At 43.5% G+C, this 144179-nt stretch overlaps 1 protein-coding gene and 1 pseudogene across 1 annotated transcript; one reads left to right on the top strand and one right to left on the bottom strand.

The window, feature by feature from the left end:
- Nucleotides 1-23073: 23073 nt before the first annotated feature.
- On the bottom strand, nt 23074-125280 carry ADTRP (androgen dependent TFPI regulating protein). Its single transcript, XM_075543147.1, has 7 exons — nt 125128-125280; nt 112076-112210; nt 109897-109998; nt 45940-46055; nt 33615-33766; nt 27454-27596; nt 23074-23133 (listed from the first exon to the last, which is right to left on the bottom strand). Exons 1-7 carry the CDS (start codon nt 125278-125280, stop codon nt 23074-23076), a joined length of 861 nt encoding a protein of 286 aa, XP_075399262.1.
- Nucleotides 47954-49609, top strand: LOC142429842 (fatty acyl-CoA reductase 1 pseudogene; annotated as a pseudogene).
- Nucleotides 125281-144179: the final 18899 nt, after the last annotated feature.

Below are 144179 nucleotides of genomic sequence, written 5' to 3'. Positions count from 1 at the left end.
ATGTAATCCATATGATTTTTTGTGTATGCCAGGTACAAAAGCCCATGCTACAATCACCACTTGAGTTGTTGATAAAGGTATTTGCTATAAATAAGTCATTGGTTTTGCAAAACTCTCTCATGGGATCTGTAGCCTAGTTTCTATCACCAAGATAATATTTTCCAAACTACTCTTATTTCCTCTTTGTTTCCAGCTTTTACATTCCAATTGCCAATAATTATCAATGCATGTTGATGGCATGCTTGATCAATTTCAGATGGAAGCCATTGGTAGGATTCCTCAATGTCTTTATCACTAGCTTCAGTGGGTGGTGCATGGATTGAATAATAATTGTATTGATTGGATCCCTAACTCCAAAAATATGGATCTTCGTGTGTTCCATTTCATTTTTTGATGATTTCCAATTTTCCTAGATTCATACTTTGTGCATTCTCAGCTCTCGTTCTTCTCCTTTTGAGTCATACTTCACCAACAGATGAAGGTCATGAAGGCTTCATTCCTACAGGCCCTGCAGGGTGGTTGAATTGACTTTGAGAAGGCACTTCTTCTTCAGTCAAATTTGGAGGCCTCCTAACCTAAGGGCCCGTCCCCCAGGACAGTCTCAGTTTGTGTGCTGCATCCATTCATTAGACCCTCCGTAGCTGACAATGTTTCAAAGCTATACATAAAGTTTTTAATGGCGCTTTCCTCTGCAGTTTGGAGCCAACTTCTTTTTTGTTGTCTGTTCTTTGCCTGGAAGCTCTGCTGGAACTTATTCATGTTGAGAGACCCTGCTGACATTTGAAATACCAGTGACATAGCTTCCAGCATCGCAACAACACACACACCATCACCACATTACAAACTGACAGACAAGGGGTGGCAGCATTCACAAAACTGAAAATTTTCATTATTACATTATTGCTAAACTACTGAGAATCATGGCCTAATCAAGTTGACACATAACTGTATCCATCACAGGTAGGACTGCTCTCGTCTCACATCTCAAAGTTTACGTTGTTAGTGCATACAGTAGCAGGGTAGTAGAGGTTTTTTTTTTTTTACTATTGTTGTAGATACCAAATTTTAGATAATTGGATAGTCGATAAATGAAGACTAGGTGTACTGAAATGTCATTCAGTGTCAGCTACTGTGAGAGGTTTTATATACACATTATCTTTTCCTGTTCACAACAAGAGACTCTCAAGGTAACTATGATTTATGGTGATCCTCCATGTGTCAGAATAAAATATTCTGGTGGTAGCTTTTAATGGTTGATGTCTTGGATGTAGTTTTCTAGACTTTTCTTATAAGGCATCTTTGGTTAAACTTGAACCACCAACCTTTTAGGTAGCAGCCAAACTCATGAACAGTTTGTACATTGTAAGTACTGTTAACTCCATTGTACAGGTTAACAAGCACACTGCTGTTAATAAGTGGGAGAAGAATGGGCTTTTGTTTTACCAGAATAAATGGTCACCCTTCATCCTAGGATAGATAAGGTAGGTATTGCTTATTCTTTGTGTTGGGGAACTTGGACTAAAAACTGGTCTTGAAAGTAATCTCATTAATGTAAGAAGTCAACATTCTTCCTTATCCACTTCTGCTTCACCAACTTTTAGTATTGTGTCTTTGAGCAAATAATTAACTTCTATAGATTGGGGGCTCAATGAAAACCTTTATTTATTTACTTTATTACAACTAGTGTGTCACAAGTCCTTGGGTCTTTTCCTTAGATTTGATAAAAATTTCAGAAGGACTTTTAATAGCATTACCTTATGTTTAAAACAGTATCATGCTATAACCGAGGACAAGCTGGATTGAAGATGTATTATTTACTATGCCTTTTAATTTTAAATAGTTTCTCCTCAATATATTGACTGAAGGCATATATAGTTAATGCTTCCTATGTGTTATTTATTTTGAAGAACATTGGAGATTGACTAATGAACCAAACCTGGTATTTTCAAAGGGCTTGCAGTCCAATGGGGATAGGTAGAATACAGTGTGAGCAATGAAATGTGTTCTAGCAGTCATTTCTGGGAATTTACCCAAGGGAAAAGAAATCACATCTCTACCAAAGGATTTGTAGATGGTTATTCATAATATGAGTTCATAATTCATATTTTATTTATAATGACACCCCCAACCCGAAACCACCCAATAAGACAATATGAAAACTGGATAAACAGGTTGTGATACTATCTGTACAAACTAAGCAATAAAAAGGATAAAACCAAACCGTGAGTGAATCTCAAGAACACCATGCAAATAGTGCTTCCTACAAAATTTAACTTTCATCAAATTCTATAAAAAAACTAATCTATGGAGACAAAAATGGTAAAAGCAATCAGAATTGTGAGTGGTTACCTGGTGGTGGATGCGAGATAGTGATTTATGGGGAAAAAAAAAGTTAGTATAGGATCTTTCTGGAATCATTGAAATGTTTTATATCTGATCGAGGTATAACATGCCCAGGCATATGCATTTGTTAAAATTTATCAAACGTAAAATTATTGCATTTCATTGTCAATAACAGTTGGCCTTAGTAGCAACACCAACAACAAATCCCTAAGTATTTTGCTTTTATGCTATTGCAAAGTCCGTTTTGACCATTGGCTTTTCTAAACGTTTTCCATTAGGATATAGAAATAGAATGAGTATCTTACTAATCTAACTAAATTCACCTTATGGTGCCAGTGGTTTTATTTTAAAAATATTTTTCTTTGGGTTCTATACCTGGTAGACTTTCTTTGATCCTCCATCTCTCGTAGAGACAAAATCCAGCTTACTTCCATCCAGTCAATTCTGACTCATAGCAACCCGATAGGACAGAGTAGGACAACCTGTGTGCATTTCCGAGACTACATCTTTAGGGGAGTAGAATGTTTCCTCTTTCCCCGCAGAGCATCTGGTGGTTTTGAAGATAGATTTAAAAAAAATTACTTTCACTGTAACATAGAGAGACGAAAAGGTAGGACACATTAGAGGATACTTAAGAGAATTGGCAAGGAGCCCCGATGGTATGGTGGGTTGTACATTCGGCTCCTAACAAACAGGGCAGTCCTTCGGTTCCTCCAGGGGCCAAGGCTTACTTGAGTAGGATGTCTCTGGGCACTTAATTCAGGGAGCTGGATTGGCCGGCCCAGGGAGCGTGAGCTGGATGCCTTCAGATTGAGGGTTATGGCGGAGTGGCACACCCCTTTGCGAATTTATTAGCACACCTGAAAGAACTTTAAAACGTGATCATCTCTCCCTGGCATTACAACCACCAAGTGCTTCACCACCGTCCTACCAAATAACCTAGTCCACTATTAGTGGAAATAAGGGGACAGCAATTCTGAATTTTATTTTGTCCTCTCATTTTCATAATTTCTAAGTATAAAGATAAGGGGTGCAGGTGGCATGGTAGGTTAGTTGTGGTCAGTGCAGTCTCAGAAACCTTAAGGAGAAGTTCTTCTCTGCCCGTAAGGGTCTTTCTGAGTCAGAATCAACTCAGTAACAGCAGATAACTATGATAGTCATTTCCCAAATTGATAAATCTCATGATGTAAAACAACAACAACAAATACTGTATGGTAAGAAAAGAAGGAACGGAGAAATAAATTCTAAAGATCATGGATAGTCTTTCAACAGACAAGGGAAAGTGTTTTGAAACTCAAGAGAAAGGATTGATTTCTTACTGTATTACACATAGGCTCACTGCCATCAAGTTGATTCTGACTCAAAGCAACCCTATAGGACAGGGTACAACTGCCCTGTGGTTTTCTGAGACTTTACCTCTTTACAGAAGTAGAAAGCCTCGTCTTTCTCCTCTGGAGTGGCTGGTGGTTTCGAATTGCTGACCTTGTGGTTAGCATCCAAACATGTAATCCAAGATGCCACCAGAGCTCATTCTTACTATATTAAAAGCTCTAAATCAGCAACGATTGCTTTCTGACAAAGGCCCCCACATTTTAGTATTCTATAATAATAAATATTTATTTTCTCATGTAATTTCTGAGGGTCAGGAATCTGGGAATGGCTTAGCAAGGTGGTCTCTCCTGTGAGTGTGGTGGAAATATCATCCGTCGGAAAGCTCAGCAGAGGAAAGAGGCTAAATTTCCAGGATCATTCATGCCCCCCTTGGCAAGAGGCCTCAGTTCCTCACTGGCTGTTGCCTTGAGGCCTCCCTGTGGAGTTGCTCACCACAGAACGGCAGTCTTACCTTAGAGCAAGGGATCTGGAAAGAGAGGGGCTAAGACAAACACTAGACTGCTAACTGCAAGCTTAGCCATTCAAACTCATCAGGTGCCACTGGAAAGAAAACTGAGCTCGTCTGCTCATGTGAAGACGTATAGCCCTAGAAATGCTACTCTGGGGCACTATAAATCAGAATCTACTCGATGGCAGTGGTTTTGCTTTTGGGGTGGGTTATCTGGGAAGGGGCACGCCATCATTTCAGCTGTATTCTATTGGTCATGCAGCTCAACCTTCATTTAGTGTGTAAGCTGTCAAAGGACATGAATGCCTGGAATCTGGGGAGATTGGGCACCATCTGGGTGGGATCATCTTTAAGTTGACCCCCGGTGGGGTCAACTGTAACTGAACTCTTACAGTTCCATAATAAAATTGTTTTAAAGATAAAAAAGAAATATGCAAGAGAAGAAGAGACAATACATAAGCATATTAAAATATATTTTACACATAAAAAGATACCCAGAATGATTAAAAATAGAAATTATGAAACCTAAACTATACTAAGATACTGTTTCTATCCCCAAGATTGGCAAGGATGAAGGCAAAGCTTTAGCCCTCTGTATTAATTGGGAGCTGGCAAACAGGACCTCATGTTTTGTTGGTAAGAGAAGATATTTCTGCAAACTCTATGAAGAACAGTTTGACAATAACTTTCTAAACTTAAAATAGAAGGGGGTACTCCTCATAAAAATGGGAAGAGGCTCCACTAGGCAAAATTTTTGTAGTATGCATCCCCCCCCCCCCCCCACTCACCCACTGCTAGGTGACTATCCAGCAACTTTCTCTGAGTTAGCGCACTCAGTGGCATTGCCTGGGAAGGTTCTGCTTGGTCACAGTGAAATTTTTTTTGTGAAAGCAGTTTCGATCAAACCTTGTTTTTTTGCGATGGCTGATTTACAAGAACAGTGTGCAGCTGTGAAATTTTGTTTCTTGCTCAGGGAAAAATGCCAAGGAACCACAGAAACTGTTGAACCCTGCTTACAAGGTCAGCGCTATGGGAAAAACTCAAATGTAGGAGTGGTTTTCTTGTTGCAAAAAAAAATGAAATGTCGATTGATGACAAACCTGGATGTCTGAAAATGTCAACCCGTAGTGCATTTGGAGTTTATTGCACCAGGTCAGACTGTGAATCAAGCGTTCTCTTTAGAGGTTCTGGAAAGACTGCATCACAGAGTGTGCTCAAAAAGGCCTGATTTTGTGGCAGTTGGGACTGGTTTTGTCACCACAACAAAGTACCTGCACACCCAGCCATCTCTGCGTGACAGTTTTTTGGCAACAGCAAAAAAACAGCATGCTTCTCTTGTCCCAGGCACCTAACTCACCTGGCCTCATTCCATGTGACTCCTTTTTGCTTCCATGAATGAAGAAGGACAGCAGTTTTACGATGTAGAAAAGGTAAAGAAAAAAATGAGGGAGGGGCTGTCAGCCAGCCAAACAGATGAGTTTGACCAATGTCTCCAAGAATGGAATTGCAGACATCCCTTGGTTCAACAGTTCCACTTCTAGGGATTTATCCTGAGGCCATTCTGGCACAGATGCAAAAGGCTATCTATTGCAAGGTCTTTATTTCAACTTCAACTTAGCTTATACTAGCAAAAGATTGGAGAACCGCTGACTTTCCATCAGTAGGGAACTGATTCAATAAATCATGGTTATATGTACATGGATGGATGCATATCTTTATATGACTTATCCATCTCTTAAAGAATGAGGCAGTGATTTAGATTATTCTCCAACATATAGTGAAAGTTATAAAAAATGATACAGAACAATGTATCACCATTTATAGATGTTTCACACACACACACACACACGGCGGCCTTGTATTTGTATAGAGTAATTCTGGAAGCATATCTGAAATTCTGGATTCTGGAGAGGGAAACTGAGGGAGAATAGGGTTGCATGCGAGATGTCCTTCTCATTCAGTCGTTATCGTACACTTTAGATTTTATAGTGTATGCATTTTATAGTGTATAAAACTGATTCCTAAAATATATATTTGGTAAAAATCTCATAATAATCTGAAGAGATGGTGTGAATAGGAATCGAGTTGACAGCACACAACAACCAGCGAAGCTGGAGGCAGCAGAAACAGAGGTAAGACACTGGGACTGACCCGATAGGGGCGTGAGAGAGAGGAGTCCCGATGATGTCCAGGGGTACCTGGGAGGTGACCCTCATAGGAAAATGTATGTGTTTGATAAAATGATGATGTCTCACAGAAAAACATATTTTACAAGCGCCATAGCTACTGTTGTCCTGTACTTCCGAGCTTCTCCTTTCCTTCCTGCAATTGGAGATTATAATTTTCAATTTTTCTTGTATTTTTTATAGTACCTAGTTTGGGTACTATACTGACTTGTTAGAATGAAACCACAAATATTTATTAGCTAAATAGCTGGTGATTACGTCTTTAAAAATGTGCTTTATCAAAAAACGTGCTACAAATGTTCACTTTTCCTATTACATATTTGCTCAAATGCAGTGTGTATGCATCAAAGATATTGCAAATGAACATCCTCATCTCCTGGTTCCCTGAGGGTGAGCGGACAAGGAAGATGAAGACCAATGTAGCCCGTCACTAATTGGGACATGAGAAACACAAAATCATTTGTTCAATATCCCTTTAAAAAAAAGCAAGTTAGCCACCAGAGGGCTCTCATCATCTCACTTAATAGCGGGTTTAGAACCAAACATGAGATAAATAGTCGAAGAACCGAAGCGAATGAGTATCTCCCCTCTCCATTGTATTCCACTGAGGACTGCTTGGTCAAGTGCCAAGCCATCTTATGTTGAAGGGAAGTAGACTCTGCAAATGTTCTTTAAAGATTTCAGCTCCAAATGCCAGGGAAGGCACCTTATCTTTTGTTTCATTTTCTTTTTCTTTCTTCACTTTATAAAAACCTTTTGCTCCAGTGTGCTGAAATGTAAGCACTGCTCAGAATGTATCTCCATATGTTGGGTGGGAAGAAGGAGGCTGAAACGGGCTGCTTCCTCTTCTGAAGCCGACCAAGGTGGTGCTATTTACTTGTCTACGTTTTCGAGCTTTCTGGAGAGTGAGCTCGCTGCCATCAAGTCAACGCTGACTCGTGGCCACCCCTCTGTGGGTTTCCAAGACTGTAACTGTTTACGGGAGTAGAAACTCCAGTCTGTCTTCTTTCAGAGCTGCTGGTGGATCTGACCATGCAGATAGCAGCCCCATGTTTAGCCACGACACCACCAGCGTTCCTTCTTCCGGAGAGTGGAGATCCCTAAGAAAACAAAACGAAACAAACTAAGTCTGCTGGTATCTATGGTCCTCTGGCTTTTCATTGCCTTCTCTTGATTGTGGTGTGTCCCAGCTCGTGGTCATTTATTTAAACTACAGATCAGGGGATGGATGCTGGCACTTGTTGCGTGGGACCGTCTTCTTGATTTCTTTGACGTCATGCAGAAGACGAGCAGTTTCCCTTCTATTGACAGCTCTGACTCCCAGAATCGTGATCAGCTCCTCAGTGTGCTTTACTTCCACACTGTCTATCAGGCTCGCAAAGATACCCTGTAAGCATCCTCACTGGGCGTATAGAATCTTTCCATTCAAGGAGTAAAGAACATAACAGAGTGAGGGGAGAGGAGGAGAGAGGAGAAGGAAGTAAATGTCAGACACGGAGCCAATGTTCTAGTCCACTCTCTTCTTTCATCTCTAGTACAAGGTAGATATTTCGTGTCCAATTTATACACAAGACACTTGGTAAATTCTTCTAAAAAGGTTGAATGAATCATCCGTGGTTGGTACGTGCTGCGAAAACAGGGACTGTGGATCGTCCTGTCCCTAAAGCTTGTGTTCGTTCTAACGCGGTGGCAGCCCTGATCCTGTCAGCTCGGAGCTGATATGGTGGGCTTTCTTTGTCCTCTGGATGTCACGCTTTCCCCGGCTGGGCAGGGTGGTTTGGGCAGTAGTTCCCTGAGGGAGCTCTGAGGCGGTGTGTGCTCCGTGACCCTTTGGATGATGCCTGCGGAGTGTGGTGTGGCATTGGCTGCAGCGGCGCCCCGTGAGTGGGAAGGGATGCGCTAGAGGCAAGGAGGAGTCACTGGTGTGACTTTCCTGATTTGGCTGTGGCCCTTCTTGCTCCTTCTGATTATGAATCGCCTCGGATCCAGGCATGGCCTGCAGGGAAACACAGACGCAGCCAATGAGCCCCTAGACTGATGAACCCATATCTGGCACTGTGTTGTCCCGTCGTGGCTTTCCTGCTGCTGTGATGTGTCGCTGCTCTTTGCAGACATCCGTAGGGTCACTCCTGAGGGGCTGGTTTCAGCAGAGCTTCCAGACAAAGGGAGACTAAGAAGAAATGCCTGGTGATGGGTTTATGAAAGTCAGCCAAGGGGAACTGAACTCTATGGGCCCTGAGAGAATAGGAACGCCTGGGAGATGAGTCTGTCCATGGGAAGGCACCCAGAATACACAGGGGCTGCAATAAGGCACGTGAGCAGAAAAACAACAGGAAAAGTGACCCGGGACTGTACACTGGCTCTCCATGAGTCAGAGGCCACGGGAGAGCAACTAACAACAGCTTGGTGACTGTGATTCTTTGCTGTGGACGTGAGCATTTCTAATAATGGGTCTTGCTCTCAAGAAGCAAGCCCAATCAACAGCCCACTGACAAGGGGCTACTTGCTCTTAGATCTACACTCCTCCACATCGTCTCCATGGGTCACGTGGTGTGCAAGGTCATAGGAGCCGGTTGGTAGTTTCAGGCTGTGCCTTTGGGCAATCATTACCTCCTCATGAAGATGTGCAGGCAAGCACCCGAGAAGGGCAGACCGAGCCTCTTGAGGCCTCCGACGCTGCACCTCTGAAACATCCAAGTCCATCTCCTTGCCATCCCATGCGGAGCACTTCCAAAAGTTAATTCTCAAAGTGACACTGCTCCATTTGGGCTTTTGTTCTGAAATCTGTTTTCCTGAGTGGGCTCCCATGAGGAAGGACAGGATGAGTGTTTCCTTGGCTGAGCGATATGGGGCTTAAGGAGAGTCTTGAAGGAACAGAAGAGTTTGGCAAATGGCGGCTGAGAAACAGTTTCAGACCCGGTAGCCACAAGAGCTGCAGGCAAACCATCTGAGCAGGAATGCTGGGAGTGGAGCAGGACTGGTGAGTGAACTGAGAAAGAGAGGAAGTAAAGTCGGGGGCGGGGGGTTGGGGGGGAGAGAGAGAGAGAGAGAGAGAGAAGGAGGGAGGGAGGGAGGGAGAGAGAGAGAGAGAGAGAGAGAGAGAGAGAGAGAGAGAGAGAGAGAGAGAGAGAGACAGGCTGCGGAGCTGCCCCAATCCCAGACTCTGGTCTCTTTCCACATATGGAGGCATGAGGGTGTGTGAGTAGACAAGAGAAGAGTCTGACCAGAAAGTTCTGGAGAGTTCTCTGAGCCATCCCCAGAGCCTTGCCCCATACCCGGCCTTAAAATCACTTCTGCTCTTGGACCCCAAGGGGCAAAGTAGTTCATCATGTAACAAAACCCACAGAATACCTATTCTAGATGGCCGCCAGGCAAGCTGGAGGTTCTCCAGGGTGCTGTCCCAAAGGGCACTGAGCTGATTCTCACTCATGGTGACTCGGTGCCTATCACAGCAGAGCTGTGCTCCATGCAGTGTCCAATGGCTGATTGGGGGGGGGCATATGTCATATGTCACCAGGCCTTTCTCTAGAGATGGCTCTAAGTGGACTGAAATCTCCATCCTTTAATCATGTTTATCATCCAGATTCAAAATGACCTGACGCCCTAATGTGCCATCAATGCTCGGCTACTGCCAAATCCAAGGACAGTAAGAGGCATATTCCCATCCATCCATGTGTCTCTCCCTTGGCTGTCTGTTAGGAGAGTCTGGTGTTACTTATAAAACCTGCAGGGACCAAGGGGTCCTCTTAGACCGATTAAGAATCTCTTGGGGAGGGACCTGGGCATAAGCATTTTTAGAAGCTCCCCAGGCCACTCGACAGCTCTGTCAGCGCCTCTCACACAGCACTTTGGATTTGATTCTGCCCTGCAGGAGCCCCTCAATGGCCAGGTTGCCTTCCAAAACACCAAATCCACTGACACTGCCATCAAGTCAATGCTGACTCAACCACAACCCTATAGGACAGAGTAGCATGGCCTTTGGGAGTAGACAGGCTCATCTTTCTCCCATGGCGCCGCTGGTGGGTTCAAACCGCTGACCTTGTGGCTAGTAGTTTAATTGGTAGCCCACTGAAATAAGTATGCACTTGAGAAGACAGAGGGAATGGGTGATCTGGATGTCCTGCAGGAAACAGCCGGCTTTAGGAGACACTGCGCTGAGTAAGAGGAGCCAGGGACAAGCTCTAGGGCCTACCAGATGGGACCTTTGGGCTCCCTTTTCCCAGACCCGGGGAAAATCAGTCCACCTCACCCTTAGCAAGGGACTAAGGATGTCTAGCTTTCAAGGCTGTGGTACCAACGAAAGGTAACAAGAAAACAAGTGCCAACTAGATGTAGTGGCCACTCAGTCTATAGAAACAATGAATTCTTGCCCTAAGACAGGTGAAACAGGGTAAAAACCTGGATTTTCTATTCAATGACTTCTGACCCTCAAGTCCCTCATTTGTACAATAGAAATAATATAGTGGTTTGAACAACGGCACATCCTCCACCCCGAATCCTTGTTCCGCTGGCACCTCAGCATGTGACCTTATTTGGAAATAGAGTCTTCAAAGATGCCATGAACATATTTTTTCCAAATTGCACAATCACGTAAATAATATATGAAAATGACAAAACTGTGTGACAAGCTGTGGTACAGCGTGTCCTTGCATGAACCATACATGTCTCATGCCATTTCCAAAAGTGAATTTCAACCTCATCCACCCGTAGTTAATCATCTGTAAATGTTACTTTGGGTCATAATCGTATAATAAATATATACACCTTGGCCCAGACATCATAGAAAGCGTTTGGTAGGAGACTGTGATGGAAAGCCCAATCATTGGATATGTGTGTTTTCTATTCATTTAAATTTATATTCATAGCCCCATTGCTTTTGAGTCACCAGTCAGAGCCTCGAACTTGCTAAGCTTGTTCATAAATCACGTGCTCTCAATTAGAAGTACAAACAAAGCGAAGGCTGCACTGACATAAATGGCACCGAGGAGTAGCTGTCAAGAGACATCTCAGTTTAGTCTGCAGTGACCGAATTGGCACAGCCATCTTCTGACTCTGGCTTTTAATTGGAGTTAACATAGCTAACCTGTTACTTGTTCGCTCTTGGCTCAACCGTTGACTGTGGAAACCGTATCAGAGTATCTTTAATGAAGTCGTCTGTGTGGCGGACGTCTGCTGATGCCACAGTCATGTGTCAGATTTCTACCTCTGCCTTTGATCAATGGTCGTGGGTCCACTTCGTCATGTGTTTTCCAGCATATAAGAAGGCCCTTGATTCTTGTCCACCTCACATTTGAAGTTGGTGATCTCTGCTAGAAACAGCCAAGTGTGTACATTTTTTTCAGTGTATAAAGTTTAATCTTAGAACTCTCTGGGATCATGTCAAAACTTCCACGCATACCCTGCCCTGCTAATTCGTGGAGAGGGTAGAAGAATGAGCATCAGAGCGCGGCTTGCATTCAGAGTATTTGCTTTCAGTGTGATGTGCCATTTCCATCACCAACCCATTCAGTTCACCGCTGGCTACACTTGGTGGAAGAAAATCCCTACCTTACATGAAATTTCCATGAGATCAGTTTTGTCCCAGTAACATTAAGTCCATTGGATAGAAAAAAAAAACAAGATTGAAATTAAAGTTGGCATTAGGTAAAAATCTCTTGGTGTGGTGTGCTTATGAACATTATGCCTGGGGGTTGTCAGTTGGCAAGACATTTATAACATATGCAGTTATTAAGATCCTGAGATGAAAACATAATGGATTTAGAGTGGGCCCTAGATCCAATGACTGGTCTCTTTATAAGATGAAAGTGAGGGAGATTTGGAGACCCAGGCACACAGGGAAGAAGGCCCTGTGAAGATGGAGGCAGAGCCTAGAGTGATGGAGACAAAAGCCAAGGTACCTCAAGGATGACCCACAGCCACCAGACACTGGGAAAGACAAGGGAGAGTTCTCTCCTAGAGCCTTCAGAGAGAACACTGCCTCTCAACACCTTCGGATCAGACTTGGGGACTCCCAAATGGAGAAATAGGTCTCTGGTTTAAAGATGTCCAGTTAGCGATAATGAGTTACGGCAGCCCTAGGATTAACGAAGACAGCAAGAGTGGCACTACTTCCAAGTTACTGCAACTGTCATCGTTCTATATTACAAGTATGAGTCGGTACCAACTCAAGGACACCTAACAAATAAATGACATGCTAGCGGGATTCTAGGTAAACAGCGGTCTAGATCCTTCATAAGCAGCCTACACTGATGATAGCCTGGGCAAGGGAGTTCTTGGCTGCACACAAGAAAGAAGTCATGCCAAAACCTGGTTTGTGAGCCAAGTAAGTTTTTATAACAGGATAGAAGTTTCAGGTTTTACAGTCACTGAATCCGGGCAACACACGGGAGTGCACACCCACGCATGGTGGCCTGAGGCCAGAGAGAGAGACCACGGCACAGCCAAGTGGAAGGAGGAGAAGCAGCCAATAGGCCAGTATTGGGGGACTTTGGCTGGGAGGTGTGGTCGAAGGAATTAGTTGACCCCATTGTTTGAATTAAGCCCACCTGGCCTAGCTTAGGCCTACCCAAGTGTACCACCTACCTGGCTCAGGGGGCCTGAATTTGGAGCACACCCCGTTAGTCTTTATGGATGGCTAAGGGTTCCCCTGATTCTCTTCCAACCTCCTGTAGGGGGCTCTCAGGAATGTAGAGGGTCAACCCCCATCCCTGTTCTACCTAACAGGCTTACTGGCTCCTGACCCCTGGCCCCTGGAGGGCCTTCCAGAGTGGTGAAATGAGGAGGAGACCATTGGTCTGGAGTTGAGTGTAGGAGGGGGCAACGTGAGAGGCAGTAAGTCCAAGTTAAGATTTGTCGCTCCCGAGCCCTTCTCACCACCAAGCAGGGAAGAAGAATTAGCTGCCCGTTAGGCTCTCAGCCTTGGGACTCCTCCCTTGAGGTTTGTCTTCAAGTCCTTCCCCAATAAAGAACCACAGAACCAGACTTTGTACACATGTGGCATTTTCATTAAACCCACTAGAAGGAACAGAAAGAGGTTTCCTCTTCTAATGTTAATACAGTTGTGTGAGTAATCCCGGTTGGTTAGGCCCTGAGTCTAAAATGACTCCCCTGTGAGCTGACAGAGGTTGACCTGGGAGGTGGGAGGGCACTTTAAAATGGATCTTTCCTTTCCCTTAATTTGAGGTTTTTGCAAAGTCTCCAAGGCTGAGTGGGGAGACCATGACTAAATTAACTGTGGGCAGGTAAGTCCCCTGGCCTCCTCCACGGAGCGTAGTGATGTAGTGACACGTGAGGTCAATGCAAAGGTGTGCTAGCAGGAAGGGACTGGCAGAGAAAAATGTCAAAACTGCCAAAGCAATCATATCACTCAGAAGAATTTTATTTGGCCACACGATTTTAAAGAGTGGCCCAGTTCATGCATACACATAAAATTACAATATACTTTTGAGTAGAGTTAGAGAATAAAACAAGTCTAGATTGGGGGGTTTTCTGGAAAGCAAACCAGATTCCCTGTAAGAGTCATGTTTTGCTTTCGAGCTCTATGTCAACTAACTTCAAAATTTGAACCTTAATAAAATTAAGTGTTGAGTGAAAGCAAATCCCTCTGGTGTAACCAAATATATCCGCTCAGCCCGGAGTTAAGCCTCAGCGGAAGGTGTTGTAAGCGCTTGTAGTGGGAAGTGCTCTCTCTCCTTCCTGTCAGCATCTCAGAAGAGCTAAGTCTAACAGAGCAGCTGCTAAGAGGGTGAGCTGCAAACCCCAGGCCCAGGCCCAGGGCTGCCTCCCCAAAGGTACTGCAGGAGCAACAAGGCAGGGATGTAAACCTTTAGCCTTGAACCCTAATGCGAATGGCCCCAGCAGGTATTGTCCTTTCCTGATCTTCACAGGAAGGCCACATACGCAGGGGCTATTTCGTAAGTACTTGTGGATGAATGAATATTCCAGTCTGGTGGAGTGCAGGAATATCCAACTTGCAGGCTGTCACTCCATTATTGCATTAGGAAATTAATTTCAAGAGTCAAACCATATTGTAAATGCTGGACCAGAAAGTTATAGACTAGAATATTTAGGAACTCCACAGCAATGCTTGGGCTTGTCACATACAGATTGGTGGTAGTGTCATAAGGACAGTTCCAATTCACAACGCTGTCACACCAAGCAGCAGGAAACACTTTGCGTTCCATCCTCCCAATCGCTGCCCTTGAACTCAATGGGTCTGGACGCAGTGTTGCAGTCCTGTGTCAGTCCATCTCACGGGAGGTCTTCCTCTTTTACGCGGACCCTCTACCTCAGTAAGCAGAGTGTGCTTCACTTGCCAGGGTGCTGCAAAGAGGTATGCTTTCAGCTGCTGACCAAATGGTTCAATTCAACCCAGAGGTGCCTGGAATGAAAGGCCTGGCGACCTACTGCTGAAAATTATGCCACTGAACACCTTCCAGAGCCCAATTCTGCTCTGACACTTAGGGAGTCACTATTAGTGATTTCACGAGACTTTTGTGTCTTCTATACATGTTTGTGGGAGGGGGTTGTTTCCAATGGTCGTGATGTAAAATGTATTTCTTAGGGCGATTAAGCAAAGCTAACAGTGTAGTCGAAATTATCGAAATATTCAGGATAGTTATATCTGGGTGTGGATTCTGAAGCTATAATGAAACCTTAAGTAAGTTATTCAAATCTTTCTGCATCAAATCTGGGTTGTGGTTGTTAGGTTCCAACTCATCGGGACCTTGTACCCAACAGAGGGAAACACTGCTTGGTCCACATAAGGTCCTGGTTGCTGTGAGATGCCATTGAGTCAGTTCCGATTCATTATGACCCCATGTTAAACAGAAGGACACACAACCTAGCCCTGCGCCACCTCAGAAATGTTCTTATGCTTGAGCCCATTGTTGTAACCACCACAGCGATCCAGCTTGTCCAATGCCTTCCTCTTTTTTGCTGCCCTTCCATTTTATCAAGCATGATGTTCTTCCCCAGGGTCTGGTCTCTCCTGATAATATGAGATGTAATCTTTCCATCCTTTCCTCTAAGGAGCATTCTGGGTGGGCTTTTTCCAAGATAGATCTGTTTATTCTTTTGTCGGTCCATGGTACTTACAAAATCCTTCGTCATAGTTCAAATGCACCTTCTGTCGTTCAACTTTCAGTCCTCAAAGTAGCATCCTTGCTTTGCAATGCTCTAAAGAGTTCTCGGGCAGCAGACTCACCGAATTCTTGACTGCTGCTTCCATGAGCATGCATCGTGGAGGCTAGCAAGACAAAACCCTGGAGAAAGTGAATCTTTTTGTTTCTCTGGGTACCACAGCATTACTATTGGTCCAGTTGTGCAGGTTTTAGTTTACGATGAGTTGTAATCCATTCTGAAGGTTATACTATCCTTGACCTACATCAGCAAGTGTGTCAAGTCCCCCCCAACCCCCTTTTTCAGCAAACAAGGTTACGTCATCTGAATATTGCAGGCTGTTGGTAAGTCTTCCTCTAATTTTAATACCACATTCTTCTTCATATAATCAACCTTCTCGGATTATTTGCTCAGTATGCAGATTGCATACATATGGTGAGAGGATACAACCCTGGTGCGCAACTTTCCCAATTTTAAATCTTGCATTATTCCCTGGTTCTGTTTACACAACTGCCTCTTGAGTTTTGTACAAGTTCTGCATGAGAACAGTGAAGTGTTCTGAAACTCCTATTTTTCTCAAGGCTATCCATAATTTGTTGTGGTCCACACGCTCAACTCCCTTCGTGTAATGAATGAAACACAAGTCAACTTCTGGTATTCTCTGTGTTCAGCCAAGATCCACCTGACATCAGCAATGACATGCTTTATTGCGGCAATCTTCTTTAGATAATCTTCAGCAAAATTTCACTTCCGTGTGATAGAAATAGTATTGTTCTGGAATTTAAACATTCTGTTGGATCGCCTTTCTTTGGAATGGGCACACATATGGATCTCTTCCAGTCAGTTGGCCAAGTAGCTGTCTTCCAAATGTCCTGGCATTAAAGAGTAATTTCTGTGACTCATTAGTTTGTTGAAACATTTCAGTGGGTCTTCCATCCATTCGTGGAGCCTTGGTTTGGTCAATGCCTTCAGTGCAGCTTAGACTTCTTCCTTCAGGACCATGGCTTCTTGCTCAGATGCTGCCTCTTAAAATGGTTTATTGGCTATCATACAATTGAATCATTCAATCATATTAAGAGTTGTGCAATCATTACCACAATCAATTTCAGAGCATTCACTTCTGGTACTCATTGATGTTAGTTTATTTCCCTTACCATGTCTCTAAGTAATTATTAATATACTTATTTATTATATTAACAATTATTGTGACTATTGATTTACCTATCCTGGACTTTACATCCAGAAAATCATAGGAAACACAAACAGGAAGCAAACAAGCAAAAACAACAACAATGTCTAAACACAGAAAAAAAACACAACTGAAGAGAAAGCAGAAAATGTTAAAAACTGAAATTTTAAAACGGGTCAAAAGGGAGATCATGTGATAAGGTATTACATTTTAACCTAATTACATCTGCCATCATCCACTTTACTAGAATCTAAATAGTTCTGAGAGAATTAAATTCATTCATATTCAGTTAAAAATAAAGTATATTTAATATTTTGAAAGCATTAGAAACATCACGGGGACATATGATGCTGTAATTTGACTGTCATTGTTAATAGGATTCCAGGATTTAGTACAACTTTAGAACCAAGCTCATTGACATTAAGTCAATTCTAGCTCGAATGTTGGGAATCTGAGCTTTTTATTGAGGAAGGTATTCTTTGGTGAAGAAGCCCCTAATTTGATATGTGAACTATTTGTCCACAATGACTTTTGAAGGTAAACTGAATAAAAGAGGATAGTTTATGAGTATAAAGCCCTGTGGTGGCCTCAGATATGCTACCTAGGATCTTCACAAGGTTGCTAGCTTTTAAGGCTGTTATGTAGCAGATTCCGTGTCACGGTAGTCAGGACTCAACTACTAACTGAATGGTTGGGATTGAAGTTAAGCCTGTGGTGTCTCGGAAGAAAGACCCAGGTTCATGCTTCCCAAAATGTAATTAATCGAAAACCCCGAGGAGCAGTGTTCTCATCCGACATGAATGGGCACATCCCAGTCAGGATCAGCTTGGGAACAGCTGGGAGAGGTTGTCCCAGATAAGCGATCAGATCAGAATAAGCAGAGCCTTGGGAGTCCGCATCAAACTGATGTGGCCCGCATGGCAATAGACAGGTTTGACAGGGTATCTTTGTATTTACCTGCTGCGCTGCAAATGTGTCTATGAATGTGGTGGTGCATACGGAGGGCAGGGTTAAGCAGACTTCTTAGACATAAACAAAGCCCTTGGGAAAACGAGTCTCCACTTGGGTCTTACTAGCTTGTGAGCACCCATGTAAGGTGCAGTGATTGGTCTCTTCTCGGCGAGAGTAAAAGTGAGGAGGACAATTACTCGTCCAATGGACTAACGAGCCATGCAAGCACTAGTCTTTATGATCCCGAGATCAGAAGAACTAGATGGTACCCGGCGGGCACTCCCAACTGTGTTTACAAAGCCCACAGTTGAAGGTCCTGGATAAAGTGGGAGAGAGCCGTGGAACAGAACTGAAAGTCATGAAAGAGAGCAAGCAGCCCGAGAATGGTGGGGCCCCTGGGATTGTGGGCCTTGCCCTTCCAGTCTGCAACTGAGCTCACCTCCCTGTCAGAATCACGAACTACTTGAGATCCGAGAGGAGCACTTACTCAAGGAACAGAGTTCAGAGGCTTAAGAAAGGAGGATAAACGGGCACAGAAAACACAAGAAGGAAGGGGGATGTGATGGGACATTGGCGTGGGGACTGCAACAGGTGAATGGAATCAGAATGTGTGTGAATTGTTGAATATAAAATGGATGATCTGCTCTGTAGACCTTGACTTAAGTCACAATAAAAATTTCATACACCAACTGTGCTTGACACAACGGTTGTGTGTAGGGGGATTGTGATAAGAGCTGTACGAGCCCTGATAAAATGATTTTTTAAAACTTCATACACACATATACATATATAGACATACATACACATATGGGGGGCATAGTGGAAGTGTGTGTGTGTACATTTGTATACATATGAATCTTGGCATAGTGGTTACGAGTTGGGCTGGGATGCACGAGGTCAGCAGTTCAAACCCATCAGTAGCTCCTGTGAAGGGTTACAGTCTCAGAAGCTCACAGGGGCAGTTCTAGCATGCCCTGTTGGGTCATTATGAGTCAGCATGGACTTGAGGGCAGTGAGTGAGTACACACACACACACACACACACAGTGGGCTTGAGGCAGTCAGGGAGGGGGGCCCAATGGAAGCATTTTCAGTGCCACCTTCTGTCTGCACTTCAGGTCTGTGGAGAGAGGGGAGGCCATCAGCAGGGGAGAGGGCTTTCAGACAGAGCCCAGGAGCTCCCTAAACCCAGCCCCCACAGCCTTACCTGGAGCCATTGTTTCTAGAGGGGGCTCAGCCTCCAAGAAGGAGCCAGGTGGCTCTCCCTCCCCTGTGGAATCCCGGCCAGTTTCCATTTACATAACACAGCTTAATCCACAGCAGCAGAAGCCCCGAGAGAGCTTCTTTTTTTCCTCCTGTTTCCCCCCCTAAGACACGGAAACCTTTATTTTCTCTCTCCCACAAACCGGTGCTGTTAAATAATATTGGATAATTGCACCTGTCGTACTCCCCAGATTGTGCTGAGGAAAAATAATTGCTGGTTCTCTGCCTCGCCGTTTAGCGGGGACTCTGTCATTGGGCTCGGAGCGTGTCATTTTCTCCCATTTTAGACTGTGTACAGGGGACGCATGAAAGGACTCACAGATAGCCGCCCCGCCGGTGTGAGTGGGCGCGGGCCTCATTCAGCAATGGTTTCTAATTTATACAGCAGTGAAACGCCACAGCTATAAATAAACAGTTCTGACTCGCTTTGCTGCCTACTCAAATGCTTTATTTAAAAAAAAAAAAAGACAAAAAGGCATCACCAACTCCAGGAGAAAGAAAACCCAGGCTGTCTGGATACAGACTCTGGTCTCTAATGCCTGGGACTGTAGCTGGGGGAGGGACACCCAGACTGGGGTGAGTCCAGGGCTCAGCCAGAGGCCTGCCAGGAGGTCCAGCAACCTCCCTTCTTCTTCGCAGGCCCTTCACTGTCCCTGCGCGTTTGGGGATTACTGTATGTGCAACTGGCTTCCTGTTATGATACATATTGCAGGCGAGTAGGTGCAGAGGAGCTGAAAATAACTAGCAAAAATATGACCCTTTTCGGGTGGGCGGGTACAAGGGAGGTTATTGGGTTACCTACATGATCAAGGTTAAGTCTTCCACGGAATTGAATGTGGGTTTCACATGAAGGATAGCAACATGAGCCCATAAACACAGGTGGGGGTCAGCCTTTGGGGCAGGGCTGCCTGCCCTCTTTCTGCCTACATGGGTAAGAAAACTGAAATGAAAACAAAACCCAAATGATTGTCATTCAGTTGATTCTCGGTGCGTGTGTGTGTGTGTGTGTGTGTGTGTGTGTGTGTTTCAATGACTGGTTTCTGGACAAAGGCCCCCAGGTTTTTCTTCTAACCAACTCTGAGTGGATTTGAACCTCTAACCTTCTGGCTAGCAGTTGAGCATGTTAACTGTTGCACCACCCAGAGACCTTGTATGTCTTGAAATACATATTAGAATGACTAGTCTCTGCTTTGTCCTGCAGTCAAGAGGAAGGGATACAGTCTTGGGAGCATCATGCTGCTGTGGCCGTGACGTGCCTCTCCTCTCAAACCAGTGGTGTGCTGGCGCCACGAGGCTCGTGAGGTCCAACTGGAGGTTCAGTCCCCTCATGCTGGGATCTTGCAAAAGGCCAGGGTAGGAGCTTTTACACCGGGGAAACGCTATATATCAGAGCTTTACATGTTTCATTATATCCAGAGGGTTTATCTGAAACCTGGTTTGCTCATTAGAAAAGCCAGGCTATAAGACATTTTCCACTTACAAGGTTTTCATGAAGATAAAATGAGGGACCAGAGGTGAAAGTGGTGGTAAGTTACACAACCTTATATGGATATTATTGCTCAGATGTTTGGGCTTTATTATTGCTATTTTATAACTACCAAGGTAGTACACGGGTAGCAGATACTACATACTTTTTAATGAGTGTGTAGGCAATGCTCACTGCAAACATTTCACTGCATACCCTTTAAGCTACAGCAGTCCCGAGGAGGTACTGGTGTGCCGGCGCATGCGCTGAATGGAAAAGCCTTCTGTTGTTTTTCTGGAGCAGCATGGGACAGCGATGGCACACTGGCCAGGCATACAGCGATCTAGACTTATTTGGTCCGAGAGACAGCGCAGCCACAAATAGAAATGGGCAGGTTCCTTCCAGCCAAGTGCTTACTAGGACTCTGGGAAGGACACAGCCGGAGTCATCTTGGGGGTGTGGAAAATGTGGGTGATCCCCCACGGCCTTCCCATTTGGGGAATTTCCACTGCGACAACTGCGCTTAGGCTCCTGTGGAGAGCAGGTGCTTGGAGCCGTCTAGAGGCAGCAGGTGTGGGGAGAAGGTGGTGGCGTTCCCAGCTTAGTAAAGAAAAGACTTGTGGCCCCTTTTTATTAATAGTAGCAGAGGAAAGGGGTGGCCAGCAGGCTTTGTGGTATAGTCTGTTCCCTCTACTACTGCTCCCGGGATCCATTTTCACCAGATTCCTGCTGTACCTTGAGGTTTGCTGGATAAACCCGAGGACAGTTGACGATAGAGCTAACACCCAAGACAGAGAGGGTCGGTGGCAACACTGGTAGAGTAGAGCATGTTTATTTACCATTAAATGTTTGACATTTGTGTTCTTCCAAAACGGAGCTTATAAACCCAGGGCCCAGGAACACGGAAAGGAGCGCTCCTGAATGTACTTGGCAATCAAACATGACAATCAGCTTTGTAAACCACAACTAACTCAACAACGTTCTGTGTTGCTCAGTCGTCTAATCCTATAGCTATACTCATCTGCTATAATTACATATTGCAGCACCTCCCACCCAGAGGCGTCCCAGAGGCGTCCCCGAGCATAAAAGATAACACTTCTTTGGTGAAGAATCTTGGTTCAAATGGAGGAAATTTGGACAATGTAACTGTTGCCGTGTGTACACTTACAACGAAAGCTTGCTCCTAAGGGGGATGCTTTCCTCAATGTGTTTGCTAACTATTTTCGCATGCCGCCGTGAAGTTGTAATCTTCCCAGTTAGACTGGCAGCACCAGTAAGGGGCACATTCCTCCCTATATTTCTATCTAGATCTAGCAGAAAAATAGATTGTCAATCCGTTGGGGGAAGGGGAGGAATCTAGCTAATTTACCAACATGTTGGCTTTCCCTCCCCCAGAGAGGAGATCATGGCACTGGATGAGGGTTATTGCTTTGTTCTCATGTAAATACCATCGCATCGAGGAGGGACCCTTGGTCTCCACCTCCTTTAGGTGAAGAATGTGGATGATTACAAGTTCCCGTTCCCTGGAAATGTCTCTAACACTGACTTTATGTGAGCTCTTTGACCTTTGACCAGTTTGGGCCACAGACAATCCCCAGTACATTCTGGGGATTTGGTAATACATTCTGGGATGTCAGGAGATGTTTTCAGAGTGTCCTGGAAACATGTAAAAACACAAGAACCCTCAAATCAATCTACCTTCATAATCTACTTAGTAAACTTCTAGGTAACTTCCTGTCCTTTATACTTTTCTATGCCTTTCCACCACCTCCCCCTACTAGAAAAACACAACGACTATGAAGAACTCTGCTGTTTTCTTCTTCTTTGGTTCTTGGAAAACAGCATGCTATCACTTCTGCTTCTGCTTCCCTGGCTGTGCCATGTCACCTGTGTGAAGAAGAACACAGAGAGAGACCTCAGACCTTAGGCTTTCCTAGTAGTTCTTGTATGGGTGGGAAGTCACCCAGACTCCAACCAGTCAACAGATGAGGCGAAAAAGTGCTCCCATGTAAGACGCTATGCCTTCAGAGGTCCTGAGAAACAACTAATGTCTCTGTGTAGTACAAAAAAATGAAATCAAAAGGTTGGAAGTTCAAGTTCAGTCAGAGGTAACTTGGAAGAAAGGCCTGGTGATCCACGTCAGAAAAACCTGTCATTCAAAACCCGATGGAGCACAATTCTGCTCTGATACACATAGGTCGTCATGAAATCAGAGTTGATGCTACAGCAACGGGTTTGAGTGCTTTAAGAATGATGACTATATTCTATGCAAACTATATGTGTGTTATACACTCTGGGGCCAACCACATCTCTCAAGGCATTTTCATAAGTGCATCATGCTAATTTTATTTGACAGCCACATGTTAAAAAATCACCATAGTGTGCTTCAGCAAAAAGCTTGTGGGAGGAAGGCTCCGTCGGGTTAAAAGCAGAACAGCTGTGCATTATTTGTGTAAAAGGGGCCCCACTTCCCCAAAAGCAGGAAGCTCTGCTCAGTTCACAGACAAGGCCTCTGTGTGCATGGGGCTCTGCGCATGGAATGTGAGGTCCTTTAGCTGACTGTGAGCAGGTTGTACACAGTCCACGGATGGACTTTGGTAATTTGTAGACGGAGCTAAACAGAGCCCCTCAAAACGGAGTCAATATAGCAGATCCTAATTAGGGGTCCCCTCAGGGCCCCTCTCCACGTCGATTCACCAGCACAACTCCAGGCTGGCTCAGTCCTGGACAATGAAGTGGCATTGAAGTTGTAAAATGTGGGTGTACTGGGATGATACCTGAATCGGGAAAAATTACAGTCAACTAACCGCTAGACACATAAGTTCTCTCTCTGAAAATAAGGGCAGCATGTCCCTGCTGGCACTGCAACTAAATCCCACGAGAGACAGAGTCACATGTCGCTGCCCATTCCAAAATGGTGGCGGGCGACTAGCTTTGAATGGGTGCCACTCTCAACAGTCCTGGAAACAATCCAATCGCATCAGCATCTGGTTCCTATCAGGAATCTCTTGAAGCAGGTTCGCTATACCTCGTCCAAGCCTTCCATTGCAGGTACTCAGCCCCAGGTTTTAGCCATTCTGGTTAGCGTGCCAGTACACCCACATGTAACCGACGTGAGTCTGCACTGATTTTACTGCCTCGGCCGGGCGAGTTCGAACTTGTTCAAAGCCCCGTTTTACCAGCCAGGATGGAAAGGTACTAACTTAATGATTAGTTTTTAGTAAGTTCTTTATAGAGGCTTTATTTGCGGAAATTATGCCATTAGATTCAGCCAACAAGTTGATACCTCTATATTTAACGATCATATATCTTTGCAGAAGCTTTGAAATATCTGAATCTTCATTAACTCAGTATTATTCCTGTCTGTTGCCAAATGCGCGTGTCCTGCATTGAAAACTTTCTCTCACCTTGACTTCCTCTCATCCATCCCGGGAAGCGGGCACTCCGCTCCTCTTATTCTCCTGTGATCGCAACCACCGTGCGCTCCTAAATCCACACTGCCTTTCTCCTCAGTTTTGTCCTTAACAGTGAACGTGGAGTATCTTTGGCTAATTTCACTTTGCTGCAACGCCCCCTTGCTGAGGTTCTAGAGAACAGTGGCTTGAGCTCCTGTGGGTGCCCAGTCCCCACCCGACGCTGAATTGCTAGGACAGCTCTTCCTATGAAGGCAGAGCTTCCACGGCCATTCGCGAGTCACCTCCCTTCTTCCACTCCTCCTCTCGCCAGACTAACCCAGTCACCCCACGGAAGCATTAGCCGGCGCTTTTATGCTCCGTTGTGCTTCTACCAATTCTTTATTTTTTTATGTGAATTCTCTCCTCCTCAACGATGCCTTCTCATAGATTAAGTACGTAGAAACATGCTACCTTCTCTTTTCTGTAGTACTTACTCTGGGTCAACATTTGTTATGAAATGGCAAGTTAATCCCCTCATGTTCAAGAGCTTCCCAAATATGTCCCCCCTGTAGTCACTCTGAGGGGTCCCAGGACTTCCTTTACCCAAGCTATTTACCAATCTCCATCCTCTCACGCCAAACTGTAATCATAGCAGAATTTTTTCAAACCCAGGTGCCAGTGTTTGAGATTCCCCTCTCCATTTAAGGAGGGGCTTTCATGGCACGGTGGGTTTCATGTTGGAAGGCTTTCTGTACCCATGAAGATTCATGGCCTCGGAAATCTGGATGAGCAGTTCTACTCTGTCCTATAGCATCGCTTTTAGTTAGAATCAACTGGATGGTAGTGAGTTGGGTTTTTGGTTTGGTCGCAACTCAAGACATGCAGAACAGGAAGGCTTAGAGAGAAGCAGCCAGGAGTGGGGGGTGGGAAGAGATGGACAGTTGTGTTGGGAGAGGAGAATGGATGGCTCCTTCCCTAGGCCCGTCCGTGTCTCCCATATCCCAAACCAAATAGCTAGGCAGAACACTAGCAAACTCCCTCTGATGGTTCATTTGATGTGCCGCTTTGGTTAGGCTGTGGTTCTCAGCTGGGACTTTGTTGATATGAATAACATTCCCAATAAGTTGGTTAACTCAAGGAGATTCCCCTGGAGAATGTGGCAGCATCGTGCTGTCACTTGATAACCTAGGAGCAAAACTGAACGCGTCCTGGAGAAGGTGGCATTCCCCTCAAGGCTAACAGAAAAATCTTTCCTCCTCTGTCCCCAGTTTGCATTCTGCCCTATCTTTGGACTTCCCACCTCCCATGATCTCATTAGCCAAGTCTTTAACATCAATCAATCTTTTGTGTTTTTTCTGCTCTTATCTGTCTCTTATCTATCAGTCATATGTCTGTCTCCTAAGAAACCTGATCGATACTTCGACATACATGGCAAGCCATTACAAGAGGGATGTTCCGCAAACATTTCTGTGAAACTCCAATAGTCGTTTCATCTGATAGAGCCTTATAGGATATGAGTACCTCAGAAATCACGCCTTCCTTTGCACTCTAGCGGAGGAAATTACCCATAAACTTGACTTCTCAGGGAGGTAATTAGTGTCTAGGCTTCTTTGAGCTGCCACCATTTATTATAGCTGGCTAAGAGAACTGCTGATTTAGTAGTAGATTGTATATCTTGCTTCAACAAAAATGCATAAAGTGGATTTCAAATTCTGTTTGGGAAAATAATGTTTAAAAAATACATAGATCTTTTATTGATTGACGGGATTACTTTCCCAGGGGAAACCCTCTTAATTGGCTGTTGGGGTTTCAGGCCTTTCTTTCTCTTCTGGCAACATCATGGGGTAGAGCTATTTTTCTGTCAAGCCTTGACTCCTTGTCTCAGGCAGAAGCCAAATGGTTTCTACTGGTGTAGCAAAGAAACTATGCTCTTAATGTACATACCTATGGGCACCATAAGTAATTATACATTATTATTTCAACTAATAAGACCCAAATACATAAAAACATACTATTCACCGAAGTTTCTAACCATGTACCTATAATCAGAAAAACTACACATTGAAATGAATATTTGGAGAACAGGAGCCTAGTTTCCCTGGATTTGCTGGAAAAAGATAGAGAAGGCATGTAATTGGGGAGAGGAATGAGCTTTGAGTATCCAAGAGACAAAGCCACCGTGAAGAAATAGTAGGAAGAAGATAGAAGGCAGGCTGGGGAACCCCTGCAAGCAAGAGGGATGAGCCAGACTACAGAGTGGACTCTGAGTTTAGGAAATATGAAGTTAGAGCACGGGTGATGGACTGACTTGTGTCCCCTCAGAAGATATGCTGCCATCCTATCCTCTGTCACCTGGAAATGTGAAATGGTCCTTGAGGACGCTATCAGTCAGCATGAAGTCATGCTGGGGTTGCATGGGTCCGAATCCATTCAATATTAAGCAGCGGTCGCATGGAAGAGGATAGAGACATGGCCAATGAGAAAGAGGATGATGGTGTCAAGATGTGTCGACAGGCTAAGCAAAGTGGGAGCTGCCAGACAATGGAAGAGACAAAGGAAGGTCTTCCCCCAAAGACATTGGTGAGACGTGGCCCTGCCAGGGACACCCTTAATTCAGATCTCCAGACTCCAGAGCTGTCAGGCAATTGTATCATTTGAAGCCATCCAGTCTGCTGTGGTTTGCTGAGGTAGCCTTGGGAAATGAACACATCAAGAGAGGCCCAAAGGAGATCCACTGGGGCTATTGATTTGAGGCTGCCTCTGTCAGATGGGAGTGAGCTTCAGAAGAACACGTCACCTCACGAGATGATTCTTCGGTTATTAAATTATCAGGGATAATATGTGAGACAAACCTCTCCATGGTTACAATCAAGAGTGTAGACTAGATAACTGCTGAGCTGCTTTCACTAGATCTTTAAAAAAGGAACAACATCTGGCTTACGCAAAATAGTATTAAATGAGAATCTTGATGCCATTCTGACACAGAGGCCATCCCAAGGTCACTGGTTCAGACGGCAATGTTCAATTCATCAGCGTTCCTTGGGAAGAAAAGGACTTCTAATCAAGGGTCCAGACAAATAACAGCCTGCGCATGTCACTCTAGCATGAGAGTCGCTGGCATAGCTGAGATGATGCCGCCCCAGCCACACCTCCGTATCAGAGGCCCTGCCACTTTGTCTGGTGAAGGCTAGCCCCTTTCTGTGCCAGATAGCTCTTGTGCGCTAGGTTTCTCTTCCTGAGGGATTTGTGTCCTGGTGTCAGCCTCTGAGTGCCTATCATGAAGAAAGAGAAAAAGAAAAGAAAATTCTACACGTCAGTGTCAAGAAGGGGGCCTCTGGTAAGATGTTCTCATAGCCCCTTGCTCCCAGTTGGAGAAGAAGAAAATTGGCTTAGGACTGAGGTACCCAGAGGCTCAGACACCATGGACAAGGTAGCAATACTTCGCCAGACTGCATCCGCATGTCTGCTTCTATTCGTTGTTTGGATTCATATTACAAATGAGTCCTCCAAAAAGATAGACACGGAATCTTTATTGGTGAGTGGCTCATCCCACTGTGCCTCAGCGGCTGAAGAGAGGCTGTGACATGGAAAAGCTAGGAGAAGACAGAGAGTGAGGTCGTGACAGTGCAGCCACTGTAACCTTCTGCATCTCTTACTGCCTCCTTGAGCCCCAGCATCTCCATGAGGGTCTGCAGGTCCTACCTGAGAGTCGTGACTATGCTCCTGTGTGGACAAGGCCAGTTTCTTACTATCTATGTGCTCTGGGCAGGAGCTCATCACACATTCTCCAAGGTTATCCTTTCTCCTTCTTCTTGTTGTCCTCATTTTCACGCGCTGATCACATGCTAGGAGGCAGAAACTGAACAGACATCCAGCGATAGTACCAGCCAGGGTTACCCCTGGATTTGGACAGACTAGGTGACTATATGTTTCCTTAGAGCAAACTGCAGCTCTTGGGTCACATGTGGCTCTTTTGATGTGTATGTGTGGTTCTGAAGGAAAGTTGAAAATGAAAATGAAACGATTATGGCTTCATTTAAAGGATATTATTCAGATAATGCAGCTCTTGGGCCATAGGGTTTCATTGGTTTGTAAACACATATTTATGGCTCTCAATTCATTTTTAAATTGCTGTGAGGGACGGGATTGGCTCTTCCCTCTCCAAAGTTTGCCGATCCTTGATCTAAAACAAAAGGTCTAGAGAGGGGCTTAGAGGTAGTAGAACAGATAGTATGGTGTTCAAGTCTATTGTAGCTGCTGTCATGTCAGCCTCTGGTGCATGCTGACCTCATACACCACAGGGCAAAACTCTGTTTGGACCCATGTCACCCTTCTGATCACTTGTAAATGAAACTGTTTTAAGTCACAAGGCTCTTATTGGCTGATTTTTTAGAAGTAAATCACTCTACCTCTTTTCCCAGTCTGTCTTAGTCTGGAGGTTCTGCTTAAACAAAATCCATTTCATAGCAACACATAAGCATCTATTGACAGATGGGTGGTGGCTGTGCTTGAGGTGCATTGGCCAGGAAAGGATCCTAATTGTCCCATGTGGAAGGTAAGAATTTTACCAATGAATCACCAGTGTCCTAGCTGAGACAACGGTAAATGATATGGACACTAGGATCAAACCCAACCCGACCCACAGCTATCAAGCCTGTTCCCAATCATAGCGACCCTATAAAGGGTTTCTGAGGATAACAGTCTATGGGAGCAGATCGCTGGTGAGTTTGAACCAATGCCTTTGGTTAGCAATTCAGCACTTACAGACAACTTCACCAAGGCTCCCACCAGGAATAAATATAATACTGTCCTGGAACTGGGACATGCGGCCCTCATACTTAGAGGCCATCTTCTCACTACGGGCATTGAGGCCAGGTCTTGATGTATATTGCTGTAGGTTACATGGCTGTTTTGTAGCCAGGTGAAGAACACACGCCAATTTTCTTGATCCTCATGATAATGTCCTTCCTCCTGGTTGGTACTGCCTTCAAACAGTTCATTGAGAAGTATACCACATGAAGAAAGTGAATGGTGCCCGGCTATCAAAAGATATAGCATCTGGGGTCTTAAAGACTTGAAGATAAAAAAAGTGGCCATCTACCTGAGAAGCATCAAAGCCCACATGGAAGAAGCATACCAGCCTGTCTGACCACAAGGTGCAGAAGGGGCCAGTTATCAGACATGAAAGAACTAAAAATCATATCAATGGGTGTCCACCTCCCTGATATGATCAATGAAGACAAACACGTGCATAAACAAATGTGGTGAAGAAAGCTGATGGTGCCCAGCTATCAAAAGATATAGCATCTTGGGTCTTAAAGGTTCAAAGATAAACAAGTGGCCATCTAGCTCAGAAGCAACAACGCCCACATGGAAGAAACACACCAGCCTGTGTGATCACGAGCTGTTGAAGGGATCAGGTATCAAGCGTCAAGGAACAAAAAATCATATCATTTAAATGTGGGTGAGTGCAGAGTGGAGACTCAAAGCCCATTGGTAGCCAACTGGACACGCCTTACTGAAGGGTTGTGGGGAGATATGAGCCAGTCAGGGTGTAGGGTAGCAACAGTGAAACATATAACATTCCTCTAGTTCTTAAAGGCTTCCTCCACCCCCACCCCCACTATCATGATCCCAACTCTACCTTACAAATCTGACTAGACCAGAGGATGTACATAGGTACAGATAGCAACTGGAAACACAGGGAATCCAGGACAGATGACTCCTTCAGGACCAGCGGTGAGAGTGGTGATGTCTGGAGGGTAGAGAGAATGTTGGGTAGAAAGGGGTAACTGATTACAAAAATCTAGGTATAGCCTCCTCCCTGGGGGATGGGCAGCAGAGAAGAAGGCGGAGAAGACGTCAGACAGTGTAACATATGACAAAATAATAATTTATGAATGATGAAGGGTTTATGAGGTAGGGAGGAGTAGGGAGGGAGGGGGGAAATAAGCAGCAGATATTAAAGGCTCAAATAGAAGGCAAATGTTTTGATAATGATGATGGCAACAAATGTACATATGTTCTTGACACAATGGATGTATGTATGGATTGTGATAAGAATTGTATGAGCCCCCCCAAAAAAATGGTTTAAAAAATAAAGTTATTCTGAAAGGTAAAAAAAAAAAGAGAAGTATACCACAACATAACTGTCTATAGTCTCTAAACACCCTGTCTAAATCTCTAATATGTAATCATCAGAGGCATTCTTTGTTGGTTATCTCTACAATACCTTTGTCCCAACTAAGACCTAGGGAAAAGAGCCCTTGTCTTCATTGATTGATCTAATGAATAAACTAATAGAAATGGGGGAGGGGATCAGAAACGGGCAAGATATAGTCTTCACCTTCAAGAAACACGGGGTTTAGTGTAATTCCAAATCCCTAAAGCAGGGATGATAGAACAAGAGAGTGAAGTGGTGGGTACGATGCTTAGAATGTCTACTGGGAGCTGTGAAGAACTGAGAGGCATTATCTTCTCGAACCTCTACAGGCCAGCAAAACTTCTTGGAAAAGAGGTGCATCTCATCTGAGCTGAAATGGATGAGTGTGTGTGGTCTAGGCAATGACTGGGGATGTGATGGAGATGAGGAACAATATAAATATGTAGGGAAAAGATGCTCTGAGACATCACAGAATTGTATGACTTGGACTTGGACTTGGACTTGGACTTCCACCTGTAAAATCGAAGTTAAAGAGTTTTAAGCAGAATGGGGTATGGTACAATATGTTCACATAGGTCCCTCTGTCTAGTAGTAGATGAGAAAGATTCACCACGGTTGAGACCTTTAACAAAATCCAAATAAACATAGTTGTTGTAGAGTTGAGTCAGACTTTTGGCCAGCCCCTGAGCATTCTAGTAGACATTTACTCCATAGGGTTTTCCGGAAGCAGATTGCCAGGCCTTACTTCCAAGAAGCCTCTCAGGACTGGAGCAGCCACACTTGCAGTTCGTGGCCGAGCACACTTTTACCCATTTGTACCACTGAGGGATTCTATTCCCGCCTAAGGGCGCTACGGTTAGTTTACATTCTTATTCAATTATCTGTTAATGAAGACCTGTTCAGTAGCTGAGGCATGGATGACCCTATTCTGTTGCTATAGGACTTTATATGAATTCTATTTTAAAAACACTACTGGAGAGAGAGGGGAAAGAAACAGTCTTGAATTGTCATTCATGAACATTCAAGCATGCACAATGTAAGTGAAGATCCAAGTGTCGATGCCAGCCTATTTACTCACTGGGACCTATGTAGTGAAAAACCAAATACGGTGCACCAATTCTTCACCTTGGGAGAAAGAGGACGCTTTCTCAGCTTATAGAGTTACAGTCTTGGAAACCCACAGGGGCAGTTCTAGCCTGTCCTAGAGGGTGTCTGTGAATTGGAAGAGATTTGATGGCAGTGAGTTTGGCTTGCTTTTTATTCCCTCACTTACAGGCTATCTTGTTATCTGGCATTTTATATTCCTAACATCTGTAATTGATTTGGGATATTAACTACATAAAGACATATCTCTGGATGCTAAGGTGTGAGGTAAGAGTGAGAATAATGCTGTTATGGTTAAATTTATGTGGCCATGTGGCCGGGCCAAATTTATTAGTGGGTTTATGGTTATGCAAGAATATAATTTGGAAGTTATGTAATAATATTATTTGGCAGTTGTGGAATGATGTAGTCATCCTTCATTTTGTGGTCACATTCTGTTTTCACATTGATTCTCATATACCCATGGGGAGGAGTGAGGAGTGGGTACACTTAACACGGGCTTATTAAAAACAGCTTTGTGTTGAAAATAGTGATTTCAAGCATAATAAATATAGTGACTTTTCAAAAACTTAACAGATGTTTGGAATTCAATGTAGAGTAACAATGTAGAAATGATTATTGAACTCAATAAGAATGACAATCTAGAAGTGAACTGTTATTGACTCAGTTCAATTAATTATAAAATTATGATTCTTTATTATGAGCAATCAGGGTTTTTTCTGTACTTCTTATAGCTGAAAAATTCAAATGAATTTTTGTCTACTTTTTAAAAAATATAGTTTTGGGGAAGGCATCTGACATCTTTTACTCAGAACTTCAAGGAGGAACCACTAATGTTGAAATAGTTTCTAACTGTAAAATGTCAGTACATTTTCCTGGATAATTTCCTGTGGTTTGGGATACTGATTTGGGAACATTTTTAATATCTTTTTTTCAAAGGTTAGTTTTCCACAAGAATATTATCTTCAAGATTTTCTTAACCAGGTGCACTCTTCAAGAGTAGAAAATGTGAGATCTTAGTTCCATGATTCCTTCTCTATGGACACAGCCTTGCTCAGAAATGCACACACTTATACAGAAACTTCTGCAACTGTAATTTAAAAAAATAGATGTCAAGGGCTGATGTTTTCACACCAGGTCATAAATAGGGTGGAAGTTGCCATTTCTACCATTTTGGTTTTGATAGACCAGTCTAGTATGTGGGCATGTGACAGGGGGGGGGGAGGGGTCAGTGGGTGAATCCTTGACTTCTCTTATACACAGGATCATTGTAGACTTCCCACACTTCCTTGTGGGTAGGGAAACATCATGGGTATTTTGAAATCTGACTTTTTAGTAATTACATTTTCCACACACAAAAAATACTTTTAAGGGTGGGATTTAGGAGAAAATCTCCCCAATTTTAAAGTCAACTGTGTCAACCTGGCCAATGAACACATGAGGGAATTCATTGAGGTGAGAAGAGATAAATGGTTTGTTAGCCTCACCTTTCTTGTCTCTTGCCTTTGATGATCAGACCAATGTGCTGCTGCCTTAGCTGGTTCTCTGCCTTAACTTGCGAGCTACTCTACCTGTGGGACAACCAACCAGTGGACTGTATCATTGTAGTTTGAGGTTTCTTCAAGACCTGCTTCACCACGCTACTTGTGTATACATCTCTTGAGCTGGGGGCTGTCGGACCCTGTCAACTGGCTGGCTGGTGGTGACCTGCCTTGCTTTTTGCTGCCTGTGGCTGGATTGCCTGAATTGTTCTACAGAGGACTCAGCTGTCTGCTTCCTTGACTTGCACCCGGCGGCCCTTGTGACTTGAAGGACTGCCAGTGTATTAGCTGTCTCATGGAAGTTAGTTGCACTGAGCGATATGTACTGTTCCATAGACTAAATAGCTGTTTATTTCTCATGTTCTATTATCTATCTATATAAAATCATAAACATCCTGGTCTTGTTTCTCTAGAGAACCCTGTCTAACACATCGACTAAGATTATTATTATTTTCTTTTCAACAAATAGAATGGTATCACTCACCTATATAACGAGGAACTTTTGCTTACTGGTGTACACTCATTTCCCAAGCTCCTGTTTAAATTGGAATTCCAATGTTCACATTAAATGTGATTTTGGCTGGCCAGTGCTTTACCCACCTAACTAACGGTGGCAGGTGAAACTCATCTGGGAGTGCCTGTCCCCTGTGTCTGGATCGGTTGGATGAATTTTCCTCCTGCTTTGGGAAAAGCTTGCCATTTGAACAGCTGGTGTCCCCACTTAAGGAAGAGAGACTTTGAGCCCATGCTTTCAGGATTGGAGAGTGCCACCTTGGTCCTGAGCTCTCTACACAAGATTGTTTCTGGCCTTAAAGTTATATGAGGTGTTTTTTGGGGTTGGTGGAGAGGTGGTGGTGGTGGTGGTGGTGTTAATTTGATGGGATTCTTTAAGAAAGTGCAAATTCTCTTTATCTGTTTTGGCACGACCTATCAGAATTCTTCGGACAAAGATATCAAACATCACTGCCTTCTACGTTGGACTGATTTTAGATTCCAGTAGAGTGCAGAGTAGGTTAAGAGAGATATAATTGTGTGCATAAAGATAAATAACTGACCCCATTTCCTGTGGTTGAGCTTCTTTCCAAGTAGGTAAATAGTGATGTTAAGGATGTTGCTGAGAAAGAAGAGGGCTAGTATACCCGCTGGGCTTAATTTGGCAAGCACAGGATACACCCACATTCCAGTCTTGAGGTAGGCCCAAAGGATCCTGCATAAAACGACAAGTCACAACAATGAGGTTAGCAGGGGGGAAACAAGCATTTTCTCTCTTGCATTGCTGGATTCCAGAGCCCTCAGCAGTGATGTTTGTCAACAGCTGAAGTGTTCCCACAAAGCAACACAAGTGAGTCTTTCCTGGGTAAATCAATTTAATTGGATAAAACATTCTGACTCACAGGCTGTGTTTGGCTGATTTGCCTAATCCATTAGGATTTAATGTTGGGAAAAGAATATGTGAGAACATCAAATATAACATTAGCCAAAAGAGACTGTGTTATGAATATGAGTTATTTCTTCCCCCGATATATGACCGGCTGGGACATGGGACCTACTAAGATGGCATCTATTTGCTGCTTTTCAGCTAGAGAAGTGGAATTTTATTGTTGCTGCTGTGTTGGTACCTAAGACCCGGGTGCAGCTTGGATTCCATCTCCAAATCTGTTGGGGTAAGAAGGGCCCGGGATCTAACTGATGGTCCATGAATTTGGCCGTGGTTAGAGGGGCAAGTCGGAGCCATGGTGGAGTGGGGTACATGATGGGCTACTACCCAAGACATTAGCAATTTGAAGCCACCAGATGCTTCAAGGTAGAAAGATGACCAGCTGAATGAGTGGTTTTTTGGAAGGTGGTAGGTAAGAAGGCACAGATAGACAGTGCGGCTCAATTATAGCTTTTGCGAGCAGAAAATATAAGTCGTTTATGGAAGAGAATAGAAGCAAAGAAAATTCTAAGAAAGGAGTCATTATGCCCAAGTGAAACCTAAAAAGGCAGCTTCCTGGAAACCAAGTGCACCAGGTCACGCCAAGGTCTGATATCACGTTAAAAATGGAATGTTATAATCTATCAACTACACTTCATAGTTGGTTACGGGTACAGAATCTGGAACCAGGCCATCATGGTTGAAATCCTGGTTCTGTTGTGGTTTGGTACCAGAGAATTGTCTGACTCATAGTGACCATATGTGCAACAATTACACCAAAAATATCAACCAAACCAAACTTGCCGCCATTGAGTCTATGCTGACTCGTGTTGACCTGATATTGTAATGATTTACAGGAGTATAAAGGCAAGGAACCTAGTTATTAAGTATGTAAGCGAGGATGATTTCCAGCACCGGTGACATAGTGGTTATGCTTTGGGCAGCTAGCTTAAAGGCCTGCAGTTTGAATCACCAGCCCCTCTGTAGGAGAAAGATGAGGCTTTCTACGCCTGTGGCGTTACAATCTTGACACCCATACTTCCACCCTGCCTGCAGGGTTACTATGAACACGGACAACTCAATGAGTTTAGTTTCGGTTTCCCTCTTCCTTGTGTTAAGTGGGAATGCTAACGGTACATACCTTCTAAGGTGGTTAAGAGTTAATGACATGGAACAGTGATGGGCACATAGAAACGCTTGAATCAGGGCTCAAAAGTGTCTATCCCCACTGAGTGATGGTAGAGGGAGAGACTTCACCTTGTTTCTCTGAGGCTGCAGATCTCGTGTATCAATTCGGATAGACTAGGAACAACATTTGAATTGGAGTGATTTCTGTAACATAGATTGATGCCCCACTAGGTTCCTTGGGCCTCCAGGGCCATCTGCTCTGGTAGTCCTCAGTCTGACAGGGCAGCCACTGCCTTGAATTTGTCAGTCATTCTACCAAAGGGAAAAGCGACCACAGGTTCTATGGCAGTGGAATGTCCAGAACTTGTCAATAGTTCCTCCTAAGCAATAGGAGGTTGGGAAGTAAAACCATACCATCTAGACTGGAAGAGGAGAGAGGCAAGGGAAAAATGAAAATATCTGGTGAATAACCTGAATGACTACTGTATCTTTCAACGGGGTTTGTCTCCCACAGACATTTTCTGGGTATCACTGAACCATGTGAGTTCTAATGACTGACTTAGCCAGGAATTTAGTTTTATCCCCTAATATTTTATTCACACTTTAGTTTAAGAAATAAACACACACACACACACACACACACACACACACACACACACAAAGAAATAAACACGTTTATCTTGGAAACAGAAAAACTTTGTATCACCTGATTTGGACATGTTATCAGGAAAGACTGTTTCCTGGGAAAAGACATCATACATGGTCAAGTAGATTCAAAAAACCAAATCACTGCCAGAGAGTCAATTCTGACTCACGGAGACCCTGTAGGACAGGGTAGAACTGCCTCCTGTGAGTTTTGAAGATGATAACTCTTGTCTTTCTCCTATGGAGTGGCCAACAGCCTCAAACTCCTGACCTTGTAGATCACAGTTCAATGCCTAACCAATAAGCCACCAGTGCTTCTAGTAAAGTCAAAGGGCAGGGGCAATGAAGAAGACCTTTAAGGAGATGGATTGCCGCAGAGGCTGTAACAATGGGCTCAGACACCATTGACTGTGATGACAGTACAAGACCGGGCAGCATTTTATTCTGTTGTGCGTGAGGTCACTATGAGTCGGAACGAACTTGGCAGCACCTAACACAACAATAGCTCATGATGCTACTATGTACCACATAGGTTCACTGTAAGTCAAAACTGACTTACTGTCCTGCAGGCTTGCTATCAGTCAGAATCGACTCCATGGAGGTAAGTATGTATATGTGTGGGTGTGTATATGCATGCACATATATATTATGTACTATATACTAAGAACTATTAGGACAGAAAATGTCAGTTTTTCAAGTACAGGGAACACTAGTTACTTTTTAAAAACAGGTGGCTGCTTTGGGTGACTTCACTGGGCTACAGGAGCTCTGGGGTCATAGTGAATTAAACTTTGGGCAGCTAAACCCAAGGTCAGCAATTCGAACCCATAAACTGTTCTGTGGGAGAAAGATGAGGCTTTGTACTCCGGTAAATATGTCAGCCTCAGAAACCCACGGGGCCAGTTCTACCCTGTCCTTTAGGTTTATGGGTCAGAGCCAACTCCATGCCAGTGGCTCTGGGATTTTGGACCAGGGTGCATAGTGAGCCAGGTGGTTCAGTGGTACAAGTCTCATCTTCTCTATGGGAGACCGGGGCTTATTCCCCAGTCATTGTGCCTCCGGTACAGCCACCACCTCTCTGCTCATGGAGGCTTGCTTACTGCTATGGTGCTCACTTGGTTTAAGTGGAGCTTAATGACTAAGACAGACAATATTAAGAAAGGCCTGGTGATCTGTTTCCAAAAATTAGCCAGTGAAAACCCTGTGGCTCACAATGGATTGATATAACCGATCACAGGGATGAGGCAGGGCCATTCGTTGTGTTTCGTTGTGAGTGGGCTTACCAGGAGTCTGGAGCCTACTCAATAGCAGCTAACTAATTACCGCAATGCCTAGCCCTCTGAAACTGTCCACTATAGCTGCTGTAAGCAGTTCTCAGCTGTCTGACCAGCCAAGCAACATCATGACTTTTGGAAATTGGGCAGTGTACTCAATAGCCTTCAACGTTGTGGTTAATCTGATGTTTCCCTCTTTGAAGAGGCCAGTGAGGCTAAACTCAGTTCAGAGAGCAATATTTTATGTCCCTCTGTCTGGTAGGCAAATCTATGTGAGTCAGCCTGGGTTGGCAGCGCATAGTAGGCAAGCATGACCTTTTAATAGTCTTTCGTGATCTTAAATGCAGTAGCGTCAAATAGTTATTGTAAAATATGTGTTGTATGCATCTTATCAGTAGGGTAAAAGTGTAAGCCTGTGGGTTAACAGACATGAAGATAAGTAGGTGGTTGTGTGCTTTAGACATACAATTCCTAAGGTGTTAACACCACCACCCCCACCCTCTCTGTGGAGCCCCGCAGAATAAGAGGTAGGAGAGCATGGTAGAGCTGGCATGTTACACCAGTCGTTTGCCCAGGGTATTGAATGCGGTGAGAGTGGTGAGGATGGCAGCCCCTTCGTGTCACTGAGAAGTCGTGTCCAATCTCTCCCTATAACACAGCCTTCAGACTTAAGGCTTCTTTCTCCGTCAGCAACCCCGGGGTTCTTGCACATCCCCCATTGTCGACCACGTTATCATTCTTGGCTTCCTTTGCTGCCCCCTTCCCCTCTGCTAGTTGTTGTTGAGTTGCTTCCACCGTGTGGTGGTAGGATGTCCAACAGGGTAAAATGTTGTTCAGTCCTGGACCATCCTCATGATGGTTGGTGTGTATTTGCGGTGCTCATTGTGAAGACAGTTTGAGGGAATTCTAATTGAGCCCCTCATCTTCCAGCACTTTTCTGATGAATATTTTCGGGTTTTCACTGGGTAATTTTCAGAAGCAGCCTTTCTTCCTAGTCTGGAAGCCCTATGAAACCTGCATACCGTGGATCACCTTGCCAATATTTGAGAGATCAGTGGCACAGCTTCCTGAATCACAGCAACACACAAGCCTCCACAACTTGCCAAACCGACAGGCATGCGATGTTCCTGTTTTTTTGGACTAGGCTATTTTCCCAATATTCTCTTCCCACTTTTCTACTCCTTCTTTCCTCTCCTCCCCTCTCCTCCCTTCCTTTCTCTCCCTTCCTCCTTTGACTTTCTCCCAGCAATCTCAGCTCACCCTAAGACTTCAAATCCCTGTACCTCCTACCTTGCTCTCTCTTAAGGCTGTCAGGTCTAAATTTCTTAATGGAAGTCCCTCTGGATCAGGTATCAGGCATCATCAGAACAAAAAATCTTACCATAGTGAATGAGGGGGGGAGGCAGAGTGGAGACCCAAAGCCCATTTGTAGGCCACTGGACATTCCCTTACAGAAGGGTATCAGGGAGGAGATGAGCCAGTCAGGGTGCGATGTAGCAACGATGAAAAATACCACTTTCCTCTAGTTCCTAAATGCTCCCTCACTACCATGATCCCAATTCTACCTTACAAATCTGGCTAGACCAGAGGATGTACACTGGTACAGATAGGAACTGGAAACACAGGGAATACAGGTGTGAGTGGCGATACTGGGAGGGTAGAGGGAGGGTGGGTTGGAAAGGGGGAACAGATTACAAGGATCTGTATGTGAACTCCTCCCAGGGGGATGGACAACAGAAAAGTGGGTGAAGGATATTGGACAGGGCAAGATATGACAAAATAATAATTCATAAATTATCAAGGGTTCAGGATGGAGAGGGGAATGGGGAGGGAGGGGAAAATGAGGAGCTGGTACCAGGGGTTTAGGTGGAGAGCAAATATTTTAAGAATGATGAGGACAATGAATGTGCAAATGTGCTTTACACAATTGATGCATGTATGGATTGTGATAAGAGTTGTATGAGCCCCTACTAAAATATTTTTTAAAAAGCACAAAGAAAATGATTCTCAACTTTGGCTGAAGATTAGAAGTGTTTGGGGGACATTAAAATTCCAGTGTCCAGAGCAAATCAATCCTGGGCCATTTGAAGTCAGAGTCTTCTTGGTGAGGGATCTAATCATGGGATTTTAATACCCCCTTTTTCCCAACTTGTACCCTAAATTAGTTTCCCCCCTAACTTTTCTACATTAAATAATAGAACTACCATATTCCTGGTCTACCAGTTGAAAACTCTTTGAACAACTGCACCTCTTTCCTTTTTATTTGCCCTTCTTAGGGGAGAAAGATGAGGCTTCCTATACCCATAAAGATTAAAAAAAATTTTAGCTTAATGCTTTTATTGGGGGCTCTTAAATTTCTCATCACAATCCATACAATCATCCATTGTGTCAAGCACATTTGTACAGATGCCGTCATCATCATTTCCAGTCTCAAAAACCTGCAGGGCCCGTTCTACCCTGTCCAATAGGGGGTCTATGAATCAGAATCAATGCACAAGCAGTGGGTTTGTTTTGTTTGTTTATGGATGGAGCCTTGGTGGCTTAGTGGTTATGCTTAGGGCTGCTAACTTCAAGATCAGCAGTTAAAAAAAAAAAAAAGAGAACCCACCAGCTCTCTCTGGGAGAAAAATGAGACTTTCCACTCCTGTAAAATTTACAATCTTGGGAACCCACAGAGGCAGTGACCTATAGGGGCACTATGGGTCGGAAGCAACTCGATGGCAGAAAGTTTGACTGTTCGGGTACACCAGTTAAAATCTGCTCTGTTACTTCAGCAGCATCTCGCCGGAATGCCCTTTGTTTCAGAATGCTTAGCTGTTATCCACCTCGGGTTGTGACTGTCTTTTGTTTCTGTGACAGGCGTTTTGGGTGAAAAGAAGAGGAGGTTCAACCTGAAAGGATGAGACATGTGGACAGCCCTTTCGTCTTACATTGCTTTAAATTTACCCTCCTCAATTTGCATCCAGGCTGGACTAGAGCCCCAAGGCTAGTAGAGACCCTTATTCTTGTATTTCTTTTCACACATTAATATTTCTTGTGGAAATAGCTAGATTATATTTATTTGCCACATATTCGTTTCCATTTGTTTTCATATATTTTTATTTATGTTCCCCCCTATTGCTCCAATCCGGCCAGCCCTTCCGGGCCCAGGTCCGATGCACATCTTTTATGAAGCCCCTTCCTTACGTTCAGCCAGGTGGACCCCCTCCTTTCTCCCTGCTCCCATGGCTCCTTGTACTTCCTTTAATGACCACTTTTATTTCCCCTTCCCTAATGCATTTTTAGCATTTGTTTGCAGGGCTCACCTCCACTTGTTAAGTACAAACTCCCTGAAGGCTGGGGCTTGGCCTCCTATAAATAACATGGCTTTCCCCAGCATGACCAGCCCTGTGTTCAGGGAAATATTTGCCCAAGAAAAGGATGAATAAAAAACCAGCTGAAGGAACATTTCTGTTTTGCTGCTTCTCATAGCAGCCTGAGAGGGGGCGAGGTGAGGTGCTTCGGGGTGAGAGCGGAGGAAAGAGTGAGGCAGGTGACTAATGCTTTCCGAAGGAAGTGAACGACTTGTAGTCATCCCTACTCGGCAAAGCTTCATGTTCCCACTCAGGGGCAGCCCTCACATGCTGCACGCTGAAAAATAACACAAAGCCAGGGCCACATCAGTGGTGTCACCGGGGCCGGTGTCACCCTTCCCACCCCCATGGGCCTCCTCCCCTACGGGACTGTACGTATTAAAGCCTTAGGAATATTTACTATCAATTCTCCCCCCAGGGCCATGTGTGATCAAGGTAGTTGCACATTGCTTAAATCAGGGGTCCTCAAACTTTTAAAACAGGGGGCCAGTTCACTGCCCCTCAGACCCATTGGAGGGCCGGACTATAGTTAAAAAAAATTAGGAAAAAATTCCTATGCACACTGCACATATCTTATTTTGAAGTAAAGAAAAAAAAACAGGGCAAAAACATCGGGCAGGCTGGATAAATGTCTGCAGTGGGCTGCATGTGTCCCGTGGGCCCTAATTTGAGGACCCCTGGGTTAAATGTAAGAATTTTTAGATTACAGGGATACTCGCAACAAAGTTATCTTGTAAACTCTTGCTACATTGAATTCCATAATTAGGTACAAAATAATTGATGCCTGAACAGAAGCCTTTTCTCTCTTCATTTTTACTTTTATAAACAACAAAAACAATGAGGTATGTTCTCAAATACTGCCTACTGCAGTCATGTAGTCCAAACACCGGAAAGTCCGGCAGAATCAGTGATCATAAAACCCGGCGGCGTTCTGGTGGCCCAGTGCTTCCACAGGGGCTGCCCAAGGAGAGCAGTCCGACACTGTAAGTGGCTCTGTGGGAGAAAGACCAGGCTTTCTACTCCCGTAAAGAACTACAGTCTTGGAAACACCAGGGCCAGCTCTTCCCTGTCCTGTGGGGGCCCTTGAGCCAGCATCGGCTCAGGGGCAGCGAGAGAGAGCCCGAACAGCATGTACCGTGATTCCAAACCTCCCTGCAATTGAGTAATATGACAGCTCTATCCAGAGCATGGTAGATGGTTCCAAAGGTAAATTAGCAGAGCCTTTTGCCTTTCGGTGTCCTGATCCATGTAAGCTGGGCTTACCGAACAAGGTTGTCGCTGTTAAAATGAACAACAGTGATGAGCTGTTTTCTGAAAAGCAATAACACATTTCCAAGGCGACCCTGCACCATCATTGCAGAGTCCCTTTGGTGTCACCTCCTCTGAGAGTACCGCCCCTTAGGAAAGGCACCGTGCCCCAGGTGAGGAGGTCCCCACAATATGTAATGTAGGCAGCTATTTTTAGGTGACTGTCATGTGGTTTTGGCAAGTGCAACGCTTCTCCAGTTCAGAGTTACTGCCAGTGTTCTGTCTCATGTGGGTTCCTCACTGTCTCTCTGGCTCTCTCTGGCTCTGAGCCCTCGTCTTTACCTTATCCCTACGCTGTGGCTTTCCTATTGGACCATCCACAGTGGCCCACCCAACAGCTGACCCATGGCCAACTCCTTAAAAGATCTCCATGAAGATCACCATCCCTGGACCTTGTTCAAAGCCCCTTGTGGCTAGGAGGTCTTATGGGTCCCAGTGCCTTTTAAAATTGTCCTCCTCTTTGGGGGACGGAAGGCAGCAAGGAGTGTGGGCTCTCCTAATGAGCAGATGAGGACAGTGGTGATTCGCTACTGGAATTCTGGACTTCGATGCAGGAGACCTGGGTCCTATTCTGACCAATGCACCCCACGGGGAGCCACCGCCTGTCAGTGGAGGTTTGGGTGTTGCTTGGGTGCTATACAGATTTTAGCAGAATTTCCTGATGGGGATGGACTAGGAAGAAAGGCCTGATGTAAAACAGTCAAGGGAAAGCCTACGGATCATGAAGGTCCGATCTAGAACCCATTTGGGGTATGGAGGGAGCAGGTGGAGCAGTATTCCTTCCACTGTGCATGGGCTCCCCGGAGTCAGGGCCACTCAGCGCCAGCGGACAACCATTAGGGAATGGCCAGAGCCATCAGGATGCTTCAGCAAATGGAGCAGTGCAAAGCTTACTTGTATGGGTGTATTTGATTCTTCCTAGGAAAAATGAAAGCAGCCCTGGGGGGCATCCTGGTTATACTTTGGGCTGCAATCTGCAAGGTCAGGAGTTTGAAACCACCAGCAGCTCCAAGGGAGAAAGGTGGGGCTTTCTCCTCTCCCGTAAATAGTTACAGTCTCAGAAACCCACAGGGTCAGCTCTACCCTGTCCTGTGGGGTCACTAGGAGCAGATGTTGAGTTATAGGGGGTGGTAGAAATGATGCAGAGGGGATCAAAAGGTAATTTCGGGCTTCTCAGTGGTAACAAGGCCCACATCCCAATCGACCTTGACTGCCCAGTGGGCCGCACCCAGTCATCTTCTCACCATTCCTGCCCACTGCCCACCCTTCGTGGAGGCTCTAGGTGCAGTGGCCCCTCAGTGTCGTGCGAATGGTGAGTGAGTCCAGGCCTTTCACATGCGCCACTTCTCTAGCTTCTAGCAACGTTTTTTTGGACATGGGAACACGGTGGAAGGAGAAGTAGATTTGAAATTATGAGACCTTGGTCTAGGCCCCCGCTTTACATTTCACTGACCGTGCAACCTCGGGCATGTCCCCCTAACCCAGCGGGTCTCAACCTCGGGGTCGTGAGCCCTTCGGGGGTCGAACGATGCATCACAGTAGCAAAATGACAGTGATGAAGTAGCAACGGAAATAATTTCATGGTTGGGGGGGTCACCACAACATGTATGAAAGGGTCGAGGCATTAGGAAGGTTGCGAACCACTGTTCTAACACAAGCCAGTGTCAGATGGCTTCTGCGACACTTCTAGCACCCATTGTCTCTGATTCCGGTAGAGGGTAACACCATCTATCTTTGTTGTTGTTAGGTGAATTGAGTTGGTTCTGACTCACAGCCACCCAATGCACTGAAAGGAAACGCTGCCAGGCCGCATGCCATCCTCTCAATGGTGCCTCTGCTTGAGGCCACTGCTGCGGCCATTGTGCCAGGCCATTTCCTTGAGGCCCTTCCTCTCTTTCACTGCCTCTTCACCAGTAGTCCAGCGCCAAGGCCCCGGGCTAGGGAACAGCACAGCTCACCCTTTACATTGAGCAAGTGTTTCATTCAGGACAATAAAAGCAAGACAGAGAAGGCAAGGGAAGAGGGATGCAGCAGGGAGGGAGGGCCAGATCCTGTGAAAGAGAAAGAGGGGCTATGGAGGAACGATCAATCCTAAGGCTAGTAAAGCCTACGAAATTGACTGCTCCTGTAAAGATTTACAGTGTCAGAGACCCATAGGGGCAGTTAGACTCTGTCTTACGGGGTCACTGTGAGGTGGAATTGAATTGAATGAAATGTCTCTCTCGTGGGTTTCCATTTCTATGGTTTAATTGGAATGGAAGCCTAAGTTTAAGTCACTGTACTGATTTAAACTCCAGCCCACCACCACGGAGACCCAAACCAAACCACACCTGGTGTCTTCAAGTCGATTCTGACTTAAAGCAACCCTGTGGAAAAGAGTCGAATGGCTCCACAGGGTTTCCTAAGCTTTTCTCTTTACAAACGGCGACTGCCACATCTTTTTCTGGTGGAGCGGCTGGTGAGTTTGAACTATCAACCTTTCTTCAGTCACTGTGCTTCTAGGGTGCCCCTCTCCCATGTCATCTCAATACTCACCGCCATCGAGTTGATGCTGACTCATAGGGACCCAGCAGAACAGGGTCTAACTGCCTTGTGAGTTTTCAAGACTCTAAATGTTTACAGGAATAGAAAGCCCTGTCTTTCTCCCGAGGAGCAGCTGGTGGTTTTGAACCGATGTCCTTTTGGATTGCAGCCCAAGACATGACCACCATGCCACCAGTGTTCCTTCTCCCATCTAGGAAGGGGAATTACCCAGACTGTCAGACATACACAACTTATGTGAATCTAGACTGGGGGATATATAAAGACTTTCCCCCAGCTTGTCTCCCTCCAATATATGCCAGACCTAGGACACTGCTTGCAACTAATGGTAAATGACTGTCAAGTTACCTCCCCGAAGGCACAGCCATCCAGAGCAATCAGACTACTTACTGTCTGATCTACGGGAGGTGGGGCTTGCTCCCTGCTGTTAAGGACAGTGGATTGCTTTCCCTGGAGGGCTCAGAATAAAAGAACCACCAGCTCAAGGATGATCAAGGTTAGGCTGTCATCTTGAGTCAAGGATCTGCCTATCTTGTCACATGTGTACCCTCAATCCCTTCTCTTCCTATAGCATGCACACCCCTAGATTTTCCCCTTCCCATTGTTGTGCTTGCCTATGGTACAACCCCTTCCTGTGACGTATGTTGGTACCTGTACTCAGGGGGCTTGCACGCTCCCAAGTATATATAAGCCTTGATTACAAATAAAGCTCTCCCTCCTCCTCCCACACCTGCACCATCAAGAGGTGCTGAGGTGAGTATGCTCCCATGAAATATGTCAGACTCCTTCAGTTTACTCTCTCTCTCTCACCTCTCTTATTCTCCCTGACTTTACTCTAATCTTTATATATTAGAGCCGTACAATTGTGCCTACGGGCCTGTGATGTTGTCAAAGGCTGACTCCCCTGACACTGGACCACAGCAGGAATATCATGTTTAGCTTCTGATCTGTGGGCTGTGAGCTTGACGTGTTCCTTTCAGTAGGGACACAAGCACATGACACCGTGTAGGAAAGTTCTAGAAGCAAAAGGGCTTTTCCAGTGACTGAAAGGTAAAGCATACTCCCTTAGTCTCAGACCATTGGGGAGCATTTCAGGGAATTAATGTCCCCCGGTGGCTGAATGATGAAATTTAGGCCAGCTAGCTAAATCATCTCCCATGCCCCTAGCTAGTTAAATCATTTGCATGCCTCCAGCTGGTTTGCTCTACAGGCCTCTCGGCAATTGCCCAAATGCCCTCTAGGAACTCCGGTGCCAGATGTTATTGCAAATAAGCCTGTAATGATACATGTAACAGGAATGGGCAGAGCCCAGCACGCTGCCCCTGTGAAATGCCTTTTCAGATGGAATATATTTAGATGTCTTGGCTCATTCAGCCATCTTAACTTGTTCCTTACAAATGGAACAGAAGGCCAACATTGTTGACGAATGTCATCACTAACCATTGAGAGAGTAAGCGGAATCTATGGCTTGAGCTGGAGGTGGCGGGGGTGGTTCCTGTGTATGTGTTTGTGTACATGCCGGGATGTTCTCATGCAGATGGTCTTCCCAGGAGTCTCAACATCAAATAATAAGCAGTTTTCTCACCCGAAGATTTAAATATGATGAAATCTGTATTGACCCAAGTTCAAGGCATTTTGATAGAAGAGTACACTGGGATGGCTCACTGAGGCTTACATGGGAAGCCTAACTTGGCTTTTACTATGCACCTCTCACCTGAGCATATAAGCGAGGCCAGCCGTAACTATCAGGGTGAAGGCCGTCTTCGTTGATGGGTAGTGATATGGTTGGAGGAAGAACTCAGCCGCAGAGAGGGGCAAAATCCAAGTGTGCTGCAAGAGAAAAGCAGACAAATTCTGATGGCCGGCTGCGCGGGGCTGCCCTGAGTTGCCATCATTTTCTCTCCCCCTTTCACCTGTCTTCTTACGCGACGGCCATTACACGTTTGAAAACGTGGCTTAGACACACAGTACTCACTGGATGCCAAGGGTCTGTACGAAACGAGAAATCTGCTGCCTGATTGGATTCCCACGCATAGTGACCTCCCGTCAGAGTAAGGCCTTTGTCCACAGGGTTGTTGATGCCTGGCTTTTCGGAAGTGGCTCCCCAGGTGTTCTCCTGAGGTCCCTCGGACTCAACTCAGAGTGGCAGCCTCTCAGTCAAAGGCCAAGTGCTTAACAAGTTACGTGAGCCAGGGCCTCCTGAGAAACGATACCCATGGTCGTTGAGTCAATTCTGATGCATGGTGGATTCTGTAGCATGGAGTAGAACTGGCCCCTTGGGTTTCCAAGGCTATACATCTTTTCAGAAGCAGACTACCATATTTTTACTCTTACAGAGTGAGTGATGGGTAGACTGAAGCCACCAACCTTTGGGGTAGTAACTGACGGCTGAACCCCGGCACCACCAAGGCTCCTTCTAAGGACCTAGAGTGGCTCAATTGCCTACTATTTGGGACCAAACTGCTCTCTTCTGGGGCACCAAGGCCCTTTGTAATGTGCCATCATCCTTCTTCCTTCCTTCCTTCCTTCCTTCCTTCCTTCCTTCCTTCCTTCTTCCTTTCTCTCTCTCTCTCTCTCTCTCTCTCTCTCTCTCTCTCTCTCTCTCTCTCTCTCACACACACACACACACACACACACACACACACACACACACACACACTCATGCTCCTCCACTGGATCACAGCTGCTTCCTTCTCCCTCCTTGGGGCATGCCAAGTGTGCCTGCTCCCATCTCCAAGATCTGGTTCATAATTTCTCTCTGTGTTCAGAGTGTGTCTTCTCTCTCTCTCTCTTCAAATATTTCACGTGCTCTCTACTCAACTTGGGCTCTCTGCTGCCAAAGCCATCTTCCATAATGCAGTTCCCACATTTTCCTCTTGCTAATTTATTTCACTCAGCTCGATTGCATGTCTGGTCTGTGCCAGGTCGTCTAGCACGTTACTGGGTACATCTGCAAACTCTGCCAGGTCTGAGCACAAGTTTCACCCTTTTCCACACTCCCCATTTCACTGGCACTGTGTCCTGAGCTCAGGTCTGTGGGGGACAGCAGTTAGGGAACCAATAGTGTGGGAGAGTCTTGCCCCGAGTGCCCAGCCTCCCAGGCCCTCCTCTCTGTTCCACTGCTTCACCCCTCCTTCACAGCCATCTGTTTTCTCACATCCTCTCCATCTTGGTAACTCTTAAAGCTAGATTTTTTTTTTTCCTTCAGGAGAGTAGTGTTTTCAGATGCAAAGACTACTGAGACCTGTTCCTTTCTTGGAGATAGAAACCAAGTCTGGGCAAGATCGCTTGAGCATCTGCATGGTGCCCTTTAGTTTCTGAAACATATGCATTAAGCCCTCCCGCCATCCTTTCTGCTCACTGGTGGCACCTCCCAGCTTAACCTAACAAGCTGTCCTTCAGTGAACTCTGACCCATGGCGATCCCATGTATGTCAGAATATAGTCGTGCTCCAAGGGCTTGTTTCATTTCATTTTTTTATGGCAGTAAAAATGTAAACAGCAGGGCTTTTTCCAGTCCACAAATTGATCTAATTTATGTAATTCAGTGACACTGATTGTGTTCTCACAATCCTTGTCCCAATCGGTCCACCGCCATTAACAAACTCAGTACTCCTTAAGGAAAAAGATTCCCTTTTCTCCTCTTTCCCACTCTTGCTAACAGTATAAAACTATTTTCTTAATAAACAAATAAAGACAAATATTTGTTTATTTCATGAGAATGCGACCATGCAGTATATCTTTTAGCAACCGACTGACTTTCTGGGCAGAATGGTGTCAGGGTGCATCCATGCTGTGGCATGCGGGAGCACTTTCCCTTTAGGGCCCAGTAAGGGTCCATGGCATGCGCACACCACACTGTGTTTTATCTGTTTATCTGGTGATGGATACTTTGGCTGCTTCCACCCTTTGCCTGTGGTGAAAAGTGCTGCACTGACGTCGGGATACAGATTTCTGTTTGTGTTCTTACTTTTACGGATGTGGGGTATACAGGAAGGCGTACATGGGACTACTGGGTCATAGGGTAGTTTTATCCACTATATAAATAATTGATTTGTGTGGAAGATACAGAAGAGCAATTGGGTTGCCCATGCGTTCATTCCCACACACTTTGATTTAGGACATAGACAGCAACCCCCACAATGTAATGACCTTCTCCCCACTCACTTCCTATCCTTACCATTTCCCTGCACTCTTCTTTCCCACTTCTTCCTGCTTTCTGAGCTTGATCTCTGGGCACATGCTGCCTCTTCATCTGTATGGCTGGTTGTTTTAAGAAGGGTACCCAGTATTATCTCAGTTGTCTAATGGCTTCAAACTGAAACTTTCCACTACCAAAGTTTGAAAAATATCTGCTCAGATAGAAACCATATTGATGAAATAGTCTATCCACCTCCTGTTGATCCTAAGAAGCTGATTGATTCTTTAGAGTGGATGGATGATGGCCTAATAAATGAGATCACCCCAAATTTGATAGGAGACAGGTCTCCTACATACATATACACGAAAACATTGGCAGAATATGTTGTACAACAAGAAGGAGCCAAGCTAAATGTGGCCATTGTGAGACAATCCATTGTTGGTGCCAGTTGGGAAGAACCTTTTCCAGGATGGACGATAACTTAAATGGATCAAGCGGTCTCTTCTTTGTGGCAGGCAGGGAAAGGAATTCGTCAAACAGTGTGGGCCAACAACAATGCCCTTGCAGATCACGTTCCAGGCGATGTCGTCAACACGAGGCTTGCAGCACCATGGTCAACCAAGCAGCAGGATGGGTACAGCAGGTAACACTAGTCCTTTTCACTGGGGTGAAGTTGAATACCATGGAATTTCCACTTTTAAGAGGAACCCTCTCCCACAGGCCTTCAGATGGCCTTATGTAAATCTAACTCCCAATCGTCTTTTATATCATTACTGGATTGTTGTAAGCCATAAGGCCTCAGCATTCCTGTATGAGATCTACCTCAGGATGAAAGCAGTTAGCTTGCCTTTCCTAAAACTATGATGCTTCTTGAATATTTCACAAGTACTTCTTGGGTTTGGAATATGACCCTGTCCATATGTTAATGAACCAGCTAAACCCTAAAGATAAAAAGACATTTAATATTGACGTATACCAATTGCATCGGGTAGCATATGTAGAAAACTACTGCATGGGAGCTAAGACACATGTATCGAATGAAGAAATGTCTGGTCTCCCTGTAGCTAGAAAATATCTGAACAAGTTGCGTAACATGCTATGGTTTCAATACTATCCTTGTGATCCTAGTCTGGTGTATTTTTATTGCAAGATCAGAAATGGCAAGAAATGTCTAGTGCTTTGCGGTTAGTCTGTGTTATAAGTTTCTGTCATACTTCAGAGCATCCGGCATGGTGAGCTACTGAAGACCAGGATTTAGCATGAGAACATCTAGGCATATGGTGGTCTAAATGCACAAAGTGTCAAACGTGCTTAAGTCATCTCACCTTTTTTCATGACATTAAGTCATCTTAGATCAAATATGGAGTCAATTATGATACATTTTATGTGACATTCTGATGTTTATGGTCATAAAATCCCAGTGAACACACTGTGGTATGCCAGCTCAAATAGGTAGTGGCCACCAAAACCATAATGTCTAACATTTTGATCCCTGGGGGCACAGGGAAGTGGTAGGGTAGAAGTGGGAAAATAGGTACACTGACCAGTATAACTGTGTGATTCTGGAACAATTCATTAAAATATGCCTTAAGCACATAGTGAATTTACAATTCTAGTATTTAGTGCAATGGAAAGTATATTAGTACAGGAATACTGTCTAAGTTGCGACCATTGATTCATCAGTGTTTCATTTTTTTTTCATAAGTTGAAGTGGGTTTTTTTTCTTTTTAGAAATGGGTTTTAATATTGTTAAAATTATAGTGAACTGATTTTCAAATCATGCTGTTATTGAGTGATCTCAGATACAGAAGACATGTTATGTTTTTATGGAGTTTTTGTTGTTATTGTTAAAGGTCTGATGTAGGTAATTTTTCAATAAGGAATCAATTGCTTTCCTAATCAGATGGCTATATTATGCTAAACACCATACTGAATCTAATGTGTGTTTGATCCATATTAGCATAAACCCTGGGTATTATGAAGGACTGTGAAAAAATTTAATAAAACTGTTAGTTTTAAAATAATTTTTTTCTCATCTACATTATAATCAAATAAAAATTAATCCTGTGAGATTTTGTCCATGTTTTAAAGCAGGAAGATTTCTGGCACCTCCAGTTGAGGAGCAGGAAGGATTTACCATACATGAGTTCACCTTCCTGTATAAACTTTACTCCTGCAATGTTAAAAAGACATACACCATCTTTCCAAAAAACAGAAGGTGCATTGTTATGGAAGAGAGCATTTTCGGGTAGTAATAACTTAAGAAAATGTTCTCCTGTGTGTAAACACATACTGATTTTTTTATATTAAAAGCAGAATTCCTTCAAGAAGAAAAAGTAATGTGAATAAAATCAAATCCAGGATTTTATTGACATACTACATAAAATAGCAAGCTGTCGAATGACTCTGAAGATACTAGCTATTTTTTCTGCATGTGGCTTTAGCTTTCAAAAGGAATGCCTTATGGAAACAAGTAATAGCAAGAAATGTGGTGCATACTTTCATGATGCATTGTAATTCCCTTTAACTTATAACAGTTAATTCCACTTATTGCTTTCACATACATTTAACAGATTATTCAGCACAATACTGTTCTAATTAAAATGATCAAGTTGTGCTATATTTAAATCATCAGCAGTATATTCTTGAATATATTTAAGGAGATCCGTGCATAATACAAAACATCACATAAAACTTTATATCTATTTTTGTTGTCAATTTAAATAAATGCAGTATATTAAAAGTTTATTTTCTTATTATTGTGAAAAACCTAATTGCAAAGGAAATCACCTTCTTCCAGGTGTGTAATCTTGAAAAGCAAAATGCTTCCACGTTGAAGCCAGATTTTCTGTAGGAAGGCATTGAAACATTATTTTAAAAGAAATAAACATATGTTTTTTCTTTAAAACGATACTAAAGTCTCTGATCTAGAACATACCTTGCATAAGGTCTGAGAGACCATAATTTTAAAAAATTGAAAAAACGATGATACCTTTGATTTTAACTAGTCCACATAGTTAACGACAGATGTTCTGTCCATGGTCTATTCCATTTCTCCAAATATATTTCTATAACGTGCTGAAAATATGGTAACATTTGTACGGTTTCTATCCTTCCGCCAAGTATGCTTTGACTCAGTTGAGTTAATGTTGTATCTTGACAAAGAATCAGGTAAAATGTTGGCAGCATTGTGAGGTGTTTAGAGAGGTAGGTCTTCTAAGCTGTTGTATTTTTAAAATGCATCTTTTAGATAAATATCAAGTGGGAAGATTCTGAGGACACTACACTAATTTTGCATGTTTGTGTTTTTGTGTGTGTGTGTGTTGTAGAATGTTGTTGGTAAAAGAACGCCAATGAAGAAATTAAATAACTATTCTGGAACTTAAAGGTTCTAAAACAACTACAAAGAATGGAGTGTTGACCCTCGCCAAATAGACTTTAAGTTTAAATCAGAATTTAAAGGTTTTGAAATCCTTTCTTTTAGAGCTTTTAGTTTTGTGTCTGTTTATACCCTCACAAACTTTCATGAATTAACAGGATAGCCTACTACTCAATTACATCTATATTCTGAAGCCAATTAGCGTCCCACCTCCAAATGCATTTTTAATACTTAAAATCCTGACATATGCATCTGTTTGTTGTGAGGTCATCGTGATTACATTTAAATTTGATTTGATACCATTAATATGTATTACAACTAAAAAAGATGGCAGTATAATATTTAATGTAAGAGTGATATAAAATAAACATTATTTTATTATGTGTAAGAAGGCTTGAAAGCAGGGAGGAACAAGCCATATGTCTCTCTTTTTTTGTGTGTTTATCTTCAGGAGCTGGTTGAGGAATTTTATTTTGTTTGTTTTAAATGTAAACTAATAGTCTTTTATGAGAATTAAATAGACACATTATTGGGTGCCTTTGTCTTTAAATCAAAAAGGAGTAAATAAATTCCTATATTTAAAAAACCAAACCCAAAAGAACAAACAACAACAACAAAAAACAAATAAACGGTGGGGTGGACGGGGGAATCTGTTCAGTGTTTGTAACTTTGCTTGATACTCCAACCAAAAATCTGACTTCCTAAAACCTGCCTGGGGCCAAGAGTGAGTCATTTGGCACATCTCCCCTCGGACACAAAGGCATGACGCTTCACTCTAAGTGCCATTCCCGCACAGACCACACACAGTGCTTGCCTGAGTGCATGAAAACATTGACCTTGGTGCTTTATTTAGAGCTTATTTGTATAAAGTATCATGACCATGGTGCCAAAGACTGTTAGTGATGCCAGCAGTAGCCAAGAGGGAAACGGTGAGGCCACAAAACAGTTAAAGAAAGAAATCTTGCATATCCGGCTGGACCGGCAGATGTACACTGGCACAGATAGTAACTGGAAACATAGGGAATCCAGGACAGATGAGCCCCTCAGGACCAGTGGAGAGAATACAGATACCGGGAGGGTGGAGGGAAGGTGAGGTAGAAAGGGGGAACTGATCACAAGGATCTCCATATAACCCCCTCCCTGGGGGACGGACAGCAGAGAAGTGAATGAGAGAAACGTCGGATGGTGTAAGGTATGACAAAACAATAATATTTTATAAATTATCAAGGGTTCAGGGGGTGTAGTGGGGAGGGAGGGAGAAAATGAGGAGCCGATACCAAGGGCTCAAGTAGAAAGCAGGTGTTTTGAGAATGGTGATGGCAACATATGTATGAATGTGCTGGGCACAATTGACTTATGTATGGATTGTGATGAGTTGTATGAACCCCTAATAAAATGATTTTAAAAAAGGAAGAAAGAATTTCAACTTTGAATCAGGTCATAGCTTGTCTGATTTGGCAGCTGAACACAGCAAATGGCCAGTCAATATTATCAACATTAAAAAAACGGTGATTAAAGTGGCGAATGACGTGACGTTTTTAACGGCTATTCTGGCTGATGAAAGAGGCGACGTCCTTAACGATGAAACAAAGATACACAGACCATCCAGGAGGTTGACAAGTTACTGCAAAATTGGAGAAATCAGAAACAACTCGATGGCAAGAGTGTATCTGAGACAGTGATGTGAGAGAAAGCGAACAGCTTCCATACGAATTTATAAGTGCATGTTGGGGCCCGAGAACCAATTATTTGGGTTTCCATTTTTTCTTCTGGGGAGAAAAAAGGTTCAGTTCTCAAGCTTTTGTGTGTTTGAACCTGAATTTGGAATGCATTGCATGGGCCACTGAGGCATCACTGTACCTCCTGGGGACTGAGGATGTCAAAGGGGTGTCATTTCAGAGATTCCAGTCTCCATTAGTCCACTCCTTGTCTAGCATTTTGTTGTACTGTGGTGACTTGTGTGTGGCTGTGAGGCTGGAAGCTGTGCCACTGGTATTTCAAATGCCAGCAGGGCCACCCAAAGTGGACAGGTTTCAGCAGAGCTTCCAGACTAAGAACAGACTATGGAGAAGGGGTTGGCTGCCCACTTGGGAGGAAGTAACCACTGCAAACCTCATGCACAGCATGGAAGCATTGTCATGGTCAGGTACTGAAGGTCTGATGAATAAAAACAGAATGTTGTCCAAGATAGGGCTCGGAGGACGGGCCCTTTGGTTGGAAGGCACTCGAAATGCAACTGCAGAGGAGCTGCTTCCTCCAAGCAGGGGCCTGTGGTGGTGTGCATGGAGCAAATAAAGCCTGTGGGTCGGGAGCATCGGCGATCTTCATTTGCTGATGGGGAACAGCACAAGGTGAGCAAAAAAGCTATAAAAATCTCATATTCAGAACTGAGACTTTCTGAAATATGAATCTTGGAACATTGGAAATCAAAAATAAAATGGAAGACATAAAGACCAATATCCAAAGCATGGTGAGCTGAAATGGACTGGTCTTGGCCATCTTGAATCAGAAAATAATATGGTTTGCTATGTTGGGAATGAGGCAATCGAGGACGATATTTCAAGATCTACCTTGAAGTACAATCCTGTTTGTAATAGGATTATTTCTATCAATGAAAGGCAATCAACACAAATATTATTAAAATGTATGCACCAAGCACCAACATATAAAGACATTGAAGAATTCTACTGACATCTTCAGTTTGTTAAAATTGATTAAACAATGCAAGATGCATTGCTAATTAGAATGCACAAGTTAAAATCAAAGAGGGGAAAAACAGTATTTGGAAAATGTGGTTTTAGTGAGAGAAAGAAAACTGGGGATTACATGATAGAATTTTGCAAGACCAACAACTTCTTCATAGCAGATACCTTTTTACAACAACATAACCAGTGACTATATGCATGGGCTTCTCAAGAGGGAATTGACTACGTCTGTGGGAAGAGATGATGGAGCAGCTCAAAATCAGCAGCTAATACCCAGCCAGGGGTGGTCCGTGGAACAGACCATCAGTTGCTCATCTATAAATTCAGGATGAAGGTAAAGAAAATTAAAACAAGTCCACTAGAGCCAAAATACAACCTTGAATGTATCCCACTTGAATTTTGAGACCACATAAAGAACGGACTTGACACATTGAACACTAAGGGTCTGATGAACGGTGGGAGAACATCAAAACACCATTCATGAAGAAAACAAAGGTCATTGAGATCAAACTGGCTATCGGAAGAGACACTGAAACATTCTCTTGATAATAGAATAGCTTAGGCAAATGGAAGACATGACGAAGTCAGAGAGCCGAACAGAAAATGTCAAAGGGCAGCTTGAGAAAACACAATAGCATATGATAGTGGAATATGTGAAGACAGGGTTTTTTTTTTTAAAGAAAGAATATGCTCAGTGTATCTTAAGCTGAAATAATTGTAGGAAAAAGTTCGAGCCTTGAGTTGTATCATTGAAAGATTCTATTGGCAAAATATTGAATGATGCGGGAAGCACCTACAGAAGATGGAAAGAATCCACAGAGTCACTGTCCCCAAAAGAACGAGTTGACACCAATCATTTCAAGAGGTAGCATATAAACAAGAACCAATGGTGAGTGAAGAGGTCCAAGCTGCACTGAAAGCATTAGCTAAAAACAAGGCTTCAAGAATTGATTGAATGCCAGTTGAACTGGTTCAACAAATTGATGAAGCACCGGAAACATTTGCTCATCAATGCCAGGAAATTTGGAAGACAGCTACATGGCCGAATGACTGGAAGAAATCCATATTTCTACCCATTCCAAATAAATGGGACCCGACAGAATCCTCAAATTATAAAACATTGTTGGTATCACATGCAAGTGAAATTGTGCTGAAGATCATCCAACAACATTTGCAGCAGTCCACTGACAGGAAACTGTAAGCGGTTCAGCCTGGATTCAGAAGAGGACATGGAACAAGGGATATTATTGCTGATGTCAGATGGATCTTGGCTCAAAGCAGAGAATAGCAGAAAGAGGTTTAGTTATGTTTTATTGACTATGCTAAGGAGTTTGACTCCGTGGGTCATAATAAACAATAGATCGTCTTGAGAAGAACGGGAAACCCAGAATACTTCACTGTGTCCATGTGGAACTTGTACATGGATAAAGAGGCAGTGGTGCAAACAACAAGGACACGTTACATGGTTTAAAATTATGGAAAGGGAGCGTCAGGGTTGCATCCTCTCACCATGGCTATTCAATCTGTGTGCTGAGTGCAAAATAAGAGAAGAATTATATGAACGACGCAGCACCCGTAGTGGCGGAGGGCACCTGAGCTAGGCGGGTGGCATCCTACGGGTTCCTCAGATCTAATTTTGGGATGTAGCTGCTGTGCTGCATTGACGAAGCTGTAGTTGAAAAACACACCTTTTGAAATTTAGCCTTGGATTAGTCACTAACTCTCTCGGAGAGGAAAACAGGGGCAAACAAGAGTGTCTTATGTGCTGCTGCAAAGCTGACAGCTATGCCATCGATAGTTTAAATACAAGCATGGCCACCCCTAGTGAATAGGCTTCAAAGAAGCTTCTAGACTATGCAATTGAGAAGAAAGGCCTGGAAATCCACAAAGAAAACCTCGCCAAGAGAAACTATGGATTGCCCTGCATCAGAACATTGTTGGAAATAGTACTGGAAGATGAGCGCCCTACATCGGAAGGAACTCACAACAGACAGTCACCACACCAATGGTTTTAAGGCTGCATTGATTATGAACCTGGCACAGGACGGGGTAACATTTATTTCTGTTGTACGGTACTAACAATTGGAGCTGACTGGCGAGCAACTAACAACAACAACAACAATAAGCATTCCATAACTCATAAAGGTGCTGGGATGCGGACTGGGATGATTGTATAGTCCTTGGCCCATGAAAGTGTTCCGTGAGCTCCAGCTATGCTTACAATGATTATTACTGTGATTCGCATCCTTCATCTCACTTGCGGCTCTTGGTAACGTCCGTGAGAGCAGCATACCAGTCCTTGGATGCAGCTGGTGTCGGGAAGCAGAGCTACTCATGTGGGCTCCCTGGCAGCGCCCTCGCCAGCCCACAGCTGATGCCTGTGCTCCAGCCACGCGACCTCAGACCCAAACAGTACTCTGTGACTGGGATCGGCATGCTTTCTATCCAGAGGCCACCTTGCACGGCTAGAGATGGGGCTGCCTGCCCAGCACTACCACCTGCCTCTCCGCCTGAATTCATTCTGCCGGGGCCAGAAAGACCCAACTCCTATTAAGAACCATAAACAGGCCCCTTATACTGGCCATTGATCTGAGGGGTTTTATTAACCTTGACCACAGTCAGCAGCTTCCGCTCTGCTCATTAATGATCCTTTGGAACGGAATTCCTGTGGAATAATGTCAGACGTCCACATTCAGGGGAAATGAGTCCACAGCGATGAATGTTCTTGTAGCAGAGAACTCAGGACTGCATGGCTGGCCATGTCTCCTCGGAGCCTGCCCTTTGCAAGTGACATTCAATTGGATTTCCAAATGAATTCTCCCGGATGGCTGCTGGGAAGTTTACTTCCGTGATGTCATTAGTGATGGGCCATATACTGTGGCTGACTACTAGCTGAAAGGTCTTTAAGAGAATCACATTTCTGGTCAAGGCTGGGGGAAGAACGAGCAAAAGAGGAAGACGGCATCCTGTGCACTTTCCAAACATCAGCTGCTGCGGAAAGCGGAGCAGGACGGAGTGAAGCTCCTGGTATTTCAAACGTGTGGGAATCTCACCTCCCATCGACATAGATTATATAACCCTGTTCAGGCAGCACAGGGTTATTTTGCTTTTAAAGGGAAAGAATGAAGAAAATTTCGGTAAGAGAAAAATCAAATGTGCTTTCTGCTTCCAAAAAATCTAATAATTAGGCAAGGATTGACACAAATTAGAAGGGTGCCAGAAATTACTGAAAACACTGACTCATTCTGTATTTCAATTAACAGTTTCTCAGTTTCCCTTATAAACAGGGAAGCTGACAAAAATTAATTATCTCAGAGGGGGTAAAATATTTCCTTTGGAAGTAAACAAAACATCATGGACTGAAACAATAGCATATGTAAACAGAGGGGAATCCACGTCTCCTTGTCAATGAAGCCATCGTTTGGTTGAGTTTCCTTGCGACGTCTTTCCAAAAGCTCGGGTTATAAGGACAACGTGCTGTTCTCTGCCCATCCTTTCCTCCAACATTACGGCTTCCCCTCCTGTTCAGTCTGCAATGCCTGCTTCCATCTGAGTAGCTGAAGCGTCAGCACTAAAGAGGTGAAATATTGAGTCTAGTGTTAGGATAACAATTGATGCTACCCATAAGGTTTCACTGGCCTGTTTGTTTTATATTTTAGATAGCCTGGTCCTTTCCCAGTCTGCCTTAAGTCCGGGACCTTTTGGCTGTGCTCATGCAGACCAGGAGCCAGTCCGCTTCAAGAGGCCAAGGGGCTAGCTTTGAATCAGCCAAGTTGTGCATCAGGGTTGCATCCTTTCACCATACTTATTCACTCTGCATGCTGTGCAAATCCTTCAAGAAGCTGCACTCTGAAGAGGAAAGTGGCATCAGGATTGGTGAGAGGCTAATGAACAACCTGCAATATGCAGATGACACAGCCTTGGGTGCTACACGTGAAGAATGCTGGCAACCCTCACTGATGAATATAGAAAACTAGTCTTTCATATGGATGACACATTACTGTAAAGAAAATAGAGACCCCCGCCCCCACAACTAGACCAATAAGCAGCACCATGATGAATCGGGAAAAGATTGAAGTTGGCAAGGATTTCATTAGACTCGGATCCGTAGTCAATGCTCATGGAAGAGACAGCCAAGAAATTGAATGACATATTGCACTGAACAACTCTGAGCAAATCAATGCTCACGAAAGCAACAGTTAAGAGAGAAAACAATGTATTGTATTGGATAAATCTGCTGCACGAAACCTCTTTCAAGTTTTGAAAAGCAAAAAAGTTACTCTGAAGATTAAGATGTGCCTGACCCACACCATGGTATTTTCAATGGCCTCATACGATTGTGAAAGTTGGACATTGAATTAGGGAGACCAAATAATGGATATATTTTAACTATGGTGTTGGTGAGGAATATGAAAGTACAATGGACTGCCCAAAAAACCCCCAAACAAACCCCTAATCAACAGATCTATCTTGGAAGAAGTACAACCAGAAGGCTCCTTAAAGGGGAGGCTGGTGAGACGTCATCTCACGTACTTTGGGCATGTCGTCAGGAGAGACCAGTCCCTGGAGAAGGACGTCATATTTGCTAACATGGAGAGGCAGTGAAAAAGAGGAAGGCGCTTGGGGAGATGGACTGACACAGCAACAATGGGATCAAACATAACAATAATTAGGACGACAGCAGAGGCCTGGGTGGTCTATCACGCTGTTGTACAAAGGGTCGCCTTGAGTCAGAACCAATTTGAGGGCATCAAACAACAACAACAAACAACAACACAACAAATCTGCAGCAAAAGTCCTCTTTGAAGTTTCAAGAGGAAAAGATGTCACTTTGAGGATTAAATTGTGCTTGAGTAAAGTCACAAGATCTTCTTTATCCTAATAAGCATGTGAACGCTGGACAACGAGTCAGGAACACCTAACTAGAACTTGGATGATGACTTGGAGCGATGGTGTCGGTGAAGTATACGGACAGAGCCATGAAGTGCTAGAAGCATGCAACACCTGTCTTGGATAAAGCAAGTCAGAGTGCTCCCAGCAACAAGTTGCACATGCTTGGACATAATGTCAGGAGGGAACAATCCCTGGAGAAGGACATCAGGCATCGTAAGGTAAGGTAGAGGGTCATGGGAAAAGAGGAAGGTCTTCAGTGAGATGGCCTGATGCACTGGCTACAACAATGGGCTCAAGCATCACAATGATTGTGAGCATGGCGCACCACCAGGCAGTGCTTTGTTCTGTTGTATGAGGGTCCTTGTGGTCAGAACAGACTTGACACCCACTAACGACTAGACTAATTACGCGCTTGGTCCTCTGGCGGCAAAATAACCTTGTAAATAAGTACTGCCCTAAACTTTACCAGCCTATAGAAAAGTCCTTCTTTGTTTTTTTTTAAAAACGTTTTATTAGGGGCTCATACAACTCTTATCACAATCCATCCATACATGAATTGTGTAAAGCACATCTGTACATTCATTGCCCTCATCATTTTCAAAACCTTTGCTCTCCACTTAAGCCCTTGGCATCAGGTCCTCTTTTTTCCCCTCCCTTCCCACTCCCGCTTCCCTCATGAGCCCTTGATAATTTATAAATTATTATTTTGTCATATCTTGCCCTGTCCGACATCTTCCTTCACCCCCTTTTCTGTTGTCTGTCCCCCAGGGAGGAGGTTGCATGTAGATCCTTGTAATCGGTTCCCTCTTTCCAACCCACTCTCCCTCTACCCTCCCAGTATAGCCCCTCACACCCCTGGTCCTGAAGGGATCATCCACCCTGGATTCCCTGTGATTCCAGCTCCTATATGCACCAGTGTACAACCTCTGGTCTAGCCAGACTTGCAAGGTATCATGACAGTGGGGTGGGGGCGGAAGCATTTAGGAACTAGAGGAAAGTTGTATTCTTCATTGGTGCTACATCGCACCTTGACTGCCTCATCTCCTCCCCTAGACCCCTCTGCAAGGGGATCTCCAGTGGCCGACAAGACAATCCTCACAAGTTTAAGTGGGTGACAGCATGTGTGTTAGTCTGGGTACTTTAGAGAAACAAATCCACAGAAACTCATATATATGAGAGAGAGAGAGAGAGAGAGAGAGAGAGAGTTTTATATAAAGGGTAAGCGGACATCAAGAAAACATCCCAACCCAGTGCTGCCCAAGCCCACAAGTCCAACATTAACCCATATGTCCAACACCAATCAATAATGTACTCCTCCATCGCACAAAACACACACTATAATGCCAACTGCAGGAGGAAAGCCAAATCAGTGAATGGGTAAACATCTCAGCACAGGCAGGCATCTCCACATGGGTGCTCCAGCACTCAGGGCTGTATCGGGTTAGGTCCATGTGGCTTCTGCTCAGGGATGTCTTGCAGGAAGTGAGCCTTGCCATCTAAAACAGGGAACTGGCTAAGGCAGTTGCACCCTGGTCCGACCATCACAAAGCAAGAGACCCGAGAACTAGAAAGGTGAGGCTCACCGAGCCATGTATCCCTCTGCCCTTCAATTAACCGCACATGTGTTTATCAGTCAGGTTGGCACAATAAACTACCTCAACATGGAAAATTAAAAACAAGCACCAAGAAACAACACTTGCTCTGTGTATCACAGCAGACCTAGAGTCCATAGGACTTTTGATAGCTAATTTTTCAAAAGTAGATTTCCAAGCCTTTCTTCCAAGGTGCCTAGGGGTGAACTCAACCTGTCCCCCTTTGGGTTAGCCGTGAAGTACATCAATTGTTTGCACTACCAGGGAAAGTAATAGACTGGTGTCTTCACTCACCACAGGCCAAGAAATAGAAGACTTTCAAAAACATGACCCTTGTGTGTGAGTGTGAGGCTACCCTTACAATGGCAGGCATTTAGCCTGGCTCTTGCATAAGAGACAAGACTTACTCACTGAGACTCCCCACAGAGGCCTGCAGTTCATCCTTGTCACCAGGCTCCTCTCTTATCTAACCATTAACCACATCCCTCAATTCTCTCCCATGAAAGGGACCGACTCTTGGAGCCCACCCGTGTTAAAAATCAGTTGATCACATTTTAAATACCACCTTTGCCTCTTTTCTTGATTCTCTCCTCCCGAAAGGACTATCTCCTGTGTTGAGTGAACCAAGATAAAAAAGCCAAGAGGCTTCCTCCTTGGCATGCTGTGGCTAGTAACGAGCTGCCATCAAATCGCCCAGTTGTGTTTGCCTCCATCCTCTCCTTCTCTCGTCAGGCAACGCTTGGCGCAGACAACTAACCCCTGAGAACAGCTCTTCCCAAACTGTAGTTCTTTTACCCAAGGCTCTGGGGCAATGCCTTTGGTTTGCTTAGGATGCTAATGGGAAGTGCTTGCAGTTTTATTTCACTAACAAGATCTTCTCATTAAAGGAAGGAAGGTACATTAAGTATTTTAAGGAGGGATTTTCTTGCTTGGACATATTAAAGACAAAGGGGCTTCAGATAATTTGTGGAAGAGTAGAATTAAAAGATATTAGCATTTTTTTTCCTATAAGCTTTGTATAAACTCTATTTAACAAAAACCATTCCAACTTTGCTATGCATCTGTTAGTTTGTGGTACTGTGGTGGCTGGTTTGTGACGATGCCACTGGGATCTAAGCCACCAGTATTTCACATGCCAGCAGGGTCACCCAGAGTGGACAAGTTTCAGTGGTTTTCAGGCTGTGACAGACTCGGAATAAAGGCCTGGCAATCTACTTCCAAAAACCAACCAATGGATCACAGCACAATCTGGTCCAATGTAGTGCTAGAAGGTGAGCCCTCCAGCGAAAACTCCCTGTGATCAAGTCGATGCACTCATGGAGACCCTGAAGGACAGGATAGCACTGCTCCTGGGAGTTTCTGAGATCGTAACTCTTCACAGGAGCAGAAAGCCCCATCTTTCTCCCACAGAGCAGCTGGTGTTGTCAAACTACCAGCCTTGTGGTTCACTGTCCAATGTGTAACCACTACACCACACGGGCTCCCATACTCTAGTCTAAAAGGCACTCAAAATGTAAGCACTTGAACTACACAGTGGCTTCCAGTGGCTTCCACATGGAGCATCCCAGAGGCCATGAGGATGGCCCAGGCCGGGCAACATGGGGGCTTGCTGTACAGCAGCAAATAATACCAACAGCATTTTTTTAAAATGGGAGTCTTCCCAAAATCTCCTGAGGGGCAAACACATGGTAAAACATTAATTAAAACAGAGGCCCAAACACAACAGGCAAAACAAAGCTTAATTGAATGCTATTATATCTGGGCTTATTATTACACTAAGGATTATGTCCCCTAAAGCCTAAAACCTTACATGAGGAAAAGGACATTCATGTTTTGTAAATCCTTGGGAGGCAATCCCTGGTCTTTATAGTACTATCCACTTGCCAGCTCAAGACTTTAACATTAGAACCTCTGCCATTCCAGTTTCTGCCCCTAACGTCTCACAGGGACAGGTAACTGGGTTGCCGACATTTCTGAAGATATTTTGTGTCGCTGAAAGCAGAGAGTGTCTGCATTCTCTCTGTGCCATACACTGGTGAAAGGCAAGATAGCTTGCTTTACGGAGAGTAGATATATGGAAATCTCGGAATGTAAGCATAGACAAGTGTTTCTGAAGGACAACTCTTTTTGCTTTTAATGAGACTTCTCCGCCTATACAGGAGTTCCTGCAGAGCATATGTGGTTAAGCAGTTGGCTGTAACCAAAAGGCAAGTGCCTCGAACCTACCCAAAGGGGCCTCGGCCGAAAGGTCTGGTGATTTTGAAAAAAAAAATCATTATCCTTTGAAAACCCTTTGGAGTACAATTCCACCTGGGATCACCCTAAGCTAGAATCAGCTGGATGGCAACAGGTCCCTTATGCTACCTGCAGCGTCTTTTCAATCTCGAAACCCAACGGGTTACTGGTTTGCAACCATGTCCTTTCCACTTTCTAGGAATGCACCGAGTGCACAGGATAGACACAATTCTAATTAAAGAGTCAAAGCACCAGCGCTGGGTGGAGGGAAGGGGAAGGCTCGCCACCCACAGAAAGTGCTACAGGCTTCACTTTGATCCCCACAGTCTACCTAGGTGGCCTGACACAGGCTGCCCACCTGCATGCACAAGTGGAGAGCCCAGAAGTTGTAAAACGATCGTCTTACTTATCACGCAGGCTAGCAATGCCTACGGTTTACTTTGCAATGTGGCCAAAAAATAAAAAAATTTAAAAAGGCGAATAAACAGATGGATAGAAGGCTGGCTGGCTGGCGGGGTTTGTGACAAAGCAAACAGAGTACACTATGGTTAGCAGAATATTAGCTATGGAGATACAGGCGTTGACTGCATGATTCTTTCAACGTTGCTTTAGGTTTGACATTTTTCATAATAATATGTTGGAGGTAGGGTGATAGGAATGGATTGGTGTTGCGGACCTGGAGAACGAATGCTTCATTGGGCCAAGGAAGCGAAACACAGGGTGATTTATGTTACGTGAGCAGGTGGCTGGATGGGGAACTTTTTGAATTTCCTAGGAGCTAACTGCCATTGAGTTAATTCTGACTCACAGCAACCTCATGAGGCCGAGGAGAACTTGGGGTTCCCTGGGCTGTCTGTCTTCACAGAGAAGATGACCTCCTCTTTCTCCTGGGGGGCAGGTGGAGGGTTTGAACTGCTGAACTTTGGATTAGCAACCAAATGCATAGCCTACTACACTCCCTGGACTCCTGAATCTTCTACGGAGGATCTCTTAGTTATTTTTACATATTGCACTGCTGTCCTCTGGGTTAATAAGTAGAGTGATCAGCTTCTCACCGGGGCCTACATTCTTCTTCAAGGAAGTTATCTAGCTTTGCATAAAGAAGTCCACCCTAGTAAAGGAATGGTCATTTGAATGCTACCCAGTTAAGGGAAAGACACAAGAAAGATGTGAGCTAGTCCATTGGGGATATCTACCCCTTCCTCCTTCTCCCCATTCCAGCAAAGGATCCAAACCCTATCCTCTAATTTAGCTCTCTCTGACAATGATACCACTTCAGACAACCATCACAATTAGATCCCCCCTTTTTTCCCACTTCTCAAATTCAACTTGGTTCGCTCTTCCCAACCCTAAATGCTTCCCATAGTTGCCTTATGGTTCTATATTCCCCAGAATTCTAGCATTTTTCCTGTTTTGATACACACTCGCTATGGGAACCAGGATCCCCTTCCCAAAACAGTGTCCCGTGGCACACCTCTGATCAAGAACCTTCTGTGATTCCGTCGTGTCTCTGTCCGCTGTCTCCGTTGTTGCTGCTCTGTGACTGCTGGGGGTTGTAGGGTCCCCGAGGGGTGTAAATTAATATGCTTGCCTGCCAAACCAAAGGTCAGAGGTCCAAGCCTACCCAGTATGCCTCAGAAAAAAGAAATGCCTAGGGGATCTATTTCTGTACAACCAGCCATTGAAAAGAGGGTGGAGTACAGTCCTACACAGACATGAGTTAGTCAACCGTTTGTAGTCTATTGAGCCCACATGACCTGGCTACCTGTCCTGTCTCACCTCCATGCCTGGCTCCATCCCACCCTCACCCATTTACTTACTCTGCACCCCATCTGTACATTGCGTCCTTCTGTCTCACCACCGCACATCACCCCATTCCCTCTATCTGGGGCAGCGTGCCGCCCTCTGCCTCCAAGTTCTCCATGTAGAGGCTGCTGCCTCCAGGGAGCCTTGGCTGAAAGCAGACACCCAGAACAAGTACCCGCTCTCTCCTCACTCAGATCCTGGTCCCAGCGTGTCAACAACGGGAGCCCTGGGTTGTCCCCATCCTACCTGCCGTACGGAACCCAGTGCTTCACCTGCCCACGGCACAATCTTTCGGGGATGAATGAATGCATACATCGGTCCTTGTATCTGCTGGAAAGCAAGATTTGGTAGTCTCTGTAGCCACAGGCTAGCCCGTGCTGGTGCGAGGAGGGCGCTTATTGCCCCTGGGGGCTGATCCCTGTTGCTCTTTCACATGGCACCCCAAACCCTGGAAGGGTGTGTGGTTACAGGGAATCAACCCCATGGGAAGGTGTAAGTCCTGGGAGACACCTCTGGGTGGCCCAATGGTGACTAAGCTGGAGCCTCCACCAAGGCTGTGGCCATGTAGGAGCTGGCCCAGCAGGAAGTGGAGGGAGAGCCACTTGGAAATTGAGGGTGAAACAGCAAATAGAGGCAGATGGGTCGTCCTGGAAGTCACTGGTCCACCTCCCTCCATTCTGAGACGGAACCAGGTGCGAAGGCCTCCAGACTTTGTTCCTTATCTTGTCAACGCGGCTCCTCTTCTCTGTCTCTGATGCCCCTCTCCCCATGCTGCCTTTAAGACAGATGGGCAGCTCTTGGGAGAGCTGCTCCCACTTGGAGGAAGGAGACTGCTCTTTTTAAGAAAGGAAGTTGAGGACGCCTGGCAGTCTGCTCTTGCTGGAGACACTGTCTCTCGGGGCCTCGTCTCTTCCAGAGCATCTCATCTCCAGGCCAGTGGAGCCCTCAGGAAAGAGAGCTCCCTGTGAGCACAAGCCCTCGGCTGGGCCGAGTTCCACACCCTCAGCCTGACTAGGTCCATCACGGACCAGGCTCCGCTTTCCCTTCCACCCAGGCCTTCCTCTTGACTGACCCTTCCAGGTGTTCTTCAGGGGATACACGCAGTTGTTCTGCAAAGGATAAGAATTGCTCACTGGTGATTTTTCTAAATGTTCATACATCATCAGTTGGTCTTGGGGGCGTGCACTTGAGCCCATGGCGGGAACCTCATCAGGAGAGGAGGGCTCAAAGTCAAGGAGAAATCCCATTTGGGAAACACCTTCCTTCAAGATCCAGCAAAGGCTCCTTACGATGCAACGAGGCTTCAGCAGGCCAGCAACTGAAGCTGATATCTATTTGTATTATAGTGTCATCCTAGGACTAACAGAGGTTGTGAACATGTTAGATGGGGTCAGAGAGCAGCAGAAGTCCAGAGTGAAAGAGATCCAGTCCTTGTTTCACACCAGGGACGACTTCCCTACTGCAGGCCCGACTAGTCAACATTCACTTGACCTCACAGGCTGGGGTGTTTCTCCTCAACATGGACTCTAGCTTTTGTGGCTCAGCTCATTAAAGATTCTCAAATTGTGTGTGAGAGTGCTTTCTTCCAAAACAAAAATGAATTAGAATTAGCTTTTAGGCCAGGATTGGCTGCCAACCATAAGGTCAACAGTACGAAACCACCTGCCAGCTCTGACAGAGAAAGACGAAGCGTTCTACTCGTGTAAAGAGGAACAGTCTTGAACCTATAGGAACAGTTCTGCTCTGTCCTGTAGGGTCACTACGCATCAGCATTAACTCAGTGGAAGTAAGGATATTTTTATTGTTTTTTTAATCATAAACAGATGACCATCATACTTTCAAAATTACTAACTTTTTTTTTTTTTTGGCTTACTGGGATTCTAAAAATCAACTAAAGCCAAAGACTGGCAGTAGATAATCAGATGGAAGACATCCAGTCAGAGGGTAAAGATATCAATGTGAAGCTCGGGAAAGAAATCCTAGCTGGAGACAGAGGCGTGGGAGCCACCAGACTGGGTATAGCACTGTTTGGAGTGGTCATAGATGAGCTGAACCTCAGGGAGCATGTGAGGGAGGATAAGAATCTACAAACTTAACATAACGGACAAGCAACATCTAAGTCAGAGTTTCTCAACTCTGCCACAACCTTTGATTTGGCCAAGGTAATTATGAATTGTGGGGGCTGCTTTGTGCGTAGTAAGAGGCTGCATCCTTGGCATCTACTCTCCAGGTGCCAGCAGCACCTCCTTTCCCAAAGGCCCAAGTCATGACACTAAGACAAAATAAGAATAATTTATGAATTAGGAAAGGTTCATGAGGGAGGGTGTAGTGGAGAGGGAGGGGGAAAATGAGGAGCAGATATTAAGGACTCAAGTAGAAAGTAATTGTTTTGAGAATGATGATGGCAACAAATATACAATGTGCTTGACACAATGGATGCATGTATAGATTGTGATAAGAATTGTATGACCCCCCCCAATAAAATGATTTAAAAATTAATTATTTAGTTAATTAAAAAATATGCACACACAAAACGAAAATGTCTCCAGTAATCACCAAATGTTCTCTAGAGCGCCAAATCGCCTCGACTAAGTGATCAATTAACACTCGATTAAGTGATGAGCAAAGGAAGGTTATCCCTCAAACCTAATTGACAAGCAGCGGTTGTAGACCTTGTCTATAGACAAAGACAAGGAAAGAGACAATTTCCAAAAAGATATGGTCAAGCATGGGAGATGTTGAAAACCCAAAGACCTATGGCCTTCAAGTTAATTCTGACCCATAGCCATCCTACGAGGACTGTGATCTTACAGAGCCAGATCACCTTATCTTTCTCCCACTGAATGGCTGGGTTTGAACCACCGATTTGAATGTTCACGGTGCAATCCTTAACCCATAGGGCCACCGGGACTCAGAAGCTTGCAAGTGAACATGTAGAGCTTGCTCCTTGTGTACCCAAATTGCTAACGCTCCCTCCAAGGTAGAATTCTACTCTATTTGTCCAGCCCTTTGGGTCCCAAGCTTCTGTTGAGAGCTGTGGATAGGACACCTTGCCTGAGTACCAGGGATGGCAAGTTAGCATCTTGGTAAACTTGAAAGTACAAAACCAGGGAGCCTGTTGGCAGGAAACTGGGGAAAAATCAGCTTGCTCAGAACCATTGACACATATGGCTGGGGCACTGAGACAAACTCCCCAGGGCCAAGAAATCTGGTCTACTTCCTTATCATGTTTTTCTTAGGAAAAACAATAATCACATGTTCCCCAAAGGTCACAAAATCCCTTCTCACCACATATGAACTATGGCTTTTAGGAGTTCCCAAACATCTCTGTTTGGAGATGATGCCTAAAGCCCTCAAGCTTTTATTCCTAGTCAGCCCATACACAAGGGCAGTTCTGGAATACCCCTGAGAAATAAGCAGGCACCCTTTGGTTTCCAGACTCTGAGGTGTGTGTGTGGAGGGGGGAGGAGGGGTAGTCCAGTACTTTTCAAGAACTCTCGAATCTAGATTTTCACCGGCAAACACTGCTCTCAATGAAGGAAGTGAAATGCTGAAATCCCCCTACTTTTCAGAGTTCCTTTTCTTTGGCTTTGCTTTAATCTACTCCCCACTCCTCCACCCCCCAAATAAGAAGACTCTGATGACGATTAGGAGTCCCTGGTGTTGCAAATGCTGTCAACTATGAACAGAGAGTTTGGAGGTGAGAGTCCACTCATGGGTGCCTCCTAAGAAAGGCCTGGCTATCCATCCACTTTTGCAAAACCAGCCACAGGAATCCCACTCTGGCACACGTGGGGTTACCATGTCAGAATGGATTCAACACAAACCAGTCTGGTTATGGTTCAACTGTAACATCTTGGACTTGGAAATCCAAGAGCTTGTTCTACTTCTACTTATGGAGTTCCACACTCAAGATTCCCTATTTTACATGTGTGTGGTAATGACTGACTGCCCTGCCCCTTGGGGATGGGTAGGAAATGATGCTCTGGCTCTCACCCACACTGAAGGTGCAGATTCACCCAGAGGAGGGGGGTAGGTTTCCCCATAAGAGGACATGGCATTTAGCTGGGGATGGGACCCCCAGAGTTCTCTTTACTCCATCATTTGCCGTTTTTCACTTCCTGCTCACCCAGTCTCCATCTCAGAAAATGCACCATAACCAACACACAATTCATGGTTCAGTGTCCAAAGCAGCATCAGACACTAGCCTTCACAGTGTTGTATAATAACCAAGACTCGATATATATATATATATATATATATATATATATATATATATATATATATATATATATATATATCAACCCACTGCTGTTGAGTTGATTCCAACTTATGGCAGCCTCACACTCACATGCTACAGAGTAGAGCTGAGCCAGTCCGACGGTCTTGGTTGTACTCTATGGAAGCAGATCTCCAGGTCTTTCTTCCATAGTGGGCTGAGTCAATGGTACTCGCCAATTTATCTCTTAGCAGCTGAGTAAAAAGGGATTTCCAACCAAGACTGAGGCCCCAGATGAGGATCACTCAGCTCAAAGGACAAATTCAGACCGGCACCATCTGTTGTTCTCCAATCGTTTTACTGGGATATAAATGATGTATCATACACTCACTCACCAACCAACCAAAAAACAAACAGAAACTCACTTCCATGGAGAAGATGCCGACTCACAGGCACCCACTATGGGTGTCGGAGACTATAACTCTTTATCACAGGAGAAGGCCCTTTCTCCTGGAGTGTGGCTGGTGGTTTCAAATGGGGGGTAGATCAAAGTCCAATATGTAACTACTATACTACCAAGGCTCCTATGCTTCCTTAGTTCAGTCATATTTCATAAAAGCTGTGTATATGAGGCAGTACAACCACCACCACCACTCCCCCCAAAACAGGAATTGCGCTGGACAGGGCAGAGCGAGCATCAAGCAACTCACTCTGAGTTAATACACCCAGTGGCATCACTTGGGAAGGTTCACTGTGGTCACAGTGAATTTTTTCATAAAAGCAATTTCGTGCTAAGCTCGTGTGTGTGTGTGTGTGTGTGTGTGTGTGATTTAAGAGAATAACGTGTGGCTGTGAAATTTTGTTTCCTGCCTGGGAAAAGTGCCGCAGAAACTGTTGTGATGTTGAGCACAACTTACAAGGACAGCGCGATGGGAAAAGGTACAAGTGGTTTTTTCATTTCAAAAAAGGTGAAATATTGAGTGAGGATAAATTTTGTTCTGGATGTCCATTAACGTCCTGACCAGATGAAAAGGTTGGCTCGTAGTGCATTTGGAGTTCACTCCATCAAGTCAGATTGATAATCAAGCTTTCTATTCAGCTTGAAATAGATCTGAAAAGATTGTGTAACTGTGTGCAACCAAAAAAAGTCCTGATTTGTGGCGGATTTGGAACTGGTTTTGCCACCACGACAATCCACCTTCTTACACAGCCATCTCAGTGTGCCAGTTTTGGGCAAAAAACATCATACCTCTCTTGCCCCATGCACTTACTCACCTGACCTTGCTCTGTGCGACTTCTTTTTGTTTCCATGACTGAAGATTGAGAAGAAAGGGCAGAGATTTGACTATGTAGACACGAAGAAAAAGAAAAAAAATGAGGGAGATGCTGTCAGCTATCCAAACAGATGAGTGTGAAAAATGTTTCCAAGAACGAAATAGCAGATTTGACAAATATATGAAGTGTAGTGGAGAGTACTTTGAATGTGATGAGGTAGTTTGTAAAAAATTTTTTTTAAATACCTAGCTTTGAAAAAAATTCCATGGGGGGGGGGGTTAAGTACCCTCTCATACATCACCACAATCAGTTCCAGAACATCCTTCACCCCCTCCTGTATCCATATTTGCTCCCCATTTCCCTTCACCCACCCCCACCACCTGTTTTCTGATTTAGATGCCATGTCTTTGAAAGGTGCTGCGATTCCTTTTAACCAAGAGGATAGCAATTCCCATGCCCACCCATGCAAAGATCTTTAAGACAAGCATTGATCCCTTTGAGCTGGGGGAGCAAACATGGCGGTGGCGGTGGCAGTCAAAGGTGGAGAGAGAAGAGGACACACACAAAGACAAGCTGGGTTCTGAGCACAGTCTCCTTCCACTTTTCACCCTTCTCTGGTTCGGGGGTTGACAGGTTCTCAAAGCAAAGCTTCCTTAAGAGCCTTTGTGTACATCAATAAGAGCCCATGGCTCAGCACTCCCGAGTCTCCTTCTGGGCTCTGCTAGCCCAGCAACGAGGAGGAGGGAACTCACCCTTGTACAGTTTCACACAGATAGAAAAAACAAACCCCAAGCTCACTGCCATCGATTGAGTCATTTCTGACTCAGAATGACCCCATAGAACTGGTTGGAACTGCCCCTGTGGGTTTCTGAGACTGTAACTCTTTATGAGAATAGAAAGCCCCATCTTTTTCTCTCAGACTGGCTGGTGGTTTTGAATTGCTGACCTGGCAATGAGCGGCCCAATGGGTAACCACTGAGCCACCACCGGGGCTCCTCACACAGATGGAAAGAGGCTGTTGTTCCTCTTCTCCTTGACCTTCCCTCCCATCTGGTTTGGCTTCATGGTCGTTTTTCATTCATCTTCTTATTTTAGCCTCTACTACCCCAGAGCCCTGGCCCAATAGCTTTTTGTAATTCTCTCTGTCTACCTGAGGAGCCCTGGTGGTAATAACGGGCTGCAAATTGGGCTGCTAATCACAATGTCACAGGTTCAAACCTACCAGCTGCTCTGCAGCAGAGAGATGAGGGTTTCTGCTCCCATAAAAATGTATAGCATACATCTCTGCACCCCTACCCAAACCAGAACAAACGTGACTTCTCTTTTAACAAACAAATAATGAGTACAACTTTACACGTGTGTTTGAACACAAAGCAGCTACACATGACACAACGTGTCTCAGAAACAGGCACCAAGCGCTCTACAGCCATTGCAGGCCATCCGCCATCTCACCATAGCCATCCTCGTTCATAGTGTTCTGTACCAAAGTACATGTGACAATCTCAGATAATGCCACCCCCAGACTCTGAAAGAAGGGCTTGTCTCTGTCTCCGATGCCTCCTGCCCCCCAGCAGGCCCGACTCTGCACCCGGGGAGGCGGGCCTCTGAAGTCAGCCCAAGACACCACAAAGCAATCAAGGTGGAGCCTGAAGGCTGCACTAATGATCTATATTATGTGTCCATGTGCGCTGGTGGTGTGGCGAGCGGTGCACAGATGAGCAGTTCAACCCCACCAGTTGTTCCGCGGGGAGAGGGCTGAGGCTTTTTGCTCTCCTGTAAAGATTTACAGCCTCAGAAACCCAAAAGGGCAGCTCCATTCTCTCCTAGAGGGGCATCGATTCAGAATTGACTCAAAGGCAGTGGGTTTTGGGATGACCATGGGTTAGGCACCGTGCAAGGTGCAGGAGATGAAGTGACAAACGCGGGCCCTGTCCTTATAGAATTTGCAGTCTAAGGGATGTGATTGTTTATATGCCAGTTTGTTGTGTTTTTTTTTAAAGTCACTAGAGCCCTGGCAGCATAGTGGTTACAAGTTGGGCTGCCATGCACACGTGAGCACTTTGAAGCCTCCAGCCATTCCTTGGGAGAGAGACAGGGCTTCCTTGTCCCGTAAAGAGTTCCAATTTCAGAAAGCCCACAGTGGGCAGTTTCCCCTGGTCCTGCAGGGTCGCTGTGAGTCAGCATTGACTTAATGGCAGTGAGTGAGTGAGTGAGTGAGTGAGTGAGTGAGTCAAACCACATAGATACCAATCATGAAGGGTACAGGCAGGAGACTACATGTCAGGATCAAAGAGGAGGGATGTGCTTCCTGTGAGGCTATTCTGAGAAGGAGATGTTTACGCCGTGTCCTAAAGGATAAGAGAGCACCGTGGAGGAGCAGACAGGGAGCCTTCCAGGTAGGGAGGTTCACCTGCAAAGGCCTGGGCATTTCACGAACAGAATCAAGTAGGCTAAGACAACCAGAACCCTAGGGAATCCCAGAGGCGAGGCTCCCCTGAGTCTGGGGTGGGAAGCAGGGCCAGGCAGGGTTAATGGTAGGAGTTTGGGTTTTATTCTAAGTGCTATCAGAAGCCAGCGAAGAGTTATAGGAAGGGGATCTTTTGGGGGTATGTTATGTTGCTGTTTGGATAGTGTTGAGAAGCAAAGCAAAAAGACAGGGTCCAAGGAGATGGAAACAGATGTGCCAACCACTGTGCAGGAGGAATGGAAAGACTTGCCAATGAATGGGAAGTGGAGGCAGAGAGGCAGGAAGGTGGAAAGATCCGCTCCACCTCTGACCCTGCAGTGGTTCCATTGAGGGCAGTGGGGGAGCTCCTCACAGTGGGATAGTGGGCAACCAACAGGCGACCTCGAAAATGACTGTGACATCTGTTGTGGTGTCAGACGGGCACTTAGCTATCCAAAATCTAGAGCTCAGAATGGTGGTGGGAGGTGGCATCTCGGCGCATGGCCAAAGGAATGATTGTGTCTTACTGGGGAGAGGATACTGGCAACATGGATCGTTCAGACTAAGTCCAGGCAAAGAGCACTGTGTAGCAGACAGGGAGAAGAAACAAACAGAGGCTGAAGTTGGACAAAAGCAGGGGAGCGTGCTATTGAAGAAACCAGGGTGGCAAGTTTGAGCGATGAGGGAGTTGAAGTACGCTGAGCAATGATGAAGATGGATAACAAACCCTGCATTCGGCAAGGCAGAGGTAGCCCGTAGCCAGGCGAGGAGACGAGGAGGCGAGAATGGAGTGATGGTGGGCTTTCCCTGCGGGCCCAGGGCATGTCTCTGGAGCTGGTCTGTTCAAAAAACAGAGCTGCTGCTTTCCCTGGTGTCTGAGGTAGCAGTCTCTGTCCTGAAGGAAACTCCATTTTTTATCCCTGCCTCCCCCCCTTGACTTCCAAGTCCTGGTGAGAGTCAGGCAAGGGCCAAGAAAGTGAAGATATGACTTGGTGGCCACCTCTGGTTTAGGTAGTAGGATAAGGGTTATGTTTTGGGTTTTTAAAAAATCTTCTCATGGTCCAAAGAACAGACATCAGAAAATATGTTTAAAAAGTGATCAGGCAACTGTTGATCTGTTTCTAGAAAGACTTTAAGTTAAAGAGACAAAATGACTCATTACAACCTACAAGTGTAAAAGGGAAAAATGGAAAACGGGGACAGGAATGAAGGCAGCCCCTACTTGGGCAGACTGTCTATCATCCTGTGGTAGCTTGCGTGTTGCCGTGATGCTAGAAGTTATGTCCTGCATGACCCATGGTAGTTAGGTGCCAGTAGAACTTCCAGACAAAGAAAGACTAGAAAGAAGGGCCTGAGGATCTACTTCTAAAAAGTCACGTGTGAAAACCCTGCATGTCACCCAGAACACTGTCCAACAGAGAGTAGGGGGGTGAGTTCCCTCGACTGGAAGGCACTCTGAATACACTGTAGCTGCAACAGTGACCTTGAAGGTCAGTGATCGTGGCAATGGTGCAGGATCATCAGCATTGACTCGATGACGGTGAGTTTGGAGTTTGCTTTCAAAGGGGGCGTTTTAGAAACTTTACATTTCTCTAGCAAATGTATACTCCAGACATTCAGGTTGGCAGACAACGTCACGCACTAGAGCAATTCGATTAGGCGGTTGAGGCAAAGCAGAAGGATACGTCTTTTTACCACTTCTCAGTCACTGTCGCACTGTGGTAGCTTGTGCCGCTGTCAGGCTAGAAACCCAGTGTGATGAGCTTCCAGACTACAAGAGATGCCAAAGAAAGGTCTGGCAATCCAACATTTACTGAACATCAATGAAAGCACTAATGATTGCAATACAATATTGATCAATAGAGTTCTGGAAGATAAGCTCCCTGGGTTAGCAGGCACTCAAAGTCGATAAGAAGAACAATTGCGATGATGACCACAGGCCAGGTAATATTGCATTCCATTACACACATTATTTATAAGTCAAAGCAGGTTCCTACAGCAACTAACACAAACAAGCCTTTAAGAAGAGTCTGGACACTCCTAGGGCCCAAGCACGTAAGCCTGCAAGACAGTCTTTTCTCCAGTGCCCACACACCAAGGTAATTTGTTTGAATCTGCCTCCCACCAGGCTCTGGTCTCATGCTTAACCATAGATCCCATGGAACTTTCTGACAGAACTGGACAATGGATTCAAATTCTCAAATTTATTTTTCTTCCTACTCAAATTTTTTAATGTGTGTATAGAAGCCCCACACCTCATTTATGTTATTTTAATGGTTGTTATGTAACATGTTTGCATTACCGTATATGCTCAAGTATAAGCTGACCTGAATATCAGCCAAGGCACCTAATTTTACCCAAAAACTTGCATTAAAAATGTGCTGAATCTGGTGAAGAAAGCTGATGGTGCCTGGCTATCAAAAGATACAGCATCTGGGGTCTTAAAGACTTGAAGGTAAACAAGCAGCCATAGAGCTCAGAAGCAACAAAGCCCACGTGGAAGAAGTCTGTGTGATCACAAGTGGCAAAGGGATCAGGTATCAGGCATCAAAGAACAAAAAACACATCATTGTGAAGGAGGGGGAGTGAGGAGTGGGGACCCAATGCTCATCTATAGGTAACTGGACATCCCCTTATAGAAGGGTAGCGGGGAGGAGACGAGCCAGTCAAGGTGCAGTGTAGAAACAAAGAAACATATAATTTTCCTCTAGTTCCTAAATGCCTCACACGCACACACTATCATGATCTCAATTCTACCTTATAAATCTGGCTAGACCAGAGGATGTACACTGGTACAGATAGGAACTGGAAATGCAGGGAATCCAGGGTGGATGATCCCTTCAGGACCAGTGGTGAGAGTGGCGAAACCAGTAGGGTGGTGGGAGGGTCGGGTAGAAAGGGGGAACCGATTACAGGAATCTACCTATAACTTCCCCCCTGGAGGATGGACAACAGAGAAGTGGGTGAAGGGAGATGTCAGACAGGGAAAGAGATGACAAAATAATAATTTATAAATTATCAAGGGTTCATGAGGGAGGGGGTAGCAGGGAGGGAGGAGGGAAAATGAGGAGCTGATACCAAGGGCTTAAGTGGAGAGCAAATGTTTTAAGAATGATGAGGGCAACTGTGTTAGAGAGGGTTCTCTAGAGATATAAAACCAGATTGCTGATAATTTTATATATATGTTAATAAAGATAGATATATAACACAAGAAATGAACAGTTAAATTGTAAACATATATATAATACAAGAAATGAACAGTTAAGCTATAAACAGATTGATATATAATAGAAGAAATGAACAGTTAAATTATAAAGCAGTATAAATGGCTCAGTGCGACTCACTCCATGAGAGAGTTGTGAGAAACTGGCAGTCCTTCAAGTCTTGAGGGTTGTCAGGTAGTCCTCTGTAGAGAGAGAGAGCTAGCACAGGTAGTGGGCCCTTTAAATTGAGGCACAGACCAAACAAGGCAGCTGCACACTGGTCTGTTGATTAAAGATCGAGAGACAAGAAAGGTGAGGCTCACTGAGCCATTTATCTCTCCGCCCTTTAATTAATCCTACTTGTGTTTATTGGCCAGGCTGGTACAATAAACTATCTCAATCTGCCCCTTGCCAACCTGGCACCTGTACACAATTCTTTAGCCATATATACTTATATAATTTCCGGACATTGATTAAATCACACTTATACTTATCATCAATCATCTATCATGCATATAAATGAAAACACACTGAGTCCAATGTATCTGATATATCATATCTGAACAAAGGAGAGATATGCAATAGGGACATAAAAAGAAAATACACTGACAATTACAAACCTTGCTTTTGCAATTGATCACGTGGTCGTAACTGATAGGTAGAACAACCTTCTTCTACTACCCATTCTGTATTATCTTTTCCCTCAGCAAGCACCTCAGCTGGCTGTGGTTTTTTGCCTGGTGGGGTGACCCAGACCTTCATTCCTGAGGGGTATGGGTCTTTATAAGTCCTATCAGGATTGGGTTGCTGTAACTTACCATTTACTTTAATCCCAGGGCATGGTAGCACTAAGAGTTGGCCTATGGGATCTCCTGGATTCCAGATATATACTTCTTTACTTCCATTATGTAGCACCAGTCCAATTTCTCCTTGGTAATCAGGATTAATCACACCACTCAGTACAGTGGCACCCTTCCTGACCTGTTGATCCAAAGGCATGAGAAGCCCAAAGTGGCCAGGGGGCATTCTCAGCTGCCAGTTCAGTGGATTCCATGCTGTGTTTCCAGGTGGGAGAGTTCCTTTCTTTGGGACCAGGACCTCCAAGCCTGAGGAACACAGGGTTGCTGGGACAGGAAGCAAAAATGCTGCAAGGGAAGTAATAGTGAGTGGTGCCACTCCAGCTTCCACCCCTTGGTTCCTGGACCCATGAATTCTGGCTATTGGAGACATAGCACCATATATTGGCCGCTGGTTTAGAGCGTATACAGCTTCCTGGAGAACATTTCCCCAGCCCCGCAAGTTGTTGCCACCTAGTCGACAGCATAATTGTGTCTTTAGGAGCCCATTCCATTGTTCTATCAAGCCAGCAGCTTCAGGATGATGAGGAACATGATACGACCAGTGGATTCCATGGGCATGGGCCCATTGCCGCACTGTATTTGCTGTAAAGTGAGTTCCTTGATCTGAAGCAATGCTATGTGGGATGCCACGCTGGTGGATGAGGCATTCTGTAAGTCCACGGATAGAAGTTTTGGCAGGAGCACCACGTGCAGGGAAGGCAAATCTATATCCAGAGTAGGTGTCTATTCCAGTAAGAACAAAATGGTGTCCCCTCCATGATGGAAGTGGTCCTATGTAATCAACCTGCCACCAAGTAGCCGGTTGATCTCCCCGAGGAATGGTCCCATATCTTGGACTTAATGTTAGTTTCTGTTGCTGGCAAATGGGGCACTCAGCAGTCTCAGTGGCCAAGTCAGCCTTAGTGAGTGGAAGTCCATATTGCTGTACCCATGCATAACCTCCATCCCTGCCACCATGTCCACTTTCTCAAGTGCCCATTGGATGACAACAGGAGTGGCAGAGGAAAGAGGAGGACCAGTCTCCACAGCGCGTGTCATCTTATCCACTTGATTATTAAAGTCCTCCTCTTCAGAGGTAATCCTTTGATGAGCGTTCCCGTGAGATGCAATTAACTTTACTTTCTTGGCCCATTCAGAGAGGTCTATCCTCATACCTCTTCCCCACACCTCCTTGTCACCAATTTTCCAATCATGGTCCTTCCAACTTCCTGACCATCCAGCCAAGCCATTAGCCACAGCCCATGAGTCAGTATACAGTCTCACATCTGGCCATTTTTCCTTATATGCAAACTGAACGGCCAGGTGCACTACTTGAAGTTTTGCCCATTGGGAAGATTTCCCTTCACCACTGTCCTTTAGGGAGATCCCAGAAAGGGGCTGTAGTGCTGCTGCTGTCCACTTACGAGTGGCACCTGCATATCATGCAGAGCCATCCATAAACCAAGCATGACGTTTTTTGGTTTTCAGTCAAAGTATGGTAAGAAATTCCCCAGGAGGCCAGAGGTGCAGACTGGGAGAAAGAAGGTAATGTGACAGTAGTAGAGACCGTGGACATTTTGACCACTTCTTCATGCAGCTTACTTGTTCCCTCAGGTCCTGCTTTGGCCCGATCTCGTATATACCACTTCCATTTAACAATGGAGTGTTGCTGCGCACATCCAACTTCATGATTCCGTGGGTCAGACAATACCCAGTTCATGATAGGTTATTCAGGCCTCATGGTGACTTGGTGGCCCATGTTTAGGCGTTCAGTCTCCACCAAGGCCCAGTAACAGGCCAACAGCTGTTTTTCAAAGGGGGAGTAGTTGTCTGCAGAGGATGGCAGGACTTTACTCCAAAATCCCAATGGTCTACGCTGTGATTCACCAATAGGGGTCTGCCAATGACTCTACACTGTATCTTTATCTACAATTGACACCTCTAGCACCATTGGGTCAGCTGGATCATATGGTCCCAGTGGCAAAGCAGCTTGCACGGCAGCCTGAATTTGTTGAAGAGCCTTTTCTTGTTCTGGGCCCCACTGAAAAATGGAGGCTTTTCGTGTCACTTGATAAATAGGTCAAAGTAGAACACCCAAGTGAGGGATATGTTGCCTCCAAAATCCGAAGAGGCCCACTAGGCGTTCTGTCTCCATTTTGGTCATTGGGGGGGGGGGGCTAGATGCAATAGCTTATCCCTCACTTTAGTAGGAATATCTTGACATGCCCCACACCACTGGACCCCTAGAAATTTTACAGAGGTGGAGGGTATCTGAATCTTCGTTGGGTTAATTTCCCAACCTCTTGTACACAGATATTGTACCAATCAATCTAGAGTCTTTGGTACATCCTCCTTAGTGGGTCCAATCAGCATAATGTCATCAATATACTGAACCATTGTGACATTTTGTGGAATAGACAGGTGATCAAGGTCCCTTCGGACTAAATTATGTCACAGGGCAGAAGAGTTGACGTACCCCTGGGTGAGAGTTGTGAAATTATATTGTTGCCCCTGCCAGGTGAAGGCAAACTGCTTCTGGTGGTCCTTTGAGACTGGTATGGAGAAGAAGGCATTAGCCAGATTAATAGCTGCATGCCATGTACCAGGAGAAGTATTAATTTGCTCAAGCAATGTAATCACATCTGGGACAGCAGCTGCAATTGGAGTCACCACCTGGTTAAGTTTACAATAATCCACTGTCATTCTCCAGGATCCATCTGTCTTCTTTACAGGCCAAATAGGTGAGTTAAATGGGGATATAGTAGGAATCACCACCCCTGCATCTTTCAAGTCTTTGATGGTGGCATTGATCTCTGCAATCCCTCCAGGAATGCAGTACTGCTTTTGGTTTACTATTTTCCTAGGCAATGGCAGTTCTAATGGTGTCCACTTGGCCTTTCCTACCATGATAGCCCTTATTCCACATTTCAGGGATCCAATATGGGGGTTCTGCCAGTTACTAAGTATGTCTATTCCAATGATGCATTCTGGAACTGGGGAAATAACCATAGGGTGGGTCCGGGGGCCCACTGGACCCACAGTGAGGCATACCTGAGCTACAATTCCATGGATAACTTGACCTCCATAAGCTCCCACTCTGACTGGTGGGCCTTTGAAACACTTGGATCTCCTGGAATTAGTTTCAGTTCCAAGCCAGTGTCTAGTTACCCCTGAAAATCTTGATTATTTACTTTCCCCCAATGAACAGTCACTCTTGTCAAAGGTCGCAGGTCCCTTTGGGGAAGGCTAGAAGAAAGACTAACAGTATAGACCTTCGGTGATATAGCAGGGTACTTTTAAAAAAGGATCCACCCTTCTCTTCATGCAAGGGGTTGTGGGTCTGTAAACTGGCTCAGGTCTGGGAATTGATTGAGCGATCGTGACTGTCTATTCTGTTCACCTGATCTACCATTCCTCCGCCTGTATAGATCACGTAAATATTTAGTAGGTTTCCCATCTACTTCATTCCTAGGGACACCATGGCTAAGTAACTAAGCCACAATTCCACACGAGACAGGTTGCTTTGATTACTACAGAAACCTTGTTGTCTATTATAACCATGCCCACTCTGTCTCTGTTGATTCAGTGCTGACATCTGCCTTCTACCATCATGGGGACCAATCAGCCTCATTGAGGGCAAATATCGGAGTTCGCTTAGGGCAGTGCCCACTGGTAATCCTGGTGCACATAAAGTAGCAATTACAGGAGTCTTCAGAGATGCTGGGGCCCACTTCACAAACTTGTTCCTTATGGTTGTGGTAAAGGGTATGTCCTCAGGACACCCCCTTTTTGGGTCTATGGGAATATCCTGATAGATCCATTCCAACATACCAATTTCCCTAAGCTTTTGGATGACTTCTTCTATAGTGTACAAAGATAGGTCAGGTACTTCAAGTTGGTACAATCTAGGCTATCTGGAAGTCCATGCTTCATTCAACCAACCAAATAAAGAATTAGATTCTCTCTTAGCCTGTCTCGCAGAGACATTGAAAGAAGAGTCTGTGCTTAGGGGTCCCATATCCAGAAACTCAGACCGGTCTAATATTACATTTTGTGCACCAGTATCCCACACCCTTAGTAGCCATTCCCCGGGATATTCCCCAGGCTTCTGCTTGTATGTATTTGAAAACTCAAGTATATCTTTATGAGTATAGCGCGCTTCTTCTTGGGTAATCATCTCAACTTCACCTTTAGGAGCTTTCTGAGACTTAACTTTAGTGACAGGTCTAGTGGAAATAATGGGTGGTGATGGTGTTTCCTGGGTGCTCTCAGCAATATCTTGTAAGGCATCTCCCTCAGGCAATGCTACCGATGCAGCCCCACCTGGCATATCAACTTGAATAGTTTGGCTAATCTCCTCAGGTGTGATTGTGAATTAATACTTTCAGCTGGGAGGTGGATCTATTGACGGGGGTGGGTCAATTGTTTCTAAGGGCTCAATATCCTCCTCTTCTGGATCATTAGCCCATATGTTCCCATCCCATGTTTCAGGATTCCAACTTTTCCCAATCAATGCCCTTACTTTGGTTTCAGACACTGCTCTAGATCCGTAATTCCGCTGCCATTGTAATTCAGCCACTCATATAATGAGACTCTGGACCTGGTTCTCAGCAATGTCAGCTCTTTTACTAGAGGATAGAAGGCTCTCCTTTGTAGCGCAGATGGAAATTTTCAAATCCGTTAGTCTGCACCTGAGGCGTGCTTTTGAGGCTCTGAGATCATCCCTCTCCTTAATCACACTTTCCATTGTAAGAAGGACCAGCCAACCAGCTTCCAGATACTTGTCATCCTTACAAAACTCCTGGAAAATATCAAACATACGATCACTCAGTCTCTCCTTTAACCAGCACCTCATCTGTCGGTGGTGCTACTTTAAGTATTATCTTTGCTATTTCACACAATGAATTAAGAAGAATAGCAGACTTATCCATGCTTTGGGATGTTGAAGTACCCTCACTAGTGTTAAGACTCGTCAGGCTGGAGAGCCAACTTAGGAAGTCCATATTTATGATTTTATTTCTCTAGAACCACTCCCGGTACCAAAATGTGTAAGACAGGGTTCTCTAGAGAGATAAAACCAGATTGCTGATAATTATATATATATATTTGTAAAGATAGATATATAACACAAGAAATGAACAGTTAAATTATAAACTGACAGATATATAATACAAGAAATGAACAGTAAAGTTATAAACGGATTGATACATAGTACAAAAAATGAACAGTTAAATTATAAACCAGTAAAAATGGCTCAGTGTGACTCACTCCCATGAGAGAGTTATGAGATACTATCAGTCCTTCAAGTCTTGAGGGCTGTCAGGTAGTCTCTGTAAAGAGAGAGAGCTAGCACAGGTAGTGTGCCCTTTAAATTGAGGCACAGAACAAGCAAGGCAGCTGCACACTGGTCTGATGATTAAGGAGCGAGAGACAACTAAGGTGAGGCTCACCGAGCCACTTATGTCTCCGACCTTCAATTAATCCCACTTGTGTTTATTGGCCGGGGTGGCACAATAAACTATCTCAGCAACGAATGTACAAATGTGCTTGACACAATTGATGTTTGTATGGATTGTGATGAGCTGTATTTAAAAACTAAATAAATACAGGCAAAGCATGTTTATGGGGGTGGTGCTGCTGAAAAATTCGGCTTATACACGGGTATATATAGTATATAAGTCATATGTGATTCCTTTAGAAACCCCGGGGACTTGATTGTTTTGTCCATTGAATAGATTCCAGCTCCCTGCAACTGTCCTTATCTGACATGGTAGAACTGTCCCTTCGGGTTTCCAAGGCTGTGCTCTTTCTGCAAACAGGCTGCCTCGTCTGTCTTCCACAGGATGGCCAATGGGTTCAAAGTGCTGACCTTTCCATTAGCAGCTGAGGGCTTATCCACTGCGACACCAGGGCTCCTTTAGGGGACCATCCCACCCCTAAACTCATTGCTATTAATTCGAACTCATAGCGCCCCATTGAAGAGAGCGGAATAACCCACTAGGGTGCTGTCACCTTTATGGAAGCAGACTGCCAAATCTTTTCACCTGCACAGCAGCTGGTGGGTTCAAACTGCCAACCTTAGGGTTAGCAGCTGAGCACTTAAACACTATGCCAATGAGGCTTGTTAAAAAATCCCACACCCCACTGCCTTCAAGTTCATTCTGATTCATAGTGCCCATATGGTTTCTGAGACGCTAAATCCTTATGGAAGCAGACAGCCTCATCTTTCTTCCAAGTGGCTGATATGAAATGTTTAATCCACGATGCCACCAAGCCTCCTTAGAAGTTCTTAAGTTCAATTGCTTAGTTCCCAAGCTACACTCTCTTACTGGCCAGTATTTTAAAGCCACTGTCAGCTGGGCAAATCGTGTGAGTTTGCTCTTGGCATCTCGGATCTCCCAAGTAAAATCGCTTTCCTTTTTTCTCAGGCACCGTTTTAGAATTTCCTTCAGCAAGGGACTGCACTCGTGCAGTCTGTTTTAGCTTACCTGAAGCTATATTTGTCTACTTAGAAAATACATTCTGTGAGTCAATAAGCTAACTGCCCCTTTTCTCCAAAATTTGAAGTTATGTCCCTATCTCCCGGCTTCTTTGTTCCTCTTGAGAGATCAGCAATAAGCCTCACAGTATTTCCTTCTCAGAAGATCCATCTTACTGTTTTTAGGGTCTTCTTTTTGTCTGAAGTGGGGGGTCATATCACTACTGTGTGGCTATGTGAGAGGAATTATTTTGTTGCTGTTCCCCTTTATCCTGTGTGGGGTTTTGTGCTTCCTGAATTTGAGGATTGCTTTTTTAGTAATGTCTGGGAAATAATCAGTTGTTATCGCTTCAAATATTGCTTGTAACCCCACCCTTTTGTTAGCTCCTCTGTGTTTTATTTTAGCTTTTTGCAATTTTCTCTTACTTTCTTATTAGTGCACCAAACACTTAAGTTTTTTGAAAAAAAAATTGATTCAACAGTTTAAGTGTTTTACAAATAATTCAAGGATATTTCCAAGTTACTGTTCTACTTGCCAGAAACAAAAGTCAAGGTCAAGACCTGTTTCCACTCAATGGATGCATTTTCTTTTCCTTTCCCATCAAGGTCTTAGAAGTTGTGGACGTGACTCAGAAGGAAGCATGGGTGCTATGTTCACCTATCACTCACGAAAGAGCGCAAGCAGTGCTGTCGGTTAGGTCCTGGGATGCTACTTGCAAGGTCAGTTTTTCGAACCCACCCGCTGTTTCATGGGAGAAAAATGAAGCTGTCTGCTCCCATAAATACTTACCATGTAGAGAGATGGTGAAAAACTATGGCTCTAAGTTTATCCCTTGGAAAGTAGAGGAGAATGGAGACGGGGTGCTAGGGATTCCAGGTTGACAGTGTTTCAGCATAGATTATCATGTGTCACTAATAACACTTTCGATTGTGCACATAGTATTTTATTTGCTCTTAGCATCTATGAGCATTAAGATAGATAGGCATGTTGTGTCCATTTTCATAGATATGATACCCAAAGAGATTTTTAATTTGTCACAGTAAGACAGTAATAGAAATGGAAGTAGAACCCAAGTTTTCATGAAATTTAAGATTAATTCATACCAAAAAATCTGATTTTAATAGCGTTTACAACTTAGACATTTGTTTTTGTTTTTGTTTAGGTGCCGCCCATTTGGTGCACAGTTGTAGTGACCCTACATACACTAGAGGTGAACACGGCTCAGTTCTGTCCTATCCTCATAATCATCCTTGCATTTGAGTCCACTGTTGCAATCACTGTGTCAATCGGCTCACGGAGGCATTTCTTCTTGTTTTACTGACCCTCCTCTTTCCCGATGCCTTTTTCTAGGGACTGGTCTTTCTGGTAGCATTTGCAAAGTACACAAAACATCGTTTCACCATTTTGCTTCTATGAGGCATTCTGGTCGTACCTCCCACACGGATTTATTCATTCACAGTCTATTTGATGCAGAGGGCTTTTAAAGGTTCACAGGACAGTGGACTGAAAGATACCGAAATTTCTGCATGAAGGTTTGCATCCGCTTTGTACCCTTGATGAATGCCATGCTTCAAAGGCATCGATTCATAGAGATAAGAAGTTTCATACCCACTTAGCCCAGTCCACCAGGTCTGGGGGTGGCACAAATGGTTTGCACGTGTCTATTCACCTAAAGGTTGGAAGTTTGAACCTACCTACTTGTGTCATGAAAACAAGACCTTTTATTCTGTGTCTGCATACAGTGTGGCTAAGAACACCCTGTGGAGCACACAGGATTGCTATGCATTAGAATCAACTTGGCAATGGGGTTGGCGTTGACTTTTGCTATCTCAGGTCAGGTTCCAGCAAATTTCTTCTTAATAGTGTGTTCCTTCCAAATGTTTAACCCATGTAGGCACTTGAAAGTACATTAATAAAGTTACAATAGCATGCTCCAGATGGCCCATTTCCGGATGACTTGTACCTGGAGAAGTCTTGGATTATCAGCCTCATGCTCTAAATGTCACTTCCTCAAGGAAAAGTCACGTAGACTACATCCTTTTCCCATTGCACATGCAACCCCATATTCCAGTTACGATTCAACAAAGATTGCTTAAGGACCTGCTGGCGCTATGGGAGAAGTTTCAACTCACCAGCTTTCCCATAGCAGAAAGATGAGGCTGTCTGCTCCCATAAAGACTTAGTTTCAAAACTCCTGTATAGGGTGGCTTTGAGTTGGAAGTGACTCTATGGTTTAGGATTTCGGGGAGATGGGGGGAGGTATGACGGGTGTATGTGCCAGGCTTATAGTTTTGGGGAATGATCATGATACTTTAATGCTACTAACTTTGATATCACATTAAATATTATTCTAAAATATGTCAGTGAAAGTATGCATATTAATTGAAATGTTCCCATGGATAAGTCTTAAACTAAACTCCCTGGGCTGATTGTAGACAAAAGATTTCTATTAAATACTGTTTGATAAGTTAAGTGTTTTCATCTTTCTGTCAATCATTGCTACAAAAGAACATTCACTCTCTCAAATGAAATAGGAACAGAAGGCAATATTATATTAGTGTCTATTAAAGTTATCAATCCTGAAACGGTAGCAGAAACAGTAATTTGCTATAATGGTTATATTCAAAGGCCCTGATCGGTACACCTGTTACCTAATGTCCTATTTTCCTGATGTTCTAATGTTGCCATAATGAGAGAGCTTGTTCTTTTAGTAGAGATATATACTGTGCCAAAAACCCGTGGGTGTTTGTGCTGATGGGACTGCCCGTTAATGGCATAGAGAACTTTCAGTTGTCAGTCCACTGTTAAAAGATTACAAGTATATACTCAGCCCTCAGAATAAAACCTCTGAGTGTAAATCTTCTGATGCCTGTTACCTGGTCCTGATGACGCGTCATGATCGCACCAGCTGGTGTGCTTCTTCTATGTGGGCCTGTTGCTTCACTGTTGGATGGCCGCTTGTTTAACTTCAAGTCTTTAAGACCCCAGAACGCTGTATCTTGTGATACCTGGGCACCATCAGCTTTCTTCACCACATTTGCTTTTGCACACATGTTGTCTTCAGCGATTGTGTCAGGTTGTGGGAGGTGAGCATCTCAGAATGCCATTTTGTTAGAACAAAGTGTTCTTGTCTTGAGGGAGGGTATGAGCTGAGGCCCAAGACCCATCCACAGCCTCAGTGTATTACTGTGACAGTCACCTAATCTTGTGTCAATTTAAGGATTAAGAGTGTAGGGGTGGAGTCTAGACTGTCAATCTGGAGATAGCCAATGGGATTTTTGTGTGGGCATGGCCTTCTCCTGAGAATCCTGGGAAATCTAGTTCTTCCTCCTTGGAGTTGGAAGACACCTCTCTCTCTCTCTCTCTCTCTCTCTCTCTCTCTCTCTCTCTCTCTCCTACTCCCTGGGAGACATTGCAGAAGACAAGCTACATGGACGCAAGCAGACCTCAGAAGCAGGAGAAGCCATAGAGAGACCCCAGCCAGCACTGAGATGCTTACAATGCCACTGGACCCAAAGACTTTCTACCCACTGGCTTGTGATCGTCCTGCATTTGGCTTCATTGCATGTCTTTTGTGAGTCTGAAGAAGACTTTATAGATTGGTATCGGGCATATAGGCTAATATCAGACTTATGGCCTTTGACTGGACTGGATTGGGATGCTTTCTTGATGTTTAATTCCTCTTGTATATAAACCTCTTTCTTTCCTTTTTAAAAATCATTTTATTGAGAGCTCGTACAATTCTTATCCCAATCCATACATACATTCATTGTGTCAAGCACATTTGTACATTTGTTGCCATCATCATTCTCAAAACATTTGCTTTCTGCTTGAGCCCTTAATATCAGCTTCTCATTTTTTCCCTTCCCTCCCCACTCCTCCCTCCCTCATGACCCTTCATAATTCATAAATTATTATTATTTTGTCATATCTTACACTGTCCGACATCTCCCTTCACCCACTTTTCTGTTGTCCATTCCCTGCGTCCATGGATTTGTTTCTCTAGTCTACCCAGACTAACACAATTACCTTATAAATATATGTACATAGGCCAATACCTTTATTTTTATGGATTAATGTATTTACATAAGTATATACCTCTGTTAATACCTCTACCTATAGATTTGCTTCCTAGAGACTTCCTCTGTTTCCTTTTGCCTCCTCCTGACCCACCATCATGTTCCCCCTTCTTCCACCTCTTAGTACTTCCTCTCAGCTAGATTCCTATTGCTCTAATACCCGCAGGATCTCTACAACCTTGTAGTAGTGGGTTTTAGATCCCCAATTTTTCCCCTGTTTATGGTGCTGTTTGCTCACCACACCCTCCCTACCCCCCAACCTTTTCCACCCAAGACCCTCTGAGGCTGTTGGCCCCATTGCTTTCTCCCTGAGCTTGCTTCCAATGCCTGTCTTATATAAGTAAGAAAGCCAACAATGTCCTAGGCCAAACAATAAGAAAACAAAAGATTGAAAAAAAAAGAAACAAAAAAACATGCATCCTTGCAGGTCTGTCTGCTGGCCTTTATGACTCTCACCCCCCTGGCCCTGGGGGAGTTCCAGGGACTACCCTTCAAACAAAAACACATTGTTGAGAATGAGGGAGGTCGGAGCAGAGAACCAAATCCCATCTGTAGACAATGGAACACCTCCCCTCAGAGGGGTTACAGGGAAGGGATGAGTCAATCTAGGTGCAGTAGAACACCAATGGATCACGCAATATACCTCTGATCCCTTGAGGCTTCCTCGTCCACCACTATCATGACTCCAGTGCTGCTTCCCGCTCTGGACTAGACTGGAACATATACATAGGTATAGAGAAGAGATAAAGCTCACGGCACATGGAACCCAGGAACATGATTGGGAATAGCGGTACCAAAAGGGTAGGGGGAAGTGGGGAGGAAGGCGATACGGATCGCAATGAATGGCACATAACCACACACAACCCTCCAGGGGAAAGAGCAACAGAAACCAGAGGGAAGAAAGATAACAGTTGGTGCGAGATAGGGAAATAATAGCAATTTATAACCTATCAGGGGGCCACGAGGGTGAATGGGTGGGTGGGGAGGGAGGGAAGAAAAGAGGAACTGAATCCCAAGGGCTCCACAGAAAGTAAATGTCTAGAAAAGAATGGTGGTAATATGTGTACAAATACATCTGATGCAACTGATGTAGGGATTGTAACAAGAGTTGGAAGAGCCCCCAATAAAATGATCTTTTAATTAAAAAAATCCCTGAGTATAAAAACAGGATCTGGGTGTAGGTATGGATTGTGCTAAGAGTTGTAAGAGCCTCCAATAAAATGATTAAAAAACACCCCCAGGATCTCAACCTTTCGCTCACACATCTATAGATTCTGGCAGTCACCTATCTCACATGTATTAAAGGTATGAGATCCCCAAACAAAACTCATTCTGGCCCCCATATCCTCACCACTGTAGCTTTGCTCTAGTGTAAACTTTTAGAGAAAATGGATACACCGAGTGAACACATGAACACCGTTGGAAAGAGATGAACTTGGGGTAAGTTGGGAACGTTGATGAGCATTAGGAAGAGTTGGCGCAGCGAGGACCTTACATGTAAATGGATTTTCCATTGGGATTGGGAGAGAGGGATGGAGGGTAGGGTGTGGCAGGAAGGAGGATTGAGAATCCAGAAGAGAAAGACAGGAAACATCTGAGAGCTAGGAATGCATGGGGTGGGCATGTAACTGACTGGAGAGAGAAGAGAACATAGAGCCCCTGAGAAAGTTTTCTTCAGGTTGATAATAAATCATCCAGGGAACTGGACGTGGAAGGTAGATAAAGAAGTTAGACAGGTGGGAATTCCCAATCTGAAAAGAACGCTCCATGGGAGAAAAGATGAAGGGAACAAAGAACTAGGGAGGTAGGGTTGTTGGAGAATTGCTAGCAGCATCTAGAGCAGTGGTTCTCAACCTTCCTAATACTGTGACCCTTTAATACAGTTCCTCATGTTGTAGTGGCCTCCAACCACAAAATTATTTTCCTTGCTACTTCATAACTGTAATTTTGCTACTGTTATGAATCGTAATGTAAATATCTGATATGCAGGGTGTATTTTCATTGTTCCAAATTAAACATAATTAAACATAATTAAACATAATTCAAGCATAGTGATTAATCACAAAACACTATGTAATTATATAGTTATGTGTTTTCCGATGGTCTTCGGCGACCCCTGTGAAAGGGTCATTCGACCCCCAAAGGGGTCGCGACCCACAGGTTGAGAACTGCTGACCTAGTACAAGGCAAGGCAGGACTCCACAGCCACCAGACTCCTGCCAACAGAGTTATTCAGCAGCGTGGAGGCTATTATGGACTTTTTTGTGTGGTCTATAGAGTCAGAAGAGTTCCACTGGGTTAAGCACCAGCCTGCTAACTTCAAGGTCAGTAGTTCAAACCCACCATCTGCTCCGTAGGAGAAAGTGAAGGCTGTCAGCTCCCATAAAGGTTTCCAGTCTCAGAAACCCAGTGAGGCAGTGCTACTCTGTTCTACAGGGTACCTCTGGATCAGAATTGATTTCTTGATGCGGTGGGTATGTATTCAAGAAGGTGGATGTCCATTAGGATCTGGCAGAGAAGTCTTTCTCACTCACTTATACTTCTGTCCAGACTGAACGCTGTTAGGTTTTAGCTCTTTCCTACCACTTGGATTTGTATTGTTTTCTCTTGGTGCTTCAAAAAGATGTAGAATCTTCAGGTCCTCTAATGATGGAGTAGGTGATGCATTTAGCTGCTAAGCAAAAAGCTGGCGGTTCAATCCCACCAACTGCTTTGTGAAGAAATATGAGGCCATCTGCTTCCCTGAAGGTTTATTCTCAGAAACCTTATAAGGTCTTTTCACCTTGTCCTACAGGAGCACCATGAGTCAGAATCAACTCAACAGTAGTGGGTGGAATCTTCCCTACTATCCATCTGTCAGTTTTTTTATAGGGTGGTGGTTTGTGTGTTACAGTGATGATAGCTATGCCAACACATTTCAGCAGTTTTGATGTTAATACAGAGTTAATACTGATGCTTTATGTACAAAAATCAGCCAATGACAGCCCAATGGAATATAGAATATATTCCACAGAATATAGGCTGATATGGTGCTGGAAGCTGAAAGTCTAATTAAAAAAATAATTTTATTGGGGACTCGTACAACTCTTAGCACAATCCCTCTATCCATCCATTGTCCCAAGCATGTTTGTCCATGTGTTGCCAACATCTTTTTCAAAGCTTGTTCTTTCTATTTGAGCCCTTGGTATCAGCTCCTCATTTCCCCCCCTCCCTCCCAACCCCTCTCTCCCTCATGAACCCTTGATAATTTGTACATTTTTTTTCATTTCTAGCGCTGTCCAATGTCTCCCCCCACCCTCTTGTCTGTTGTCTGTCCCTCTGGGAGGGAGTTATATGTAGATCATTGTGATTGGTTCCCCCTTTCCTCCCCTCCCACTTTCACCTTACCTTACCCTCCTCTCAATATTGGTCCCCAGGAGTTATCTGTCCTATATTCCCTCTGTTTACAGCTCTTATCTGTACCAATGTACATGCTCTGGTCTAGCCAGATTTGTAAGGTAGAATTAGGGTCATGATAGTGGGTGGACTGGTGTGGGGGAGGAAGCATTAAAGAACCAGAGGAAAGCTGTATGTTTCATTGGTGCTGTACTGCACCCTGAATGGTCCATCTTATCCCCACAACCCTTCTGTAAGGGGATGTCCAATTGCTTACAGATTGGCTTTGGGCCTCTACTCTGAACGAACTTTCCCCCTCATTCACATTATGATATTTTTGTTTTGGGTCTTTGATGCCTGATACCTGATCTCATCGACACCTCATGATCACACAGGCTTGTGTGCTTCTTCCATGTGGGCTTTGTTGTTTCTCAGCTAGATGGCCGCGTGATTATCTACAAGCTTTTAAGACCCCAGACGCTATATCTTTTGATAGCCGGGCACCATCAGTTTTCTTCACCACATTTGCTTATGCACCCGCTTTGTCTTCAGTGATCGTGTCGGGAAGGTGAGCATCTCAGAGTGCTGGATTATTAGAACAAAGTGTTGTTTTTATGTTGAGAGGGTACTTGAGTAGAGGCCCAATGTCCATCTGAAAGCCTTATGTTGAAGACACCTTATGTTGATTAAAAAAGAATAAATGGAATCTCTTATGAGTTTCTCAATCTTGGTTAATTTACAAATTACAATCAAGCTTCCTATTGGTTGTTATGTTAGTAAGTATTTTGCCGTGTGTGTGTGTGTGTGTGTGTGTGTGTGTGTGTGTGTGTTGGCAGGGTGGAATGGGTGGTGGAAGGAGGTACTAACAAACCTTCAAAGTCACCAAATGATTTGCTATCCAAATTCTTAGTAACTTCTTAGAAGACACCTATACATTTTGGATTACTAAATATCATTGACTCTTACTTGGAAATTGGAAGGTATTTCCTATTTGGTATTCTTCTGTTTAAAGAGCGGCCCATTGAAAAATAGAAAATCAATAGATAAATGAATTTTAAAAGCCAGCTACTCCTTCAGCAGGTAGTGGAAGGTCTAAGGATTTGGATTTAAAATTGTTTTAAAAGCACAGTTCCTTCTCCTCCCCACCCCACCCACTTGAGTTCCTGCTTTTGAGAGATGAAGAAGCAGGTGCAGTGATTACTTGGTTGTAGTTATAAAAACCTTATGTAGGCTGGTAATCCTCTGGCTGCTTGTTATCAGAATCTCTATGTACCTTTAGGATTTCCTGAGATTTTCTTGAATTTATTCAGGTAATTCTTCTTCTTAATTCCCAGGTGAGCTTTGGATTTCACCATTGAGCTTTAAGCTATCATTTCCCTTCTCAGTGTTACCCGGGTCAAAGTGGAGGACTTTGGTTTAAGGCCTTGATGGCAATAAGTTTGGTTTAGCTTTTGGGTTAGGGCATGAATGGAGTAAATAAAGGGATAGCTAAAAATTGTTCTAAAGTCATAAGATATTTGAAAATAATTTGTAGCCATTAATAATGAGTGATCTCAAAGTAAACATCAAGGTGTGGCGATTGATTCTGTACCGTTCATCCATGCTCTCACCTGGATCTTTCCACAGTACATCATTTTAGCATTTGCTCATGAGTTTCATAACTGTATTTTTACATTTCCTAAAGTCACAGAAGCTACTCCCCAATACCATTGGCTGGCTATAGTCGGCCACCAATGTTTCTTTGTAATGTAAAATCCCTAGGTGGTGGAAATGACTAACACACTTGACTCTTAAAGAAAGACCCAGAGATCAACTTCTGAAACATTCGTTACTGAAAGTCCTATAGAGCCCAGTTCTACTCTGACACACAAGGGCTGCCATGACTTCGAGTAGAGTTGATAGCAACTGTTTTGTGTCTTTTTCCCCCTTCTTCTCCTTTTAATGTGAACCTAGTCGAATAAAGAACACCACAAATGAATTGATGCATTTGAACTCAGATGCTGGTGAAGAATATTGAAAGCTATTTACAGAGGTATAGCTATAGGCATGTATATATGTAAATACATTAATTTATAAAGAGAGGGATAGAGGCCAATGTACATATATTTATATGTTAAGCATTAACATAGCAGATGGACTTTGGGCCTCTGCTCAAGACCTCCCAAAGCACAAGAACACTTTGTTCTAATAACCTGGCACTCTTTGATACTCACCTTCCCAACACTATTGCTGAAGACAAAATTGCTTAAGCAACTGTGGTGAAGAAAGCGGATGGTTTCCAGCTATCAAAATATATAGTGTCCCGGGTCTTAAAAGGGTTGAAGTTAAACAGGCAATCAACTAGCAGGGAAGCAAATAGGGCCACACGGAAGAAGCACACCCGTCTGTGTGATCATGAGGTGTCAGTGGGATCAGGTATCAAGTGTCAAAAGATCCAAAACAAACAATTATATTGATGTGAAAGAGAGGGGTTGGAGTGGAGATCCAAAGCCCATCTGTTGAAATTTGTCATTCCCCCACAAAAGGGTTACAAGGAAGGATGATAATTCAACCAGGATACAGTATAGCATCAACGAACAGACATCATTCTTCTAGTTCGTGAATGCTTCCTCTTCCCCACTACCATGACTCAGTTCTACTTTACAAATCCAGTTAGACTATAGTACACCCAGATAAGAGCTTTCAACACAGGGAATTTGGGTCAGATAAAACCCTCAGGAACAGTAGTAGGATTTGTAATATCATGTGGATAGGGAGATGAAGGAGTGGGGGTGGGAATGGGGTAACCCATCACAAGGTAAGATATATAGCCCACACCCCCAGAAGAACAAATAACAGAAATGTTGGTGAAAGGAGATAATGGACAGTGTAAGACACACAATAATAATAATAAAATATAATTGATCAGGATTCAAGACAGGGGAAGGGAAAAAAGAGGAGCTGGTACCAAGGTCTCAAGTAGTTAGAAAAGGTTTTGGACATGTTAATGTCAACATATGTACACGTATGCCAAATAAAATTGAATAATGGATTATTATAAGATTTGTAAGAGCTCCCCAATAAAATTATTTTAAAAACAAACAAACAAACAATAAACAGAATATTGAAAGTATCATGGAACTCCAGAAGAACAAACAAATCTGTCTTGGAGGAAGCACACCCAAGGAATCCCTCAGAAGTGAGGATTATGAGATTTCATCTCATGTACATTGGACATGCTACCAGGAGAGACCAGTCCCTGGAGAAGAACAGCATGCTTGGATAAGAAGAAAGTCAATAAAAAAGAGAAAGGCTCTTGAGTATAGATTGACACAGTTGCTATAACAAGGGGTTCACGTATAACAACACTTGTGAGGATGGCATAGGAAGGAGCAGTGTGTTTTGTTCTATGTAGGGTCACCATGCATTTGAATCAACTCGATGGCACCTCTTATTAATAGTAGTAGCAACCGCAATGGTTGACCAGAGTATCACCAGAGCAGATTACAGAATGTAATAGTAAACAGATTGATAGAAACTTGTTGCTTTTGAGGTTGGGATTTCAAATGTAAAGATATTTCACACTTTCCGTGAGGGAATTGCATTCACGAGTGAAGAGATTTGGAAGAAAACTTAGTAAAGTCTATTTAGGATCTCCGTATATATTTCTTACAACTGCATGTGAATCTACAATTATCTCAAAGTAAGAAGTATAATTAAAATTGAGTTAAGAACAAAAGGAAACCAAGCAGAGAGTAGTCACAGAATATGTGTTCAAATAGAGGTTACGGAGGAATTAAATTTGTTTTTTTTTTCTTGCTATAGGACTGGGCTCGCCTTGAGTAAAATATGTTTCAAGTATATAAAGAGTTGAGGAAACACAAGTTTAATGATGTGGGATCAAGTTCTACCTCTCACTCTGCCATTAACCAGTTCTATGGTCTTGGGCAAGTTGAATCCCTCTTTCACTTTTTCTCTTCTGCAAGGCAGTCTGTTTATAAAGGATTGGTACATTTAGTTCTATAATTCAGGTACGTGTTTTTGTCTTCAGGAGACAAGAGGAATAAGGGCTATTGAGTAGTAGCTATCAACAAATGTTGGCTGAAAGCGCTATCAACAGAAGATTAACAACAAGAAAATATTAACTTCATTCCAAAGTCGAAACAAAATGGGTAGGCTAAATATGTGGTGGAAATAGATGTTTACGCTCCTTTACATTTGCCCAGGAGGCAGAATTCAATTGAGGTTAAGAACAATGTACTGTTTTTCTCTCCAATGTACAGCAGAATGAAACCCTGCCCAGTCCTGGGTCATGCTCACATTGGTGACAATGCTTAAGCTACCTGTGCAGCCACAGCATCACTCTTTTTGAGAATCTTCCTCTTTTTCACTGACTGTCTTCTTTACTAAGCAGAATGTTCTTCTTCAGGGACTGGCCCCTCTAATAACATGTCCAAAGTGCTTTAGACGAAGACTTGTCATTTGAGCTTCTAAGATACTTCTTCCAACATAGATTTGCTCAAGCTTCTGGAAGCCATTGGTATAGTTAATATTCTTCACCAATATTGTAGTTCAAACGCATCAGTTTTTCTACAGTCTTTCATATTTATTTTCTAGGTTTAACATCCATATGAGGCAATTGAAAATATCATGATTTGTGTCAGTAACACTTTAGTCCTCAAGTGATACTTATACTCTTTAATACTTTAAACAGTTCTTTTGTAACAGATTTGCCCCAAAATGCGTCTCTTTTTTCAGCAAGCCCTTGAAATAGAAATATGGAGTCTGTAATTCACGGAAAGATTCAGTTGTATGTTTCTAGCTAGTCATGTAATTGATTCTCTAAATTTCAATCCATGCATTCCCAAAGCCATTTCCTCTGGAGTCTCCCCACTCCCATCTCTGGCCATCCAATGACAGCACTCTGAAGTCAGTTAAAACCCTTTCCATTAGTCTTTTCTGCCTACCGAATAAAAACCCACCTGAGGAGATTTGGTTTCTTGGTTTGAAGCTTAGAGTAACAGTTCCACAGACCTCCCAGTTCATGGACCCAGGGCTTCTGTTTTGCCTCCCGGTTCATTACACAGTGCCTGAGGTCATCAAACCTTGCAAGCAACCATCAAAGACTCAAAGGGGTTTATTCCCTAAAAGTGGAAAACCACTTATTATAACCACATATTATTTGCTTCCTTAGACTGTGGGTCTCTTTTGCCCTCAGGTGGCCTAGATAAGTGTAGGCAGTCAGCAAGTGTTGACCAACCCACAGTTGACCTGTTGTTGTTCATCAGAACTTGCCTATCCCTACTCAGCAAGACTAGTAAGTTCCCATCACACAAAGCTTTTGAGTGAGAGAGAAATTTTGAGATTGATTCTGAACTCTAGCCATTGATCACGTCTTGCATATTCTGACATAGGAAGACACTAAAAATATTAGTCTTTCACTCCCTTGGTGTCTTGATTCACCAGTATCACCAGGAAAGGGCTCAAAGGTATTCCAGGCTGTCTCACTAGGCCTCATGAATCAATCACACCCCGGCTAGGACACATAGTTCATTGGAGCCCCACTTACTATGTCATTCAGTTGGCAATACTCACATACCTATGTCATCATCTTGTGTTAGTATTTAACTGTTATTGTAGGAATCAATTTTGTGTATATACAAGCCTCATTAAGATTTCAGGGTGCTAGCAGTCAAAAGCCTTGCCAAGTATTGATCATAGTATTACACATATTGCTATTGTTAGCTACCATCCAGTCAGTGCCATATCATGGTGACCTCATATACAACAGAGCAACAGAATGCTTCCCGGTTTTATACCGTTCCTATGGTGGGCTGCAGATCAGACCCTTGTTATCCAGGGACTATCATTGGCTGGTTGTTGGAAGTAATTGATAAGTGTTTATTCTAATCATCTTAGTCTGGGAGCTCCATTGAAACAAATACAGCAAAGAAGACAAGAAAGAGGCCCCACACACAAACACAGCATACTGATAGGAAGGAAGATAGGAAAGCACCCAAAATGCAAGATATACTATGGCAGCAATGAATCCACAGATTGTGATAATAATGCTGAGTTTCAATGGCCTCAATTCATACATTAAAAGAAAAAGGCTGGAGGACTGGCTCAGGAAACATAAGCTAATAATCTTGCCTTCAAGAGACACATCTTAAGTGCACAGACAAAAATAAACTAAGAAGAAAATGCTGGTGGAAAGTATACCAGGCAAATGGCAACTTAAAAAAAAAACCAGGGGTGGCAATCCTAATCTCTGACAAAATGGAACTCAAGGTTCAACCATAAAAAGAGACAAAGAGGGGCACTATATAATCCTCAAAGGATCAGCAAACCAGGAACCAGTTGGCATATTGACTATTGACTCACCCAACAATGAAGTGGTGCAGTGCATCAAACAAACTATTAAAAAGATGAAAAAAGAAATCACGGCTACAACAATCATAGTAGGTGACTTTAATACTCCTCTACCACAGAAAGACAGATCACTGGGAAAGAAGCTCAGAAAAGAGGCTATAGAGCAAAGCAATGCAATTAGGCAACTGGTTCTGATAGACTTTTATAGAGTTTTCCATTCCAATGCAAAAAAAAATCACAATCTTCTCAGGCCCACATGGCTCATTTTCAAGAATAAACCACATGCTGGAACACAAGTCAACCCTGAGTAAATTCAGACACATAGAGATGATTCAGACTTCTTTCTCAGATCACCATGGAGATTAATAAAAGGATGACTAGAAAAGCAAGGGCAATCAATTGGAGGATGAACAACGATCTCCTGGGACATGAATGGGTACAGGTCCAGATTAGAGAGGATATGAGGAAGTTTCTAGAAACTAATGAGAGCGAGACTGCAACTAATCAAAACTTATGGGATACTGTGAAGGCAGTTATCAGAGGTAGCTTGATATCAATAAACGAATATATGAAAAAAGAAGAGAGGCTTATGATTGATAAGGAGTTTATCACAAAACCTCCAACAACTAGAACAGAGTGAATAGAACCCCCCTTCTAATAGCAAAAGAAAAGGGCAGAGTTAAACCAGTGGCAAGACAAAAGAACAATGCAAAAGATAAATGCAGCAAAAAGCTGATTCTATAAAAAGATCAACAGAATTCACAGACTGTCCATGAACCTAACCAAGTAAAGGAAGGAGCAAACATCAATAGCCAGAATGAGGAATTAAATAGTGGTAATTACAACAGACCCCAATGAAATAAAAAGGATAATCAAAAAGTAGTGTGAAATACTGTATTCTAATGAATTCAGAAATGTGGAAGACATGGATAATTACTTGGAAAAACAGTCCCTCCCTAGATTATCACACACAGAGGTCAAGAACCTCAACAAACCCATAGCAAAATAAGAAATAGAGAGGGTTATCAAGAAGCTTTCAACAAAAAAGTCCACGCTTCACAGCAGAATTCTTCCAAGCATTCAAGGAAGAGTTGACACGGATCCTCCATAAGGTATTCAGGAGCATAGAAAAGGATGGCAAACTCCTAAACTCTTTCTATGAAGCCAGCATAACTTTGATACCCAAATAGTTCAAAGACCCAACAGGTATACTGAACTACAAACCAATATCTCTAATGAACATAGATGCAAAAATCCTTAACAAAATATTGGCCAATAGAATACAAAAGAATATAAAACATTTCATCCACTAAGTCCAGGTAGGATTAATCCCAGGGATGCAGGGATGGTTTAACATCCAAAAAAATCAATATTATACACCATATTGATGAGAAAAAGTTTATGAACCACATGATAATATCCATAAACACAGAAAAAGCATTTGACAACATCCAACACCCATTCCTAATTAAGACACTCATGCAGATCGGAATGGAAGATAAATTCTTCAAGCTAACACAAGCTATCTATGAAAAGCCAACAGCCAACATCATAGTCAATGGAGAAAAGACAAAAACATCCCACTGAAAAATGGTAAAAGGATGCCCCTTGTCCTCACTTCTATTCAATATTGCACTGGAGATTCAAGCTAACAACCCAAGACAGTGGGAGGGCATTAAAGTTACCCAAATGGGAGAGGAGTAAGTGGACCTATAACTATTTGCAGATGACATGATCCTGTACACTGAAAGCCCCAAAAGCTTCACAACAGGAATACTTACAACAATAGAGGAATATGGAAGAGTGGCAGGATACAAGATCAACAAACAGAAGTCAATAGGTTTGCTATACACATCAGTAGGACCATGGAACAGCAGACCAAGAAGGCAGTACCCTTCACAGTAGCCAAGAACAAACTGAAATACCTAGGAATATATTTAACAACAACAACAACAACAAAAAACTAAAGATCTATACAAGGAAAACTACAAGCCCCTAGTACAGGAAATCAAAAGCGATCTCCACAATTGGAATAACATCCCATGCTCATGGATTGGAAGGCTCCACATAGTAAAGATGTCAATCTTACCCAAAACATTTGATAAGTTTAACACTATTCTGATTCAAATACCAACAACCTTCTTCAAAGAATTGGGAAAACTGACCACCAATTTCATATGGAGAGGGAAGAAGGCCAGAACTAGCAGAGAACTCCTCAAGAAGGACAAAGTCGGAGGACTCGTTTTACCTGATTTTAATACCTACTACACAACCACAGTGGTCAAAACAGCATGGTACTGGCACAGTGACAGATACTCAGACCAGTGGAAAAGAATAGAAATCCCAGAAGTAAAACCATCAGGACGTAGACAACTGATCTTCGATAAGGTTCTCAAAAAACATCAAGTGGGAAGCAGATGCCCTTTTTAACTAGTGGTGCTGGAAACCATGGATATCCATATGTAGAAAAATGAAACAAGATGTTTACTTCCCCCCATGCACAAGAACAAACTCAAGGTGGATCACAGACCTAGAAGTAAAACCCCAAACCATCAGGACCATCAAGGAAGGAATCGGGACAAACCTAAGATCATTGGCCGAGGGAATTCATAGGCTCACTGCAATAGGGAAGGGTACACGCATAGGTGAACTGGAAATCGACAAATGGGGTTTACTATGAATAAAACACCTGAGCGCCTCCAAAGACTTCACCAAGAGGGTGACAAGACAACCCACAGACTGGGAGAGGATTTTTAGCAATGACACATCAGACAAAGGGCTCATTACTAAAATCTACAACACCCTCATGGCCTGCAAAAAGAGGAAAACAGTTAACCCCCTAAGGAAGTGGGCTAAAGAACTGAAAAGAAATTTCATTAGGGAGGAGACCCATATGGCCAACAAACACATGAGAAATTGTTCCTGTTCATTAGCTGTAAGAGAAATGCAAATTAAAACAACCATGAGATACCATCTAATACCTCTGAGGTTAATCCAAATCAGAAAATCAGAGAGCAACAAATGTTGGAGGGGATGTAGGAACCCTCCTCCACTGCTGGTGGTGATGTAGATACGTACAGCCACTGTGGAAAGTAATCTGGTGATACTTAAATAAAATGGGAATTGATCTAACTTATAACCCAGCCATCCCTCTGCTGAGCATTTACTTAAAGAAGGTCAGAAAGAAAACATGACCAGTTATCTCTGCTCCAATGTTTATTGCAGCGCAATTCACAATCACAAAGAGTTGGAAACAATCTAAATTTCCATCAAGAGATGAGTGGATTTGTAAATTCTGGCACATACACACAATTGAGTACTATGAAGCACTGAAAAGCATGAATGATCACATGAAACACATCATTTCATTGGAAGAGTTGGAAGGAATTATGTTAAGTGAGGTAAACCAATCTCAAAAGGTCACGTATAACATGAGTCCCCTGAGGTAAGTACAATCAGCACAGCAGGAATAGAAGAAAAGACACCTATCCCCAACTGCGGGGAGGTCAGACCAAACCCAGGGAGGTTTATTTGAGGGCAACATAAAGAAGGGGAAAGGGGGAGGGGGAAGGGAAATGGAGGTAGGGAGAAACTGAGATGATGATACGGGGAGAACAGGGCACTAAGCCACCCAGGGAGAGAGTATTGGTTGTGTCTCTACAGAATTGGAGTGTGGCTACAGACCCCACCATGACCTGCCAACCCAGGAGGGCAATGTAACACGTGGAGGAATCCATAAAAAGAATGGACTACAGGGCCGGCCCCAAGCAGAACCAGCCTGACCCCACCCTGGAGGTGTGTGCCACAGAGAATGACACTAGACCTTCTGGTGGGGGAACGGAACTGACCTACCATACCCAGATGGAAGGAAACCAAGAAGGAAAAAGAGAAAGGGGCAGTGAGCCTAGACTCCATATGGGCACCCCAAGCCCAGAGGATGGAGGCCCTGCATGGAGCTGCTGGGGCACAGAGAGGACTGTGGAGCTACCAACAGTTTAAGACATGTTGTTCCCTAACCAGAGCATACAGAGACAGGGGACAATAATGGGGACACATGGTGGGGAGACAGTATGGGAATGGTGCATAACAGATCAGCAATTGGAGTAAAGCTGAGCCACAGAGCCCCCGAGGAGCCCCAAGAATGGACTTCAGGTGAGGAGGGGCAGCCCCTAGATCTGCCTCAGGACCAGTGGGGAGGGTCTCATGGAGACCAGCAAACAGACCTGGACTTATCTAGGATTTTTTCTTTCTTTATTTTCTCTCATCTTTTTCTCTTTCCTTTTCTTTCTTCAGCCATATGTATTCTTATTGTTCAGACTAGGATATGGATGGTTTGCCTAATTACATGGGCTGTACATGGGAGGGAAGCCTGGGGAGAAGGCAATGGGGAAAATGGTCCTGGAAGGTAGAGGGAGAAGAAGGAGATGGGGAGAGGGGTGTGGTGAGCAGATGGCGTCATGGACAGGGAAAAACTAGGGAAGAGAAACCAGCATCTAGGAGAGATCTGTGAGTATTAGAACAACACCAAGATAGCGGAGAAGAAGGACTAAGAGGTGGAAGAAGGGGGATAGTGATGGCGGGGCAGGAGGAGGCAAAAGGAAACAGAGGCAAGCTCTAGGAAACAAAGGCATAGATAGGGAGATTAATAGAGGTGTGCACTTATGCAAATACATTGATCCGTAACAACAGTGGTATTGGCCTATGCACATATATTTATAAGGCAATACACTGAACCTGCAGACTGACCTTGGGCCTTGGCTCATACCACCCCTCAATACAAGAACACTTTGTTCTAACAAACTGGCATTCTGTTATGCTCACCCCTGTCCCCCCTACACTATCGCTGAAGAAAAATGGGTGCATAAGCAGATGTGGTGAAGATAGAGGATGGTGCCCGACTATTAAAAGATACAGTGCCTGGGGTCTTAAAGGCTTGAAGTTAAACAAGTAGCCATCCAACAGTGAAGTAACAAGCCTACCTGGAAGAAGCACACCAATCAATAGGAACATGAGGTGTCGTCGAGACTGGGCAATGGACATCAGATTCACAACAGACAGTAAACAAACAAAAATGCATTGGTGTGAATGGAGGGGGGTTGGAGCAGAAACCCAAAGCCCATCTATGGACAATTGAGCATCTCCCCACAGAGGGGTTGCAGGGAGGGGGTGAGTCAATAAGGGAGCAGTAGAGCACTAATGGATCACACAGTATAGCTCTGTTCCCTGGAGGCCTCCTCACCCCCTCTATCACGACCTCATTGCTGCCTCCCAATCTAGACTAGATAGGAGCATGTACATAGCGGTAGGCAAGAGATAAAACTCACAACACATGGAACCCGGGGACAAGAATTGGAATAGAGATAACAAAAAGGTAGGGGGAAGGGAGGGAGAGGTGTTAAGGGAGGGGGGCACCAATCAGCAATGAATGGCACAACACCCCAAGCCAGAGGGAAGAACAACAGAAAACCAGAGCGGAAGGGAGATGGTGGTTGGAATGAAATTTGAAAATAATTAACAAGGGGGGGGCCCACAAGGGTTGGGGTGGGGGAGGGAGGGAAAAAAAGAGGAGCTGATCTCAAGGGCTCAATGGAAAATAAATGTCTAGAAAAGAACGATGGAATATATCTATGAATATGTTGGGCAATTGATTTGTGGGTTGTACCAAGAGCTGTAAGAGCCCCCAATAAACGGATTTTAAAAATTCTAGATTGGATTTTAGGCCAGGAAAAAATTTCGGGTCTAAAATCCAATGTAGAGCATATATATAATTTTTTTCTTCAGAAAAATAAAAAAAGAAGAAACATATCCAGCATCATAAAAAATGCAAACCTCTATTGACAGGTAGCTGCCCATGCAGCACACTGGCTGGGAATTGAACTCAGGTCTGCTGCATGGAAGGCAAGCATCCTACCACTGAACCACCCAATGCCCCTCTTACTTACATCTCCCAAATCAAAATCAAACACACTACCATCGAGTCTATTCCAACTCACAGTGACCATACATAGGGCTTCTGTGGCTGTAAATCTTTATGGGAGTATATATTATCATCTTCCCATGAAGCTGCTAATGGAATCGAGTCTCCAACCTTGCAGTTACGAGTCCAACCCCTAAGTACAGCATCACCAGGGTTCCATTATTAAGCACTTAGTGCATAATCATTAGTTTTTAAGTGAATAAATGACATCACACGAAATAACGAATTAGTTGTCCTTCTCCAAGTTGAAAAGCCGAGGTCTCTCGATAGCAGATTGTTTTGAATTCCTCCATCAATATATAAATGAAGACTTCTTTAGGTTTAAAACTGTGATCATATAGGTTGACATGAAAGTGATGGGTCCCGGCTGTGAATTCTTGAGTTTAACAGAATAACTTTTATTTTTGCAATCCCTAATGGATTGTAGCGTATTTGCCTATACATGATCAGCGATCGTGTGTATTTTCAGCAGGGCTGGTGAAGGAGGCCCTGAGAGGGATCTCTGATCCAGTTCTCTTTATCTCTCCTTCAAGGAAAATCTTACAATTTAGATGGAGTCCCTGAGACACTAACTCCAGGGGTCCCTTAGGTCAGAATCTGCTGGGCTCCTCAGTTACTTAGGAGTCCTTCTAATGCTATTTACATCTGTTTGGCTCTTTCTTTAGTAATCTTAGATAAGACCAGAAGAGGGACCGCTTTCCTGGTGGAATCCTATGCTTTTCTTCCATTTCTTTCACGAAAACCAGAGAACTGCTTCGCAATAAGATAGTCAAGTTGGTCTCCTTGAATGAGCACAATCAGGTGCAAAAGGCAGTTCTGTCTCACCAGCATAGGGGTTACCCTTTGACCTGAATAAATAACAATGGCAGGGGATTATGCATAGGAGAGGATAACTCAGAATGAATGGTCCTACCAGGAACTAACAGGTGGAGCAAGGAGGAGTCCAATCACGATGATTATTTTTCCCATGAACTAACAGGTGGAGTGAGGAAGAGTCCAATCACTTGGGATTATTCATGATGGTTCGGAACCACCGTATCCAAGAGGAGAACTGTCTTTCTTAGTGTGACAAATGCTAGTAATAAAACCAAGGAGGGCTGCCAAAAAGAGGTTAACGCAATGAGTTACACATTGGATTGCTAACTGAAAAGTTAGCAGTTCAAACCCACGAGCTGATCCGAGGAGAATGATGAAGTTTTCTATGTCTACAACAAACATAGCTGTGGAAACCCAAAGGGGGCAGGTCAACTCTGTCCTCTAGGGTCTGACTATGAATTCCAATGGACTCATTGGAAGTGGACTTGATTGATTGGTTTTAGCCATAAACTCTAGGGCAACACCCCAAATGGCAGAAGGGAAAAGGCTGCAAAGCTAAGACTAGACTAGCAATCATAAGCATGGCAAAAATTCTTCACCCCGGGAAAGGAAGGAGGAACAGTATGAAAATAGAAGTGGGCCCTATTTGGAGGCAACTTGTCCCCAAAGATGAGACCTCTGCCTGTCACTGCTCCCCAGCAGCTGCACCAGCAATTCCCTGGCTCTGTTGAACGCCTCTAGGTTGTCATGGACAGACACTTTTAAAAAGTGGAAAGTGTTCACAAACCAACCTGGTAGCCACCAATTCCATATTCATTCATACTAGTATTTCTGGAGTCTGATGGCATAGTGGTTGTGCATTGGCTGCTCACCACAAGGACAGCAGTTTGAAACCACCAGGCACTCTGTGGGAGAAAGATGAGGCTTTCTACTCCTGTAAAGATTTGCCTTTTTGGAAAACCATGGGGGGCAATTCTACCCTATCCTATAGGGTTGTTGTGAGTCACAATTGACTCAATGGTAGTGAGCATTTTGGAGAGTATTTCAGGTAAAGGTAACCAGACTAAGAGAGTGTATGAACTTGGCACCCTTATATATGGTTGGCAGAAATGAAAAAATGGTGCAGCCACAGAAGAAACGTTTAGCTGTTCCTCAAAATGGCCAACATAAAACTGTCAGGTGATTTAGCAATTCCACTTCTAGGCATACCCAGCCTCACAGCCATCGAGTCAATTCTAAATCAGGGGGACAGTATGAGACAACGTAGTACTGCACCTCTGCCTTTCTGCGACTGGAACTCTTTACAGGTGGAGAGAGCCTCCTCTTTCTCCTGAGGAGTGGCCGGTGATTTCTAACTGCTGGCCTTGTGGTGAGCAGCTCAATGCATAACCCATTATGCCCCAGGCTCCTGCTCCTAGGTGTATATATGTCACTGTGTTAGACATACCAACATGCGGGGCAGCCTAGCCTTAGCCCTGGTGTTTCAGGTGTTGGACTGCTAACCACAAGGTAAGCATTTCATACCCACCAGATAGAAATAGCCCAAGTGTCTAGCAGCAAACAAACAGATAAACAAGATGTGGTACATCCAGATAATGGACTACTGTGTAGCCATAAAGAGGGATGCAGTCTGGATCCATGCCATGGCATGGATCAACCTCCATACCATCACAAGTGAAACAACTCAGGCACAAAATGATAAATAGCCAACAGTTCCAATTATATGGGATACCTAGAGTAGGCAAAATCCTAGAGACATACAGGAGAATAGAGGTGATGAGGGGCTGAAGGGTGGGCAAATGAGGAGTTACTTACTGCTTAATGGACAGAGACTCTCTGCTTGGAGTAATTACAGTCAATTTGGAATTTAACCAGTGTTACAGAAATATTCACCTATAATGGTGAAACCTGGTCAATTTTATGCATATTAAAAAGTATACATTTAAAAACGTGACATGGACAATATTTAAATTTTTTATACTTCTTGTGACAAAAAAAAAATCAAAAGAAAGCACAAAAATTAGAGCATGTTCTTTGAGACAATAGGCCAGGAAGGCTTAATAGAAAGGATGAACAATGTCTAGAGTAAGGATTCGAACCTGGGGAGAGCGACAAGTTGAAGTTCTAAGAATACCTGGGCTTAGGATAGAGTCTTGGACTGCAATCCGAGAGGTTAGCACTTTGGGAGACCAAGAGAAGGTGTGGAGTTAAGGGTGACTACATTAGGGTCACCCGATGCTGGTGTTGCTGATGCCAAAACTTCTCTAGAGAGGAAACTGTCATGAATTTCTTCAATTAAATGAACAGAAGCAAAGAGCAGTTCGTGTCTGACGCAAGGCAAGCTTCCTCCCTTTCACTCCTTGCTACCATGGACCCACTTCCTTTGGTTCTGGCATTTTCTCCCTCAACGATGCGGCTTACACAGTTCACAGACGCCGCCATGTAGTGAAAGGACCTGCATTCTTAAAGATCCCCACTGCACAGTCATGGACCTCTGGTGGCACAGAGGACTAATCAAACATCGGGCTACTAACTGAATGTTGGGGCTTTGAACTTACCAACTGATGAGGCAGTCTGCTTCGGCAAAGACTTGCAACCCGTGCAGCCGTTCTACTGTCTGATCAGGGAGTTTAGAGTTGAAAATAGACTGACTTGATGGCAGACGGTTTGGTTTCCTTTCAGCTACTGTGCAGTAGCTGCCTGGCTAATTAGCTTGTGGGTATGACGCACATTAGTCATCTCTCTGCTTCCAAAGTATATAAAAAATAATCCATATGGCTATTTAACAAGGTCACAAATGCTGGGTGCCACCATTGGATCTGTTTGGAGGAAATCCAACCTGGCTGCAATGCGGGGAATGGAGCTCCCAAGAGACGGCTAGCTTCGCTATAGAAAAACTATAGATGAGCTTACAACAGCCTTGAGAGAGTGTTTGACGCGTGTGCGTCTGGTCCCAAATGGAAGGCTTTCAAGGCGGTGCCTTTTGATGTTGGTAACATCCAGCGAAGCCACTTGTTTCAAGTCACTTCCCTTCAGTTTGGGCTGATGAGCAAGAGACTTCTCACTTTACTCCATTTATCAAACAACGCGACGTCTTTCTTGTTTGCGTGGCGATTTACAAAACCAGATGGAACCACACCTTATGACACACTATCACAAAGGCTATAGGGAGTGTATTCCCGTGGATGTTGATCCTAGCTGTGCCAGTGAGGAGGTGGATCGTGTCCCATTGAGTGGATTCTAACTCACAGTGGCCGGGTGGGACAGAGTAGAATGCCCCATAGGGTTTCCTAGGATGTACTCATTAGAGGGTCAGGTCACCAGGCCTTTCCTCTGACGGATCACTGGTGAGTTCAAACGTTAGTTAGTTAGTAAGCCAGTGGACAACTATTAGACACTGGAATGTTCTCTGTGGCCCCTGGAAAATCACCTAGCCTCTTGGAGCTTTTGTTCATTTCTTTTTTAATCTTTGTGAAAATAAGGATTGTAGTAGCTATCCGAAGACTGTCGAGACACATGCTTCGTATAGTGAAAAGTGCTAGATTATAAAAAATCAGCAACGTTCCGTTCATAGGTGGCTCAGATGCACGATGGGATGCACTTAGGAAGCTAATGGGGCTGTCTGACAAGAGGAAGATGGGAAGGGAAAGATCCCAACGAGATAAGAGGCATCACATAGTTTTTAATCCTGCAACATAAATTGGATCAGCACTTGGACATACTAACCCACCAATAATCAATGTCTCATTGAGTTTACATTTAAATGGCCAAGGGATTTTGTTCTTGGTCATTGTTGTTTCAGCAGGGCTATAGGGAACTGAGATTGATGCAGTTGCTTTTCCAACTTGGCAAACAGGTACATTTTAAGACAATGGTAGCGCTGGGCCATAAAAAGTCGGTGAACTTGAAGAGCCTTCGTGTTCTATTCCTGTCTGATTTCACTCTCTCTTTAATTTCTTGTGTTATTTGCTCCACAGAATTGAGACCTAGTCATAAGTCCCTGATTACTTCACATGCTGGGTGGAACAGTCTTGCCTCAAAGTGGGAAGAGTTGGCAGCCGTTCTGTGTGTGATTCATTGTCGTATGGACGGCGTGGATGGGCCTCCGCACTGGGATCAGCCCTTTGCCTGCTCTTCCTAACCAGGGCAGGGCCTGCTACCATCTGAGCTGTGGGAACAGAATCTAGGTCTAAGGTGAAACCTACAACAACTGGTAGATATATTTCTGTCCAACATCTGCATGTGACGACTCGAAATAAAAATTTTACCTGGTCTGAAGGGTGGAATGTCCAATGCCCCAACAATAACGGGAAGTGTTGGCATGGCCATCTGTTGGCATTTAAGGCTAGTGTCCAATCTCTCGCCCCTAGAATGCCCTGTGCTGACATAAATCGTCCTGTTCCCTTTAAGAGTCACACGATAGGTGTACACACCTATTGCTCTTTACTACCTCTTTTTGCTGCTCCTATTTCTTCCTGCCCCTTATCCATCAAGTCAACTCCCACCCATGATGGCTCTAGCGTGTCCCATTAGAACGGTACTCCAGAAGGTTTTCAGTGGCTGTTTTTTCAGAAGGAATTTCTTCCGAGGTGCTTAGTGCACGTGGCTCCAATGGTGTCATGGGTGATGGGATCAGCAGGTCCCACCCACCAGCTGCCCCAAGGGGGAGAGAGGGAGCCATCTGTTCCTGGCAGGAAGGATTCACAGCCTCAGAAACCCAAAGGGACCGGAGGAGTTGGAACCAAGCAGATGGCAGTGATTTGATTTGGGGTTTGGCTCTAATAACTCTAATAACTTTCATCATAGATCTAGGCAACATTGTTCCAGCCCTGCTAATACCAGGTCTCTGTTAATGATTGCCAGGTACCAATAACCTGAAATGCTCAGAACAAGTTGATTATTTATTTATGAACCCATCAATAATAAATGTACCAGAAAGGAAGTTTTAAAAAGGCAAGGTAGCCTTGAAAATATGCAAATCATAATTCCTTTTGCCATGTGTTGCCTTTGCACAGTGTTAGGCAAGAACCTTCTGAGTTGTGAGATTGTCTTTGGAAGTCGGAGTGTTTGGTTTGGGTTTACCTTTTTTTAAGTTTAATTTTTTTTGGGTTTCATGCCTAGTGGTTGGAATTTTATCATGTGTTTCTGCTGAATTTGCTTCGTTTTCAAGCCTGCGACCATGAAGGAGTTGGCTGCCTTCATGTTTGCATGGACTTTTAAAAGCTTTTATTTGCTAATTCATTGCTAATAAACGTCATATTAAAAAGTCTAATTTTGACGCAGCAATGATTTTTTATTACCGAGTTTGTAGGCATTATTGAGGAAATTAAGAAAGAATAGCTTGGCTCTTAAACTCAGTTGCAAATTCTGAGTTGATTAAAGTTTGTTTTTGTTTTCTTTTGGTTATTTATGTTAACTGTAGCAGATATAAGGGGGTTGTAAAAACTAATGGAAAAATGACATTATCTTTTCATTTCTGTTATCCATGAACTTTTGGAAGCTTGTTCATACATGAGTAGAAAATCATTAGTTATTTCAACCATCTGTACGTGTCCATTCAGTGACATTAGTCATGTTCACCATGTTATTCCATCACCACCCGCCATTTGCATACCATCTCAATGATTCCAGAAGTAGGCTCCCAGAGAATCTTGCTTAGACATCCCTTCTTCTCAGGGACCTCTTCACAATTATTGGGTGCCGTTAATGTGTTCTTTAGATAAATAGTGATGAGGTGGGGAAATAGGGAATGATGAGGAATGGGGATGTTGGGGAGAATTTTGGAAACAAACGAGACACATTGGAGCAGTTGGTGTAGAGACTTTGGGATTTCTATGTTCACCACATGTTCTCATCACTCACCATTGCATGATTCAACCACCCTGGAACGATCTCCTCTAGGCCCTTGGGGTAAATAAGTTCTCGGTCGTACAGAAAGAGTGCCCAAAACACCACACAGACGTACTAGAAAACAAAACAGCAACAGAGATTCATTAGGTTTGTTAAGGATACATGAAAAAATAAAAATAAGTACTACATTTAAAGATATATGTACACTAAGGAGCTCTGGTGATGCTGTGGGGTAAGCTAACCATATGCTGCTGGATGGTTCAAACCCAACAGCGAGTCCATGGAAGAAAGGTGAGGCTGTCGGATCCCATAACAATTTACAAAGCATAGAAAGCCTACAAAGGGTTGCCATAAGTTGGAACCAACTCTGTGGTGGTGGGATGTATGCACTAAAAACAACAAGAACCATCGTCAAGAATTAAAAACCCACAGGCATCGAACTCATTCTGATTCCTACTCCCCACTCAAGGAAAGAGTAGAACTGCTTCCTAGGGTTTCCAAGGCTGTAAACCTTTATAAGAGCAGAAGCTTCCATGTTTCTTCCTGGAAGCAGCTGGTAGGTTTAAACTGATGTCCTTTGGTTAGCAGATCAACACTGCAATACCATATATATATATATATATAAAATGAAAAAAGTATTTTGTTGTAATAGAATTGTTATGTTCATTTATATATATAATGAAAAAGTATATATATAATGAAAAAAGTATATATATAATGAAAAAGTATATATATGCATAATGAAAAAAGTATATATATATATATAAAATGAAAAAAGTATTTTGTTTTAATAGAATTGTATGTTCATTCTTTCCAGGGATTTCTTGGCCCAAAACTTAAGAGATATTTACTGTAAACCCTTAAAAAGTTGAAACATGTAAGGTGAAAACCTGTTAGAGAAGGTAAACTCAAACATAGCCCAATCATCCTCAAGAGAGGAAAGTGGTAAGACTGCACCCTGTCAAAGGCAGAAGACTTGCTTGACCTAGAAAAACATGACCGTTCAGTCTAGTTCTGGCTCTCAGGTTTCATGGCTCATATGTGTTGTCATGTCAGGCAGAACAGATGTAGATACCCAAGATTCATAGGCTGCTGAGTCATTTCATTTTAACCAATGACTCTTAGGCTTTCACCAGGAAGTTGAGGAGGGTCCCACTGCATGCCTGGAGTCTTATGTTTGCCTCCCCCGGCTTCCATATAAGCATGGCCACAGGAAGTGAGATCTCTGGGAGAGAGAGGATGAGAAGTGACAGGCTCCCAGGATAATTCCCAAACTAGTTAGCCAACACTTGAATCGCTCCATTTCTTTGGATGGTTGTGTGTGTGTGTGTGTATATATATATATTTGGATGGTTTTATATATATCACACTCCATTGCTAAAGACTTAGCCTTCAGAAGGTTGATGGGTGAGAGAGAGTGTCCTGCAAAAGACAACTAGAATGCTAGCATTCACTGGTTTCCGTGACTTCACCAGTGGCGGGAGAGTTTCATCACACGTGTAAGTTTAAAGGCTCAGTACAGTGGGAAGCAGGACAATGACAGGTGGAAGATGGTAGTTGTTTCTATTGCTAGACCCACTAAGCAGATGGTGTGCCCAAGGTCAGTTTGTTTCCATTCTGGTAACAAATGAAAGCATGAACAAGTTACAGTGACGACCAATAAGCTTAGCGTCCTCCACATTCATTAAATCTGGAGTTAATATGTATGCATAATATATAAATATGAGATTATACGTGTGTAATGTCCATGTTTACATAGTCATACAAAATGGCATAGCATTGCACTACATCTCACAGAAACAATGTGTATGTATGGCAGCCAGTGGAACCTGGTACATGAAAGGGAAAATGAATCATCTCTCTGCCCAGGCAGGTTCCATTGTCCCCATCACTTGATGGAACCATGGTTTTCTCAGTTTCATTTTGAGGACAGTCCTGGAAGCTTCCCATTTGGAAAGAAGTCTTGTACCAAATTGTGACAAAGCCCCAAAAGCTAGCTTCCAATAGAGGTGGCCAGGGATTTGCCTGATCCTCTGAGCACTGGGCAACATCCAGCCATCTAAAGACAGATCCGTCACTTATATGTAGCTGCTCTGGGTAACAATAAAGGGTTCCTACACAACCTTGCTCCCCAGAAGTGACCTCCACATAGATATGTGTATTATATGACATCCCCGTCTCTTTAACTTACTGTGGATAAAGGGAAAGCGATGCAGGTGAAAAACAGGTTTCTGGAAAAAGTTATTAACTTAATATCCTTTTTCTTTGTAATTCCTTTCAGCGCATCATCCAGGCAGGCGATCCCGTTGAAAATGGCCTGTAAGACCTAAATTCATTACAACAAATGAGGACATTTTCATTTGCCTTAATTAATACATTCTTCACTGACGTAAAACTCCATCCCTCTGGGAGTAATGTTGATTTGCGGAGGAGGCGGTTGCTTGGCTGTTTTGGTGGAGAGCCAATTTAAGGGGCTGGATTTGCCGCTCAGTGGGCTCCGACCTTACTCACTCAAACGGATTGAAGAGCGCCGTTTAGGGAATAATACTACGTACAGTATTTAGCGTAATGGGCTCCAGCTAAAATGGAAACAAAATGAAGAGTCAGCTTTAAAAGAAGAATGTAATGAGATAGGCACCCTGACTGCACAGAGGTGGGAACAACTGAATTAGCAGCACAAATGAAGAGACACAGATACCATGAGAGACCCCAGCGTGGTCTCCCTCAGGGAGCAAAAAATCAACCGAAAGTGCCTAGATCTGAGCTAGAGTTCAGAGAGGAGGGAGTCCAGGTTAGGGAAGCTGTGTAGGGACCTTAGGCTCAGCTGACAGCCATCTCCATCACCTGAGAGAGGAACGGGTTCTTCTCGTTGAACAACAATGCCATCAGGCCGCGTGGAGAAAATCTGGTTCAAGGACTGATTCAAAACTAGAGGCACAGAGGAAATAAGGGGGCTCTGGCAAGTCACGAAGTACCCTGGGGTCTCGCTCCGAGGCCAGGAAAATGAGAAACAGAATCCTTTTCACAGCAGGCACGGCATGCCTCCCACCAGTGCTTCAGTGTGTGGCACTGTGCTCGCTTCAGTGTTTCTGTGATGTTGATGGCTCAAACACCAGCCGGGTCACCTGTAGAGGACAGACCTCAGTGGAGTCTCCCACGCTAAGACAGACTAGGAAGAGAGGCCTGGTAATCTAGTTCCAAGAAGTAGCCAATTAAAGCCCTGGGATCCACAACATTGTCTGCTACAGCACTAGAAGATGAGACCCTTAGGTTGGAAGACAGTCAAAATACACAGTGGCGACAACACTGGACCCAGGCATATCAACTCTCATGAAGACAGCGCAGGACCAGGCATTTTGTTATACTGTAAAGGGGTCACTGGGAGCCAGATTTGAATGGATGACAATTGGCAACAGCCGTAAGACATCGATGGCAAAAGGCTGGTTCTTGTTCTTTTGCACAAACCAGTGAATTCTGATTGAAGGCCTGGTGGGTATCACAGCACGGTTTGGGGTGATGCGTGTCATGCCTATTTGGAATTCATCGTCGTCCTTAAATTGAAATAGAAAAGGAGTTTGGACGGTGTTTAGGGTGTGAGTCAGGAACGTTCTAAAAGCTGGAGAACCAGGTAAAAGATCAAGTCTGTGGTGGGAAACAGCCCCCCTGAGGTCTGGGCGCTAAGAAAGCACTGACCAGCTTGACTTCTGGCTTCTTTCTGGGCTTGGGGAGAGGATGGGAGAGAAGGCAGAGGAAGAGCAGGTCAGCATTACTCCTAATGGGGCTCAGGGGCCAATAACACCCACATCACCTTCAAGCTTCTTAGAAATTTGACTTTCCACTCAACCCCCAAAGATGGAATCACAATTTCTGGGGGATGGTCTGATTTATAATGAGATCCCCAGTTGATCTGCAGGGTGAAGTTTGAGAACCTCTGGATTATATCTGAAGTTGTCACATTAAAGTTGCTATTCACATAAAACACCGTAGCAAAACTCTCTGCCATAGAGTCCATGTTGGCTCATAGTGACCCCCTGTGGGTTTCTGAGACTAGAAATCTCCATCTTTATCCCTCAGAGCTGCTGGTGGTTTCAAACCGCTGACCATGTAGGCCACAGCCCAATTCTTAACCACTACACCTGCAGGGCTAGCTGACTTTTATAGACCTTGTGTGATGTGTCAGGTACTCATTTAAGTTTTGATTTCATAATAACCTTTTGAGATAGGTCTTATTACAACTCTTCACCCATTTTAGAGATAAAGAAACCGAGGCACAGAGATTTAACAATTTGCTTAAAGTGTCTTAAAGCAAGCACTTAAATCAAAGCAAGTAAAATCCACACAGAAGCACACCAAGATGTGTGATCCAAAGATCATAAACAATAAAATGCAAAACCAGAGGAGGGAATTGTATTAGAGCTTAAATTCTGAATACCCAATTTTCAGAAGACTAAGAATGACAATATAAGCCCAAAGTCCATGTGCAGAGTCCCCATGTGGACACCACCGCTGTTGAATTCTCTGTGACCATTGACCAAGAATATGGATACACATCCTCAGACACACTGTGTTGGAAAATGGATTCGTTCTATCACACGGACCAGCCCAGGAGGAGGCAATCTCCCTGAAGGGGTCCTTGATGGAGATCCCTGTAATGGTGATTGTATAGTCATAAGTGGCACCCTGGCTGCATCAGGGAAGCTCCCGGACTATTATGGCAAACTCCTCTGTCTAACAGAACGCACATGTCCCAATCATGGCTCCTGATCCCACACCAAAAGTCCCACCAGCAACTATCATGTATTGACCTGCTGTCAACCGTGGTTTTGTGACATTTTTCTTTGGTCTCCATTGTCCTTTTTAAAGCTCTTTATCTTAGCAAACCTTTGTACCCCATTATGACCTCAAGCTGATGGTCTCCCTCATCAGGATGATATGTCTCTGTAGTTGTGTTGTCCTTATCACATTTAAGACTTAATAAGTATTCTTTTAAAAAATATGTTTGCCTAAAATCTTACGGGCTAAGGCAAGATTCAAAACCTGGCATCTGGTTCTTAATCTAATCTAATCTAATCTATCTATCTATATATGTATGTATATATAAAGGAAATATAATGTTAGCAGACTTCTAAGAGTACCTTAGAGAAAGCCTTGTGGAAAGTCAGAAAGAGAACAACTATCTCCAGGTGCAAGAATGAAAATGATTTAAAATATCCTGATGCCTATTTCCCAGCCTCCAGAAATTCACTGTGAAAAGTTGGAGAGCTGAGTCTACCCAGAGGCACCTCAGAAGAAATCCCTGGCAATCTACTTCTGAGCAACACTTTTCATTATGGTTGGTGCACTGGGCATTTCACCCTTAAGACTGAGGAAAGATTTACCTGGAGTCGTCACAGGCAGATGTTGAACAGACATATGTCTACCAGTCGTAGTTCTCACCTTAGACATAGATTCTGTTCCCACAGCTCTGATGATAGCAGGCCCTGCCTTGGTTAGGAAGAGCAGGCAAAGGACTGATCCCAGTGTGGAGGCCTGTACATGCTACCCATAAAGCAATGAATCACACGCTGAATGGCTGCCAGCTCTTCCCTCTTTGGGGCAAGGCTGCTCCACCCAGCATGTGAAGTCTGTGTGACCGCTTTTCTAAGGCCAGAGTTTCCTACATTCATAATGAGTCAAACTAGTCCTGACATTCTCTTGCTTTTCCCAGCCTAGAATATAGAAATTGGATTGGGAGAAAGAACCCATTACTCAGAGCCTCCATGGCTTCTCTGTCAGCAATAACAATCTGCTCCGCACTGCAATATTCTCCCTGTCCACCCTAAGCTCACGAGTTCCTTCACCAGCATGTGCCAAGAAGTACATAAGTCAACTGTGTGTGTTCGCCATGACTGTCTCCACAGATATGAACCCGTGCTAGTATGCCATCATCTGCACCAACAAGCACCATTTATTGGGCTCCTGCCTAGTTGTTCCTAAGCTCAGGATGGAGGCCCTAGGGTGGTGCCATAGAAATAAACAGAGAAGAGCTAAGGCATGAAGGAGGGAGTTCCTGGTAAGTCGTGACTCAGATGGAGCCAGGGAGCCGGGAAAGTGAGGAGCCGTCCGCTTCTTGGGGAGCATTAAGAACAGGTTTAGGTCAGCGCTCAAAATGAGGCAGCAGTCTGCCAAAGACAATGTACGCACCTAGGACACAGGAAGAGAAAGAACCACCTCCAAGGAGAAGATGGTAGTATTAAAATAAGATGGCCACACTGAGCTACTTTTGATGCTCTTAAAAAAAAACAACAACTGTCATTTACACCTAATCATGCAGTGGCGGTTCAGTAGAAGTCTTACATTCTACCCAGTAGAATTCTTACATTCTACCCAGGAGATCTGGGTTGGTTTCTGACTGGCATACCTCATGTACCACTTCTCTGTCAGGGTCCTGCTCCATCTATGCCCGCTGTTGTCATTGTGAGGTGCCAGTGGGTGGGTGGCCTTGAGGGCAGTGAATTGGGGTTTGGGTGTGCAGAGTACCTTGTGGAGCCCTTATAGCACTGTAGACTACGTGGTAGGCTGCGAAAGGCTGCTAACCAGAAGGTCAGCAGTTCAACTCCATCCTTGGTTCCTTGGGAAAAAAGACAAAGCCATCTGCTCCCATAAAGACATTCTGCCTCCCAGGACCCAGGGGGGATAGCTCTGCTCTGTCCTACAGCCTGGGGGAGTGGGAGTCCACCCCCTGGCAGGGAGGTCCATTGGGGTTTTGGAGTATTCCTCAATGCCTTCTGAAGTGGGGCTGTTCTAAGTGGTTAGCTGTCATTCATTTCTATTACTCATACTGTATGAGATGGGGTGAATTTACAGTTTTCATGTAAATCAGTATGATGTAAGGGCACTCTGGGAGTGTGATGAGCTACAAGTTGGGCTACTAACCACAAGGTCAGCGGTTCAAAACCACCAGCCACTCCTTGGAAGAAAGAAGAAACTTTCTACTCCTATAAAGGTTTATAGTCTCAGAAACCCACGAAGTCTATTCTACTACAGAGGATCAATATGAGTCAGATCAACTCGAGGCAATCAAAGTGCAATTTAAGAAACTGTAGCTAAAGGAGAGTTAATTTCTGCATCTTGCGGTCTTCCCCAAGTGTTGGTGTCATTGAAACCTAACCTCTGTAAATCATCAGGTTTGTTCATTTGCCTTTAAACCAGAACCCTATTGAAATTTTCCTAGGAATGAGCACGTCTAATCTTTTAAACATAATTCCAAAGGAGGAGATTTCACAAGTTCCTGGAGCCATTCACTAGAGTTCTTACTGGATCAATCAAAGTAAACCAGCTTAGCAAAACAGACCCCATTCAGCCAAAATTGAGCCCTGGTGATGCAGTGGTTACTTCACTGGGCTGTAATCTGCAAGGTTAACAGTTTGACTCCACTAGCCAGATCCTGGGGACAAAGACAGGGTTTTCTACTCCCATAAACAGTTCCAATCTTGTAAACACAAAGGCAGTTCTACCCTATCTTGTAGGGTTGCTATGAGTTACTATGAGCTTGATGGCACTGGGGATTTTTTGTTTTGTTTTTTTCCTTCTATATGATGCAGCACCTGCAGTAGGAGACTCTTCCAGGATAATATGGCAAATGAGAGCTAACTGCATGCATAAGCAGTGTTTGCGAGACAGGTAGGGGTAGGTAGAAGGAACTATTGTTAGCATATCTATATCCATATACAAAATAATAATATTTAGTAATCATTTATATGCATTTAGCTTGAGAAGATGATAGAGAAAAAAGAATGAGATAAAGAACACCGAGCAGAAGTGATATGAAGAACACAAGTTGGACTAATGAGCAGAAGAAAAAAGACCAAGAACATTGAGAAACAGGTCAGAAAATATTAAAAGAATACTTAGCCAATTCTGTTAACAACCGATTATAGTGTCTTAGTGAGTGGCTTCAGGGTGGAGTATCTGACCCTGAAGAACAAGCTGCCAACGGCGTGGGTCCAACCATATCCATGTCCTTCTGGGAACGAACTGCCTTCTCCACGTAGATTTGACTTTAATGACGGGACTGGAGTAATGCATTGGTGATCTGTTTGTTGATGTGACATGACTCAAAATGAAAAGAAATATCAGGAAGCATCTATCAGTAGGCAGAATGTGAAATGTACAAAGTATGATTCTAGGAAAGTTGGAGGATCTCCAAAATTAAATGAAATACTTAAAGGTAGATAACCTAAGCATGACTAAACTAAAATGGACTGGTATGGGCCGTGTTGAGTTGGATGATCATGTGTGAGACACTGAGGTCTGGGAAGAGAGTATTTGTGGACAAATTCTCTATGCCTGTGATTAAAGAAGCCTGGGAGGCCAGGATTCTGAGTGGAGGGAGGCCTTCACATTTGTGAGTTGGAGGTAAGTCCCAGTCACGTTTTCCCAATTAAAAATTGCTTCTGCAATATCCTCCCATTACAGTGCTACCTTAATGATACCTCTTACAAGCACATGGCTGATTACTTTCCAGTGGCAGCTTTATCTAGAGGAGTAGAGATAGGTTGCTATTGTTCTCCCTGCTCAGGGAACAGTTGACCGCTTCTACCTGTCTCCCAGCACTGGGGTTACTCCCCCAATGAGCTTAGGGATCTCTAGGGCAAAGATACTGATGCACACCTTCCAGACATGGTTGATGGAGAAAAGTGTGTATATAAGCAAATGTGGTGAAGAAAGGTGATGGTACCTGGCTGTCAAAAGATATAGCGTCTTGGGTCTTAAAGGCTTGAAACTAAACAAGAGGCCATCTAGCTCAGAAGCAACAAAACCCACATGGAAGAAGCACACCAGCCTGTGTGACCATGAGATGTCAAAGGGATCAGGTATCAGGCATTATCAGAACAAAAGGGGGAGTGCAGAGTGGGGATCCAAAACCCATCTCTAGGCAACTGGACACTCCTTACAGAAGGGTTGCAGGGAGGAGATGAAATATACAACTTTTCTCTAGTTCTTAAATGCCTCCTCCCCCACTATCATGATCCCAATTCTAGCTTACAAATCTGGCTAGATCAGAGGATGTATACATAGGAACTGGAAACACAGGGAATCCAGGATAAATGATCCCTTTAGGACCAGTGGTGAGAGTGGTGATACCGGGAGGGTGGAGGGAAGGTGAAGTAGAAAGGGGGAACCTATTACAAGGATCTACATATAACCTTCTCCATGGGGGATGGACAACAGAAAAGTAGGTGAAGGGAGACATAGGGCAGTGTAAGATATGACAAAATAATAATAATTTATAAATTATCAAGGGTTCATGAGGGAGGGGGGATTGGGGAGAGAGGGGGTAAATGAGGAGGTGATATCAAGGGCTCAATTAGAAAGCAAATGTTTTGAGAATGATGATGGCAACAAATGTCCGAATGTTCCTGACATAGTGGATGTATCTATGGATTGTGATAAGAGTTGTATGAGTCCCCAATAAAATGATTTTTTAAAAAAAGATACTGGCTATCTTGTTAAGGTCTGCAGTTAGGCAGACTGGCATGTCCTGACATTATATAAGCTGGTGAAGGAATACTCTGTCTCTCTCCCCCCACCCCTACTCTCTCTTTCCTGCTCTTTCTCAGACCTGGCTTCATGGAGGAGGCGAGCACCCCGCCAAATTTTATCCATCTTTTTATTTATTCTCTTCAATTACACAGTCATCCCTAGAGACCTATCAGGTTGTAGGCTGGCTCCCACACACGTGGTCTACTACACCAGGAATGACAGACTGACTAAGGATGATGCTGCAATTTGGGAGGGGGCTGGTGTCAAAGAGGACATTCCATGATCTATCCAGAAGGACAATTCTACCAGTGATAGGATAATGTGTCAATAAACCCGCAAAGTAAGCCAATTGATAGGACTACTGTTCAAATATACAAACCAAGAAGGAAGAAACCGAAGAATTTTATGAACTGCAGTTTGAAATTGATCAAACATGAAATTATGATCCATTCATTAAAAATGGTGATTGCTATGAGAAAGGTAGGGGAAAAAAGAAGAGTGATTAGAAGGTGGGGGAGACGACTTGTGGGATAAGAATTATGATGTTTTTCAAATGATAACAGTTTGTAACATTAATAACCTATAATAGAAAATATCTTTTGTAGCAAAATAAATGTGGATCTCACCTTATGAAAGACACAAGAATTAAATCAACTACATCTGTTGAAAGAAGTGATGGAAAAGCTCGATATTATGAGTCCGAATGAGGCTGGGGGCTGTAGAATAGACCATCAGTTGCTCATCTGCAAGTTCAAATTAAAACTGAACGAAATTAAAAGAAATCCACAAGAACCAAAATACAATCTTGAGTACATCACCTCCAAATACAGATGCCATCGCAAGAACAGATTTTATATTTTGAGCACCAATGACCAAAAACACCAGATGAGTTGTGAGATGACATCCAAATATAAAAATCATCCATTAAAAAGCAAAAATCATTTAAAAGAGAAGAAATAAAGAAAAGACCAAAACAGGTGTCAGAATAGACAAAGAATAGAGGAAATTAGGTGAAAGAGCCAAGTAGAATATTTCAAAGTTGGCTCAAGAAAACAAAGTATTACAATGAAATGTGCAAAGAGCTGAAGTTAGAAAACTAAAAGAGAAGAACATGTGTCAATCTAAAAACAAAACAAAAAAACCCAAAAAACAGAAGAAAACATTCAGGCCATGAGTTGCAATATTGAATGATCTAGGAAATGCCAAAGCAGCATAATATTGGATGATGCAGGAAACCTCGGAAAAGAATTTTAAAAAATGAAGAGAGTTAATGTTTCTGAAGGAATTGGTCAAGATTCAACCAGTTCTAGGATATGATCAGGAATGGATATTGTTGAAAGAAGTAGTCCAAGCTGCAGTGAAAGCATTAGCAAAAAAAAACAAGGCTCCAGAAATTGACAGAATGCCAAGTGAGATTTTTCATCAACTTTGGAAGCTCACTCTTCTATACAAAGAGAGTTGGAAGCCAGCTAGGTGGCCAATTAACCGAAAGCATTCCATATACTTACCCATTCCAAGGAAAGGGGATCCGGTGGCATGGAGACATTATCAAATGGTACCATTAAAAACAGGTGCATGTAAAATTTTGCTGCATGTAATTATAAAATTGTTGTAGCAGTTCACTGATAGGACTGCCAGAAATTCGAGTCAGATTCAGAAGAGGATGTGGAACGAGGGATGTCACTGGTGAGGCCAGATTGTTCTTAGCTGACAACAAAGAATACCAGAAAGATGTTTACCTCTATTTTATTTACTAAGCAAAGGCATTCAACTATGTGGTTCATAAACTAAGGAGGGTGTTGCAAAGAATGGAAATTTCAGAACATTTAAATGTTCTCATGCAGAATCTAGTCACTTTTTGGCCAACCTTTGAGCCATTGGGGTGAGTTCAGGTCCGCAAAGACAAAGCAATAGTTGTTTGAACCGAATCAAGGATACTACCTAGTTTAAAATCAGTAATGGTGTGTGTCAGGATTGCATCCTTTCATCTTAGCCACTCAGTCTGTATTATGAGCAAGTCCTCTGTGAAGGCAGACTAGCTGAAGAAGAACATGGCATCAAAATGGGAACAAGGATGTGAATTACTTATTGTTGGAAATTGAAGACTTCAGCCTTCAGAATGAATTCCAACCCAGGGTAAAGTAAATCCCAATTCTCACAACTAAACCAGGAGACAGCACCATGTTAAATGGAGATAAAATGGAAGTTAAGGATTTCAGTTTACTTGGATCTACAACTAATGTCCACAGAAGCAGCAATCAAGAAATCAGACGACACATAGCATTGGGTACATCTGCAGCGAAAGAGCTTTGTAACATGTTAAAAAGCAAAGATGTCCCTTTGACAACTAAAGTGTGCATGACTTGAGTCATGGTATTTTCAACTGCCATATTAGTATGAATATGGGCTCGACAGAGGATAGTGTACATATGTATTTACCTTTGTTGCAAATATATCCATGGATGTGGTGGAGCATACAGGGGTCAGTTATAAAAAATTAGACATAATAAAACACTTAGTCACTGGGCCAAAGTCCACAGAAATATAGTCTCAGGGGACACCAAGCCCAATTTGCACAACATCACAAAGATAATGTTCTCCTTCCTACTTTGGTGTGTAGTAACTCGGAACGGAAAAGCTTGTGAGTAGTCACATAATGGGCAACTATTGTTCTCGTCCTAGAGGAAAACAGAGTGTTGAAAATGAAAGACACATGGAAACCATTAGTCCAATGAACTACAGGATTTTACAAATACCATGACCCTGAGACCAGGAGAACTAGATAGTACCCATCTACCACTACCTACTGCTCTGAAAGGGATCCCAGTAGAAAATCTTGGCTAGAGAAAAATGTGGGGGAAAGTTCATAATCATAAGAGACAAGATTTACCAGTTTGATAGACTAGTCAACCCCCCAAGAATATTGCTCTTAGTCACCCTCCAGTCCTTGACCTGAACTTACCTCAATGGCTTAATATTTGGGCAAATAATGAATAGGTATTTAAAGTCAATAGTAACACTAGGGAAGTATGTACACCTTAGAATAATAAACCATTTGAAATCAGGGGGGCAGCATTTGCCCAGGACACATTTCAAAATGAAGAATTGGACAGGAAAGAGAGGAATAGAAACAGGGAACACAGCAAATGCCAAACAGATTTGCTCTGGAAGCGTCCACCCAATACACAATAAGAAGTTAGGAAAAACAAACAAGCAAACAAAAATCCTAAGAGGCAGTACTACCCTTTTACATCGGGTTTCTGTAAGGAGGAATCAAGTCAAAAGCACCTAACAAAAACTCTATGTACACATGGATTAGGCTAATAACCAGAAAGGTGGTGTTTAGAGGTTCAAATCCACCCAGAAGCACCTTGGAAGACAAACCTGAAGATCTATTTCCGAAAAACCAGTTATTGAAAACTTTATGAAGTGTAATTCCACTCTGAGACACACGGGGTTGTCATGATTTGGAATTGACTCAGTGACAACATTTTTTGTTGTTAATCTATTATATATATTATATGTTATTATAATTAAGATAATATTTATTTAAATTTACATTCAATCTAATATTATAAATTTTATTTAATATGTTATAAATATGTTATAAATATTTTATAAATATATATATATATATAAACTACCGAAATGTTGTCATGGTTGTTTAAAAATCAGAAACTTTTATTTTGGAGACTGGTGGTAACTATTCCCTTTTCATTAACCTTAATTGTTTCAACTGTCTGAGAGCTAAAATCTGAAGCCTTAAGGATTTTCAAAGAGCAAAGATGTTTAGAGGTATTACTGAAGGCTAGGTTTAAAAGTTCCACAAATGATTGTATTAACTTGCTGGAAAGTGAAGTTTCGCCTGTGATAGTTAGATGATTTTATGTCAACTAGACACACCTAGGGGTAGCTAGGGGTAGAACCCAACCTGTCCATTAAGCTTGATAACACTTCCTTGGGAGTATGGCCTTTTGTAGGTGAGCCTGGAACCTAGGTACCCACTTTTCTCTATTGAGACATCACCTTCTTGCCTATTGGAAGTCTGCCTGTCTCTATGGGCTGTCATTCCTGGGAACTATGGGCACCTTACCTTCTTTCCACTGACTGGGATCTACATGACTGGGCTGGGATGCTTTCTTGATAAGTACTTCCTTCTTAATATAAAGCTCTTTCTTATGCATAGATGAGTGTCATAGGATTTGTTTTTCCAGACACCCAGGCCTAACACAGGGTCCATGTATTGAATGGGTGCTGTAACATAAACGGATCGCCATGATTTTGGATTATAAGGTGTGCTCCACAAATATGTGTTGGAATCTTAACCCCTTTACCTATTGATATAGTCTGGTTTAGGAACAGGATTTGGGGTCTGTTCAGTAGATCAGACCTGAAGAGGGTATCTTCTCAACTGAATCACTTCTGAATTATGCCGATAAGAAACTGAACACAACTATGCCCAAACAGGAGGACAGATGCCAAGGGGAGATCATTGTCCAGTCAAGGAACCAAGGGATCAAAAGAATGCCTGGACTACTGACAAGAAAGGAATGAATGTACAAGAGGGCTTCAAAAAATTTGTAAGAAAATGCATTGAGAAGGTAATGGAATTTTCCCCACACTTTTTGCATGGCCAAGACCTGGATTTGGACGATGTATATTTACTTTTTGAAATCAGATTTTCATGTGGCACCCTATAGTTTCATCAAAAATCCCAATTATCATTCCCCAAATGGCCTATTTTTGTCTTCTACCTAATACACATCTGTATATATATTAACATATTATTTACATGTTCCCAAATATTTTCTTTTCAAAAGTTTTCCTCCTGTTTCTCTCCCAGTGATTCCCTCTTAATTCATCAGAATATGGTCAGAAGGGTTTGAAAAGCAAGGACTTGCGGCAGAAAATTGGTCTTTAAATAGTTAAACATACGTGTTTGCCAGTTAGTTGGATGATTTTTCCGTTAAGATGGAGTCTGAGCCTATTAAAAAAATTGAAGTGGGATCTGAACACGGCAAAATGTGTTTGCTTTTCTTAGATAAATCTGCTAGTCTGCGTGTGCTATAAAATGGCATTATTCCTCCACTCGGAACTGCACTTCCTACACAACAGACGCCTCTCTGCCTGCTCTTCCGAGACTTTCCCAAGTAGATAAAGTTAACCATTCCTCCTGCTTTTGCAGGCAAATTCGGGATGAAATCATCCATTTAGACCCCATTTGGGGGTTATCTGAAAAGGGTTCCAAGATTCTTTATTTTAAAAACCAATTGGCAATTAGCCAACACAAAATGTTCCTACAGCTAACTTTCTAATTGGGCTTCTCAGAGCAAACTGTTCAATGGAAGAGAAAAACAGAAGTCACAGGGAAAACAACAATGGAACTGTATATTTAATAAAGTCCAGGGTAGATGCATGTAGAAGCAGAGAGAGAGAGAGAGAGAGAGAGAGAGAGAGAGAGAGAGAGAGAGAGAGAGAGAGAGAGAGAGAGAGAAATCAGACTTGCCATAAAGTCAATTCCAACTCATGGGGACCTCACAAGAGAGAATAGAATCTTTCTAGGAGCAGAAAATCCCATTCTTCTCCTGGTGGTTCAAGCTGCTGACCTTGAGGTTATCAGCTCAGGCTGTAACCCAAGAGGCCACCAGGACTCCTGCTATGCAAGCACACAGAGAGACAAACAGACGAGTCCTAGTTTAAGCACATATATGGACTTACCAGGTTAATGAGTGTCAAGTACTTCCACTTTCCACCATGATGGAATATTTGGGCTGTCTCTGGAGTCATCTTTAATTGGGAAATGCAATAGTTGAGGAATATATACCAGTTCAGAACAAGGAAGTGGTATATGCAGACAGAAGCCCTTGCCATGGCTAGCTCTGAGCAGCGAGCTACAAAAGCTCCTGGTCACTTCCCTCTGTTCACTCTCCAAGGTCTCAGCTGTAGTCCTCCAAGCCAGCTAGTTGTAAAACCAACCCCTCAGGATCACACTGCCAGGAGTGGGAATTATAACACGGGCTGTATTGTGCTCCTTTCACAGGCTCCTTTTTATCTGATAAATTTAGGAGACAAGATTGCTGTTGGTTTATAATGACGGATGATCATCAGATTACTACACACTTAAATATGTAGGCTTTCACCATGGCAGGAGCCTGGCACGAGCTATACTTTGCACCATTGGACTAGGGTGGGGCATTATTACAAGATCTTGTTTAGCAATTATGACCCACATCTAATGAAATATCATCTTAGCAATATTCTGTCCTCACCCCCTTCTTTTCATTGGGGCAGAAAAGAGAGTGGTAATAATATATCATGAGAGAATGAGGAGCAAGCTGATAAGCCAGGTGAGAGAGACCATTGGTGTGTTCAAGAGGCAGAGGGATGTGAATAGAAAGAATAAGAGTTTTATAATCTTGCTTCTGAGGTCTCCAAGTCCCTATCAAAATTATAATTGACATTTGGTCCTATCCAGGTAGCAGAACCATAGGGGTTTTTGTTTTAATTTTTTTTCTGTCGACCTTGGAGACAGAAGTTTCATGCAGGGCTATGTAGACACTCCTGGACATACATGTTTATTTCTCCAGTTAGGAGGGAAGGAAGAATAATAAAAGGTCTACAGCCACTACCACAACCTGCCTGAGTTTAGGTATTGCTGGGGGACAATAGGACCTTTGCATTGACGTGGAGAAGACCGGAATTTCCCAGGCTGTGAGGAGTATGCAGAACTGGGCTCTGCCTCAAGCTCGACAGACGGCAACTGGGGGAGTTAGAAGTGTGATACCTTGTGACATCACCAGGCTTGGTTCCCTGGGCAACTAACTGAGAAGCTTCTGAGAAAATCTTTAAGAGAAATGCTCCCCAAATGGGGTTTTGCAATACTTTAAGTTAGTATTGTTTCAGTACTTGTATGGGGTCTAGAAATACCGAAGAACTTCAGACTATACATGGAGGGAAAAATCAAAGGCAAATCCACGTCGTAAGTCAACAGACCCCAAATGTAAGCAACTGAAAATAGGAGGAAGAAAAAAAATCCTAGCCAGCAATAAAAGCCTGCATTTTCAACTTCTCAAAAAGGATGAAGATCTAGGACATGGGTGACATAAAATACAGCACAAAATTTCATGGCCTAGGTTAATGTGGAAAACAATCATAGAAGTTAGTGTTTCTACAGTGCTGACCATTGTTCCCAGTGATTTGAATTGTATTGGCATATAGCCAGAATTGTTACCCAATTTGGAGAACGTGATCAGTGTCACTGAATTGTACTTGCTGAAGTTACCAAACTGCTATATAGGTGAATTCTCTCAGGAAAGAGTCATGTCAATTTTGAAATTTGATATATATTTCAGTTACTGTGCAATGTCTTTCAGGGTAGTGTGGAGAAGTTCTTTCTTTTTTTCAAATAATTTTATTAGGGGCTCATACAACTCTTATCACAATCCATACATACATCAATTGTGTAAAGCACATCTGTACATTCATTGCCCTCATCATTCTCAAAACATTTGCTCTCCACTTAAGCCCCTGGCATCAGGTCCTCATTTTTCCCCCTCCCTCATGAGCCCTTGATAATTTATAAAATTAATATTTTGTCAGTTCTTTCTATTTATTTAAACGTTTGTATTGTGATTTCAATGAGAATTTGCACAGCAAATTGACTCTCCATTCGACAATTCATACACATTTTGTTTCATGATATTACCTGCAGCCCTCACAACATGACATCACTCTCTCTTTCCATTTTCCTGTGTCCTTCTTTACTCCCTTCAGAGCATTATTCATGTACAGATGCTGCCCTTTTGGTCTCACATAGTTGAGAAATCTAAGGAGTATGTAGTTATCTGGTGTTACTGTTTACCATGGAGGCCTTTTGTTTGGGTGAAAGTTGAGCCCGGGCGGGATGTGCTCATTTCCAGGCTTGTAGTGTGTCTACACCCCATAGCAAGTTTCACCAGTCTTTATAAGATCAGTAAGCCTGATCTTTATTAACTTTTGAGTTTTGTTTCAATACACACACACACACACACACACACACACACACTCGAATCAGTACCTCCTATGGTGATCCCATTCCCAGTGGTCAACAATGGCAGCTGGGCACCATCTAGTTATTCTGGTCACAGGGTCTCACTCTATTGAGAACCTTCCCATAAAATCCCTTTCAGAGAAGTTGGTAGTGGTAACTGGAAACTATTTAGAGCTTCTGGTCTCAGGAGTATGGAGGCTGGAGTGGAGTGGTTCATTAGTCCTTTGGACTCATTGTTATGGAAACATTATCTTTTATTGTTTTCAGTCCTCTTTGCTCTAGATGAGAAACATTAATAATTACACTGTAGATAGTCACTCACAAGCTTTTAGGACCCTAGTAGCTACTCCACAACATAGGCTGTGGAACACTGACATTGCCTTTGTGGACTTTGTTATGCCACTTGACCTTGTTGTTCCCCAAGAATATGGTCCTAAACCAGTGATCAGTGAATCATTTCATCAAAGTGTCTGTAGCCCTCACAGCATGACAGCTACAACATTTGTAGCACATTCAAATATACATGGAAAAATATTGTCTGCCAAATCTAGACATTCCCTTTTATCTACTTATATTGGTTTATTATCCCTATCTTGCCTATGTACCCTATCACAGATTAGGATTTGTTATTACTGATAATTTAGGCCTGTTTATGTAATAGCATTTACCTTTTTTGTATGTAACTCTTGGACTGTACAGTGCCTTTTTCTTCATCCAAATTAATGTGTTTATTATATATTTCCAATTTAATATTGTTTCTTGTCCAAAGGACTTCCTTTAGCATTTCTTGGAAGGGTGGTCTGATTTTTACAAATTCCCTTTTTTAATGTTTATTTGAGAATGTACTAATTTTACATTCAGATTTGAGGACCAGTTTTGCTGGATATATAATTTTTGGTTGGCAACTGATTTTTCTTTCAAGGTTTTATATAAGCCATCCCGCTGCCTTCTTGCTTGTGTGGTTTCTGCTGAAAATTCAGAGCTTAGCCTTTTGGTTCCCCTGGGTAAATAACTTTTCATTTTGGGGAAGCTGCTTCCAATATTATTTCTTTGTCTTTGGTTTTATAAAGTTTGTGATAGATCTTGGTGATTTTCTTTGGAGTCTGCCCTGTATGCGGTTCAAAGAGCTTCTTAGGTGGATATCTTTTTATCTTTCAAGATTTTAAGGACATTTTCTGCTAGCAAATCTTTAACAATTCTCTGTAGGACTTCTTCCCCTTTTCTTTTGCCTCTTCCTGCTCTGAAGTCCTGATTACACAAAGGGTTTTGTTCTTAATACTGTCCCACATAATTATTAGTCTTTCTTCATCCTTTGTTCTGATTTTTCCTCATCCAAATTGATATCAAGGAATTTATCTTCTAACTCACTCATCCATTCTTTAATTGGTTTAATTAGATTCTACTTTTTTGTTCTTCAAATGCATTAATCTCCAAAATTTTACTATTAATCTAGGTCTCTAATTGCTGTTTTAGTAGGGTTCCTAATCATCTATTTATGTTGTAGTTTTCCTTAATGCTTCTAGGGTATTATCTGTGTTTTCCTTAATTTTGTATGTAGTTTTCTTGAACTCTTAAAAGGGTACATGTGTGTATATGCATAAAGTGTATATATATAAAACAGTATATATATACTGTTAAGTCCTTTAAGTTAGTTTAATTGCATGTTCTTCCTTGAAGATATTTCTTTGTTAGTATTTTGGGTACTTGCTTAACACTACATTTTCTGAATTCTTTCTTTGTTTTAAAATTGTCTGTAGTGATAGAGTTGGGTGAGCACTGGGTTACTGTTCACCACCAGTTTGGAAAATCAAATCCACAAGCTGCTCCTTGGGCAAGAGATCAGACTCTTTGTTCCTGTAAAGATTAATAGCCTTGGACACCTTACATAAGATTGCTCTGAATCAAAATCAATTTGATAACAGTGAGTTTTTTCGTTTATTAGCCTCTGAGATATTTTGGAGCTGTCATAAATATTTATGATGTGTTGGTTTGTTATACCTTTATTTTTATGTCTTGTTTTTTCATATATATATATATATATATACAGGATGGGCATGCTACTTTGGATGCTACTTTGCCAGCAGTAGACAACTCCTCCTTCCTCCAAGTGGGTAAAGTAAATGGTGGGGATGTGGGTATAGGTCTCTGCTTTCTGGTAGTTCAGAGCAACTGCAGGCTGGGTGAGAGGTGCTGTACACTGTCATGAACCAGCAGTGCTGGAGGAAATGTAGCACTCACTTGTTGTACAAAACAGTAGGTAGTATGGGCTAGGCATAGCTGACTAGTGGAGAAACAAAATCCTTCTCACATCGATGTGGCATAGAGGAGAAAAAAGTGGAGGGTGTGAGAAAAATGAAAGAGAGGAAAAAGTAAACAAATAAAAACGTGGAAATGGTGAGGCAAATAAGAAAAACAAAAACCAAATTAAATGATGTTGCTTCAGTGATGTCTGCCATGCAATCCAGGGGAATACAAGCCTCTGTGAGGGGCAAATGACTGCCACAAGACCCATGACTATGTTCATGTTTGAAGGCAGAGATGTGGCTCTTGAGTTCAAGGAGAGTATAGCCTGCCACTGCAAAGGTGCCTCAGGTGTGGGCCTCAATCTGCTTGGTAACTGATGTAGTACTTGACTGTGGGTGGGTGAAGGCAGCCCAAGCAATTCAGGAAGGTGTAAGGTAACAGAGTGGCTGTCCCTAGCTACCAAGCTACCAAGAGGGACAGGGAGAGCTTCACGCCTTGTCACCAGGAAGGGATGGTTGGGGCATCAGAACAAGCCCATCTTGGGTCACAGGCCATTTGTGGGCGCTTAATCCACTTGCTTTCTGGTATAGACTCAATTGGGAGAGGGAGTCCCCAGAATCCAATATGAACAACCTCCATCTCACTATCTTCCTCTATGTATGACTCCTTGATCCAAACAAATAATCCTCTCTACTCGTTGATTTTCCATCCTCTTCTATTGGCTTCTTCCTCACTCTGGGTCACTCATGCCACTAGACTTCCTGCTCCCTCCATTGTGCTTTCGGTTCCAAGATCCATTTCAAGTTCTTTTTTCCTTGTTTCACTCAAGATCTGTCTATAGAGTGTCCCTGTCCCAATGAGGATTCTATGAAGTTGCCTTCTTCAAAAGAAAAAAAAAGCCAGATGCAGCAAGGGGCTTTGCTCTGTTGCTCTCCTCAGACATTGTATCCTTATCCAATGAGTATTGAATCCAATTTTTCATCCTTCCTTTTGATGCTTGGGATTATCATCTGTATGCGTTTCAGTCTGTTTGGGGGGCCTATTGTTGTTAGAGGATTAAGTGGAATGTGTCAGCAGGATGGCATGGAGTTCCCAACTCCCTATGTTTTCTTCAACAACATCATGTCTTTATACAAAAATCTCAGGCGTAAGTCTGTATATAGGAAAGGGCTCGAGACAAAGACTACAAAGGAAGAGAATGGAAAAACTCAAACCAAACCTAACCCACTGCCATGGAGTCCATTCCCACTCAGAGCAACTCCACGGGATTGAGGAGAGATGTTCTTTGGGGTTTCTGAGGCTGTAAGGCTTTATGGTAGCAGAAAGCCTACCTTTTTCCAGCAGAGCAACTGGTAGTTTCCAACTATTGAGCCTGTGGTTGGCAATCCACTATGTTGCTAAATCAGATCTCTCAAAATCTGTGTGCTCAAAGTCTTTCTTGACTGGACCTTTGTCCTGTCTTAGATTTTAAATACTGTTGAAATGATTTATTTTAAAAGATGCAATGCTTGAAAATAGAATGCACTTAATTATTAGTAAAAATAATATCTAATACAGGTATATGAGGATTTCTACATTAGAAACTATACATGCTCTTGGTTTCCTTATCTATATTTTATAATAATGTTTTGCATGAAAGTATTACCTAAAAAAAGACTAATGGTGTGACCAGAGTCACACCACATGTTGCATCCTTGATTCTCCATTAATTAAGGAAAATCTGATGAATTTTCATGCATCGTTTTGTCTAGCCATGTCCCATGCCAAGACTCAGTGGGACTTTGAGGAACAGTGCCATCGTTGCTTCACACTGCTGCCTTTGGGGTTAGCATTTCAACATGCAATGACTATACCACAGGGCCCTTTAACGTCATGATAAATGGGGAAAAGAGTGAAGTTGTCAAGGATTTCATCTTGCTTGAATCCACAATCAATGTTCATGGAAGCAGCAGTCAAGAGATCAAATGATGCTTTACATTGAGTCAAGCTGCTGCACAAGACCTTTTTCGAGTATTGAAAAACAAGGATGTTTCCTTGAAGACTTAAGTTTGCCTGACTCAAATGATGGTATTTTTTTTCCTTTTCGTTTTTAATAAATACTTTTATTTGGGCTCTTAGGACTCCTATCATGATCCAAACACTCATCCATTGTGTCAAACACATTTGTACATATGCTGCCATCACCATTTTCAAAGCATTTTCTTTCTACTTGAGCCCTTGATATTACCTCCTCATTTTTCCCTTCTTTTCCATACCTCCCTTTCTCATAAACCTGTGATAAATTATAAATTATTATTTTCATATTTTACATTGTCCATTGTCTCCCTTCACCCACTTTTCTGTTGTTCATCCCCATGGGAGGGGGTTATATGTCAATCCTTGTGATCGATTCCTCCTTTTCTTTCCCCACCTTCCCCTTACCCTCCTGGTATCTCTATTCTCATAAATGGTTCTGAGGGGGTTATCTGTCCTGGATTCCCTATGTTGTGGACTCTTATCTGTAAGTGGTCTAGTCAGATTTGTAAGGTAGAATTTAGGTCATGATAGTGGGAGGGGAGGAGCATTAAAGAACTAGAGGAAAGTTGTATGTTTCATCAGTGCTATACTGTACCCTGACTGGCTCACCTCTTCCTTGTGACCCTTCTGTAAGGGGATGCCCTAATGTCTACAGATGGGCTTTTTGTTTCCACTCTGTGCCCTGTTCTGCTCCATTCACATTGGTATGATTTTTGTTCTGAGTCTTAGATGCCTGATATCTGATCCCATTGATAGCTCATGATCACACAGGCTGGTGTGTTTCTCCTATGTGGGCTTTGTTGCTTCTCAGCTAGATGGCACTTGTTTATCTTCAAGCCTTTAAGAACCCAGACACGATATCTTTTGATAGCCAGGCACCATCAACTTTCTTCAACGCATTTGCTTATGCACCCCCTTTTGTTCGGTGATCAGATCGGGCAGGTAAGCATCACAGAAAGTCGGATTCGTAGAACTGAGTGTTCTTGCCTTGAGGGAATACTTTTGTCAAGGCCCAATGCCCATCTGCTACCTTAAATTCTTAACATTAAAATATAAGTATATAGATCTATTGTCTCATACGTACTTGATATTTAGATGCTGAGTAAGGAAGACCAAAGAAGAATTCATGCATATGAATTATGGTGCTGAATAAGAATATTGAAAGTACCATGGACCACCAAATTTTCCTTGGAAGAAGTACAACCAGAATGCTCCCTAAAGGCAAGGATGGTGAGACTTCATTTCACATATTTTAGACATATAGTCAGGAGAGATCCTGGAATCCCTGGAGAAGGACAGGGTGCTTGGTAATGTAGCAGGACAATGCAAAAGAGGAAGGCCCTTGACAGATGGGTTGACTCAGTAGCTTCCCCGATGAGCTCCAACATAAGGACAATTATGAAGATGGCACAGAACAGGGCCAGGTACACGGGGTCACCATGTGTCAGAACTGACTGGCCTGCACCTAAGCAACAAAACAACGATTCTTTGAGCAATAAGATCGATCTAAGCCCCACACTCTGGAACTTACATTCTAGCCAAAGAAACACATTAAACAGCAATACCACGTGTTAATTTATAACTGTGCTGGTTTCTGTGAAGAAGAAGTACGGAAATCTATTAGAGGTGGTAGGTAACAGGTCAGCAGACGGCTTCTCTGAAGCACTCATGTCTCAGCAGGGCTGACCCTCCCAACAGTCTTCTCACTGACCTTCTTTTTGAGTAAGCTCCTCTTTCTGTGCCAGTTTCCTATAGTTTGCTGTCTCCAGGGGAGCTGGGCTAGCCCACTGTTCCTCTGTGCTATGCACTAACCCTAGGTTCTCAACCTACCATCCCAGTTTCCACCCTGCCTTCCAGGTTATGACACCAGATTTGACACTTTTATTCCAGGTGTCCTTCCCAGGGCCACCAACCTTTAAATAGACCTTTTCCAAGCTTACAATGATGTGCTGGAGATCTCCTGGATGAGTCGGAAGCATCTTCATCATGAATTCATGACCCCACCCAAAATCTGACTTCTTTCTCTGTTCTCTCTCTCTCTCTTTGGTCACGATGACCTTATAATCGATATGTGAGTCTTCTTTTTTACCTCCTTTCCTCTCACTCCCAAATCAAACTAATCACCAACTCCTGCCAACCAAATCTCACAAATCTGGCTCAAAAAAGCTTCCTTCTTTTAATTCTTTCCCAAACAGCTAATTGGTGCATTTGAATTATGGTGTTAGAGGAGACTTTTGAAAATACCACGGACTGCTAGATGAACAAACAAGTCTGTCTTGGAAGAAGTACAGCCAGAATGCTCCTTAGAAATGAGGATGTCAAAAATTGGTTTCACATAATTTGGGCATGTTATTAGGAGGGGACCAATCCCTAGAGAAGGACACTATGTTTGGTAAAGCAAAAGGGTGTCCTAAAAAGAAGACTCTCAACAAGATGGATTGACTTAGTAGCTGCAACGGTGGCCTGAACATCCTTCCCTAAACTTCTCTCCAACGAGGTTATATTAAATACCCACTTGCTCCTTACTATGCAGTACCTCTCTGTCCTTGTACAATGATCAGGAACTAACCATTTATATGTGTGTCATGTTCTCCTTGGGTCCAAGAACTTTGTGACTTCCGACCAATTAGCATAGTACTCAGAACACAGTAGGTGTTTAACAAAAGTCAATTCGATAAATTCAGACAGTAATGTCAGGCATACTTCTTCTCTAAGTCTTACGATAAGCCAACTCAACATATTTAAAACTTACATGTTCAATTGCTAGGATGTGTGGAGGAAGAGACTGAAGTTACGATTTAGGAATTCTCAGGCAAGTGACTGAGACATATGTAAACAAACTATTATAGGACAATGTATTAAGTGCTATAATAAATCAGACCAAATAAAATAAATTGCCATTAAGTCAATGTGACTCACACTAACCTCATAGGACTGAATGAAACTGCCACAAAGAGGTTTCAAGGCTGTATTCTTCACCAAAGCAGACTGTCTCATTTTCCTCTCTCAGAATACTTCATGTGTTTGAACTGTCAATCTTTCCATTAGCAGGGATGCACTTAACCACTGTGCCATCAGTTCTCCTCAAATGTTACAACAGAGGTAGGTGTGAATTGCTAATGGATTCTAAATGATCTTGCAAATTATTTTGTCATTCAACATATATAGAAAATTGAGCTGAAAATAAATGTATTGTGTAAGTTATGAAAAACTAAAATCAGCAAGTAGACGATAAGCATTAAAGTAAGCCTACTACTATAGGACCAACAGCACCTCCAGACATGAAGTCCCCTCCCTGCAGTATACCGCACCATTGGACAATACTGGGGGCAAGTGCTGGGGAGTGAGTCCAGTCTGACCACCCCCAAAGTGGGGCAACCACGAAGGGAACATACATGACAAATCAGCCACGGGAGCAAAGCAAGCCACAAAGCCCCCGAGGAGACCCCCAAAGAGACTTCAGGCTAGGAGGGGCAGTCCCCGGAATCCCCAGGACCAGTGGGGAGAGAGTCCTAAAGCTCAGGGGACAGACCTGAAATTATGTGTGCTTTTCCTTTTTTGCTAGTTTTTTCTCCCTCTTTTTAGTCATTCTTTTGTATTCTCTCCATTCCTGTTGTTTTGCCTACCAATATAAGACAGGCATGGGAAGCAAGGCCAAGGAGAAAGCAATTAAGCTGACAGTTCAGGAAGGACTTGGTGGGGGAGGGGGGAGAGTTGGGGGAAAGAAGCAGTGAGAAAACAATGCCATAAACAGGAGGATATCAAGGGAATTAAAATCAGCAATAAGAAGGATGGAGAGATCTTGGGAGTGTTGGAGCAATAGCAATCTAGCTGAGAGGAATTACTGAGAGGCAGAAGAAGGGTGAGCATGATGGTGGGGCAGGAGGAAGGTACAAAGGAGACAGAGGAAAGATCTAGGAAGCAAAGCTATGGATGGAGGTGCGCTCATGTAAATACATTCATCCATAAAAATAGAGGTATTGGCCTATACACATATATTTCTATGGCTATACATTGAAGACATGGATGGACTTTGGGCCTCTGCGCAAGCCTTTCTCAATTCAAGGTCACTTGTTCGAACAACCTGGCATTCTGTGATGCTCACGCTCTTGACAGTCATTGAGAACAGAATGGGTGCATAAGTAAAATGCTGGCATGGAGTAGGGAACCTGTGGAGAGGTCTGAGGGGCCTACTCCAATCCCAACTACTACGTGGACACCTGCCCCTCCCTTCAGAAGAATTTATTTCAAAGGACGGCATTGAATCTGCAGCTCTGGGAGAGGGGCATATCTGATCAGAGCAGATGAAGGGGGAGGAGGAGAGAGTGGAGCACATCCTGGCCCACCAGGCCTTGAGGACAATGTTCCTGATTAGAGCAGCCAGTCCACAGAGAGAACCATATGGCTGGCCCCACTATGAGACATGACACCCCTCACTGACCCATAGCCCTACAGGGGACAACACCGGAGACACAGTGAGGGAATTGCACCTGATCTGGGAAAACACTAAGGGGGTGAAACAACAGCAAGGGAATGGAGCAGTAAAGTCTCCAGAGAATGCTGAAGGTAGACTTTGGGGCCAGGGCATGGTGCCCCAACAGACTGGACTGGAAAACACTCCTAAAAGCCAACAAATGATCCTTGAACTAACTACAAGCTTTTCTTTCTTGGTGTGTTTTGTTTTGTTTTAGCCATTGGTGTGTTGTTGTCTTGTTGTATATTGTTGCTTGGTTTTGCTCTGTCTTGTTTTTGTGCATGTTATTATCTCCACAGGTCTGTCTAAATAAGATAGGCTGGATGAACAATTTGGAGGAGAAAACAATGGGATTGACAGTTCTGGGGGACATTGGAGAGGGGGAGGTTGGGGGAAATGTAGTGGTATTAACAAACCCAGGGACAAAGGAACAACAAGTGATCCAAATTTGGTGGTGAGGAGGGTGTACGAGGCCTGGTAGGGCATGATCAAGGGTAATGTAACCAAGATGAATTACTGAAACCCAAATGAAGACTGAGCGTGACAGTGGGACAAGAGGAAAGTCAAAGGAAATAGAGGAAAGAGCTAGGAGGCAAAGGGCATTTATAAAGGTCTAAATAAAGGCATGTATATATACAAATATATTTATATATGAGGATGGGGAAATAGATCTATGTGCATATATTTATAGGTTTAGTATTAAGGTAGCAGAAGGACTTTGGGCCTCCACTCAAGTACTCCCTCAATGCAAGAATACTTTCTTCTATTAAATTGGCATTCCATGATGCTCACCTTCCCGACACAACCACTGAAGACAAAGCAGGTGAATAAGCAAATGTGGTGAAGAAAGCTGATGGTGTCTTGCTATCAAAATATATAGCATCTGGGGTCTTAAAGGCTTGAAGGTAAACAAGCTGCCATCTAGCTCAGAAGCAACAAAGCCCACATGGGAGAAGCACACCAGCCTGTGTGATCACGAAGTGTCGAAGGGATCAGGTATCAGGCATCATCAGAACAAAAAATCTTATCATAGTGAATGAGGTGGGGAGTGTGGAGTGGAGACACAAAGCCCATTTGTCGGCCACTGGACATCCTCTTACAGAAGGGTCTCAGGGAGGAGATGAGCCAGTCAGGGTGTGATGTAGCAACAATGAAACATACAACTTTCCTCTAGTTCCTAAATGCGTCCTCCTCTCCCACTATCATGATCCCAATTCTACCTTACAAATCTGGCTAGACCAGAGGATGTACACTGGTACAGATGGGAACTGGAAACACAGGGAATCCAGGGTGGATGATCCCTTCAGGCCCAGTAGTGTGAGTGGCGATACTGGGAGGGTCGAGGGAAGGTGGGTTGGAAAGGGGGAACTGATTGCATGTGACCTCCTACCTGGGGGACGGACAACAGAAAAGTAAGTGAAGGGAGAAGTCGGACAGGGCAAGATATGACAAAAATAATGATTTATAAATGATCAAGGGCTCATGAGGGCGGGGAAGCAGGGAGGGGAAAAGGTGAGGAGCTGATGCCAGGGGCTTAGGTGGAGAGCAAAGGTTTTGAGAATGATGAGGGCAATGAATGTACAAATGTGCTTTCCACAATTGATGTATGTATGCATTGTGATAAGAGTTGTATGAGCCCCTAATAAAATGATTTTTAAAAATGGGTGCATAAGCAAATATGGTGAAGAAAGCTGATAGTCCACAGCTATCAAAATATATAGTACCCGGGTTCTTAAAGGCTTGAAGTTAAACAAGTGGCCATCTAGCAGAGAAACAACAAGTTCACATGGAAGAAGCACACCATCCTGTGTGATCATGAGTTGCTGCCAGAATCAGGTAATAGGCACCAGAAGACCCAAAACAAAATAAAAAAACATATTGCTGAGAATGAGGCTGGAGCAGAGACTACAAACCCATCTGTAGACAATGGGACATGCCCTCACAGGGACGGGTCAAGAGAAAGGGATGAGTCAACCAGGGCACAATTTAGTACTGATGAAACACAATATCCCTCTGGTTCTTTGAGGCTCACCCCCACCCCCACACCCCACCCCCACTATCATGACCTCGGTCCTGCCTTTCAGTTCTGGCTAGACTGGAGTATGCACACTGATATAGATAAGAGCTCCTGACACACGGAATCTAGGTCAGACAAACACCTCAGGAACAGAAATGGGAGTAGTGATATGAGGAAGGTTGTGGGGAGGTGGGGCCAGGAAGGGAGTAAGGGGGAACTGATTGTAACAATTGATATGTAATTGCCCCCACCCCAGGGGGACAAGCAATAGAAACATGGCTAAAGTGAGACAATAGTTGGTATAAGATATGAAAATAATATTCATTTACTATTTATCAAGGGTCATGAGGGTACGAGTGGGGGAGGGAGGGAAATAAGAGGAGCTGACACCAAGGGCTTAAATAGAAAGTAAAGGTTTAGAAAGTGATGGTGTCAACATATATACAAATGCACTTGATACAATTGAGGTATGGAATGCTATAAGGGCTGTAAGAGCCCCCAATAAAATGATTTAATAAATAAACAAAGTAAACCTAGTAAGCAAAGTCATCATGTGATCAGTATGTTCAATGGGATTCCTTGGCAGACAGTGGAGCCCATACCAGGGCCCGGTGCAGAGTGATGAGGTACAATGAGCAGAGAGCCAGGAAATCTGAGCTTAAGTCAGTGCCTTCACTCAATGAATGACCGTGAACTTATCAGTTAGCAGCCTCATCAGGGCATTGGTTTGCTCAGCTAAGGGTTGAAAAGCAAGAATGTTACTTTTGGACTAACATCAAATTTGCAAAAAGCCATAATACATTCAATCACTACATATGCATGTAAAAGTTGGACATTGAACAAGGAAAACTGAAGAAAAATAAATGCACTTGAACTACAGTGTTGGGAAAGAATATTGAAAATACCATGGACTGCCAAAAAGACTAAACAAGTCCCTGTTGAAAGAATTACAACCAGAATGCTCCTTATGGGGCAAGGATGGCAAGACTTCATCTCAAGAACTTTGGGCATGTTGTCAGGAGAGACCAGTCTTTGGATAAGACATTGTACTTGGTAAAGTGGAGGGGCAGTGAAAAAGAGGAAGTCCCTCGCTAAGATGGATTGATACAGTGACCTCAACAATGGGCTCTAACGTAAGAACAATTGTGAGGTACTGGGCAATGTTTCACTCTGTTCTACAGCGGTGTGTTGGTCTGGGTTAACTAGAGAAACAAATCCTGAGACACTCATATATGTGTAAGAGAGAGTTTTAGATCAAAGGATAATTGTATATTAAGAAAACATCCCAGTCCAGTCCAGATCAAGTCCATACGTCAATATCACCCCACATATCCAAAGGCAATCTATAAATTCTTCTTCAGACTCACGCAGCACATGCAATGACACCAAGTGCAGGAAGATCACAGGCTAGTGGGTGGAAAGTCTTGTGGATCCAGTGACAGTGTAAGCATCTCAGCACTGGCATGGGTCTCCACGTGCCCCCTCTAGCTCCAGACCTCTAGCATAGTAGCTCCATGTGTCTTGTCATCAGGAACACAAAGCAGAGAAAGCGTCTCCCACATCCAGGGAGGAATACAGGAATTCCCAGAATCCTCAGGAGAAGGCCTTGTGAACACAGAAGCCTCTTTGGCTACAGCCTGATTGACAGGCTAGACTCTACCCCTTCAAAAGTTGACAGGAGATTATGTAACTGCCACAATGAGGCTGTTATGAGTCGTGACCAACTCTAGCACCTAACTATAGTACTCCTTTTGCCTCTTACCGGTATCACTTCACTGCCCTCTGAAGGATTTGCCCCATAATAGGTGTGTGATGCTGGAAACAAATCTGTGTGATGTCCTGTTGGGGGAGTAGAAAGTCAAGGTAAAGAAAGCTGGTGATCTTCCCAAGGAGTCCTTGGCCATTTGTGTAAATGCAGCTGAGCAATGAGTTCGAGGTAGCATCCCACCCATTGGGTTATTTTATTTTTTTTACCACAACCAAGGGTACTGCCACCCCCCACCCCCCCCCCATAAGTACTGCCCTGCACTTTAAAAACTAGGACATTCAGTAAGGGCCCCTGTCTGAAATCTGCTTGGTGAGAAGATGTGTGGGTTTCTTTCCACTGAACCAAGCCAATTCTGAAGAACACTTAAGCCTTTTCTCAAAGTCTACAATATTTTTCTTTGCCCACACTTTTCCCCTTGGGAAACCTACGATAGCTTAGAGCTGTCTTACTCTTTAAACTGCATCTTCGATTTCATATGGAGTGCTATATTCTATGGTGGGATTTTCAGACTAACTCATAGGCGCACAGAGTTCTCTATTGGTAGTGTTGATGGTGAATTTTCAGCTGTGAAGCTAAATAACTCTTGTTTATAAGCATGTAGTCGACCCATAGTGTTTTAAGAGTTTATAACAGAAAAGAACCATTTGATGACAGTTAATGTAACCTCTCAATTCCAGATGAAAAAAAAAAAAGGATGCTCAGAGAGGTTAAGGGACATGTCTTTTAATGAGGAAGGGGTGACCAGAGCATAGGTCTCTTAACAGTAAGACTTAGTCACCTTAAATTGCTGTGTACCCACATTCTAGAATCTGGATTTCTCTTGCCTGAATTAATTGTGTGCCACTTAGTCTTATGAGATCTGGTGAAGTTCTTAAAAGACAAACTGTCTAGGACTATCTTTTGTAAACTCTATGCAGGTTCATATGCTTTTCATTCTCCTAGATATTAAAAATGGTTGTTTTCCCAATGAAAAACTCAGACATTTCATACAGTTTTCTAAATCTAAAATTAATCATCAAAATTAAGAAACATGGCCAATGCTGATCAATTAGCCCATTGGTAATTGTTTCAAGGTTTTGAGGCGCCTGTGCAGTTTTGTTTTCCTGTGGAACCTACCACAAGAACAGGTGTTATGGTCTATGTAAAATGACGGTCTAGTAAACAAAACCTACTGCCATTGAGGCGATTCTGATTCATAGTGTTTCCAAGGCTGTCAGACTTTACAGAGAGCCTCACCTTTCTCCTTAGCTAAGCCTTGTGGGTAGGGGTTGGGGATGGGATTTGAACAGGAGACCTTGAGGTTATCAGTCCCATGTTTACCAGACAGCACCTTTATGGCTCTTTTGTCTATAAAGAAGCATGGCTACACATGGCCTGCTCTTCATGCTGCGAAGTTTCTACAGTAGTTCTATCTATTTGCTTAAATGGAAATGTTGAAAACCTTAACAAGAATGATGGATTTGTCTATTTTTTCAATTAGTTGTATCAGCTCTTTTTGTTTCATGCATTTTGTGACACTATTGTTTGATGCAGATGAATTTAGGATTGTTATTTCTCCCTGGTTAGATAAATCATTATTGATGTCTCTATTAACTTTCTTTCCTTTTAAATCTACTTTATCTGATATTAAAATAATTATTCCTGATTTTAATATCAACATACATGTGATATGACTTTTTATGTTTATTTTACTTTCAAAACACATATTTCTTTGAAATTAAAGTAATCTTTAATCCAGAATTTGTCCACTGCTTAGAGATATACTATGTACCGAAGGACCACTTAAATAGATGGCCCTCTGAGATCATCTGCTTGTATGGAGGGAAGACATCATCCTACACAACTGTCTATGTGTGGGTGTGAGTTAGTTTATTGTGTCAACCTGGCTAATAAACACAAGTGGGGTTAATTGAAGGGCTGAGGGATAAATGGCTCCTTGAGCCTCGTCTTTCTAGTTCTTGGGTCTCTTGTTTTGTGATGGTCCCATCAGGGTGCAGCTGCCTTAGCAGTTCCCTGCTTCAGCTGGCAAGGCTGACTTCCTGCAAGACATCCCCAAGGAGAAGCCACATGGACCCACCCCGATGCAGCCCTGGATGCTGGAGCAGCCATGTGGAGACCCCTGCCAGCACTGAGATGCTTACACATTCACTGACTTGGCTTTCCTTCTGCAGCCGGCATCATTCTGTCTGTTTTGTGAGATGGAGGAGGACTTTATGGACTGCTGTTGGACATATGGATTAATGTTGGACTCGTGGGCTTGGGCAACACTGGGTTGGGATGTTTTCTTAATACGCACTTAACCTTTATATAAAACTCTCTCTTATGCATGAGTTTCTGTGGATTTGTTTCTCTAAAGTACCTGGACTAATACATTTTGGTACCTTGGGAGTGGGGTGCTAGAGAAACAAATCATAAGATGGAGAGTAGATGTTTGTTTGACCTCTCCCTCATGGTAGTTTTTCCTTTTTGTCTACCCATAGGTCAGATAAAGCCACAGTGTTTACTTGGTTGTTTTGGGGGGAAACTACGGGAAGTATTAAAATAGAAAATTTGTAAACCCACTTGCTTCAGCCATTAAAATATGATCTTTAGATGTGTTTAGGCCATGCTTGTGGAAAAGCTTTGAAAAGATATGCCCCACCCAGTGCTTTGGAGTATTCAGGAACCAGTAGTCTTTCTCAGAAGCTGGAAAATCTCTGGAATCATGAAGAAAACCCCTTTCTAGGACTGAATGTTAAAGGGAACCTGGAAGCAGGCTAAAATGCTTGCTAGGTGACCACTTGGATCTACTTGTTGACTGGAAGTGGGAGAAATGCAGCAATAAAGAGACGGGTTGAATTTGGCCACTGACACCTGTGGACTGGCTTACAGGAAAAAGAGGAGAAGACAAGAGCAGGTTGACTGGTCTAAGGTTCATGACCTAGTCTGAGGGGGCTAGGCTATTTGAGTATTGGTAAGAGCCCATGGTCTAACGCACTTAACCTTTATATAAAGTCCTCTCTTATGCATGAGTTTCTGTGGATTTGTTCCTCTAAAACACCCAGACGAACACAGTGTGTACTTAGTTGGGATGCAGAGATGCAAAGGATTGTGACTGGAATAGATAACACATACACCAGAAAGACTATTCTTAAAATGAAAGCTCTCTTTTTGAAAATATTCCTTAGGAGTCAATAGTGAAAAATGTAGTTGGCATGAGATATTGTTGAACGTCACATAACCCTCTCATGCATTCATTTTCTATGCACAGCATGCATATTATGTGCATAGTATTTCTGTGGGCAGCTTACATGTGTCTGTAGTAAATATGTTAGGATCTGTCAGGTATACATTCCATGCCACACTATTTTATTCTGTCTCTGTATCATGAAAGCAGCCATAGAAGACATGGAAAGAAATGGATGAGAATGTGTTCCAATAAAACTTTATTTAAAGAGGCAGTAGGGTCGATTTGACCAACAGGCCACACTTTTATGATCTAGAGTCTTCTAAAGTAGATAACCCTGCCTGTATAACTCACCCACGTGTCCTGTCATCAGACAAGATGTTCCAGCACTTTTTCATCTGATCTTTAGCCAGACCCTGCTCCTTCCTACACTATTCACCAACTCTGTCCTTGAACTACTGCTAGAATTGCCCAATAGCATCTTTCAGAATCCAGATGGACCAGATACCAAAAGAGGTAGCACTTTCTCACTGGGACTTTCAACCAAAATTTTAGTGATGCGCAAACATATCCACAATTAAACGGTTTAATTTCGTTGCTGACATTCTAGGTTAGCTCATTCTTGGTTGCGAGGAACTATCTATCCAATGCTCTAGGATGTGCAGCAGTATCCCTGACAGGCACCAGTTGGATGTGAATAGCATCCCGTAATATAAAGCCCAACATATCCTCTGACATTGTCAAATGTCCCCTGTGGATCAAGATCATCACCAGTTACGAGCCTTTACAGAAACCAAAATAATTCAATGTTAGTGTGGAACAGAATGTGGTCCTCTAAGGAGAGAATAGATTCTTCCCCAAATCCTTGCGGAAGAAGCACATTCGAGTCCTTAGCTGTTGTGGTAGTTACATAACTTCATGTCAACTTGAAGATAGAAAAAAAAAGTAGGGGTGGCATTCAACCTGTCAATCAGGTGACAGCCTGATGGTGCCTCCTTGTGGGCACGGCCCTCTCATAAGGAGGGTCCTGGGAAATCCCCTCTCTCTCCGCCTTCA

Source organism: Tenrec ecaudatus, chromosome 1 (assembly GCF_050624435.1).
Source record: "Tenrec ecaudatus isolate mTenEca1 chromosome 1, mTenEca1.hap1, whole genome shotgun sequence".
NCBI lineage: Eukaryota > Metazoa > Chordata > Mammalia > Afrosoricida > Tenrecidae > Tenrec > Tenrec ecaudatus.
This window is presented reverse-complemented; position numbering and strand designations above follow the sequence as displayed.

What these genes read in the sequence shown, in the direction of transcription:
- ADTRP (XM_075543147.1), bottom strand. Translation starts at nt 125,280, where the DNA reads ATGGCAAGGGCTTCTGTCTGCATATACCACTTCCTTGTTCTGAACTGG. An exon ending in ACTTGACACTCATTAACCTG is followed by an intron (nt 112,211 to 125,127) that starts GTAAGTCCATAT and finishes TAATGAATTTAG; the next exon opens with GTCTTACAGGCCATTTTCAA. An exon ending in TCGCTTTCCCTTTATCCACA is followed by an intron (nt 109,999 to 112,075) that starts GTAAGTTAAAGA and finishes TTTGTTTTCTAG; the next exon opens with TACGTCTGTGTGGTGTTTTG.